This window comes from Tiliqua scincoides, chromosome 4, assembly GCF_035046505.1.
Source record: "Tiliqua scincoides isolate rTilSci1 chromosome 4, rTilSci1.hap2, whole genome shotgun sequence".
Classification (NCBI taxonomy): domain Eukaryota; kingdom Metazoa; phylum Chordata; class Lepidosauria; order Squamata; family Scincidae; genus Tiliqua; species Tiliqua scincoides.
The window spans coordinates 204,803,632-204,947,810 of record NC_089824.1 but is presented as its reverse complement, the minus strand read 5'-3'; the positions used below and the strand labels follow the sequence as shown (position 1 = coordinate 204,947,810).

Genomic DNA, 144,179 nt, shown 5'->3' with positions numbered 1-144,179 from the left:
CCCCCCCCATGAAGGAGGCTATTGTTAAAGGATTGTTCTGTTTTTTAAACTGATTTTAAAGGGGTGCATTTTCCCCTTCTCCAGAGATCAGTACATTCCTTCTCATTTGCAGGGGCCATTCGTGTAGAGTCAAATCCGTGTATAAAAAATCCGTTTATTACTAGGCTGGACCTGTACGTATCCTATGCATATGTTCACAACTACATTTGCTGGATGCACACCTCAACCTTCTTAGGTGCATTCTCTAAAGCAGCCATTTTCTACCATTGTCCTGAGGCACACTGGTGTGCCATGAATGGTCTGCAGGTGTGCCACAGGAGTTTGAGGGAGGGCCATTTATTAGTAGGTGTGAGCCCCCCCCCCAGCAACAGCATGGTGTGTCTTGTCAATTGTTAAAAAACTGATGATGTGCCTTGACAATTTTAGTACCTTGTCAGTATGCCATGAGATGAAAGAGACTGAAAAACACTGCTTTGAAGTATAATGCATGAAATGATCTATTATTCCAAGCCACCCCACTGCAGATGTTTTTCTCTGTCTGGGCCATGTATGGTGCATGGTGGCTGTGTGAGAAGCAAGACACAGAAGTACTGAAGATGCACACTCCACACCAACACCACCCCCGCCAGTCCAAACGCATTTGGGGTAAAGAATATCCATTGTGCATGGACTATCTGATTCATTCATATTATAGTATGTGAAACCCAACTGATCCCATATGGGAGTACTATTTATCATCAGCTTCTTCATCATCATCATATACTTTCCAACAACACTTTTAAACAACAGAAACGTTCACAAAGTGGTTGACACAGCAAAATAAAAATAAAAAATGGTTCTTGTCCCTAAAGGAATCACAGCCTTACAAAGGGTATATAATAGAGACCAGCAAAAGTCATTGGACAAGATGCTGCCATGCTGGATGATGACCAGAGTCCGCTTTCTTCCCCTGCTAAATACTGTATAAGATAATTATCTCTCAATCAGTGCCCAGTTAGCAGGGCAGGATGATGATGACGATATAAATGTACATGGTGCTTTGCATAAAATTAAAAGAGGTTCCTACTCCTATGCTTACAGTCTAGAATAGTAACCCAAAGGAGACAAAAGGGGGGTAGAGGCAGTGGTAAATATGAGAAACACTCGTACATGATTTTTTCAGTTACATGTTAGTTACAATGATAGGAACTAAGGTGTGGTAGGGCAGAGTCATAAGTTGGGGGTTCCCTGATCTGTGATTTTCTTAGCATGTCCCAACGACATGTGTATATTAGGAAATGCAGTCTTAATGTGAACTAAACATCCCCATTTCCTTGTGACCTGCCAAACTAAACAGGGTGCATTCAGTCTAAAGGTGCAATCCATCTGTTCCCTCATGTAACCAAGTAATAATCCCCTTTTCTGTTTGTGGATGACGAATCACAGGAACTTAAGTCTGGAGAATGACTTCTTATGCCCAGTGGCATAGCTAGAGGGTGTGCAAAGCACCAAGTTTTGCAGGTGCCTGAACACACCATGCAAGCAGACCTGCTCCCTCCCCTTCAGAGCCATTCGGGCAGTGGGAGCAAAACAGAGGCAAATTCCTGCAAAACCTAGTGCTTTGCACCCCCCTAGCTGCCCCTCTTAGTGCAGGGTGTCTTCCCCAAAGCACACTATTTTACGTTTTAGTCCTTTTGGTGTAAGCACCCCATATATTTCTGTTTTCTTGATGTCTTATGGAGGGATTATTCTTTAGATTACTTTATCTCCGGTTCTGTAATTTACTGGGAAAGTTGTCAACTGACCAGAAAAAAAATGGCCTGGCTTACTCTTGTGCCTACAACAGCAGCTTGGTGCGCAGAAATCTGCAGCTAAAGTTGCCACTGTCCTTTGCTAAATGGAACTTGACTTTGGAACAAATATTCTAGAACAATGGTTTCCAAACCTTTCAGCACCATGGCCCACTTTTTAAAACAACAGTCTATTGGAACCCACCTAGCTTTATGAGACTGCAAAATAAGGTTTCACTTTATTAGCCTCTGAAGCCTCTGTTTTTATTCTTTTTACTATGGTGGAGGGACCACCTTCTGGAGTGTTTGTTGAGCTCCACATTCATTGGATCAAGACCACTCCTGTTGCCTTGCATTCCGCTTTGCCTGGCCTTCAATAAGAGCTGACAAACAGGCTCATTTGTCTACTCGCGAGTCTTGCTTTCCATAGGGCTCAATACATTTTCCTTATTTGCTATGAGTTTGTCAGTTTTGCGACCCACCAAAAATCAGATCGCGACCCACTAATGGCCATAAAGAAGGATATTGCTAGATGATATAGATCTTTATCAACACATTGTAGAGATCTATATTTTTTCCTTTTAATTCAGCTAATCATTGAAAACAAATGCTTGGTAGTGCTACTTGGCCCTAAAACTGGAAGCCACTTCTGTGTTGGGCACTTGGTCCTCTACGGCTGTTCGCACGGATGTGAAGTTTTTCCAAGCAATTTATATCATTGAACACTGCAGTGGGAGTTTATAGTTTACCACTTGTCCAACCACTTGGCATGGAAAAACAGCCTCTAGACTGCTTTCAGCCACATCCTGATTTGTAAGAATAAGCAGGTTCATTTCCCTTCCCCACTCCCTCCCAGTATAGCACCAACTGGGATCACATTCTAACTCCTACAGATCAAAATGTTCTTAAAGGAACAGCTACAGGCTGTGGTGTCTTTAAGAAAGAAAGTGCTTTATACTGCTGGGTCTTCTAGTTATGCCTCTGCAATGAAGGTCAACTTCAGCTACCAGACCTTCTCACCATAGAAGAGGATCTTCTCACCTTTCTCCTGAATTTCCACTAAAAGCTCTATTGGAGAGAGTCTTTATTATATTGGTTGACCCCTCTTTTTCACAAATGACACTTTAACAGATTTAAAGCATTCCAAGTCTACGGTTCAACTGGAAGAGACCAGTTTGAAAAACCCTTTTTATCTCAAGTCGCAGTGTAGGTTTAACCTTCCTCAAAGTCGCTTTCCTGAATATCCTTTAGCTCTGGTGACATTGAAAATGCCTGAGAATCCCTGGGGAAGGCTGGATGCCAAGGTCTGTCCTCTCCAGCTGATTTCTGCCACTCCATCTATATCACTGAAACCACACCACAGCCAAATGTGAGGCCCTATTAAGTTCCACCACCATTCCTGCATTTATGCAATTTTAAAGAGCTGTTGCCTTAAATAAATGGTTGAGAAGGTCAACCTGATGTTCTGCTGATGAGCCAAGACTTTGTGGAACACCATGCTTAGCAGGACTGTGTCTGACAAGGGAATGTTGGAGTAAATTAAAATAGTTTCCTCTTTGGTGATGGGGGGAAGCAAAGTAGCTTAAGCAGGCCCCCCCCTTAGGTATCACCCCAGAGAACCTCCCTCACCTGGCTTACTGCTAATCAATAAAAAGACAAAGAGGCAATGACTTGTTAAAGTTGCAAAAAGAAGTTGTTTACTGACAGTTCCATGGAATGTATATTTACAGTATCTGATTAGGATCAGAGGTTCAGCTAACACTTAGAGACAGCAAGGCCCTGGAACTGCCTCGCCCTGCATGCCTTGTGCTCAAGATGGCCTGGGCATCAGAGCCCTTGGTGTGCACATCTTAACAAGTCGGTGGTCAGAGGACAAGAGGAAGTGCTCAGAGGGGAAGGGAAGGATAAAGGGTTAGGGCCACACCCCACAAGGATGACAGAGAGAACAGGTAGAAAGGTCAGGTCACTGGGCCATAGTTTGACCCCTTCTGGACAGCATCCTGCCCCCCCTAGACAGCAGATGGAGTTGCACCAACTCCAACAGGGAATGCCTCAATTTTTATATGGGAAAAAGGATGCAATCCAGCCAAAGAGAAGCACCTTCCATTCTTACTGATGTCAAGTGGAGAGAGTTAAGCATAAGAACATATGAAAAGTCCTGATGGATCAGGCCAAGAATCCATGGGCAGCCCAATCCTATCCTGCACTGGAACAGGCAGGCCAACTGCCTTGTGCTGTATCCACAGGATAGGAGGTGGCTGGCTGCCAGACAACTCAGAGTAAGGGGGTTTATTTCCCCTTAGTCACCCCATGGGGCTACTTGGATCTGCACCTGCAAAATCGCTGGCATAGATCTGAGCAGCATCAGGTTGGGAAAGGGAGAAAAAATTATTTCTATTCACTCCCTCTACATAATTCAAAGTCAGAAGCTTGTATTACTTGGAACTATCACCCCACCATTCCTGGCTCATGGCAGCTCCCTAGATATGTGTTGGTGCTTTGTGCCTGATGCCCGATGGCCCCAAGATTTTTTCTTGTACCACTATACAGTCACTAGGTAGGAACAACATAAGGAACGCAACTGTCCTTTGCAAATGGCTGCTGAGTATGTGCTCTTAACCAGTGCACCTTTCCCTCTAGCTGAACCCACAGGTACCAGGCCTCCAGATTCAGGCCTCCAGATTTCATCAGCCTGGCACAGCAATGCTCAATGTATGCACACTTCCCTACCACAAAACAAAGCAAAACAAAAAAACAAACAGAAAACTGTCTCCCATCAAGCATGCTTTTCAAATTCTCCTGGTGGAGAATCACAACTATTTTTCTCTCTCTTCTGCTTTACTGGTGAGTGAATGATTAGCAGCCTCTTTGCTAATGAGGGGCACTTAATTTTAATTGCTTTCTTATCAGCCATTTTCACTGTTTATCTCCCAAGCATCTTCCTTAGAAGCTTATCTTCAGCTGTACAGTGAGCCTTTTATTAATTTGGGCCGTGCCACATCTAGGAACAAACACTGTTTGTTCTGTTTATCCCATGGCTTGGTGCATTCAAGGTTTTAAAGGAATTTATTCCAGGCAGAATTGTTGGGACCTGCTTTCCTAAATTAGTTTTATTGCAAATAAGTTAGCTAATTGCTAATTAGTTTTATTACTCTCTTGCGCGCATGCATGCAAACACACACACAGGGCCAGCCTGTGCATGTGGGCTGAGGAGGCAGCCCCCTAGGTGGCAGACAGGAGAGAGGGCATCTCTCTCCCTCCAGTCACCTACCTCCACCACTCCTCTTTCCCTGCCTGAATACAAAATATGGAGATATAGGGGAGAGGAGGAAGTGGGGAGGGGAGAGGAGTTGTGATGTGATGCACTAGCCTCTGTGAGAGAAAGTTAAAAACTTTCTTCCGGGCTCTTTTTCAGCTAAGTGAAGACTCAGGGCCCAATCCTATCCAATTTTCCAGCACTGATGCAGCCACAATGTAGCCCCAAGGTAAGGGAACAAATGTTCCCTTGCCTTGAGGAGGCCTCTGGGACTGCTGTCCCACCACAAGATGCAGTGCATGCCCCATTGGCACAGCTGCACTGGCACTGGAAAATTGGATAGGATTGGGCCCTTATCAGGTTAGGCTGCATTTTTTTCAGAAACTTCTTATTTTATGCTGGATCTCATCTGATCTTGGAAGCTAAGCAGGGTCAGGCCTGGTTAGTACTCGGATGGGAGACCGCCTGGAAATACCGGGTGCTGTAGGCTTATACCATAGTCTTTCGAGGCTGAAGGTTGCCAACCACCATGTATTTTATTAAAACAGCTGTTTTGTTGCCAGTTACTCAACCTCTCTGACCCACTTACACAGGAGCAAGCCCCATTGACCATGATAGGACTTGCTTCTGAGCAGACACAGACAGAACTATGCTTTGAGCCAGGGATGGAGAGAACAGGTGCCCAGAATATAGAGAATTCAAACTTTTTATACTTCATTCACACTCAGTTCCTTTTGCATATGCATCATTACAAAATATGTGGCTTCATGCCAAATAAGGTGAGGTTCTACATTTGGACCAATCAGAACCTAAAACAATGCACTGCTTCTTTGAGTAGATATACCTATTCAACCAATAACCTATGCATATTCAAGAACACAGCATCTTCTTACAGATCATAGCATCCTTTTTCCTGGTAATTCACTGCTGCATTCCTGAGGAAGGGGCACCTATTCCTGAGCTGGCACAGATTTCTTATCTCTTTTGCTCAGGATATCTTTTGGAATGTGGGAAGACAAGATTTTCAGTTTCTCGTGGGAATGCTTTTTTCCCAGTCTACCAGACTAAATCAATAGCTTATGAAAGTACAGTTGATTACACAATGCAACTCTATAATCAACTAAATAAAATGATTACAAAAGAGTTATGACAGAATCACCAACAAATTGTGACTGCATTTCATCAGCACCTCCCACTCTCCTGCAGTTCCTCTCCTCTTCATTTCCTGCTTTTCAGATCCAAGGAGTGCAAAGAGGAGATGCAACAGCAGCTGGTCAGTGGTGTAGCGACTGTGTCTGCTGCCTGGGACAAAGACTCTTGGCATCACCCTCCCCCCCCCCCCGCCAAGCACACAGATGCAGATGTAATTGGTGGTGACAGATGACATCACCACATCACTCCCAATTACTTTTAGGTTGTGAGCCGCTGATTTGGCTGCTTTCTCATTGCACTTTGAGAGAGCGGCTGGGTCAGTGGCTCAGTTGAGTGGCTGATTCATAGTCTTGTGTTTGAAGAAACACTTAGAGGCAGTGGTGGTACTTGTAGTCACACAGTGCTGTACTCCCCCCCATTCCTTCCAAAAGAACAGGGCAGTAGAGCGAGACTGCACCCACCGCCTCCTCCAAGTGTCTGAAGAAACATTATAGGTAGCAGCAAGTCGAAGATGTGCTTTCTTCAAATATTGAGAGACAGTGGCAGGTGCAATGCACCACCTTGACTGGCCACATGTTGGCACCCGCTCACATGATGCTCCAGGGTAGAACCCAGAGCGGCCCCCTGACCCCCGCTATCTATGCCACTGGCTGGGGTTCTACCAAGTAAGGGGAAGATTTTTGGTACGTAACCGTAAGTACCAATTGGTCTTAGGCTACATCTTCTCTCTCTCCCTTCTTCACATGCGCATGTACATGCGCACCTGTGCGCATAAACACACAGAGCAAGCAGCTTGATTAGTGTAAGCAGAAAGTCACATTCTGCCTTCCCTATTTGCCCCACCCTCTAGCGGCCAACTCCGTGGTTCTAATACAATGCATGCTGAAGAGACATCTATTGAAATGTTACTCCCTGCTGTGTGGGATGCATGCGCACGTAAGACCTTTTGGGCAGCAACGATGCCAGTAACGCTTAAACTGACCCTTTGCAACAGTGCATTCTACCAAAGCTGTCTCTTTCTCCATCCACTCTTTAATGCGCTTCTTCCACCTTGCAGGTGGAACAAGCATCCAATGTTTACATTAACTTCCCATCTCATTTCTGTTATTTCAAGTTCCCATTTCCACACTGCTGCAGCCTTTAGGGGTTTGCCTTCCTTGCTCTCAGCTGCCTGCTTCACTTTGACTGGCACACCCGATAGACCCAGCAAGGTGTCAAAGCCTTACAGAAAGCTGTCGCGTGGACAGAAAGTGTTTGTGAAGAGCAATTCAAGGAAATGGGCCTCAGTGGGCCGTGCTGCTTTCTGTTGCCTCGGAAGTGGATTGGGGAATGAGAACAGCAGATCACCAGATTTTGACAGAATGAGCACTGACTCCAGAATTGTTTGGCCGTGGTGTTTGCTGCTGTTGTGGGCATGTGGCTGAAACTCTTACATTGATGGCGCATATTTATGCCCTTCTTTCCCACATCTCTGCAGAATTGAAAATGGGCAGATCTGCACATGGGGGAATGAAATGAATCTTAATCCAGACAAAATGGAAGCACTGTCAGTTGATGAATCAGTCCAGCGGGAGTTAGAGGAACAAGCACTTTCCCCTGCTTACTTCCTTCTGGTGCCACATGCTGCATATGACCCCACCAGGTGTCCCGCCTTACTTAAGATAAATAGACAGCTGTTGAACCAGTCTGCACCTCCTCCAAAACTCACAGGGCTCGGTCCAGAGTGCTATCTCTTGGGTAGGCCAACTGGAGCAGCCGCCTTTGGCCCCAGGCTTTCATGACCAATATTTAATAGGGGCCTGGACCCACACCCTTCTGGGAAAGGTTCTGGCTCTGCCCTTTCAGCAGTTAAAACCTGCTAGAGTTTCAACCCTATTTCCAACCCTGGATCCAGTGTGGGTTCCACCACCCCAACCCTGAGGTACCACCAAAGTAGGAGGTTTGAGTTCCAGAGTTGCTAATACCAGGTTGGATCATTAGGGGAGGCAGCTGACTTCTCCATAAGGGAATGAGGCCCAAGAACAAAGTATCTCCTACTGCAGATATTGAGTAAATGTGGCTGGTTCTTATTGTCTTGGGCCTGTTGTAATATTTATTGGACTTCAGTGAAGAGCAGGGCCTCTGAGAGGAATTTTATCAGGGGGTACAAAGTTTCTTTTGGGCCCCTTTGCAAAGGAGGAGGGATGAAACAGGGAGGGTGGTGATGGGTGAGCAGAATGGCGGCAGGGATAGGCAAAACAGGGTGGGGGGAGGGCAGAGACAGCTGGAAAAGTCTTTGGAGCCCAGGTCTACCAACCCATGTGGCATCAGTAGGGTCCCCAGCATCCCGTGAAGGCAACAAGTCTGAGTTGATAGGAAAAGATCCCAGGAAATTTCTGGGCCCCCTCCTTTGACTCCTGGGCCCCCCTTTTGACCCTGGGCCCAGGTACAAATTACTCCCTTCTCCTAGGCCCTGGTGAGGAGCACAGTTGTGCAGAAAACCCCTTCACTGCCAGTTTAGTGGATTACTAGGGCACTTGGATAATCTGCTATTTACAACCTAACAATACTCTCCCAGCAAATGCCACCTGTTTTGCTTAAAAGGAGGAGGCATGCAAAAAATATAGGAAAAGGTTGCCCTCTAGTGGCGACTAAAGGAGCACCTCATAGTACTCAAGTTTCTGCTCAAGGGGCTTGAGGTGAGCCTTACCATAAACTGCATTTCAGTCTTTAAGGCATTGGTGGGTATCTGGACTGCATGGGAGGGGACACAGACATTTGCAAGGGAGATGACTCTGCAGCGGGGAGAGGGTGACTGTATTTTGTGGCCCTTTCCTTTTGAAACAAATTCAGATGGAGCCAGGGGGTGGATCCAGTGTTTGTGTTGGGGGGCATGATCACTACCAACTCCAGAGCCCAGGTCAACCAGGCAAGTAGACCTGGGTTTCTGGTTTAACTTGTGGCCTTCATGGCCAAGGTTCGCTGGGCGGGTAGACCTGGGCTCCTGCCTGGACTTGGAGCCCAAATCTACCAGCTGGGTAGACCTGGGTTCCTACCTAGACTTGGAGCCATTGGCTGGAATGGGAGCCCAGGTCTACCAGCTGGATAGATCTGGGCTCCAAGTCCAGGCAGGAGCCCAGGTCTACTCGCCCAGCAGACCTTGGCCATAGAGGTTATAAGTTAAATTGGAAGCCCCGGTCTAACTGGCAGGTAAATCTGGGCTCCAAATACAGGCAGAAAAGCAGGTCTACCCACCCAGCAAATCTTGGCCACAGAGGCCACAAGTTAAATCAGGAGCTGAGGTCTACCCAGCACGTAGCTCTGGGCTCCAAGTTCAGCCAACCTTGCTGGCATCCCACCCAGTGAGCATTCCCCTGGCACCTGATTTTGCTCTCCAGCCCAGCAGGCGCCCTTTGCTGCTGGCAGACAGTTTGGGAGGGCCACACACCAATGCCCCCCTTGAATTTGCCCCTGGATGGAGCACATCTGTCTATGGAGACAGAGAGCTGAACCAGCTGGACCTTGGTTTTTGTTGGCAAGAGAAATTCTACGATTCTATGACCATCCACATTCCATTCTACCTGCACCTAGCAAACATGCTTGTAAGTGCAGGGGAAATGTGATTTCTCCATAGTGGAGGGACTGATGGGGCCAAAATCACTTAGCGTGCATTCCTATCCACACTTACCTGGGAGTAAGCCCCATTGGCTATAATGGGACTTATTTGTGGGTAGACATGTATAGCATTGGGCTCTTAGTCCCCCAATGCACATGGAAGCTGGGAGACAGATGTATGAATCCCCTGCAGAAACTTCGCAGCAGTCACATGTCCCCCCCCCCCCCCCCGTGCAGTCCACAATAATCCGGAAATACCTAACTGAAGAGATTTGAATAGCTGGTATTTGAGTAAATGTCCTCATCAGAGACAGCACTAAAGTTGAGTGTTGGGAGAGTTAGGACAAACAAAAGAAAATATTTCTTTACCCAGCATGTAATTAGTCTGTGGAACTCCTTGCCACAGCATCTTGCCTAGATGCCTTTAAGAGGGGATGGGACAAATTTCTGGAGGAAAGGTTCACCATGGGTTACAAGTCATGGTAGGTATGTGCAAGGTACAGGTAGGCTGCCTCTGACTGCTAGATGCAAGGGAGGGCACCAGGACACAGGTGGCGTCTGTTGTCTAGTGTGTTCCCTGAAGCATTTGGTGGGCCACTGTGAGATACAGGAAGCTGAACTAGATGAGCCTTTGGCCTGATCCAGCAGAGCTCTTCCTATGTTAGAGTTGAAGGTGAAAGCAGCCACAGCTTCTGACGGAGACCTGATGCAACTGTGCAGCTCTGTTCGAAAGAACAGACATAGTGACACTAGGTGCTTATACTGGCTTGTGAGGCCAAATTCCAGATGGTCCTTGTGGGGGGGGCATTTGTTTTGTGGGGGCCCCACTGCACAGCCCCCCCCCCACTCACCATGATGAGTCAAGCAATGGTCGCCTGGACCAGGCATGGCACCAGGGGGCAGCAGGGGCAGGTGGGCCCAGAGAGCTCTGCTAGCTGCGCTGGCCTACCTCCATGCAGAGTGCCAGCTGAGGATGTGGATAACCCACCCTCCATTGCCGTGCATGGGCCCCCAAGCAAGAGGCCCCATTTCACCAACTTGGTGAAAACAGCCTATCGCTGGCCCTGCTGGCTTACTAAGCATTCTCTCTCAGCAGGGAATTTTGGCCTGGGGCTGTCACTCAGCGGCAGAGGCAGAGCACAGGCTTTTCATGAAGAAGATTCCAGGTTCAACCCTTTGTATCTGCTGGTAGGTCCAGTCAAACCTCCTGCCTGAACCCCTGAAGAGCTTCTCCTAGCCACTGTAGAGGAACAAATGCAGAAGAGTGCGCTCTGAGTGGTGGCCATTGGGCATCTCTGTCCTCTTCCCTTCCATTTTTCTCTTTCCTTTGGTGGAAGGAGCTGCTGGTGTACTGCAAGATAAGGTGGGAGGGTCTTTGGTGTACCACTTCAGGCACCAGGAGGCCTTGGGGTGGCCCTGCAAACACAAGTCTTTGGCACAGCACTAATTGGCCTAGATTAGTGACCGCTGCACTAAAAGAAAATCAGCTGCTCTGCACAGTAGTGTAGCCTGAGGAAGGTGGCAAGGGTGCAGTTTAGTCCAGCTGGTGCCACAATATGCTGTGTAAGCACCCCCTCCCACTTGGTGGGTGCCTGTGTATTATTGTCGCTGCCCTGAATGGCTCCAACGTCTGGGGGGGGTCACTCACACGGCGCATTGCAGCACCTGTTGAAGTTACAGTGGCGCCCCCTCTTGCTGCGCTATTGGCTCTGCATTATTGTAAGCATATCATGTATTGTGGGTAGGGGGGAAACGCAAATTTAAAAGGAACACAAATGTGAGTTAAGAAGAACGTGACAACCAAAATAATGTCCCAGATGCATGACTGTTAGCAGAAGCACACTGGAAATTGCAGTCCCCGTTACAATCAGATGGCGCTGGTGAAAGCGATGCCTTGGCCCTCGTTTGCAGAAGTCCGGGCTCATTTGCAAGTCAACATTCCTTGATTATGTATGCAAATGGGGCCATTTAAAACCACGAGGTGCAAACAAATCTATACCGCATCCAACAGCGGTCCCAGCTTGGCCTGCCATGCGGCTGCACTTTTGCCTCTATTAACTTGAGGTTAAATTGAAATGCTGTTTTTTTTCTCTCCCCCTCCCCCCACCGTATGTATCATTTGGATTAAAAGCCTGAATAATTTGCTGGGAACACAACGGGCAAGGCTGGAATGCTAAACTTGGCTTCAGACAGAAAACAGGTCGACGCTCGCCCAGTTCATAATTTAAACTGAAGTTTTGGAGAAAACAATCAGCGATATTCAATCCCACCTGCTGCTGGGTGAAGGCAATGCCTATCTGGATGAGGGCATAGGCAGGAGAAATATGTTTGCATTAGGGCAGCCAGATGCCAAGGAGGACTGAGCCTCTGCACCTTGAGCAGTTGAGAGCATTGTGGCCGGGGTAATTTGTCAGGCAGGGTCATCAAGAGCTTCCCTTCCTGGAATTCTCTTCTACACAATTAGCAATCACACAGTCCTCTGTATCTAGTCACCCTGGTTGCTTCTTCACTAGCTGTTTAGCCTGGCATGAGCACACTTTGTCAGGGTTGCCTGGGACCTCCCAGTGCCTCAAGCAGCATGCCAAAAATCCTCCTTCTTCCCTGGGGGAATGCTAGTTGCTGCTGCTGCCGCTGCTCCCTGGATTGGGGAGGATGAGGATGAGGGGAGTGGGCAGCAGGTGAAGTATGAAGGAGAAGATAGTGGAGGGCTAAAGCTGGTGCCAGACGTGCTTTGTGCAGCAGGCTGAGTAGCATTCATGGTGCCTGCTGAGGGCCAGAAGTGATGTCATTAGTAAGAAGGAACTGATGTCTTTAAGCGGGTGATAAGCTGTTTTTTTCTCACTTGGGAACTCATTAGCTGCCAATGATAGAATAGAAAATATGCAAAGCTAGATGATATTTTCAAGGTATGGGAGAGCCCAATTATCATGTGGGCTGCTCTTTCAGCAGCACCACTTCTGCCAAGGCATCACGGCGCAAATTGACACCTTGGCAGAAGAGGCACTGCTGAAAAGGCAAAGCTAGCGGATCCCAGATTTCTCCTGCAGACCACCCTTTCAGCAATGACACCTCAGCAGAGGTGGCACTGCTGAAAGGGTGACCCACATGATCAATTGGGCTCTCCCAGCACTGCTCCCAGCAGTGTTCTGCCAGCACTGCTCTTTCAGCAGTGCTGCTCATTCATTCATTCATTCATTCATTCATTCATTCATTCACAGATTTTTACCCCGTTTTCTCTCCCCGCCAGGCATTCAAAGCAGCTTCTGCACATGAGTCACTTGGTACTGCAGCAGTTGGCAGTGCCAAGACAGCCCACTTATCATTGAGGGCAAGGCAAATAAAGAGCTTCGTGGCCATATCCAGCCTATGGGTCTTTGACATCCTTTTAGAACAGGGGTGTCAAACATATTTCCCATAGTGGGCTAAATAGCATTCATGGTGCCTGCTGAGGGCTGGAAGTGACATCACTAAGCAGGAAGTGATGTCATAAACAGATGATGGCCAGAAATCAGCACTTTCTTCTCACACAGGAACTCGTTGGCTGCAAATGACAGAAGACAAAATGTGCAAATCTTGTACATATTTTAAAGCAGGGGTGTCCAAAGTTTTTGGCAGGAGGGCCACATCAGCTCTCTGACACTGTGTCGGGGGCCGGGGAAAAAAAAGAATTAATTTACATTTAAAATTTGAATAAATTTACATAAGTTTACATAAATGAATATATTAAAGATGAACTCATATGAATGAATTAAGGTCTTGCAATAGCTCAATGCCTATAAAAGGCCTTGTACAAAGCAAAGCTGGCCTTTCCTTTGCTGCCGCTGCTGTGTCACAAATATGAAAGAGCAAGCAGTGGAGGGAGCTCTCATCCCACAGCTCACACAAGAGGTCAAACAGTCGCCCTCACACTGAGAGAAGTTGTGTTGGGCCAGTGCGGGCTTCAACAAATCTCTGGAGGGCCAGAGGCTCATTGGAGACTGGGGGCTCCCTGAGGGCCGCATTGAGAGACCTCGAGGGCCGCAAGTGGCCCCCGGGCTGGGGTTTGGGCACCCCTGTTTTAAAGGTATGAGAGAAACCAATTATCATGCTGTGAGAGCCCAATGATCAAGCAGGCCATCCTTTCAGCAGCGCCACTTCTGCTGCAGCATATTTTCACTTTTCAGCTCAGTAGCTGAAGGGTAGTCTGCAAAGTGACACCTTGGCAGAAGCAGACGATACAGCAGCCTTCATGATAAATTGGGCTCTCCCAGCTCCTCAGCAGTTTTTCCCTTTCTCACCTCTCTTGACCTGCCCCTTCCTCTGTAGCGTTCCTTGCCTTCTCCTTCCATCTCTCCCTCCCAGAGCCTCAGCAGAAGTGGTACTGCTGAAAGGGAGAGCCCATTTATAATGGGGGGGGCAGATAAAAAGCTTCTGGGGGGCTGCATCTGGCTCACGGACCTTATGTTTGACAGCCTTGGGCTAGAGGGTGTCTTATGTGGGCCACAGCATCTCCTCGGTCACCCATCTAGCTTTTGAATTACAGGCCTATTGAAGCATGAATGAATGCAGCACATAGAGAATAGTAGCATTTTATACTGCATGGGAGAATGAACAGTGATTCCTCCTATGAACATTTGGGTGTTGTTACCAACATATCCTGACTTTCATTTAAGAAATGTTGCAGGGTATGAGAATCACTTGCATTACCTGGGAGTTCTCTTGAGTTCCATGGAGCTTGGCCCTGTGCTCTTACCTGCACTTTACCACCTGCTTCCCACTGCCCCAGGACTCTTTTCTGTGCACACTAGACTCCTTTAAGCCTTACCCAGCCTGAGGGGTCCACAGGTCCTAGCTGAAGGAACAACACAGTAGCAAGTCACCTCTGTCAATGCCAAGTCTACTCTGTTATAGCTTCAGACGGAGACATTGCTCTGTTTAACCACGGATGCTTCACTCTTATCCATTTGTAATTTCAGTTTCAGTAATTTTGTTTGAAAGACTCTTAATGGCTCTATTAAGAGTATCAAATGACACATAAGGGTAATCTGAGGTTTGTTGCTGGGAGAACAGAATATGGGGGAGGGGCTCATTCACAGAAATCTCTTAGTGGGAATAATGTCCATGTTTTTCCACCATTATCCATTGAACATAGATTAAGGGCCCAATCCTATCCAATTTTCCAGTGCCGGTGCAGCTGTTTCAATGGGGCATGCACTGTATCCTGCGGTGGGGAGGCAGTCACAGAGGCCTCCTCAAGGTATGGGAACATTTGTTCCCTTGCCTCAGGGTTGCATTGCAGCTGCACCTGTGCTGGAAAGTTGGCTAGGATTGGTCCTAAGTCAGTGGTTCCAAAACCAATGTGAGTTAATTACCAGTATATTTCAAATTGACCCCACAGCAATTACTTTTCTAGAATCCCCGGTAACTACAGTTACAAGGGACATGGGGTGCAGGGGCAGCAGGAGAGGAAGAACCAGCCCTTTGTAGTCCATGGAAAAGCACCAAAGCCACTCCACCCACTTGTACTTGAGGAGGCTCTCCTTATACCCAAGAAAGTGGGTGTGATGCAAGCCTTCTCAGGTGTTAAGGGGAGACTCCTTGAGAAAAGCAGCTGAAGTGCTTTCCTATGAGGCACCTGCACCACACGTCCCTGCCAGCTACTAGTTACTAGCAGGATGTGATGGCAAATAGCCATTTCCCACTCTTGTCTTCCCAGCAACTGGTATTCAGAGGCATACCTAGAGGTAGCATATGGGTGTCATGATGGTAGTAGCCATCGATAGGCTTGTCCTCCTTGAATGTTTATCAACTTTTAAAGTCATCTAAGACATAGCTAGAAACTAGACTGTGTAAGTAACTTTGCCATTTTTTTTCTTTCAGTAGTAAATGGGGGGAGGGTATAAAATTGGCTGAAACTTTGGGGCTTCCATTGGCTTTCAGTAAACTTTTTTCACTACAAATAGCATGTGGGTGCGGGGAGGGAAGCTGCAATTGGGACTGGAACTGCAAGGAGGGCAGAGCACTAAAACCTCCTTATCCCCACCTTGGTTTTGGCCTGTTTCATCCGCCCACCATTCCATTGGACCCTTAGCTAGTGGCCATCACTGCCTCATGTGGCAATAAGTCCCATCCACGAATGAAGAAGCTGTATTAAGAAGTCCTCCTTGTGTCTGTCCTGAAACTCTTGCCAAGGAGTTCCCCCTGATGAACTTGGGTGCTCATGTTATCGGAGAGGCAGAAAATCTTTTCTCCATCCATGTCTACACATGGATCAGCATTATACAGAGCCAGACAGTTGGCTCATCTAGCTCAGTAATCACTGCCTGGTAGAGGCTTTCCTAAGCCTGCCAGGTACTGAATTGGGACCCTTCTGCACCAAGGCAGATGCTTTCTCATTGAGCCACAGTATCATCAAATAACCCCAAACAGTCTTCTAAAAAAAAACCTCTGTTTATCTTCACCTTAGTGCAGCCAGAATTTATCTTATTGGACCAAATATTTTTTGTCATCCGCTCAAGTGATACAGAAACTGTGAATGGTGGGTGTGAAAACCAGCATAGGCAATATATTGCCCCTAGATGGCAGCACAGGAGTGCTGCCGGCATGGACCAACGTGGACCAAGGACTGTCTTGCTCAGAAGTGGCATCAGTGGTTGGCCAGATGGGCCACTCATAAGGCCCACCTAGCCATGCTGATCCCTGAACCCTCATTAATGGTGGTAGAGATAGCAGCTAATGCACCATCAGGAGGTGGGTGAGGAGTGTCGGGGAGGGGGCTGTAGCAGTGCAATGCTACTTGGGAAGCAGCCGAAGACCCTGGGAGTCAAGGCTGCTTGGTGTGGCGTAGAAGCCGGAGCAAAGAATGAAAACGACAGACAGGTGTGGAAAATAGATCCAGGAGGAAGGCTGCTGAGATCAGTCTTCCCTGGCTTTTATTCACTCTCAAGATGATCAAAACAGGCCGAGGTTACTGTCGGTGAAAGATCACGCTAGCTACAGCTTCAGCGGACAACACATACCTTAGATAAGAAAACGCGTCTTTAGAACACTATCCTCCCATCCTGTTTACAGTACTAGGCAATGAATCAAGGCTGCAGCTTCTACTTAACAAGAACAGGGCAGGGGCTTTTGTGTCAGAATGCCAACGCAGGTATGCCTGCACTGTTGCCATGTTCTCTAAAAGCCTAATATTCTATGCATTTTCCTACAGGGGCTGAATGCAGGGCTTTGCCCCATGGCCCCCAACAACCTAGTTGCAGCAGTGGTCTTACTCCTGAGAATACCACATTTAAATGGGACCAAAATTAGACATCATGGTTGCAGAGGAAAGCTTAAAATGTCATTTGGACACTTTCTGGAAGCTGAGAAGCCAAAGGGCAAGTGCCAGCTGGTCATTCTCTTGCGCAAAGACTGAAGTGAATGCAATTTGGGCACTCAGACTGATGATGTAACAAGGCAGGTCACGTCACATGTTAGAGCACTCCAGTTCAGGCTAGATTTCCGCTCAGATCAGAACAGATGAAATGAAATAAATCTTGTTTCTGTATTTGTAATAAACATGTTTGGACTGAGTTCAAGCTCAAAGGCTCGTCTCCAGGGGAACAATTTCTTCAAGACAAAACCCAGACCACAATGCTCTGCTGGCAAACTGTCCTTCTAGAAGAAATTGCAGAACCACCTTGGAGCGCAAAAATCAGAACCCACTTCCAAGAAATGCTGAACTAACTTTGGTGCATTGTTCACCTGGTCGACCTGTGTGTATCATCTTATAAGAGCCCTCCAGAATTGTGGGTCATGAATTTATCTATTGATTTTGCTTTCTGAACTTTTTTTTTTGTGTGTAAAGTAGTATATAAATATTCTCAGTGGCATAGCTAGAGGGGGTGCGAAGCATTAAGTTTTGTAGGAAACTGCACTGCAGTGTCCAAGTGGCCCCTCCCCCTCCCCTTTGGAGCCATTCTGGGAAGTGGGAGCAAAACAGAGGTGTACAGAGGGGCTGCTTGCACGCTGCGGAGAGGCTCCCTGCAGAACTTAGGGCACAAGCCTAACCAGGTCCACTCAGAAGTAAGTCCTATTTTGCTCAATGGGGCTTACTCTCAGGAACATGTGGTTAGGATTGCAGGCTTAGTGCTTTGCACCCCCTCTAGCTACGCCACTGAATATCCTTGATGATAATAATAATTGTTTCAGTATGGAACAATTATTGGGAATGGTGATTCCGCCCACATCCTTTGCCTGGATTCTCCACTTCCCTTTCTGACCATGTCCAATGACATATTGCAGTGACATCAGGTTCCGCATGAACCTCTTCTTTTAATTATTTTGAAATTCAGCCTGGCAAACTGCCCAGCCAGCCTCTGCTGCTGCATTTGGAAGGCCTGCGGTTGTCCCATGGAACAGAGCCCTTGTCAGCTTTTCGTTTGCTCTTAACAAAAACAAAATGTGTATTTTTAGACTTGTTCTTCTGAAAGCAGACAAGGAGCATAATTTCTCATAGGACCACAACTACAAAGAGAATTGCCAAGGACATCTTCACCTCCAAGGAAGATGAATGGCAGCACATGCTGCTCGCTTTCCGAGGGGCCTTAAGGCTAAAATGACCAATGGGAGCTGCTCTGAATTTTTTAACTAATCGACTGGAACCTCTGAGCAATGGCAGTCATTAGGAACAGGAAGGCAGCAAGCGGCACAGCCCACATGGCCAGTCTGTTGCTTTCAGGTGGCTCAAAGGATGCAGTGATGCAAATGTCCCTCTGCTTTCCCCACAATCTTTTCAATTGTCTTTTACCTATTTATTCAATGGGTTTTAGGTCACCTTTCAAGCAGCACCCAACAAATAGTAAACACTGTTTAAAGTGATTTAGATGAAACATAGGAAAATAACAATTTAGATGATAGACAGCAATCAAACAATAAATGGCAGCAATCAAACAAAAATAAAACACAGGAAAGCAGCAATAAGCAATGTAAAGATGAAACCTGAAGCAGCAAATGCTTGGAAGGTGTGTGTGTGTGTGTGTGTGTGTGTGTGTGTGTGTGTGTGTGTGTGATGCATTCTAGAGAACAGAGATGTCCTCACTCAACACAAGAAGAATAGCATTGTTGGTGCCAACTGACACCAACGAGGGTGTCACCACTGAGAAGTCCCTGTCTTCGGTTGCTGTCCACCTCACTTCTGCTGGAGCACCACCAGGGGCTACAAACCAGATATACAACTGGCTACAAACCAGGCCCTTAGAAGGCCTTTTGAATGCTGGGAAAGCCTCTGGGTGGGGCAAGGAAGGCAGGGGGCAAGGAAGGCACTGCTGCCTCCATAGGCAAGATGCCCTAGGCAGGGTGTCCTCCTTGACACCCCCTAGGTATGCCAATGCATTCCAGACTGGCAGTTTTGGGGAGAAGCTCTCCCCCCCTGAACAACACACGGTGCTGCAGATAAACAGGAATCTCAAGGAGGGCAATGCGAGGGGCACAAGATTCAGGCATCGTGAAGAAGCCCTCACATGTCCATCTCCCTGAAGAGGTAAACAACTGAATACATTCTAGTATGAGGTTACCGGTATGCTAAGCATACTAATAGGCTGGCCAGGAAGGTGGAAGTTGGGATACAGGTTGTTGATGTCATAGAAGCACGAATGGGTCCTTAAACCAGGGAAAGGCAGTGTGCTCCCCAATACTATTCATAGGGAAAGGAGCACTAGGGGAGCTCTCCTCCAGGTGCAAGGTTGCAGGTGGCCCACAATTTGGTAAGTTACCTTTAAGCAAGCACCCTGTTTGTGAAGCAAAGGGATTTGTGACCTACTTGTCACAGGGGATAGACAGACTGCTTATATTGATAGGTAGTCTGTGAGTGTGCTAAACCAGTGAGCTAGCCAAGGAGGTGATTGCATTCTGAGACATAATTACAAATGGTTGGAAAGCCAAGTGGACAAACTACCTTCCAGGGGTATATAAATCAGTGGTGTAGCTAAAGGGGGTCAAAGCACTAAGTTTTGCAGGCGCCTGAAAGTGCTGTGCACAGGGCCCCTCCCCTTTGGAGTCATTCCGGGTGGTGAGAGCAAAAAAAGGCAAATGCCTGGAATGGCTTCAAAAGGGAGGGACTGCTTGCACAGTGTGTTCAGGTGCCTGCGTTCAGGTGCTTTGCACCCCCTCTAGCTATGCCACTGATCAGTGCTTTTTTTGTAAAAAAAAAAAAAAAAAAGGTGCAGGAACTCACAACTTGTTAATTTTATTTATTTATTTATTTTTAAACCATTTTTTATTGGAGAACTAAAATATTTTTTATGTGCTTCTCCCCTAAAGATGAACTTACTTCTGAGTAGACATGCATAGGATTGGGCTGTCAATCTCCACATCCCCTTCCCCCTAGCTACTTTTTCTCCACACGGGGAAAAATACTGTACAGGTGCACTTGTAGCCTGTAGTATGTAGTGTGGCACTACTTCAAGGAGAGGAAGCAGTGAATGCATTCCAAAAAATGGCTTACATGAGTTCCATGTAGTAAAATTACTCTAAGCAACTGTGGGAGTAAGAACAAAAAAGGAATTCTTACATGAGAGGGATCCTTAGGTGCACACAGAAACAGCTACGTTTGCAAACAAGCGATTAAATATGGTTTAATTCAGGTATCAGAATACTCTGTGTCTTTGGGAAGGCACTTGGCATGCAATTGTATGTTCTCTGTTGCCCTGAGCAGCTGCTGTGCATTGCTGGAGAGGAGCTGCAAATGCTGGCTGGTGGAGGGTATGCTTGTGGGGGAAGGACGAGGAGGATCTCTGGCAAGGCTGGACAGCGTGTTGTACTCACTTAGAATCCCTTTTCACCTGCCCTTAGTATGTGAAAACGGGTGCAGATATATATCTCTGCCAGGATTAAGAGCCCAATCCTAGGTATGTCTACTCTGAAGTAAGTCTCTTTCTAGTCAATGGAGCTTACTACCAGGAAAGTGCCAAGGATTGCAGTCTAAGAGCCCAATCCTATGCATGACTATTCAGAAGTCCACTTTAGTGAATGGGGCTTACTGTGGATAGGATGGTAGCCTTAGAGTCCAATCCTGTGTCTGTCTACTCAGAAGTAAGTTTCATTATAGTGAATGGGGCTTACTGTGGATAGGATGGCAGCCTCAGGGCCCAGTCCTGTGCCTGTCTCCTCAGAAGTCAGTCCCATTAGAGTCAATGGGGCTTCCTCCCAGGAAAGTGTGGGGAGGACTGCAGCCTCAGAGCCAAAGCCTATGGCTGTCTCCTCAGAAGTCAGTCCCAGTAGAGGCAGTGGGGCTTCCTCCCAGGAAAGTGTGGAGAGGACTGCAGCCTCAGAGTCCTTCCTCTGCCTGTCTACTCTGGCTGCAAGGCTATGACACTTTCCTGGGAGTAAGCCCCACTGAACACAATGGAACTTACTTCTGAGTAGACATGCATAGGCTTGGGCTCTCAGGCTGCAAGGCTATGCACCCTTTCCCAGAAGCAAGCCCCATTGAGCACAATGAGACTTACTTCTGAGTAGACATGCCTAGGCTCGTGCTGCAGATTGGCACGGGGGCTGCACCAGCCAGCTTCCTTCCCCTCCTCCTCTGCCAAGCCAGTACCTGGGCATTCCGTGGGTGCCGCAGTCCATCTCCCTGGCTGGCTGGCCATCCTCCTCCTCGGCGTTGGCACGTGTGCGCAGGGGGAGGGGAGGCAGGCTGGGCTCAGGCGAGAGCTTGGAGATGGGGGCAGGAGGGGGTCGTTGTGCAGTCAGGCAGGGGCCAGGTGCCCGCCCACCCTGTACCCCCCAGCACCCACCCAGCAAATGGCTCTGTTTTGCTCCCCCCTCCTGGAATGCCTCTGAAGGGGAGGGGCCCCTGCAAAAAGGTGCCAGAACTCTGTCCCCCCGCATTCCATTAGAAAAAAGCTCTGCCACTGGTATAAATGCCTCCTTTGATGTTCCACATATGTGAAACTCCGTCACTTGAAAATACATCCCAGTCCAGCTTTCAGAAGCATAATTTCCTTGGAGATTAGGATGAAGCCAGTGGGTGGGTGAAAGTAGGGCGTGGCATATATTATAGTAGCCCTATGTATATTTTACGGGGAAGGGAGGAGAACCGTTATGCATGAGCTACTTGTAGCTTCCAAGCATGCACACGGTCAATACACATCTGTAAAGGGCAGTACTGAACACAGAGAGGGTTCCAAATCCTTCATGGGAAGGAACTGTCCTTTGCAGACAAGTAGTGAATGACCCAAAGGTTCAGAGGCCTTAGATAAACTTACCCTCATCCATCCTTCTATTTCAGTAGGTCCCAACAGAGTCACACCTCCTCTACCTCCATCACACAAAGGCTATGGGCACAGAGATGGTCTCAGGGATCAGTACTGGGTCTATTGATGCTCCTGGGACCTTGGCAGCCACCCAATGATGTCAACCCTTGACACCATTCATGACTGAGCATACAGGTTTCTGGGGAGTGGCCCAGCATCAATCCAGGCAACATGGTTAGCCAGTGTGCTCCCATAAACCCCTCCCCGCATTCAATGGTGGAGAGAGTGCGATGTGTATAGGGTAGCAGATGCCCCAAATTTGGTAGCTGTTGACATTAGCACACAATTACCACCATCTATACTCCTTTGTTCAAAGATACACAACTGACAGCCATTTCATGCTTCACTCCGCATTCACCAATGGATCTGAGTTTTCAGTCATTCCCAACACGTCTTGAATTTTCAGGAGGTATATAAACCCCCCTCCCACTAGTAGATTATATACATTTTCCCTGTGGAGATCCAGTGAGCCTTCCTCTTATCAGCTAAGCCAGGGGTCTCTAAACTTTCTGGCCGAAGGGCCGCATCAAATATCTGGCACGGTGTCGAGGGCCGGGAAAAAAAATTAAATATAAAATTTAAATACATACATTCGAGATGGAACTTAAATAAATGAATGGACTCAAATGTCCAGGACTTCTTCAAGCATGAACATAGCCCAAGAAATAAAGCACACACTTAAATAGACCCCCATTCCCCCACCCCACAAGCACAACTCTGGTTGTGTTTGGTCAACTGGGCCAGAGGCTCTCAGGGGATCAGAGGCTGGCCGCGGGCCGGATAGAGGCACTTCAAGGGCCACATCTGGCCCCCGGGCTGGAGTTTGGAGACCCCTGAGCTAAGCAATTATTGTACACATTTAACAGTCTACCTGAAAATGATTACCCACGTTCTTTTCCACAAACTACCACCAGAGGGCAGAAAATGACCAGCATGGCTGGCAATCTTTCTCTTCTCTAATTAGTAAATTTTCTTTTTCTCACACAAAGGCTTAAGAAAGCAATAATGCATGTCAACTGGACAAAGAATAATCTGTCAATCAGCGTGATATATCACTGTTTAAATGTCCCATAGAAAATTTCACTAGCATTATAGGGCAATTCAAATGATTTAGCAGATAAGTGTGTGTACATAATACCCTTTTTAAAAAAAAACAAACGGAAATACAATTTTTTTAAATGTTTGAATATATTCTCTTAACAAATAAAAGGGTTCTAACCAGGTAGAATGTTTTAATAAGGAGAAAAGTTTAAAAGGAGACAATGTTGTGGTTCTTGAAAGATAGAACCTTCTTTCAATTGTAAAAATCCCTATGGGGATTTAAATAGCCTGCCTATGTAAACCGCCAGGTGGGAAACCCTGGCCTCTGAGCGGCCCGCTTGGAGGCAGGCTGTGCAGCATGGCCTTTCCCAGTTTGAAGAGACACTTGGCCAACAAAGAGGCAAAGAAGGAAGGCCCATAGCCAGGGAGACAGACCAGGGACAGACTGCACTTGCTCCCGGTGTGGAAGGAATTGTCACTCCCGAATTGGCCTTTTCAGCCACACTAGACACTGTTCCAGAACCACCATTCAGAGCGCGATACCATAGTCTTTCGAGACTGAAGGTTGCCAAATGTAAACCACCTTGAATAAAGTGTGAGGAGAAATCTGATGAACAAGAAAGGCAGTATATAAATACCTGTATTATTATTATTATTATTATTATTATTATTATTATTATTATTATTATTATTATTATTATTATTGTATTATTAAAATAAAGTGAAAGCTGATACAGCATTTTTGCACGATATTCATGTTAGAGGTGTAAATCTGAATATTGTATGTAAATTAAGACAATTAATGTTCATTCCTGCCTGTTAGGGAAAAAGGAATTCAGGAATGATAGGGAATGTTAACAGCTGGATTTCTCTGTCACCCAGACTGATCTGGAAGAGAGTTATCTCTTAGTTAAAGTCAGAATTGTGAAGAAATGGGAAGAAATGGTTGTCAAATAATAATATGAGAGAGATACAGAGAAGAGCAGAACACACTGGGCTATACTATTTATTCACCATTCTGTCAGTCAATCTCAGGTATTGATTATACTTTTACTTCCAAATCATATTTTTCAAGATAGATGCCCAGGCAGTTAGTGGGTTCTAACAAGACCCACTGTTTATGGAAAAGCCTCTAAGGGAGAAGCCAGACCACTGCCATGATGGCCAAGTACTATATGATCCTGCAGCAAAGACTGATCAACACTCAATCACAGGAATTTCTCTCCCTTCTTCCCCATTCCAATAACCTGGAAGGCACATAAGGATTCTTAGAAAAGATCATATCTTGTCATACATTATTCAAAGAGAAAAGGTTTGAGCCCCAGCATCTGAACCTTATCCAATGGCTAGAATAGAAATTTGCCCCATCTTGAAGAGGATATAATCAACCTGGTAGAGATGCTGTAGACTTGCTATGGACATGTGGAATAATAGAGCAAAACAAAACAAAAACAAACAAACAAAATGTTCAATAGAGATTCTCTCATTGTTGTCCTGAGTCAGACAAACCTTTAGCATGGAAACTAGCAGGCCCGGCTCTGCACCTCACAAGACAAAATGCCTTGAATGTCCAGCTATAGAGGGTGCATCCTGTTCCCCTCTTAAAACAGTAAATAGGACAGGCCACAATTTGTGGGCAGTGGTCTATCTTTTGGCTGGCTGGATGGTTAACAAGTTATGCAAGCTGTCATAAATGCTCTTCATATACCCTTCTCATTCACTTCTAAAATGACATTCAGAGAGAGAGAGTCAGTTGGTCTTTGGCAATGGGCTGGATCTGAGATCCTTGCCAGCTTCAAAACAGGATACAAACCTGTATCCTGTATCCTGTATCAAGGCATAAACTCACCCCTAATGTACCAGTGAAAGATTCTGGATGGGGACCTGGTCCAAATAATGCACTGTACTTTTATAAGACATTCAACTTGGATTCCTCCAAGTGACATCTCCCATCCTTCCAGGAACTAGCCTGGGGGAAAGGGCAGGTAGCCCACAAGGACAGCCATGATTTTGTCTTACTTTTTGAAAGCGGGAAGAGGCAGCCTTCTAGACCAGGGCAGAAAGAAAGCAAACAAATGGCAGGCTGCCCAGCCCGCAGTGGTTCTGCAATTACTCATATTAGTAGTGTAGACCTGGGAGGGGGCAGGTGTTAGTGGAAGTATCAAACCCATGACCCCCAATCTTTCAAAGAGGTTCAAGGAGGAGTTTTCTCTGGATCTGCTTAGAAGTCGCACAAATTCTCTACCTTTCAGACTTACATAAGAACATAAGAACAGCCCCACTGGATCAGGCCATAGGCCCATCTAGTCCAGCTTCCTGTATCTCACAGCGGCCCACCAAATGCCCCAGGGAGCACACCAGATAACAAGAGACCTCATCCTGGTGCTCTCCCCTACATCTGGCATTCTGACTTAACCCATTCCTAAAATCAGGAGGTTGCGCATACACATCATGGTTTGTACCCCATAATGGATTTTTCCTCCAGAAACTCGTCCAATCCCCTTTTAAAGGCGTCTAGGCTAGACGCCATCACCACATCCTGTGGCAAGGAGTTCCACAGACCGACCACTCGCTGAGTAAAGAAATATTTTCTTTTGTCTGTCCTAACCCGCCCAACACTCAAGGCTACGGCGTTTGGGCCTCTTCAGCCTAGAAAAGAGACGCTTGAGGGGGGACATGATTGAGACATACAAAATTATGCAGGGGATGGACAGAGTGGATAGGGAGATGCTCTTTACACTCTCACATAATACCAGAACCAGGGGACATCCACTAAAATTGAGTGTTGGGCGGGTTAGGACAGACAAAAGAAAATATTTCTTTACTCAGCGCGTGGTCGGTCTGTGGAACTCCTTGCCACAGGATGTGGTGCTGGCGTCTAGCCTAGATGCCTTTAAAAGGGGATTGGACGAGTTTCTGGAGGAAAAATCCATTATGGGGTACAAGCCATGATGTGTATGCGCAACCTCCTGATTTTAGAAATGGGTTAAGTCAGAATGCCAGATGTAGGGGAGGGCACCAGGATGAGGTCTCTTGTTATCTGGTGTGCTCCCTGGGGCATTTGGTGGGCCGCTGTGAGATACAGGAAGCTGGACTAGATGGGCCTATGGCCTGATCCAGTGGGGCTGTTCTTATGTTCTTATGTTCTTATCCCCTGCATAATTTTGTATGTCTCAATCATGTCCCCCCTCAAGCGTCTCTTTTCTAGGCTGAAGAGGCCCAAACGCCGTAGCCTTTCCTCATAAGGAAGGTGCCCCAGCCCCGTAATCATCTTAGTCGCTCTCTTTTGCACCTTTTCCATTTACACTATGTCTTTTTTGAGATGCGGCGACCAGAACTGGACACAATACTCCAGGTGTGGCCTTACCATCGATTTGTACAACGGCATTATAATACTAACCGTTTTGTTCTCAATACCCTTCCTAATGATCCCAAGCATAGAATTGGCCTTCTTCACTGCCGCCGCACATTGGGTCGACACTTTCATCGACCTGTCCACCACCACCCCAAGATCTCTCTCCTGATCTGTCACAGACAGCTCAGAACCCATCAGCCTATATCTAAAGTTTTGATTTTTTGCCCCAATGTGCATGACTTTACACTTACTGACATTGAAGCGCATCTGCCATTTTGCTGCCCATTCTGCCAGTCTGGAGAGATCCTTCTGGAGCTCCTCACAATCACAATCACTTCTGGTCTTTACCACTCGGAAAAGTTTGGTGTCGTCTGCAAACAAGCCACTTTACTTGCATCAATGCACTGTATATATTGTGAAGCAGAGATGATATGTTCTGGGCACAGAGTTTGTTTCATTGTTAGAGGGGCTAAAAGCCTTCCAGTTCTTTTATTATTAAAAAAAAAATGCTTGTCTTCCTCAGAAACATACTGTTGCAGCTTTCCTGTTCTGCTATGCAAAACAGCCACTTGACATTTTTTAGCAGCTTGGCCCTGCAAGGCAGACAATAGAGTCTGAATCAGTGAGTTTGATGGGTTCTACTAAGCTCAACTGCAGGAGAAATGCAGGGAACAACGACAGTCACTCTTTATAGCCTTCATAGATCTCACGAAGGCTTTCGACCTGGTCAGCAGGGATGGCCTCTTCAAGATTCTCCCCAAGATTGGATGTCCACCCAGGCTCCTCAGCATCATCAGATCCTTCCACAAGGACATGAAGGGCACTGTTGTCTTTGATGGCTCCACATCAGACCCCTTTGACATCCGAAGCGGCGTGAAGCAGGGCTGTGTTCTTGCACCAACCTTGTTTGGGATCTTCTTCGCTGTCCTGCTGAAGCAGGCCTTTGGAACTACAACAGAAGGCATCTATCTCCGGACCAGATCAGATGGAAAGCTCTTCAATCTCTCCAGACTGAGAGCAAAGTCCAAAGTCCAGCTGAAATGTCTGCGTGACTTCCTCTTTGCCGACGATGCAGCTGTCTCTACCCACTCTGCCAAAGATCTCCAGCAGCTCATGGATCGTTTTAGCAAGGACTACCAAGATTTTGGACTGACAATCAGCCTGAAGAAAACACAGGTCATGGTTCAGGATGTGGACTCACCTCCCTGCATTACAATCTCTGCGCATGAACTGGAGGTTGTCCATGACTTTGTGTACCTTGGCTCAACGATCTCCGACACTCTTTCTCTCGATACCGAGCTAAACAAACACATCGGTAAAGCAGCTACCACGTTTTCCAGACTCACAAAGAGAGTCTGGTCCAACAAGAAGCTGACAGAACATACCAAGATCCAGGTCAACAGAGCTTGCGTCCTGAGTACACTTCTGTACTGCAGCGAGTCATGGACTCTTCACTCACAACAGGAGAGGAAACTGAATGCTTTCCACATGCGCTGCCTCCGACGTATTCTCGGCATCACCTGGCAGGACAAAGTTCCAAACAACACAGTCCTGGAACGTGCTGGAATCCCTAGCATGTATGCACTACTGAAACAGAGACGCCTGCGTTGGCTCGGTCATGTCGTGAGAATGCATGATGGCTGGATCCCAAAGGATCTCCTCTATGGAGAACTCGTGCAAGGAAAGCACCCTACAGGTAGACCACAGCTGCGATACAAGGACATCTGCAAGAGGGATCTGAAGGCCTTAGGAGTGGACCTCAACAAGTGGGAAACCCTGGCCTCTGAGCGGCCCACTTGGAGGCAGGCTGTGCAACATGGCCTTTCCCAGTTTGAAGAGACACTTGGCCAACAGTCTGAGGCTAAGAGGCAAAGAAGGAAGGCCCATAGCCAGGGAGACAGGCCAGGGACAGAGTGCACTTGCTCCCAGTGTGGAAGGGATTGTCACTCCCGAATCGGCCTTTTCAGCCACACTAGACGCTGTTCCAGAACCACCTTTCAGAGCGCGATACCATAGTCTTTCGAGACTGAAGGTTGCCAACTAAAACTAAGCTCCTAGAATCACATATGTCATACACCCACGTGCTTAAGTGTGAGCTGAAAAGAAGCAACTTGTCTGATTTGAGTCAGAGGAAGCATTTCTAAAGATTGTTTAGAAAAAAAAAATCTTGAACATCCTGACATTTCTGCTCTTGATTGATGCTGCTTTGGGATCAGCACAGCTCCTTTTGTGCCTCTTTTGTCCCAGCTCGCTCAATCTACATCAGCCTATCCAATTTATAAAACTCTGCCCTCCAAAACACAGGGGAAAGAGCTGGCCATGGACCAGTGCTCAGATGCCCCTTCAGTGATTAAGCTGTCTGAGTGACCTTGGGTCAGTTGGGGCCCTCTAAACTAGCTCACAGGGCTAGGATAAAATAAGATAACCCCATTTCATGCTGCCTTGGGAGAAAGGGCAGGATACAGATGTGATAGATAAATAAGGCAGGGCAGTCCTTAAGTTCTTGTTTCAAAATCAGCAACCATCTTGGGTCAATATCCTGTTTCGTACAATTACAAGCCAGATGGGTCCAGGAAGTTCGCTGCACTTGCCTGCTGTTGCTCCCCAGCAACTGGTATTTGATGGCATTTCAAATGGAAAATAAAGTGCCTAATCAAAAAGTATGGTCCAATGCCAAACATTTCCATGAGCATCTCTTTCCAAGGCATGCATGATGTCATTGCAAGCCAATCTAGGCTGGAAAGTGGGGTATGTATAAATAAATGGCAGATATAAGAACATAAGGAGAGCCCTGCTGGATCAGACCATGGGCCCATCTAATCCAGCTTTCTGTATCTCAGTGGCCCACCAGAGAGAGCACTCGAGACAACATAGTTTCTCTATCTTACTGCACTCCCTTGCATCATAGGCATTTGTCTATAGGCCATCTCTAAAAACCAGAGGTTGCAAATAGTCATCATGACTTGTAACCTGTGATGGATGTTTCTACCATAAATCTGTCCCATCCTGTTAATCTAGGCCAGGTGCCATCACAACACCCTGAGATAGGTTCCATAGATTTATTAACTGCTGGGAAAAGAAATTTCCTTTTGTCTGTTCTAACTCTTCCACCAGTCAATTTCAGTGTATGACTTCTGGTTTTGGTGTTGTGCAAGAAAAAAAAGATCACTATCTACCCCATGCATAATTTTATGTATCAATCATGTCTTCACTCAGGCACCTTCTTTCTAGACTAGACTGAAGGGCTCCAAGTATTGCAGCCTTTCCTTGTGAGGGAGGTGTCCCAGTTGCTGATGCAGTTGCTCCAGTGTCCTGTTGCAGGTGCAAGAGCAGACATTCCTCCTTAACAGCCTAGGTTCGATGTAGCAGGTTCGATGTAGCAGGTCTTACAGGTGGGATCCATTTGCTCCCAAAACAGTACCACAAAAGATAAGCATCAATTCAATCAAGACAGATGTCTAGACATACATATATTTTTGCAGAGTATTTTATTTGTCAATAAAATTAACTTTAATGCGCACAAGAGAAGGGCTAAAATGCATCTGACAGGCATGTATTTTCAACCACACATGCATTAGATGAATTAAATTTGACTATAGAAGTATTCAATTCTTGTGCTCGTCTTTTAAGGAGCTACAGTAATTGCTTGATGAGGGGGAAAAACAATGTCTAATGGACAGAGTGGCTTTGCAGCAATTACAATCCATTATAAGTCAGCAACAAAAATACATCTGTCTGCGTGGAGGAATACTACTGAACACAAGGGTCATGGCACATCTCAACACAAAGGACAATGAAATATACACAACATTTCCACAAAGTTATCCGACTACATACAAATCAAATTAGCAGGACAAAGCTAATGGAAGGTTAAATATGTGGCATCTTCCATAGAAGCTACGCTTAAGAATTGGCAACTGGAGTTTCTTGAGACCAATCAACCCACCCACCCCCCAGGAGTACGAGCTATCTACCTATTGTGAACCCAGAGGCAAGAGGGTGAGGTGAGGTGGCAATGGGACTTATGACACTCCACTTTGCAGTCAACAGTGGGGGTCGTAACCCAAAACTCTCTTCCACTCTGTGTGGCCTTTCTGTAAAGTGAGCTGCCGATCACGGTTATACAGTAACGTGTGCAAGTAAACATGTTTAATTTAGGATATGTTATAGTTCCTTTCTGCAGGCTCCTGCACACCACAAGATGACTGTGGGCCTCATTCTATCCAACTTTCCAGCGCGGAAGCAGCTGTGCCAAAAAGCTGTACATTGTATCCTACAGTGGGGAGAGCAGACACAGAGGCCTTTCCAGGGTAAGGGAATGTTTATTCCCTTACACTGGCACTCCATTATGGCTGCATCAGCACTGAAAAGTTGAAGAGGATTGGGCTCTTAAGTGTTAAGCATAAATAACTTCTTAAGAACTCTTAGAGATAAACATGAGGAGCATTTCAGGTCTTCCAAGGACACTTTGAGTTGGTACCAGTCCATCACAGGGAAATGTATGTTATCTGTAAATAATCTCCTGGAAAGAAGATGGAGAAGCTACATGACATCAAATCTGTGCCAATTTTTTTTAAAGAGGAAATGAAACCAAGCAAGCTTTCTCAACATAAAAACGGCTCTCCTGCATAAAGTCAATATCACTCCTGAAACCATGACCAGAGATGGATAGGAAGCTAGTATCAGTGTAGCACAAGGTAATAAAGAATATTCCAGCATCCATTCCCAACCTGTGCATCTTTACTCAAAAGTAAATCTTTTGGAGGTCTGCGGGACTTACCCTCAAGTAAGTGCGTATATGATTGCAGCCAATATGTTACCCAAGCTCATCTGCTGAGACGGTTTTCCATGTTGAAGTATAATGGAAGGAGGTCATAAGGGGCACCTGTGCTGGTGCTGAACTGTGGAAAGCCATGCTGGAGGAGGCCTGCCTGCCTGCCCCCATTGCTGCATACCTGTAGATAAGTAGTAAAGACAACCTTTTCCAAAACGTTTTTTTAGTTGTTGCTATTTTCAATTGTGACTCTGCTGAGGTTTTTAGTCTGTTCTTGATGTTTGCTGTAGTCTTGGTTTAATTTTATGGATTGGTACAATGTTGTAATACTTTTTTTTTTACAACTGGCATTGGAGGTCACCTTAGATACATTTTGTAGAAAGGCAGAATTTAAAATGTCACACATCCTAAACATGTTGGCTCGGTCATGTTGTGAGAATGGATGATGGCCAGATCCCAAAGGATCTCCTCTATGGAGAACTCGTGCAAAGAAAGCGCCCTACAGGTAGACCACAGCTGCGATACAAGGACATCTGCAAGAGGGATCTGAAGGCCTTAGGAGTGGACCTCAACAGGTGGGAAACCCTGGCCTCTGAGCGGCCCACTTGGAGGCAAGCTGTGCAGCATGGGCTTTCCCAGTTTGAAGAGACACTTGGCCAACAGTCTGAGGCAAAGAAGGAAGGCCCATAGCCAGAGAGACAGACCAGGGACAGAGTGCACTTGCTCCCGGTGTGGAAGGGATTGTCACTCCTGAATCAGCCTTTTCAGCCACACTAGAAGCTGTTCCAGAACCACCATTCAGAGCGCAATACCATAGTCTTTCGAGACTGAAGGTTGCCAACAGATAACATCCTAAACAAGCAAAAAGTGGCAGACAGTTACACTTCAACACAACAACACATTAAGTAGCCTGATATGGAAATCAGACCATTGGTCCTCCTACATCAGTATTGTTGGGCAGCAGCTCTCCAGGGTTTCAGATGGGGGCCCTATTTTGAGACGTCATGGATCAATTTCAAGGTCTAACAATGCAATATGCAGCATGGCCGGGACCACAAGCATGGGCCTTTCCATCAGTCAATCATCCTCTGGGACCTGGCAAATGATCTGGGACCTGATGCTGTAGTTACTGAAGCTAAGCTGATGCAGGTTTGATCCTGTGGGATATAGTGAAATCCTGCTCCCTGACGAGCTACTTGTTCATGTGCTGGAAGATTTTTCACATGGGAAGCATTCAAGCAAGCAATCCCCCATTGGCTATCTGACATGGTGCAGTCCCAAGGAACCCCACCATGTGATTTCTGAGAATGTGCAGACAAGCCTCTAAAAGCAGCTTAAGTAGATCAGGAGACTGAATGAGAAAATGTAGCTCAAAATTGTTCAGATTTGCTAGTATAGGTGGTTACAAAAGTCACCTTGCTTGCTTGCCTCTGTCCCTCTTTCAGCAAGCCACTTCCACGTGAACCCAGCAACCAGGGACATTTCTGTAACCTTCAGACAACAGCAGCAGCAGCTTGCTGTGGTTCTAAGTGAACATCATGGATTAGGAGCTAATCTTTTATTGGTACGACATACGACAAGAATGAACAAATATTTGCAAGTTGCTGAAGTGAGTGGGGAGAAATAAATAATTGCAAATTAAAACTCTGCCCTGCAGTTGAGAAAGTATTGATTCAAGTTCTAGGGATGGACTTTGGATCAGGCCATTCTGACATTGAAAATAAGAACACAGGTCGGCATATTTTGAAGTATCTGAAACCACGAGGCTTTAATTAAGGACTATTTGCTCATGGCAGTGTTCTTTCCCTGCATCTCGAGTCCATAATATAGTAATAGTGCAAATCAAAGTTGAACATGAAAGAATAATAATTTACCAATTTACCATGGATACAAGTTCACAGTATTACTCATTCTTGGCTTCCGTGCTGGTCCAGTGTATTGAAAAAAGCGTAGAATAAAGTGCACTATAAAGTTTCCTGAAACAGTCCTGTATCATCTTTCTAGCATACACCTACAGTACAAATTACAACAGATGCAACCCACTTTCTAATGATCCCAAAGTACTTGGTATTCTCAGTTCAAGGATTCAGTGTAACTTCGAGATCCAGAAGTTCACTACAATCTTTCACCTCAATACATGTTGCAACTAAGTGGTTGAGAATCAGTTCAACGTGGCAATCTTATCAAGACGTACTGGATCTCTCCTTTGATACTAGAGTATACCATGAGGAGCTGGTCTTTTTTATGAAGACATTCCATTACATTTTAATTTTTGGTGCATTCAGTTTAAGTTACTCCTCGCCATCCTGTTACAGTAGCTCCTGTTCATCATCTTCTGATCCAGATGGTCCTTGTCGTACTTCTTCATACCATTTGTTGGTAAGGCTTTTCATCTGTATGCGTCCATGGTGAAAGTCCTAAAGCAAAGCAAAATTGCCATATCTTAGACAGACAGCACTATCTGTGCCTGCCTATGAAACAGAACAGTTTGTGTATAAATTAGGAAAGAATGACACTTGAGCTCCAAACAATGCATAAGCCAAACAAAATCAACTGTGAAAGGTCTTCCTTTCAAGCCAACTGAACATAACGTAAGAAGAGCCCCGCTGGATCAAGCCAAAGGCCCATCAAGTCCAGCTTCCTGTATCTCACAGTGGTCCACCAAATGCCCCAGGGAGCACACAAGACAACAAGAGACCTGGATCCTGGTACCCTCCCTCGTATCTGGCATTCTGAAGCTTTTTTGTACTTTAAGAGGCACACATATGTGCAAGAGACTGGCATCAGAATCACAGTAAGGGCAAAGTGCAGAAGCCCCATCACCATGGCAAAGTTTTGTAGGGTAGTTTGCCCCCACCCTGGCTACAGTTAAAGATAAAGGAAAACATGGGTTGAACACACACACTGAAAGTAAAGTGCGATTTGGCACCAAGTTTTTCAGAGTGTGTACCTACATGCAGGTATGTGACAAACAAGCATCTGAAAACACATGTGACATATGGTTACATCACAGGTGAGCCAAAATTGTATTTTTTGGTGTGTGCGCTTTTATACTTTCACTGTTCTATCACTGCTTAAGACGACTGCTGTTGTGGTTTGGACTTTTGATATTGCTTCACTGCTTTAGAAATCTATAAGTCATGATTATAGAAAAGCAGAGTATCAATCTGATAATTAATCAATCAATACAATAATATGTATGAAATGGCCTCTGTGTGGATGAGCAAAGCCTTAACAGAGATGCCTGGTCAACAACTGTAGAAGCCACTAGAATTCAAAACAAGGGCTTGATGTTTTTGTACTATTCTTGTTCTTTGCTCAGCACTGTTCCTGCCTGATGAGCCCCAGCTCTACACTTTGGCTTCTCTTCCTTCCTTATCATTCCTTATCCCAGTTCCTAACAAAAACATGACATAAAAGTTGGCAAACACAAAATATCCATACATGCATAAATTATGTACAGTGCAAAAACATGCATTTTGTGATTTCTTTCTGCAGCATCCTATACAAGTCTTGGAAATGGTTCAGCAAAAGCTACTAGCCCTGAGAAAGTGTTTCATTTACTTTGTCTGCTTACTCATTTTGAGAGCAGGCAGGCCTGCAGACTGTTCATCTGCAGCATGTTATTCACCACAGACACTCGCCCACAAGATGACCCCACAGATAAGCTGAGGGCAGGTTTTGAGCCAACAATCATGGAATTTTCTATGACTCTTGGATAAGTCTGGGGTTAAACTTAGGGGGGGTGTCTGACTATAGTTTTGTCTGATTTTACCCGAGGTCAGATCCTGAAAAATAACCTACCACTAATTTTTACCTAAGAACTGTAGTCTCTAATTTATTTAAAACATAGTAAAAGATCATAAGATACATTTTTATTCTTTTTGAATTCTGGTCTTCACCACCTTTTTGTTAACACTATCAGAGTAAGTGCACTGTAAACAACATACCAGTAAAACAGTGGTTCCCAACCTGGTATTCATATACTCCCAGGGACACTCAACAGGACCTTTAGGGGTACTTGAAAAAGAATGGAATAATGGCAGAAAAAGGCAGGCCGTGCTCCAGAATGCTTTGCAGGGCCAGCAGGGCAGGAAGGAAGGTAGCTAGTTGGCTGTGAAAGCCCCACCAATAGCTAGTTTTTGGTCATCAATTCATGTATGAACCAGTGATTGAAAACTAGCACAGTAAAAAAGTTGAAACATAATATGGAAAGTGATCAATCACCAAGAATTTCTCAGCACACTTCTGGTGCAAAACAGTGCAAATGCGGTCTTCTGTTCTTCAAACAGATAAACAGAGAAAACACTGTGAAAAATACATGAAGTCTGGGCTTTCATATAAAGGAGATGAGGGCTTGTATTATTAATTACAAATTTCGCTAATATGAAGGGTACAATTTATGGAAATGGGTTGCCAAGGGATATGCAAGTGAAAAAGGTTGGGAACCACTGCGGGAGAACCATGAATCAAATCCACCTTTAAGGTGTCTGGTGTGTTAAGCCAGAAGCTCTTCGTACAGCATAGAACCCATAACACATAACGGAGAGTGTGCAATTCAATTCACAACAAAGAGATGAGATATTTGCAACTCGTTTTACTCAGAAGCAGACCCACTGCTTTCCATGGGTGTTATTCTTAAATAATGGTGCATTGAATTATAGCCTGGGACTATGTTTCAAATGGAAAGGAGGATCCCATCCTGGTATTGAAAAAAAACAGACCTGCTTTGCAAGCATTTGCAAAGCAGAACCAGGCTGCTGCAGCATTTGCAAAAGGGAACTAAGGAAGGAGAATAAAAGGTTAACTGGCTGGAATTTCCCAGTTGCTGTAGAAACAATTTGCTTCTAAGGAGCATGCCTGCCCGCTGCTTGAGAAGGTGCCTGCCTGCTGCTTGAGAAAACGAAACTGTTCAGAGTTGAAAGGCTCTGCCCTCTGATTGACTTTGAGATAAGGTGAAGTGATTGGAGCTTGATTACTTGGCAAAAATTCAGTAAATTGTATTGACAGATCTACCTTTGGTTACATGAACTCAGTGCCAGCACAATACGGCCTGCATGGAGGTAGCAGGCATGCAGTAGGTTCCCATGGATGGAAACAGGCTGCAAATCAATAAGAACGCATGAAGTTGCCTTATACTGAGACAGACCACTGAGCTGTCACACAGTCCAATCCTATTCATGTCTACTCAGAAGTAAATCCCTTTATGGTCAATGAGTCTTACTCCCAGGAAAGTGTGGATAGGATTAGGCTCTAACGCAGGCCCAAATCCTAACCAACTTTCCACCATTGACATAGCTGTACCAATGGGACACGGCTGCACCCTGCAGTTGGGTCGCAGTCACAGAGGCCTCCTCAAGATAAGGGAATGTTTGTTCCATTACCTCAAAGCTGCATTGCCCTTATCTTGGTGCTTGAAAGTTGGTTAGGATTGCACCGTCAGTCTCAGGTCTATCCCAACTGCAAGCAGTTTTCCAGCGTTTCAGGTGAGGGTCTTACCCAGCCATACCTGAAGATGCCAGAGACTGAAACCGGGACCTTCAGAGTACAAAGCATCTGCCCCACTGAGCAATGGCTCTTTCCTCAAACCAGTCCTGGCTTTAGTGTAAACAGGACCCACCTCTTGTGTGAGCCGTCTGGTAAAGAAAGGGTTCAAGTATTTGGCATCGAGCCACATAAAGCCTTTGAGATCTTGGCGCTTTATGTAGTGAGTTTCATATTCTTCTTCTGTGAGTTCAGATAAGTGTTCAGATTCAATGGTATTACCCTGGAAAGATCAGACAAGGAAAACAATCATTAGTACCTGAAATAACTCCCTCGTTGGTCACTCTTTAGTCTCTACCATTTATGAACCTTCTTTTTTAAAACTGATGAAGCCGATTTGACAAAAACACAAAACAGTAACAGAAATGCAACAAGCAAGTTAATCAGTGGAAAGCTGCAAGTTCTAATATGAGAAATGAGCCAGTCATGCTGAGGACTCTGCTTACAGCACCCCATTTCAGTACAGAGCCATGATAGGCAAGGGTTGCTGTGATTGACACAGGCTTTAATTAGAGCTGCTTGATGACTTATGGCAGTTACTGCAGTACCAGTTGCCAAAGGAAGAGAACAGTGAGTGCATCTCCTTAGCGCCTGCCTTTCACAAAACAGCTGTTTGCATATCCCCGGGGGCTGGGGATAAGAATAGGCCCTCAGTTTGGCTGTACTTGTCGTAAGAGGCGACTAAACAGCCACCGGGTAGGTGGGACTCGTTAGCCTGGGAAGGCAGCTCATCTGAGAGAAGGAAAACTCTGATCCCAAACCTCCACTGCCTCGTGGCTACATCCAGTTATGGAAAAGGCTTCAGGAGTCAACCTCGAGGCAAAATCTGGAGCTGGAGTCCCTGAGGCAGTTCATGGTTGAACACAGTCACGTTCTGGCAACTCCTGCGACGCTGCTGGAACCAACTGTATTGGCCTCTGCTTTTCCATTGGACCATTTCAGCGACGTGGAGAGGGAGAATTTGCTGCATGGGTCACAGCCTATCCTCCATACCTACTTTACCCAGGCTTTGTGCACTGGAGAGGACACTCTGTTCCAGAACCACCATTCAGAGCGTGACACCATAGTCTTCCGAGACTGAAGGATGCCAACGATCATGTTTGCATAGACACTGCTTTTTCACAGCACCAACTTGCCAGTTGTTTTTGAACCCAACTGGAGTTCAACCAAACTGGCTTTGAGGTACAAGGAAGGCACATGGCAAAGACACACATATTCCACAACAAGCCTTGCCCTGTGTGGATTTGACAACTGCACCACCAGTGGCACAGTGATGCCCCCCCCCAAGCAGGCAGATGCAGAAGTAATTGGCGGTGACATGATTGCAAGCCACTCAGCAGCAGCGATTACGCTTCTCTCTGAGAATGGAGAGAGCGAAGATGTCACCCTCCAAAGGAGGAGGAAGGGTGTTCACAACAAGGGAGTTCATTTTAAAAAACAAAAAGTAGAAGATTGCTAGATGCAATTCAAGCCTTGGGCACATCTGGAAGAGTTCTTTGAATCCCAGCCAAAACATAGGATCAGGGAAATGAGATGTTATGTGGCAAATGTATTTTGGGCCCACAAAGTGTTGGGGGGCATTTTGGGGAAGGGACCAAGCCACTACTACTTCTTCCAGCTATCAGCCATCATTTTTTTTTTTTTTTTGCCAAGAATGCCCAATAATTACATCATGATATAGCATAGCATTCTGGGGGGAAAAGGAAGTCCACCAACCAGGAAAAGCCCTGATGAGTTTCAGGCCCGGCCCCCCCCCCAAAAAAAAAACTGTACTTCCATCCCCAAAATGTGAAAGAAGTGAGAAAGTTTTGCCCTCTCTCTTGTTCACAGTTCTCTTCAAATTTGTTCCAGTCTTTGATAGAGCTGGGATTTTCCCCTCCACGCCCAGTTGTTACCACAAATGCATTAGGTTCTCTTGAGAAATTCCACCCCACTCAGAGCACACAGCACTCCAAATCAGAGTAGAAGTTATTTATTAATAAACTGAGGTTAGTACATAAGATGCTGCCACCCATACCCCATTCATACAGTTCTACCTTTCTGCATGCTTAGTAGTTTGACGCAAATATGTAAAGCAGGGGTGGGCAAACTTTCAACTTTAGGATCCTGGACCTTTAACAATTATGTTAGGAGAGAGAATTTCAGCAGATACAGTGTGTCATCTGTGAGATGACAAGCTGCACCTGCTGAAACTCCCTCATCTATACTATTGTTAAAAGTCCAGGCCTCCTAAAATTGAAAGTTTGCCTACCCCTGATGTAAAGTTTTGAAGGCATACGTATACATACATAGCTCTTTAACATAAATTTTGACTGCGGCCTGTAGATCAGATAATATAATTACAGTATTTCATTTTCTTCTTGACTACGAATTTGTTTCCAGGTTCAATTCAAAGTTGTTGTTTTTGATGTTTGAACCCCCTAAATAGTCAGGGGCCAGCACATCTGAATAACTATTTTCTCTCACACAAACATGCCCAAGTTTTAACATTAGCTTCAGAGACCCTGTTGTATGCCCCATTGCTGCTAGCTGCATAGCAGATGGGGAACAAGAAACAGGTTTTTCCTACAGTGATGCCTTGATTATGGAATGCTCCTTCCAGGGATTGCTCTCAGTTCCACTTTTGCTATTTGTTTTGAAGGGAATTTAAGACTCATTTATTCTTAGCTGTAAATACTGTAAATATAAATTCTGATCTGCTGATGCTGCTATCTCATTATTACTTTGAAACTGTTTGTCTTTGTATGTTTGAATGATGTAATGCACCATGTTTTATACTTTATGAAGTTTGCTATTTGCTCTGAATTCTTTATATCAATAAGTGAAATGTATTTCTAAATATATTGAGAGATATAAAACTACATACATCTGAAAATCCACCCCAACCACATAAGAAACATGCGCGCATGCTCAAGTACACCTTTCAAGCTTTATGTGACTGCAGTGAGAAATACCAATGTAAAATCAGCATATATGTGGCAAAGATTTTTGCCCCATAAAGCATAGAGCTGAACTGAGACTGAATGATGAACCAGTATCACTCATGTTCCCGGTGTGCTGGCCTGATCTAAACACCTGACTGCTCTATAAGTGGTAGAATAGAGGTTAGTTACTGTCAGCTGTTCTGCAATGCTTCTGCTCTGGCAAGATAGTGGGCTTAAAGAAGCACCTGCCCTTTCCTGAATATGGCTGTGCATTTGCTTGATTTTGAACCGCTTGCCAATAATTTACATCAGCTGCTTATCGGTGAAGTACACCCTGCCCCCTCAGAGTGATGTGTGACTCACAGTCTGTGCATTATCATCATCCACTTATATGTGACTCAGTCCATCTAGTAGCATCAAGTCTGAATTTCAATTTGAAAGTTATTTCATTTAAAGGTGGCAGACTTGTAATCAGAGTGCACTACACTTGCCACTTGAATGCTGAAATAGGGCTCCCTGGGAATTGGATTAAAAGGACAGAGAAGATCTAGCAGAATTGGTTCACAAGTTGCTGCCCCTGCACCCCATCTCTGCCTTAATTAATACGTACGCACAGAAGCATGAACAGATGTTTCATCTGTTTTCTATGAAAACTAAGAACCAGTTAGCCTGAAGCTTGAAATAAAAAGGAGTTTACCATTTTTTCTGTTTTGCTGAGGTTAATGTCCTTCTTGTTCTTCCGCCGGGCTTTAGAATCTTCAATATCGATCAGTCTGATTAAGGGCATGGTTCCTCCACCCAGCAACAAGATTGTGAACAACACAATGATGATTGTTGTGGTCCCAATAAGCTGCCGCTTCTCAATTGGTTCCAATCCCAAATGGAGACTCAAAGCGTATGGAATTGCCCCACGTAGGCCTAATGGAACAGAGAGATATCCAGGACAGAGTATAAGTTGCTGATCATCCCTAAATCTTTGTCAACCAACAAGGTTTTTAAGTCACAGAAAATACTCTCACCTTGCTTGTGGCTTTCAGGAATATCCTATTATCATCACCCACAATAGGCCCCTGTGGCCTATTCCTGAATAAGGTGAAGGCCAGAGAATGGTGAAGACCTGAGAAAAGCTGAAGGTCATGCAAACCTTGAGGCACTTCATCTGTGTGACTCATGCCCCAGTTGTGCATTTTCATCCCTTAACATGCATTCTATTATCTCTGCTGCCTCCTCCACTGCAGAAATGACTTGGGGCCTGGTATCTGAAGGACCTCCTGCTCCAATATCAACTTGCCCAAAAGTCAAAGTCATCTTCAGATGCACTTCTTCAAGTAGGACAGGGGCTATAGCTCAGTGGTAGAATACAACCTTTGGATGCAGGAAGTCCCGAGTTCAATTCCTCACATCTCCAGGTAGGACTGGAAAAGTACTTGTCTGGAAACCCTAGAGGGCTGCAGCTGGCCAATGTAGAAAATACAGGTGTGTGTCCCTTAACGACAGGGATATGTTCTAACTCCCTGTCTTCTAACCTTAATCTTACCTTTAAAGCAACCTTAAATCAAAATTCTAACTCCCTGTCTTCTAACCTTAATCTTACCTTTAAAGCAACCTTAAATCAAAATTGAAAGTTAGCACCTAAGGGAGGTACATAGGGCTACTCTGCAGACGCGTGTGGCCTCTGGGAACCAAGTGCCTCTGGGAACTAAGTGCCAGGTAAGGCACAAGAGTTTAGCATCTGGGCGAGGAGAAGGCAAGGAGACCTCTGAGTTTTGGAGAAGGAGAGGAGGAGGAGCAGGAGGAGGAGGAGGTAAGTGTACTCATTCTAACGCTTTGTCTTTCTAACTCCCTGTCTTCTAACCTTAATCTTACCTTTAAAGCAACCTTAAATCAAAATTGAAAGTTAGCACCTAAGGGAGGTACATAGGGCTACTCTGCAGACGCGTGTGGCCTCTGGGAACCAAGTGCCTCTGGGAACTAAGTGCCAGGTAAGGCACAAGAGTTTAGCATCTGGGCGAGTTCAGCAGCAGGGCGAGGAGGCCAGGGCCCCATACACTGCCCTTCCTCTTCCCTTGAGAAGAGGGCTGCTATCCAGTGTACGGTTTTTAAAAGGACCCATAAATAAAACAACAACAACAACAACAAAAAAGCTATGCAGTCAGACAGCCAGCAGCAGGGTGGGGGCTATCCAGTGTTCTGCATCGAGTGCCACATGTATGATTATATGCCTCTGGGGCATAAGTCATGGGTGTGTCCTCGGTGCAAGGAGCTCCAGGCTCTCAGGGAACGCGTCCGCTCCCTTGAAGCCTTGGTGGCCGACCTGGAGAAGCGCAGGCAGCCAGAGGAGGACCGTGGGGAGACTTCCGGGGACGATCAGGCTTCGTCCCAACCTCAGGCGTGCAGCTCCTCGGCTGCCCGGGTGGGAAGTCTCGGGACTGGAGGACGTCATCCTGGAGAGGAGGGAAACAATCCCCTAGGGGGGACCCCTTCTCCAGGGGATGGGCCCGTATCCGAGCGCACTCGGGATACTCCTCGGCGGGAGGGGGGTCGGGGGCTTCTTGTAGTGGGGGATTCGATTATTAGAAACATAGAGAGGGGGGTTTGCGACGGATGTGAGGACCGCATGGTGACTTGCCTGCCTGGTGCGAAGGTTGCGGACATCACTTCTCGTCTAGACAGGCTAGTAGACAGTGCTGGGGGAGAGGTAGCGGCTGTGGTGCATGTCGGCACCAACGACGTGGGCAAGTGTAGCTGGGAGGTCCTGGAGGCCAAATTTAGGCTTTTAGGCAGGAAGCTGAAAGCCAGGACCTCAAAGGTAGCGTTCTCTGAAGTGCTACCTGTTCCACGCGCAGGGCCAGCTAGGCAGGCGGAGATCAGGGGTCTCAATGCGTGGATGAGACGGTGGTGTAGGGAGGAGGGGTTTAGATTCATTAGGCACTGGGGAACTTTTTGGGACAAGCGGGGCCTGTACAAGAGGGACGGGCTCCATTTGAACCAGAATGGAACCAGACTGCTGGCGCATAACATTAAAAAGGTGGCAGAGCAGCTTTTAAACTGATCCCTGGGGGAAGGCCGACAGGAGCCAAGGGGCATCCGGTTCGGGACTCCTCATCCCTATGGGATGAGGATGGGGAGGTTAGAGAACAACAAGACAAAGGCAGGGTAGGAGAAGAAATTGGGAAAGGTAGGGTGATGGGATGTGATAGACGGTTTGGCACAATGAGAGGATGCGGGGACAAAGGAGCGAATAAGCAGCCCATCCTGGGGCATTCCGTGTATAAATGCTTTTATGCGAATGCCCGAAGTCTACGAGCAAAGGTGGGAGAACTGGAATGTCTGGTGACAAGGGAAAATATTGACATAGTGGGCATAACGGAAACCTGGTGGAATGCGGAGAATCAGTGGGATACCGCAATCCCGGGCTATAAACTCTACAGGAGGGACAGGCAGGGGCGTGTTGGAGGTGGGGTGGCCCTTTATGTTAAGGAAGGGATAGAATCCAGCAAAGTAGAGATTGAAGGTGGGTCCGACTCCACCGTAGAATCTCTGTGGGTTAAATTACCAGGCTTGTGCAGCGATGTAATACTGGGGGCGTGCTATCGTCCTCCAGACCAGAAATCTGATGGGGACCTTGAAATGAGGAAACAGATCAGGGAGGTGACAAGGAAGGACAGGGTTGTAATCATGGGGGACTTCAATTATCCTCATATTGACTGGGTCAATTTGTGTTCTGGTCACGATAAGGAAACCGGATTTCTTGACGTGCTAAATGACTGTGGCTTAGATCAGCTAGTCACGGAGCCCACCAGAGGACAGGTGACTCTGGATTTAATTTTGTGCGGTACGCAGGACCTGGTTAGAGATGTAAACGTTACTGAGCCATTGGGGAACAGTGATCATGCTGCGATCCGTTTTGACGTGCACGTTGGGGGAAGAATACCAGGCAAATCTCTAACAAAAACCCTTGACTTCCGACGGGCGGACTTCCCTCAAATGAGGAGGCTGGTTAGGAGGAGGTTGAAAGGGAGGGTAAAAAGAGTCCAGTCTCTCCAGAGTGCATGGAGGCTGCTTAAAACAACAGTAATAGAGGCCCAGCAGAGGTGTATACCGCAAAGAAAGAAGGGTTCCACTAAATCCAGGAGAGTGCCCGCATGGCTAACCAGCCAAGTTAGAGAGGCTGTGAAGGGCAAGGAAGCTTCCTTCCGTAAATGGAAGTCTTGCCCTAATGAAGAGAATAAAAAGGAACATAAACTGTGGCAAAAGAAATGTAAGAAGGTGATAGGGGAGGCCAAGCGAGACTATGAGGAACGCATGGCCAGCAACATTAAGGGGAATAATAAAAGCTTCTTCAAATATGTTAGAAGCAGGAAACCCGCCAGAGAAGCGGTTGGCCCTCTGGATGGTGAGGGAGGGAAAGGGGAGATAAAAGGAGACTTAGAGATGGCAGAGAAATTAAATGAGTTCTTTGCATCTGTCTTCACGGCAGAAGACCTCGGGCAGATACCGCTGCCCGAACGGCCCCTCCTAACCGAGGAGTTAAGTCAGATAGAGGTTAAAAGAGAAGATGTTTCAGACCTCATTGATAAATTAAAGATCAATAAGTCACCGGGCCCTGATGGCATACACCCAAGGGTTATTAAGGAATTGAAGAATGAAGTTGCAGATCTCTTGACTAAGGTATGCAACTTGTCCCTCAAAACGGCCACGGTACCAGAAGATTGGAGGATAGCAAATGTCACGCCTATTTTTAAAAAGGGAAAGAGGGGGGACCCGGGAAACTATAGGCCGGTCAGCCTAACATCCATACCGGGTAAGATGGTGGAATGCCTCATCAAAGATAGGATCTCAAAACACATAGACGAACAGGCCTTGCTGAGGGAGAGTCAGCATGGCTTCTGTAAGGGTAAGTCTTGCCTCACCAACCTTATAGAATTCTTTGAAAAGGTCAACAGGCATGTGGATGCGGGAGAACCCGTGGACATTATATATCTGGACTTTCAGAAGGCGTTTGACACGGTCCCTCACCAAAGGCTACTGAAAAAACTCCACAGTCAGGGAATTAGAGGACAGGTCCTCTCGAGGATTGAGAACTGGTTGGAGGCCAGGAAGCAGAGAGTGGGTGTCAATGGGCAATTTTCACAATGGAGAGAGGTGAAAAGCGGTGTGCCCCAAGGATCTGTCCTGGGACCGGTGCTTTTCAACCTCTTCATAAATGACCTGGAGACAGGGTTGAGCAGTGAAGTGGCTAAGTTTGCAGACGACACCAAACTTTTCCGAGTGGTAAAGACCAGAAGTGATTGTGAGGAGCTCCAGAAGGATCTCTCCAGACTGGCAGAATGGGCAGCAAAATGGCAGATGCGCTTCAATGTCAGTAAATGTAAAGTCATGCACATTGGGGCAAAAAATCAAAACTTTAGATATAGGCTGATGGGTTCTGAGCTGTCTGTGACAGATCAGGAGAGAGATCTTGGGGTGGTGGTGGACAGGTCGATGAAAGTGTCGACCCAATGTGCGGCGGCAGTGAAGAAGGCCAATTCTATTAGGAAGGGTATTGAGAACAAAACGGCTAGTATTATAATGCCGTTGTACAAATCGATGGTAAGGCCACACCTGGAGTATTGTGTCCAGTTCTGGTCGCCGCATCTCAAAAAAGACATAGTGGAAATGGAAAAGGTGCAAAAGAGAGCGACTAAGATGATTACGGGGCTGGGGCACCTTCCTTATGAGGAAAGGCTACAGCGTTTGGGCCTCTTCAGCCTAGAAAAGAGACGCTTGAGGGGGGACATGATTGAGACATACAAAATTATGCAGGGGATGGACAGAGTGGATAGGGAGATGCTCTTTACACTCTCACATAATACCAGAACCAGGGGACATCCACTAAAATTGAGTGTTGGGCGGGTTAGGACAGACAAAAGAAAATATTTCTTTACTCAGCGCGTGGTCGGTCTGTGGAACTCCTTGCCACAGGATGTGGTGCTGGCGTCTAGCCTAGACGCCTTTAAAAGGGGATTGGACGAGTTTCTGGAGGAAAAATCCATTATGGGGTACAAGCCATGATGTGTATGCGCAACCTCCTGATTTTAGGAATGGGTTAAGTCAGAATGCCAGATGTAGGGGAGAGCACCAGGATGAGGTCTCTTGTTATCTGGTGTGCTCCCTGGGGCATTTGGTGGGCCGCTGTGAGATACAGGAAGCTGGACTAGATGGGCCTATGGCCTGATCCAGTGGGGCTGTTCTTATGTTCTTATGTTCTTAGGGAGATGCTCTTTACACTCTCACATAATACCAGAACCAGGGGACATCCACTAAAATTGAGTGTTGGGCGGGTTAGGACAGACAAAAGAAAATATTTCTTTACTCAGCGCGTGGTCAGTCTGTGGAACTCCTTGCCACAGGATGTGGTGCTGGCGTCTAGCCTAGACGCCTTTAAAAGGGGATTGGACGAGTTTCTGGAGGAAAAATCCATTATGGGGTACAAGCCATGATGTGTATGCGCAACCTCCTGATTTTAGGAATGGGTTAAGTCAGAATGCCAGATGTAGGGGAGAGCACCAGGACGAGGTCTCTTGTTATCTGGTGTGCTCCCTGGGGCATTTGGTGGGCCGCTGTGAGATACAGGAAGCTGGACTAGATAGGCCTATGGCCTGATCCAGTGGGGCTGTTCTTATGTTCTTATGTTCTTATGTTCTCCAATGCCCGTTGTTAATGTGATTAAATTGTTAAGCAAACATTCAGCCCAATCAAGTGCATTTGTTGTATAAACAGACACCCAGCCAGAAACCAGCCGGCTGCATAGGCTACTGGAGATAGATGGCCTCTTCTCTGCATTAAGAGCCTCTTTGCTGTGTAAACAGACACTCTGCTACAGGCTGTGGGAGTCCTGACTGTCTCATTAAGAGGATCTCTGTTGCGCTTTGACCACTGTCATATAGAAGTCCATCGTTAAGTGGAAGGTTGTTAAGCGCACACCTGTACTTAGATGGGCCAATAACCTGAACAATTTGTGCAGGTAAATGAATACTTACCGCTAAACCACATGATGAACATCATTTTGGGGGTGATCTTGTGATCACGGAAGAAATTGAGCAGGTAGGAGAGGGGAAAAATATTGACAGCTCTGCCAAAAAGCACAAGCACCTGTCAAAAGTAAGCATATTCTTTACAGAGCAGAAGAAAACAGTACAGGCAACAAACATCAAGGCAGTCCAAATTTTATATGGTTTACAAATACAGAACTTTGGATACTCTTCACTCCAATTCACAATGACAGTCACTGATAAGAACATAAAAAGAGCCCCACTGGATCAGGCCATAGGCCCATCTAGTCTAGCTTCCTGTGTCTCACTGTGGCCCACCAAATGCCCCAGGGAGCACACAAGACAATAAGAGACCTACATCTTGGTGCCCTCCCTTGCATCAAGTTTACACAAGCAGCTTAAAATCCCAGGGGGGATGAATTCCTCTGGCACTGAACTAGAATATGCCAGATACTTCTAAAACCCAAAGTTAACATGCAGCCATCATGACTTGTAACTTGTGAGGGACTTTTTTCATAAATCTGCCCAATCCCCTTTAAAAGGCATTTAGGCCAGGTGCCATCACAACAGCTTGTGGCAAGGAATACCAAATATTAATTGCATATGGGTAAAGAAATATTTCCTTTTGTCTGTTCTAATTCTCCTTTCAGTCAATTTTAGAGGATGTACCCTGGTTCTGAGATGTATGATACGAAAAAGAACTTTCCTCTATCCATCCCATGCATAATTATATATGTCTCAATCATATTCCCAATCCCCAAATACCGTTTTTATACAGCCCCAAATGCTGTATTTCTTTGTAAGGGAGGTGCCCCAGCCCACTAAACATTTTGGTCACTCTCGTAAGAAGAGCACTGCTAGACAAGCCACAGATTCATCTAATCCAACTTCCTGTATCTCACAGTGGCCCACCAGTTGCCTCAGGGAGTACACAAGACAACATTTGTACCCTGTTGCCACTCCCTTGCATCTGGCATTCAGAAATAGACTACCTCCAAAACCTGAAGGTTGCATGTAGTCAGTTTCTGCACCTTTTCCATTCTATTCTTTTGAGATGTAGCATCAAAACTGCACACAATACTCCAGGTGTGGCTTTACATCAATTTGTACAATGGCATAATAATACTGGCCATTTTATTCTATTTTTTAATGCACTCAAGCATGAAGCTGGCATCCTTCACAGTTGCCACACACTGGGTCGACACTTGCTCTCTCTTGATCTGTCACAGATCTTACCATCGTGCAGGTGTGCCGCCGTATCCACAGGGGTCTCATTTCAGACCCCCCCCCCGCATCTATGGGAAACCGCAGATAATAGCAAACCCCCCAAAAAGTGGTTTGCATATCTCCCCATCGTGCAAATTACTGTGTCTGGCTACAGACAAGGATTGGAAGGCTGAAACCAGCTTCGAACTTGCCTTGCTGTCTGCCAGCCTCAAACTGCCAGTCTGATTCCTTGCTGGGAGATCAGCATGGATCTCCTCAGATCTAAGCAAAAGGGTGGTTGAGGGGGGCGAATGAGCTCAAGATGGAGGGTAGGTTCAGGAGAGGTGTGCTGGCAGAGGGGGGGTGCTATGTTGGGAGAACCATGAATGATCCCCAAGATGACAGAAGCAGGTGGTTGTTGTTGTTGTTGTTGTTGTTGTTGTTATTAACAACAGTATTTATATACCGCTTTTCAACTAAAAGTTCACAAAGCGGTTTACAGAGAAAAATCAAATAACTAAATGGCTCCCTGTCCCAAAAGGGCTCACAATCCAAAAAGATGCAAAAGAATACCAGCAGACAGCCACTAGAACAGACACTGCTGGGGTGAGATGGGCCAATTACTCTCCCCCTGCTAAAAAAATGGCGCACCCACTTGAAAAAGTGCCTCTTACGGGTTAGAGGGAGAGGGGTTAGAGGGAGAGGGGTTAGAGGGAGAGAGGAATTAGCAGGTTGGTAGAGGGAGAGGCAAGTTGGAAGTTGCTCTGCAGAGAGGCTGAGACAGCCACTTGAAGGCTGCAGCTAGACACAGTAATTTGTGTGTGTGGGGGATTTGTGAATCATGAAAAACTGAAACAGTAGATACTGAATTCGTGGTTAAGGGGGCACACCTGTATATGTCAAGTTGCAATTTTTCCCCCCAATGTGCATAACTTCACTCTTACTTACACTGAAGTGCATCTGCCATTTTGCTGTTGAAGATACTGAAATAACTGAAGCACAGTTACTAGGAATGCTTTACCACTACAGTATTTCTATTTCAAACCTGGTGGGTTTGAGGCTGAGAGGAGAAAAGAACTTGGGTCTCCCAGGACCATATATTTATGGGCCACATTGTTAAAATCTGAAGGCCCCATAAAACACAAACCAGCAGAGCGTAACACAAAACATATCTGAAAGATCTCTGAAGAACAGAAATACCTACTATGCACCAGATGACAAAGGACATTTCAAATTTGTGAGGAAAACTAAAAATTGACATTCCCAGAAATGCAAAAACGCATGTTTCTGAAAGAGAGAGTACAAAGATAAGGAGTCAAAACAATATAAAGCCAGAACTTCAAATCAAAGATAGAACCACTTCTTCTATAAACAATGGTCAAATTTGTCTAATCTAATGGCAAAGGGGGGATTAAGAAGTTTGATATCTGTGTAGCTGCATAAATGAACCAGGAGGCAGAATAGCACAGGAAAGGGGAAAGAAAGGGAGAGAAGTTTTCAATTTGCTTTGCTTTCAATTTGCTTTTCTTATGGTCCTTTAATTTGCTTGGTAAAGACAAAGGAGAAGGAAAGGGTGAAGGAGGGAGCAGAAGACTTCCCTTCTGCCTCCTCTGCAGACAATACTATGTTTCCAACAAAGCTAACAGAAACAAGGCTGTATCCCATATTATATTTTATATCAGGGAAACATGCCTACAAGTCAGTTCCCTCTTTATAAAAGTCATCAACTGTCAAAAATACCTTATTTTAGCCAACAATTTACATCTCATAGATTCTACTTGGGCGCAGGGCTGCAGAACAATAAGTGCTGCTCATGGGCGGGGGGGGGGGCTTTTTCCAAACCCCGGATCCAAACCGTGGGCCAGGGTTTGGAGAACTCCGGTTTAGGTAACTAGCTCACTGGGAGTATTAGAACTTCTAACTTACAGGCAACTGCTGCAACATACCTTCCACTTTTTAAAAGAAGAGCGGGTGCTTTACGGAACAGAGCTATGAAGATAAATTGTGCCACTTAGGTTGCTCTGAGAGTAATTTCACTCATTCCGGGCACAGTGCATTTAGCAGAATGGATGCGCTTTGTAGGCTCTTGGCTTAAATGCCGGAGAGAGTCGTGCGCCCAGAAGCTCTGCAAGCTCGGCAGCTGGCTGACAAATAAAACAGGGCTGCAACTCAACTGTTCCAAACTTGCTGCACTAACTTTATTGGGACTACACTGGAGCAAATAGGTTGTGGCTTCCAACTTAATGCAAGTGTAGTACAGCTGAGTTGCTTGAAAGATCAGAGCATAATAGAGTTTTGCTCTAGTGTTTGGCGCCAAGGCTTGCAACATGAACACCTTAGATATGTTTGCTTTTAGCATACATTTAACAAGATGATCCAACTTAATATAAGCCAAGTAGAAAAACCTCACTAAAATGTTACTATAACAGGAGTCGCACCTATAACACGAGTCTCCAGAATTCCAGTCAACCTAAAACAGGAGCACTATAGTACTGCTTTGGGCTCACAGAAGCAGGGGAGAAGGTTGAAGAAGAGAGAAACAGAAATAGGAGACTTTTTTCCCTTTTCCACCCTCACTGTGCTATATAGCTGAGAAGGGCTGAGATGTGGATCTGGTTGCTACTGATATTATTATTATTATTATTAGAGTGCGGTGAGGTGTCCTTTTTCCCTTCTCCACCAAAACCTCCCTGTATACTCTGGGGAGGAGTGGGTTTTTAAAAAGTTACATGATGTTCATCCCCAATGCTAATCTCCCCTTTCCCATCCAGGACACAACAAGCTCTTGGAACCTCAAACAGGCCAATTTCTCCTCCGACTCACACACACTATTTTTCAACTAATTGCCTCAATATTCTGGGGCTCCTCTGTCCTCAACATTCTATCAATTTTGGAAGTCACTGAAAAAAGAACTCCATTGCTGGGTCTTTTTTTATAACATAATCTTTTTCTTTAAATCTTCACATTAATATACTTATGAAAATCAGTGTGATCTCCTGCACATGCAGAAACCAGCATCTTATTTTGGGGGTCCAATTTTGCTTCCAAATGGGTAAGCAGTGGACCACCCAAGTTCAGTATTAGAAGGAATGATTATATTAAGACATCTGCTTTGATTTTCTCATCTTGACTTTAATTATGGATAAAGCAGTTACGACACTCTCGTATTTTCAAACTCTAGCAAATTTTTAAAACATCTGCATCCTGCATTTTCACTTCCAGGAGGAGATGTTCAAGGACAAAACCCTTTGTATTTCCACATTCATTTCACTCATGTGGACATCTATGCTTGTATAAGGGGTCTGTAAAACATTTCCAACATTTTAAACATTAGCCACTCCGATAAAGGAAATGCCTTCCTTGTTCTTTCTTTGTAACAATTAAAAAAAACAATGAAATTGACTGTTGGGATGTTTAGAAGAATAAAAAGAAAGGTTCTTCATACAACATCTGATTAATGTAAGGAATTCATTGGCAATACATTCAGTGTTGGCCACTAACCTTGATGGGTTTTTTAATTAAAAGTTTAAATATGTGGGGGAATGGGACTATTAATGGCCATTAGTTTTGCGAGCTATGTGGAACCTCCATGATCAGTAAGCAGTACACAGGTACTGGGGACAAGTGAAGGGGAAGGACTATTCCCTTCACAATTCTGAGCTTTCTTGGGGACATCAGGCTGGTCACTGTTGGAAAGAGAATGAATGCTGGATTAGAGGGACCCCAGGCTGATTCCATGAGACTACTCTTACATTTTTACATTCTGCAATTTTTTTCCAGTAACAGCAATGCTGACTTTCACTTAGGTAGGACCAGAAGGCACACCCTTCTCCATTCCTATCTGTCATTCTTATTTTGCATAATATCTCTAACTACAATAACTAAGCGAACCTTCGTAGAGTTTGCAAAATGCTAAGGACACATAAGAAACGACAGATAATGGAAAGGATGCTCTATATTTAGCCATATTCTAAGAATTGGTTGCCAGTTACACTGTCCGTCCTTCCGTTCCCCCCCCCCCCCCCGCAAATAGTTTCTTGATATCCTGGTGTTTTTAAAGGAAATGCAAGCTTATTACATTTCAAAACAGCCTGGGGGTGGGGAAAGAGTCAGAGATGTATTTTGTTATCAATCTTGCATCAAGACTTAGCCAGAGCCTGGAGGATGAGGGAGAGAGAAGATTTACAGCACATTTTATTCTGTTTGTCAGTAAAGGTGACTTTAGACTGCTTGGCAGACTCCGTATTACAAAGTCTGTTCTTCAAGATGTGCAGGAGAGAAACACTCATGGCTACAGAAGCAATTCTGTTTCGCTCTACCCCCAAATCATTTATCTGAATGGCTTTAAATGGCAGATAGCATGCTGCATTTGTTTATCAATGGCTTTCTGGGATAACAGAACCTCCATATTCAGAGGCAGTATGCCACTTACTACCTGTTGCCTAGAGCCAGTGGCAAAAGAGGGCTATGGCTTTCATGCCCTTTTGGTGGGATTCCCAGAAGCACCTGGCTGGCCATTGTTGGATCAGAATGCTGGACTAGATGGTACTTTGAACTGATCAAGCAGGCTCTTACATTCACTGAGCACGGCTATGTCTGTTTGCCTGACCATTCAAAATACACGTGTGCCCCCATATCTGCAGGGGTTCCGTTCTGGAACCCCCATGGTTAAGTGAAACCACGTACACCCCCCACTCTTCAGAAGCAAGGCAAGTTGGAGTTCCTCTCACCTCTGGTGGGTCTTCTGAGGCCAGCAGAGGTCATGCTGTCTGCCCATGGCCTCTACTGAGCTCACAATGACTGTTAAGAGGCCAAAAAACACTACTATCAGTAGCTTCTCCACTCCTCCTAATGCCTTTTAAAGGTATAAAAACATCGCTTCCAGTTTTCTGCCAAAAACCAGAAGTTGTGTTTTTTGGCCTGTAATTGTCATTCTGAACGCGGCAGAGGCCACAGGCAGCAATGTGCAGCTTCTGCTGGGCTCAGAAGACCCTTGCCTCTGGACAGGGTATGTGGGGGGGTCCCGTGGATTCAATCTGTGGATAAATGAAACCATGAATATGAGATCCGCAGATACCGGGCCCCCTGTAATGGGAGAAATGGAAGTATTGCTTACAAAGTCCTGGTTCACATATGCTGCATGTTCATCACTTGATGGTTTGATGCTGAAAATATCAGCCATACTGAAAGCATTGACTTTGGGGCAATGGGTGATATCAAAAGATGACACATACCACACATGAATGCAACGGTTCTCAGGGTCTGCTGCATTAGGATCTGTGTAACTGGAGAGAGGTTATGATGGGTATAGTGAGACATTACAATGCCGGAGAACAAGATAGCCATGATACCTGGAGAAATAATGCCACAATCAGACATCTAATACATCATATATCTTTGTATACATTCTACAATATTTTCCTTTGTCATCACCAACAAATGAGTAAGTTATCATTGTTTTGCAAAAGAGAAAACTAAAAAGAAAGCCAAAACATGACCAATACTTACAGGTTAGGTCTAGTATTGCATCATTATGATGAGATGCCTTCAACCTCCTGGTTTAACCTGCACAGGTATAGCATCTTCCAGATGTGCTTTAAAAGTCAACTTCTATGCCTCACAAGTATAGGGGCGACCGAACATGCAAAGGCTTTCCTATTCACTATAAAATTGGGAACAATTCTGCATGCCCAATGGAACTGCATATTTAGAACTGCCTCTGACATGGCATGAATGGGGAAGGAGCCCTTTATTTACATAGCAGTTCTGCATTTGAACTGGAGGCCCCACATAGCTTTAGTGCATACTGCTGGTTGCACCATTATATAGGTAGCCATATCCAATTGACATTTTCCTGTCTTAAACAGAAAATGGTGATATTTTTAGAAATTATATATTTCTATAGTCAAAAAATATTACTCAATAAACCAAAACAGCCCCAGACTGGAAAAAAAATGGACCATCTGTCCTTCCAAGTCAGTTATACACTGCCCAGATTGCTGAAATACAAGAGCAAATTTGGAGGAAAAAAGAAGAGAGGGACCAGAATTTGGAATTCATAGAGGGAATATATTTTTCCTCTAAGCCAGGGGTAAGCAATTTGTTCAGCACCAAAAACTAAATTCCAGTTGCATTATGGGACCACAGCCAACGCTACTGAACAACAGTTTGTGAATGTATTGCATTCATCATCTACAATATCCATACAAACAAACAATTACTCCAAAATGTGGAAACTGGGTCAGCTCCTGAAAAAAAAAAATGTCAAGAGCTGAAGTGGAACCTTAAAGACTAACTTATTTATTTGTAGCATTAGTTTTTGAACGTGCAAACCTGCTCCATAAGGTGCATGGAAACAAACCACAGGCTAAGGTTCCAATCCTATGCACACTTTCTTGGGAGTCAATATGTGCAAGTCAGTTACACTGTGCCCTTCAGATTCAGCCAACAGCCATATCATGGAAAAGCAGCTCTCAAGCATTTGGGAGCTCCACATGAATACTGCAACCATGTTGACAGGGATGGTGATGCAGCTCTTTCCCATGGAATCAGCAGCCTGCCAATTCTATGGGAAAGACCCATGTAACTAGTTGTGGCAATGTGGCATTCACTGCATCTCAGCTGCATGGGAGCACATCATGAAAATAACCGCTTCCAATTGGTTAGGAGGCTGTGTCTGAAAGGCGCTAAAACAGTTACTCTTCTGGGACATTCAAAGACCGGATGTATCATATTGGTTAGGTGCGTGAGTTACAAACAGGAAGTCACCATTTCAATATCAGATCTCCCATCAACTCACCATGCTTTAGCTAGCCACTATGTGTCCATCACTATCCACCCATCTGAAAGACAGGGTTAACCATACTGGCTTCCTCTAGAGCATCCATTTTCAATCACTGTGCCATGGCACACTGGTGTGTCACGAATGGTCTGCAGGTGTGCCATTGGAATTTGGGGGAGGGGCATTTATTAGTAGGACCATTGGGGGATGTGAGCCTCCCACCAACAGCATGGTGTGCCTTGTCAATTGTCAAAAAAATGATGGTGTGCCTTGACAATTTTAGTACCTTGTCAGTGTGCCGTGAGACAAAAAAGATTGAAAATCACTGCTCTACAGACTTGTTTTAAGGATAACTGAGACTATGTGAAGTGCTTTGAGCATTTTGTGCTTGGCACACACATGGGTGGTGCTGACTAATTGCAGGGTTGCTACAAGAAGATCTTCTTCAACCCTTCTGCTTGGGGAGGGGCAGGATCATAACTAAAAAATTATGATACCTAGGGCAGGGGTCGGCAACCTGCCTTTCTAGAGCCTCATGCGGCTCTTTCAGCTGTCTGCTGCAGCTCCTCCAGGTGAAAGTGGCAAAGAGTGTGACAGGAAGCACCTGTGTTGGGAGGGCAGGCTGCTTCCCTCCTCTCCCTTCACCCCCACCTGCCCCACATTGGTTTCCCTTTTCAATTTTGCCTCTGCAGGCTTAAGGTCCCTGTTTTTCCCTTCCCCAACTCTCCAGCAGGCTCAGCCAATCAGCATCCAGCAGGCTCCTGGCTTTTTCTGTTGGAATGGCTCAGGGCCCTTCAATGGCTGACCACCAGCCAATCCTGAGCTGCCTTCCTCCTCAGCCATTGCAAGCCCTTGCAGCCCGACTTTCCCTGAGCAGGTCCCCACTCAGTGCAAGGAGAGGCTTTTCCTCCACAGCAGAGGAGACATCCTGTGTGCCTACTCAGTAGTAAGCCCCATTACAGTGGATGAAACTTGCTCCCAGGAAAGGGTGCCTGGGATTGCAGCCGTGGAGCCTGCTCCTATGCATGTCTACTCAGTTGTAAGCCCCATTACAGTGTATGAAGCTTACTCCCAGGAAAGGGTGCCTGGGATGGCAGCCTTGGCACCTGCTCCTACGCGTGTCTACTCAGTTGTAAGCCCCATTAAGCGCAAGGATGGGTGAGTGGGAGCCTGCGCAGGTCTGTTCCAGAGTAAGCCCTGATGTAGTCCCTGGGCTACTCCCAGGAAGGTGTGGAGGGCTGTATCCACACCTCCTCCTGTGCAGGTCTACTCACAAGTAAGCCCCGCTGTAGTCAGTGGGGCTTCCTCCCAGGAAGGTGTGGAGGGCTGCAGCCTCAGCCCCCTCCTATGCAGGTCTGCTCACAAGTAGTCAGTGAGGCTTCCCCCCAGGAAAGCGTGGAGAGGACTGCAGCCTGAGAGCTCCAACCAACTTGTCTGCTCAGAAGTCCCATTGTAATCAATGGGGCTTACTCCCAGGATAGTGTGGAGAAGGTTGCAGCCTGAGTGAGGGCAGGCAGGCAGGCAGGGCAGAAGCTGGCCTGTGGCTGCCCCCCCTTCTTCTCTTCCCCACCTTTGGAGTCTATGTCCTTTTTTCCTTCCAGCAGGGTGCCTCTGGAAGGTGGGGGGGGGGGAGTTCTTTAGTATCCATGTAAGATAAGCAGATGTCATAACCGCCATATGTATTGGAATCCTGGAAGATCTGGTGAGGAGCTAGATGTGGTGTCAGCAGTGGCCCCTTTAAGGGTAAGGCCTGGGCATCCAGCAGAGTGTGCTGCACAGCTGCAGCCACTTGAAGGCAATAGGGCCCTCAGGGATATAAGGAGCACCTGAGGAAGAGGGAGTGGGTTGTAGAAGGAGTGCAGGTAGGAGAGGAGAGGAGAGGAGAGGAGAGGAGACTGACTGACTGACTGACTGACTGACTGACTGACTGGGCTTATTGACTTGGATACTCTGACTGATTTGACTGACTTACTTTGGAATCTGATCTTGGACTATGACTTGGCTTATTGACTTTGGACTGTGCCTTGGATGCTCTGACTGACTTTGTGACTAATGGACTGCTGGAGACACTGGAGTTTGGTGTGTTGCTGCTGTGCCCAAGACCTGCTGAGGACCCAGGGTCTGCTGTAGTGGTGGGAGGCTGCTGGCAAGAGAGAGGGCCTCTGCAGGTTGAACAGGTGAGCTACCCTGGAGGTGGGGTCCATCAGGACTGCAGGGCAGAACCAGGGTCATTTGTTGGGGGAAAGAAGGGGAGCTAATTTGCTTAAAGTGGGCATAATTCTCCAGGCAGAGAATGGCCTTGGAATCGGGCAAAACACCATAGAGGACCAGGCATCTGAAAACACAGGACAAGAATGTATGACAAAACTAACTAAAAGCTACAAGAGGGGGCTACATTATAAAAATGGGACCTATAAGAGCATAAAGGTGAAAAAAACTATATATGCAGTATTATCTTCATTTTAGACGTCAAAAGGGTTTTGTGGCTCCTGAGGTTTTTTTTCCTCTGGAAAATGGGTCCAAATGGCTCTTTGAGTGTTTAAGGTTGCCGACCCCTGACCTAGGGTTTTTAACACAACTCCATGAAACTTAGCAGAAGCAGGTAGGGAGGGAAGCATGTGCAATTTCATTGCCGAACCCTGTTTGGAGGTGACTCATGATGAGGGTGGATTCAAAATCTAAGTAAATAATACTCATAAAGATAAAATACACTTGCAGAAGCCATATATCATTGGAGTTCCAGTATATTGCTCAGTGCCTTGTTTAGCCCCAAACAAAACATTAAAGGACTGAGAAGATTTGCTTGTAGTTAAAATGCCAACAACTTCCTTAAACTGGAATGGAAAATACAGCTGAAACATGTTCATGCAATTGCTTTACTCTGAGGAAAGGTTGCATTCTACAGCAGTTACAAAATCTTACCAAAAGGGAATAAGAAATGTTGTTTGAGATCTCCATATTTGCCATATAACTTGTAATGTGTTTCTTTTAATTGTTTCTGTGTATGTGTATGTGTGTGTTTTGTGTTTTTAATAAAATTAAGAAGTTTTTGTAAAAAAAATCTTACCAAAAGGATTTTAAATTTATCCTTCTTACAGCACAATTGTAAACATGTCTACTTGAAAGTCAGTCGCATTGTGTTTAATGGGGAAACATTAACCAGGAAAGTGTGCATAGGACTGCAATCCTACTGAAGTGGTGTTTTTATTCCCCACCCCTCAAAAAAGGTGATTTTTAATTGTATAACTTGGGATCTGTCAAACTAATACAGCCCTTCAGCTGTGTCTTGTGTGGCATGGCAGGTGGGTTCTTTGCCAGGACAGCAGCTTGCCCTGCTTTGAGACAAGCTGAGAAGTGGACTGACTCTTCACAATGGATATGGGCACATGTACACATGCAAACCCTAATCTGCTGTTACAAGGACAAAGAACCAAACAGAGCTTGTTCTCCTGGCCCCTCTAGTGAGGTGATCAAAAGTTTCTGAACTTCCTTTTGAACAAATCAGTTTACCCTTTTATATACAAACTCAGAAAACTGAGGTTTGTTCTAGCTGCGCTGAGTAGCAACTAGGATCTGAACCCACAGTTTGAACCTGGTTTGTTAACTAAGGAGCTGGAACAAACCACAATTCCCTGAAAGCTCAAACATAAGGCAGAACTGTGGTTTCTCCAAAAATAAAAATGGAACTGTCAACTGCCTCCCCATTCATGAATTTTTGTGAACTTTTTGTTGAAAAGTGTTATACAAATACTGTTAATAATAATACATGATGCAGGCTGGGGAAGGGGTGTGCATGACCCTATCAACTCTGTTCATTCCTGTAATAACAAAACATTGCTTGTTACATATGAATGTGGCTTGAGGTGGAAACTTCAGAAAAAACCACCGACTCTTTGGAAACGTATTTCTCATTATTTTCATCATCACCTTAGAGCCCTCTGAAAGTGCAACACAGATCACTGGTAGTTTCTGGGCCACAGTGCAAAAACCATTGCTCTAAATCCTTTGGTTCAAGGTCTGTATGCCCATCCACGCATAACAGTAAGAATGAGATTCAGCTATGCTGATATGATTACATATAATACCCATGAAAGTAAGAATACTTAAGGACATTTGCCAACCCCTAGTCTTCAGGCAAGAACATGCTCTTGCATGGAAGAAAAAATGTTCATGCTGCACCAGGACTGAGCTAAAGACACAGAAAGAGAAAATGCCCCCCCCCCCATCTTCAGAATCAGAAAACAGATAGAGATCTAACTGTAGCTGACAGGCTCAGTCCTTTTTAAACCTCAAAGTTAATATAACTGTTTGGCTCAATTTTTTTAATACTCAGTTATGTAATAACTAAATTTGTCCAGAATAATTTCTAACACTTCATTGTGTGTTTATTAAATTAGTGCTTGGGATCCAAAGTTATAATTATTAATAGTTCTACAGTTTCCTGGATTTTAGCTGGGCTCCAACAGTTATAGAAATAAAGGGAAAAATCAAAGACTTCCTAGGGGCTTATCCATGGCAGCAGGAGAGCTTCCAATCTAATTTGCATGTGCTGCAAACACACAAGGATGGAAGCTGGCCATCAAAAGAACTGCTTTTCACAAAAGACTGCGGGATACAAATGCTATTAGATTCAGTACACAGCTGTTGTCACTTGCCCATCACATCTCTTAAGATTATCAAAATGGAACAACCAGAGAGGAAGGAAATAGTTTGACACCATCTTTTGATTTGATTATAATCCATCACCATCCCAAAGCGATTAGAATCCAAGTCATAATGCCCTAGCAGTTTCACTGAAATGGTCAGAACAGCTAGCCAATAAATTTAGTCTTCCTGATGATAAAGCATGCATTCGTGAGATATCCTCTTTACATATAATTATTGGTAAGCACAGAACACTGGGTCTCCATTTTCCATCACTTTCCTTTCCTAAAGCAGAGATGGGACTCTGAAGCTGATGTAACCGCACTGGTTCCTATTAGTCTTTTGGAGCAAAGAATGCTCATTTTTACTACAAAGTAGTTTTCGATTCTTCTTAATTAGATGGTATCCTCTCCTTTTCCTCCCCCACCCCAACAAGTATAACCAAGAACAGCCACTTTGTTATTCCATCTGTGTATCAAGTTAATACAAGGACACATAGGTCCTGGTCAAATATTTAGACTGAATGACAGAGTACCAGACAGGGATACAACCCTTCTCCACTTTGCTATCCCTGGAGTTTTAAGTCAGTGCAATATCAAGTAACTCACCCAGGATCTCTACAGAATCACTACCCACCCAGACTTTCCATCTGGGCCTGAATAGTGGCTTCAGGGAGAAACTGGGCATGGGTAAACCTCCTATTGCTCTGGGGTCAGACACTGCCCTATGGGGCAAGGTAAGGACATGCATTAGATTTAAAACAGTGGCTGTCCTCACAGTGGAATTCTCTGCCCCATGAAACTTGTTGAAGTTCAAGCAACCTCTGGAATACTTCCAGATCTTCTTATTTGGGTGTCACAAAGCTGAGGGCATATTGATCTTAGACAGCAGTTGGTTCCCTCACTTCTCTCTCCCTTTAGAACTATAAGATTCTGTGATACAAACATTAGTAAACGTGATAGCCCCAACCTTCACAGAAAATTGCAGGAAGGAAATATGCCAAGAGGCTGAAAATTCCCAGCAGACTGAACATCATTTCAACTTTATCAGCAGTTTTACACTTATTCTTTTGCAGCTTACCTGACAGAGAAATGCCTTCTGCAAGTCCATAGGGAAGATAAGCAAAGATAATCATCATTCCAAACTCCAGGGAAGGAGTTTTCCTTAAATCAATATGCTTCAACACGTTGATATCAAGCAGTTAAGCAAAATGCGAGAATCAGAAGGGAAAAGAACATTTAGATCATTAGAAACCATGATCTGGTGATTACTGCTTGGGGCAACTGAGGACTAATTCATCACTCCTTCGATGAACACAGACTTCTTCCGTTAAGTAAAAAATTAATATTCTTACGAACCAATCCTATCCAAATTTCCAGCACTGATGCAACCCCAAGATAAGGGAATATACGAACACTTATCTTGAGGAGGCAGTCCTCAATTGATGGCTGCTTCCCCTATTTCTTATTTGAAACTAAGTATGTGCAACTCTTCCTCCCCCCCCCCCGATAATTTTTTTCTAGTCTTAGCCATACTCTTTGGACTTCCCTCAGTGTTTTTCAGAAGATTCAGCTGAGGAGGAACCTCTCAAATCAGTTTTGATTTGCATTTCTTTATGTGACATCTTGGCTGTAAAGCTATTCAAGACATAAAGTGACTCGTTGAGAGTTTTCCCAATTTCTAAAAGCCTGTGATAACATAAAAATCTGCTTTCATATCTCTTTAGACAGACATCAGAAGCACAGGTTCATAAAGCCGGGAGATGACCCCGATGGATCATCTTGTTCCCTGCTGCCAAGAATAATCCCCACTGGATGCTTGTCCAAACTTCCTTTTGAAATGATAAAAAATGTGATGCTATCAGCTTCCTAGGCAGTTCATTTGATTGTCCTATTCACTCTAAGTAATTATCTAGCGGAAAACCTTTGCTTCCTATCCTGCCTCCAACAAACAGGATGAAAAATTCCCATCCCTCTTTTTTGAAAGTGTTTTTACTATCTGAGGCAAGGGTTTGCCTCCTGGGAACACCCATGTGTTTCTCAAAGTAAAGGGGAGGGGACTCGTGATAACGCTCACCAGTAGAAGTCATTTAAGCGTTCTTAATTACTGAACTGATTTTACCTCAGAGACAAAACAAAGCAATGTAAACAAGGAAATCCAGCAATACTATTCTTTTAAAAGCAGCACATCTGGATATTACTGAATTCAATAGAAATAAGGCATCTTGTCGATTAATATGGGTAGAAAATTTGGGTTAACTTTGTACTGCAACCACATTCGCTCTAGATTTTCTTCATTAGGTGAGACTAAAATTATTTATATCCTAAAACTCTTTAAAAAAATTGAAGAGCTAACTCATTTATGTTCTTGCAATCCCTTATAGCAGTGGTTCCCAAACTGTGAGCTCCCTGGGGAGCCACAGAAACCAGCCAGAGGAGCCGCAGAATCCTCATAAAAAACCTGCCATCCTATACAGTGTACAGGATTGTAGCTAATCCTGTAGCTAATCCTAATGGGGAGCTATGGCCAATTGCCCAATAGGTCAATGGAACCACCAACTGAAAAAATTTGGGAACCACTGACTTATAATATAGATAGTATATGTTGAACGCTATCAACATCTAACAGTGCTGCTGCTGTGAAATTCTGTAATGCATGAGTTCTTACTGAAGGCTCTCTCTACTTGGAAATTGGGAAGACTCAAAATTGATAAACATGTAGTCCAATAAGAAAATCTGTTCCAGTGCTTTAATTCCTGCATGAGAGAGGCCAAGTCGCAAATCTGCTCGGGAACCATCCACAGTAAGCTGAAAACTTTTAGTATCTGCAACAGAAAGACCCTTTTTCCATAACTAAAGTACAGACTGTTAGGAAACACTGGAAGAAGAATTCTCTCTTTAAAGGGGCAGCAACTGTTAGGCTGCATTTTCATGACAGAACACCCAACACCCCCTAGTATTACTTTTTGTATCCAGGTTGCTTATGGAACCTTTGAATTACGCAACTTGGTAGAGGGAGAGCAACTGAGGGTCTTTCAATCAGATTGCCTGGCCCACATGGGCTCTCCCTTCTCAGATTCCATCAGTGGCTATCAGCTCTACAACTCGAAATAGAGCACAAGGCCCTTCCATTGGTCTCTGTTACTTACTGTCTCCTTTCTTCTGGGACTCCAGTAGCAATAAGCCATTCTGCATGGAACAGATAGAAACAAGGATGCCCTTTTAACTCTCCTTCCCTTTCCACCCCACTGGATCATGTCTTGACCCACTGTCAGCACTTACAACAAAATTACAGTCAAACAGCATGCTTGTTCTCTCATCCCCTCTGTATGTGTGTGTATGTGTGTCTCTGCCCCCTATTTCATCACAGTAGAGGCTCTTCATTCACAGGTGCATGCATCAGTGCATATAGGATACCAAATTCTGTCCTTTCCATCTTATGCAACTGAACTATATCATGGATGCACAGAAAAATTGAGTCTGCCCTTCAGTAGTATTTAGCAAATAGGATTCCAAATCCTGTCTGTTCTGTCTTATGCAACTGAACTATATCATGGTTGCAGAGGAAGATACAATCTGCCCTTCAGTAGTAAAGATGCTCTCCAAGCCATCTGCTTCACATTCAGTTAGTTTTGAATGGATGTTAACGGAGTGGAAATAAACATTTGAGAAATCCAGAAAATTAAGACGTTAGAGTCAAAAATATTCTACAAACCACCTTGCTAAAAATTCAGATGGCTAGCTAGAACAGATCTATGAAGATGAACAGATCTCTATCTGTGAGATCTATGAAGGCTATAAAGAGTGGCTGTTGTTGTTCCCTGCATTTCTCCTGCAGTTGTCTAAGGGAGAGTACCATATCAGTGGTGGACCTGTTGGCTCAGAATCCACACTGCGATTCTGGACAGACGCTCTCTGCAAGTACCTGGAGCATCTTTAGTGCAACTCGGGCAAACAACTTTCCTACAACACTAAGGAGAGAGATGCCGCGGTAGCTGTTGCAGTCACCCCTGTCGCTTTTGTTCTTGTACAGTGTGATGATGTTTGCATCCCTCATGTCTTGAGGTACTCCACCTTCTCTCCAGCAGAGGCAGAGGATTTCATGTAGCTCAGTGACAATGATCTCTTTGAAGCACTTTAGGACTTCAGCAGGGATGCTGTCTTTTCCAGGTGCCTTGCCAAAGGCAAGGGAGTCCAGGGCCACGTGAAGTTCTTCTAGGGTTGGTTCACTGTAAAGCTCCTCCAGCACAGGCAGGCACTCCATGTTGTTCAGCGCTTCTTCGGTGACTACATTTTCTCTGGAATATAGCTGAAGAGTAGTGCTGCATCCAGCGTTCCATCTGCTGCGCCCGATCCTGGATGACCTCGCCTGCGGCAGACTTCAGAGGGGCAATTTTCTTCTGTGTTGGACGTAGGGCCTGCTTGATACCATCATACATCCCCTTGATGTTGCCCGTGTCAGCTGCTATCTGTATCTGGGAGCAGAGCTGGAGCCAGTAGTCGTTAGCACATCTCACGAAGATCTCACATAGATCTCACGAAGGCGTTTGACCTTCAGCAGGGACGGCCTCTTCAAGATTCTCCCCAAGATCGGAGAATGCCCAGGCTCCTCAGCATCATCAGGTCTTTCCACAAGGACATGAAGGGCACTGTTGTCTTTGATGGCTCCACATCAGACCTCTTTGACATCCGAAGCAGAGTGAAGCAGGGCTGTGTTCTTGCACCAACCTTGCTTGGTATTTTCTTCGCTGTCCTGCTGAAGCAGGCCTTTGGAACTGCAACAGAAGGCATCTATCTCCGGACCAGATCAGACAGAAAGCTCTTCAACTGCTCCAGACTGAGAGTAAAGTCCAAAGTCCAGCTGAAATGTCTGCGTGACTTCCTCTTTGCTGACGATGCAGCTGTCACTACCCACTCTGCCAAAGATCTCCAGCAGCTCATGGATCATTTTAGCAAGGCCTGCCAAGATTTTGGACTGACGATCAGCCTGAAGAAAACACAGGTCATGGTTCAGGATGTGGACTCACCTCCCTGCATACAATCTCTGTGCATGAACTGGAGGTTGTCCACGACTTTGTATACCTTGGCTCAACTCTTTCGCTCGATACCGAGCTAAACAAACGCAGCGGTAAAGCAGCTACCACGTCTTCTAGACTCACAAAGAGAGTCTGGTTCAACAAGAAGCTGACGGAACATACCAAGATCCAGGTCTACAGAGCTTGCGTCCTGAGTACACTTCTGTACTGCAGCAAGTCATGGACTCTTCGCTCACAATAGGAGAGGAAACTGAACGCTTTCCACATACGCTGCCTCCGACACATCCTCGGCATCACCTGGCAGGACAAAGTTCCAAACAACACAGTTCTGGAACGTGCTGGAATCCCTAGCATGTATGCACTGCTGAAACAGAGATGCGTGCATTGGCTCGGTCATGTTGTGAGAATGGATGATGGCCGGATTCCAAAGGATCTCCTCTATGGAGAACTCGTGCAAGGAAAGCACCCTACAGGTAGACCACAGCTGTGATACAAGGACATCTGCAAGAGGGATCTGAAGGCCTTAGGAGTGGACCTCAACAACAACAGGGAAACCCTGGCCTCTGAGCAGCCTGCTTGGAGGCAGGCTGTGCAGCATGGCCTTTCCCAGTTTGAAGAGACACTTGGCCAACAGACTGAGGCAAAGAAGGAAGGCTCATAGCCAGGGTGACATACCAGGGACAGACTGCACTTGCTCCCAGTGTGGAAGGGATGGTCACTCCCGAATCGGCCTTTTCAGCCACACTAGACGCTGTTCCAGAACCACCATTCAGAGCGCGATACCATCGTCTTTCGAGACTGAAGGTTGCCAGCTACTAGCTAGCCCGTGACTTAGAAATGTGCATTCCTCATGTAAACTTGCAAATTCAAACTATAAATCAGTCAGTATATAATGTAAGTCATCTTTGCCTTCACAATGAATTATTATACTCCAAAGTAAAGGGAATCTCTGAACCTGAACAGTTTAACAGAGGGGACACCGGACTATTTTGTCTGCTCCTTCATGATTCTATGTGGAAACAATCATTTATTGTAGTGTTTCTCAAACTGTGGGTTGGGACCCACTAGGCGGGTCACGAGTCAATTTCAGGTGGGTTCCCATTCATTTCAATATTTTATTTTTAATATATTAGACTTGATGCTACCATGGTATGTGACCGCATTTGGCGAAATGTTACAGACCTGTACTTTTAACAAGTACTATGTATATTCTTTTAACAGTGATAGTAAATGGGACTTACTCCTGGATAAGTGTGGGTAGGATTGCAGCCTAGGATTGTTAAAAATTTTCCTGCTTGATGATGTCACTTCCAGTCATGACCTCATGTTTGGTGGGTCCTGACAGATTCTCATTCTAAAAAGTGGGTCCCAGTGCTAAAAGTGTGAGAATCACTATCTGTTTACAAAGAGTTTGTTTAGAAAGGAAGGCAGTAGAAACAAGGTAACGATGTCCATGTGAACTTAAAAGAATTAAGAAAGGAGCTCAGCAACAAGTCCCTTTCAGGGGCTGTGAATTTCACTAATAGGGTAGCAAATAAATAAAAGTCTGCTTGGGTATATAAATGAAACCAATGAAGCTGTCCAAAGCAATGATTGCATCCTTAAAACAGACACAAACCCTTCACTCTAGGTGTAAATTAGAAGTTACAGAAAGAAAGATCTGCTGCCAAAAGCAGAAGTTCCATTTCTTTTCCTCTTTCCTCCCTTGGTAAAATCTAGAAACTAAAAGCCATGATACGACATCATCACACTAGGGTTTTCCTGCTCCAACCCTACTTTACTGGCTGCTTTTTTTGTTCACCAGATGTTACTGGAGCAGGGGAAGAGATGCAACTTTTGTGATGCCAAATTTTACCTTATGTACATCTATAACCTCATGAGACTGCCTTACATGAAACCATGATCCATTTAACTGAGTATACAGACCAATAGCAGATTACCAACATTTCAAACAAGGGTCATTCCTAATGCTACCTAGAGAACATTCTGCCTGCAAACCATATTCTCTATCACTGAACTATGGCCTTTTATTTATGGAAGGGTAACCCCTGCTAATTGGGTAAGAGGCACTTTTTCCAGTGGGTGCTCCTTTTTTTAGCAGGGGGAGAGTAACTGGCCCACCTCACCCCAGCACTGTCTGTTCTAGTGGCTGTCTGCTGGTATTCCTTTGCATCTTTTTAGATTGTGAGCCCTTTTGGGACAGGGAGCCATTTAGTTATTTGATTTTTTTCTGTAAACCGCTTTGTGAACTTTTAGTTGAAAAGCGGTATATAAATATTGTTAATAATAATAATAAGGGGCTCTTCAGTTCATTTTTGTAAGAAAAATCAGGAATCCAGTATGATATGAATCCATACAGGACAACAATCAGACCGAGTACACTTTTTTATGGTATGCTGATTTCAGCATTCCACTCTCCTTTTTACTTAGGGCACAAACCAGCCACTCAGTTGGGCCAGCGCAAGTCTCTTGTGCCGGCCCAGGAGGGTTGCAAATGTGCCTTACAGCACATTTGAACCTCCTCGGGAGTCGGCTAGGCCAATGCACAGAGAAGCGCCAGCCTGTAGAGGCTGGAACAAGCCTCTGGGCTGATGCAGGAACTGAGGCTTGAGTTGGTCCGACTGGGCTGATGCAAGGCTCTGAAGTGGGGTGGCAGGGAAGAAGCAGGAGGGAGGTGTTCCTGGGTGGGGGGAGGGCAGGTGGGGGGCGGCCCTGGGGGGGGGCGGACAGGGAGCAGGAGGCTTCCATAGGGGAAAGGGCGCCTTTCCCAGAGGTAAGGGGAAAAGTTTCCCCTTGCCTCTGGCTGAGCTGCTTTTGGCCCCTATCCTGTGCTGGATACACCACAAGCCTCCTGGCTTGCCTATTCTAGCACATGATAGAATTGCGCCCTTAATGTTTTATAGATATGAAAAATGGGGCATATGCTAGGAGCCAGAACTGAAAATTGAATTAATGCATTGTGACTACAGCAAAGAATCTGCATATTTCATAATCCTCTATTAGCACGTGAAAAGGGCTATTATACAGTTATTTGGGCCTTAATGAGAGTCATGTACAAATGCAAGGTTTTTATGCAAACTTGAAAATTATTGCCCATTAGCAAGCTGCTATTACAAACTAGAAAAGAGGAAAACAGCTTGCCAGCAAAAAGGCCTTTTGTTTTTTTTAAGGAAAATATCCATGAGAAACACAACTGAGGGTGATTATTAAAACGGAAAAGCCTACTTGTTTAGCCCATTTGCATTATTTTCCCTACAAGCAAAAGGATATTAATGCAGAAATCAGGCCAGTTAGAGTCCCCAGTGCTGCGGAACCAAAGAACATTTTCAGGAAGTAACCCAGCGCCTGCAGAAATGTTTGCCATCCACTTATGTCCGATGTATGCTCTCTTGTTAAGCCTTCTGCTGTGCTAAGAACAATTTTAAAAAAATAAATAAAAAGGCAGGCATCTTTTTTCAGTCTTAGACTTGCAAATGTCATAATGCACACAAAACTCCCTCCACAATCTACATTTCTTTGTTGAAACTTGTCTTAAAATGCTTTTACTGTGATATAACAAGTGGAATGTCAAGAGACATTAAATCAAGTGCGGGTGAAATTCCCCTGTGGGAAACACAGCTCTGCCAAAAGTCTGCTTTTGTGCTGCTCTTTTGGAATGGTACAAAGTTAGTTAGCAAGATGCCTGCTGCAGCAAAACAGGTGAAATCTTCTCACAGCATAAAGATGATTCACTCTTTAATAAGAAACACTCAGCAGGGAGAAGGAACTAAGTCTCAAGATTCTGCTTCCTCAATGTATAGAGATTAATAAGCATCTGCATAAGGTTCTCTTTCCTATGATGATCATACGAAATTGTGGGAAAGGAACATTGTTTTCCATGGGTGAGCAAAAGGAACAGAGGCTTTGCCTCACACATTCAAGCATATCTTCACAAGAGCTAGAAACTTTGTGTTTTTTTAAACACCACAAACTGAAATTTTTCATCTTGTGCAGGGACATAGTTACAGTACTTTGTGCTTTTGAGGATCTCTTCTATTGACAAGGTATTTGCATGCTATTAAGAGGAACCAGAAACACAATAGTTCACAAATTATGCAAAGGTTATGCCAAATAGACAGTGTACAAGGAGTTTAGCACTCATAGTTCCTTGGGGAGTATAGCAGTATAAACATCTGTTACATTCATGATATGTACATTCAAATACATAGCAAGGAAAGATCTCTGTCTGAACAAATACAGCAGCTGACATGTAATAACCATTTTTGCCTGTTTGAATGCACTTACTTTGTCAGGACAATTGAGACTGCATCATTGAGAATACTTTCCCCAAAGACCAGCATATTAAGTACCGGATCCACGTTAAGGGCATTAAAGATAGCAATAGTAGCTACTGGGTCAACAGCAGATATCAGGGAACCAAAAGCAAAGCTGTAAGAAAATAAAATAGTAAATGTTGGCATCATCTTGGAAATACGAAATGTTTCTCACGTGCGTGAGTGTAGGTGGGCATTGGGATACCCAAGACCATGGTGAGGGTGTGCCAGAGTCCTCCTTTTCACCCCCTTCCTTTCAGCATTCCTTTTTGGAACTTTGCCAAGGCTATGTTGGGAATGGTCCCACCATTCCTTTCTCCTGAAAGGAGGGACTTCAAAATAGCTGGGAGAGGTGGTTTCACTGACACCTGCTTCCTCCTTTGCAGAGCTCGTTGTGCCTCCCAGCACCAGTTCCCCTGTTGAGGCTATGATCGGTTTTTATTTCCAGCTGCTGCGTGGACCCACCCCTCCATGTGGCTGAGCCCCCTCCTCTCAGGTTATCTTTTGCCACTGCATCTGGACTGCCAAGGCAACCACAAGGTCAGCCAAGCTTCCAGTGGGCCACATACCAGGCCAAGGTGCAGCTTCTTCCAGCTCCACCAGCGAGGTAACAGTCAATGTGGCCTCCCAGTGTGACCTGCTGGCAGGATCAGATGGCTCTTCCATGCTGTGTTCCCGGACAGCGTGCATGCTCAAATGGATGCCACCGAGCATGCAGACAGAGAACAATTATCACCCTGACACACTTAAACAGTAATATACTTTCTTAAATTCTTTTCAAATTATTGGTTAACCAAGACAAACTACAGTTGAGATGTTTTGTGGACTACAGGCCTTATGACCCTGTCAGCTAGCTCAGTCTAAAGAGCATATTACATGCATACAATAGATTTAAATTGTCAAAAATGTTTAACCCCAAAGAAGATGCCACTAAGGAAGAAACTGAAAACCTTTGCAGGAACTTGCTAGATTTGTTTGGCATATGCGACATCATATCTCTATGTTAAAACCTGGTTTTAACTTTTAGCTTGCATATTTGTTTCATATTTCTCTAAAACAGTTTCATTGCAGTGTTTCAGTTTTCAAGTGGATGCCCTTCTTATTGAGAAAGACACCACAAACAACATTCCAGGAGTGCAATTTGTCATTTCTCTGTAGAAAGCATTGCTAAGTAAGCTGCAATTGATACATAATAAAGCACATTATGAGTCATGCTACCAATGCAACTGACTAACAGATTGGAAGCAAGTTGCAGGGATGTGTTTTCTCATCTCCACTCTCCTTGGTACAAATTCTTATTTGCCCAGTTTAACCACAGTGACACATTAACCACAGTTAAGGTTATTAACATAATCATTAATAAGAATATTTATATACTGCTTTTCAACCATTAAAAATTCACAAAAACTGTAATCCAAACACTTTCCTGGGAATACGTTCTATTTAATTTGGTGGCACTTACTTCTGAGTAGACATGTATAGGCTTGCACTGAAAGCAATTTAAAGAGCAAAAATATACAAATATATGGTTCACTGTTCCAAAAGGGCTCGCAGTCTAAAAAGATGCAACACACACACACGCCAGCAACAGCCACTAGAAACAGACATTGTGCTGGGGTGAATAGCCAAGTCCCCATTTAATCAAAATTCAAAACTTGGAAAACTTGATCAAGAGACATCTGCAAAAAATACAGCCATTACACCCATCACAGAATTTTGACAAATTCCTTGCACCAATATAAGACAATTACACACGTTTCACCAAAAGCTTACCTGTCAGTCATGTTGAGTTTGTAAATGACATCAGCCTAGAACAATTGACATAAAACAAAAAGTTTCATAGTATTAGCTATTGGGATTGCTATTTTAAATGAATATGGTAGCTACGACACTGTTGTGAGGAATGATAGCTTAAGGAGTGTTTACAGCCAAAACTCATATATCCAGATCAGTCTGCAATACTATCACCACAGAGTACCAAAACAGGTTCTTATAAAAGATGGTTTTAAATTGGTGACCTCTCACCTGAGCTGTAGGATGAGGGCTCTCTCCACTACTTGCTGTTTCACATCTGTGATGCAGCAATGGCAGTGAAGGAAAGGCTGGCCTTGCTTTCTGCAAGGCCTTTTACAGGCCTTGAGCTACTGCAAGACCTTCATTCATTCACATAAGTTCCATCTCTAATATATTCATTTATGTAAATTAATTCAAATTTAAATGTAAATTAATTCTTTTTTCCTGGCCCCTGACACCGTGTCGGAGAGATGATGTGGCGCTCCTGCCAAAATGATTGGATACCCCTGATCTAGTGGGATAGGGAAGAAGGCAGGGTAACCCTTATCCCTGCGCTATTCCTGATCCTGATCTCGGTAGGCAACCTTCAGTCTCGAAAGACTATGGTATCGCGCTCTGAATGGTGATTCTGGAACAGCGTCTAGTGTGGCTGAAAAGGCCAATTCGGGAAAGACAATCCCTTCCACACTGGGAGCAAGTGCAGTCTGTCTCTGGTCTGTCTCCCTGGCTATGGGCCTTCCTTCTTTGCCTCTTTGCCTCAGACTGTTGGCCAAGTGTCTCTTCAAACTGGGAAAGGCCATGCTGCACAGCCTGCCTCCAAGCGGGCCGCTCAGAGGCCAGGGTTTCCCTGTTGTTGTTGAGGTCCACTCCTAAGGCCTTCAGATCCCTCTTGCAGATGTCCTTGTATCACAGCTGTGGTCTACCTGTAGGGTGCTTTCCTTGCACGAGTTCTCCATAGAGGAGATCCTTTGGGATCCGGCCATCATCCATTCTCACAACATGACCGAGCCAACGCACGTGTCTCTGTTTCAGTAGTGCATACATGCTAGGGATTCCAGCACGTTCCAGAACTGTGTTGTTTGGAACTTTGTCCTGCCAGGTGATGCCAAGAATGCGCCGGAGGCGGCGCATGTGGAAAGCGTTCAGTTTCCTCTCCTGTTGTGAGCGAAGAGTCCATGACTCGCTGCAGTACAGAAGTGTACTCAGGACGCAAGCTCTGTAGACCTGGATCTTGGTATGTTCCGTCAGCTTCTTGTTGAACCAGACTCTATTGTAAACCCTCTAGCTACCTCCCACTCAAGGAACACAAATATGAGTAACTATAAAATTTTAATGAGGTAATTTACACAAAGTCACAATGACTTTATGTGTTAAGAAGAAATGAAAGAGATTAACCACCCACTTACGTTTTGCAACAGTCATAATAAAAAAAGATAATCTCCAGAATTAACTAAAATATATCTGCAAGGTAAGAATATAGAGCACATCTGACAGCCTACAAAAGCATGGATTAGAAAAGCATCAAATAACTACCCATACAGGTTTCCGTCTAACAACCATGTATGGAAGTAAGTTCACACAATCAAACTTCCCATCTACCATCCCCCCACCCCAAAAGCTGCTGTTTAGGATTAGGAAAATTTTGGATGAAATGAGGAAAGAGAATGCTGCAACAGGAAAGCAGAGTGGGCACAAACACTCTTTGTGAGCATCTGAAAAGCACAGCAACAGTGTCACATGATTTGACTGGGGACGGAGAGTTTTGGTGATGTCCCTTCTTTTCTTTTGCCCTCAGAGCATCTCTTTAGTCAAGCAAAATCTTTCATGGATTCATCGAACCCAGCAGTTCCCAAACTGTGAATCTGTGTCCGACCAGTGGGTCAAGATTCAATTTTTTGTTGGGCAAAACTGACAGGGCAGATTAGACTATGTGCATCAAGGGTTAAACAACCTGCTATTGGGGGGGGGGCGTAGTACTGTCGCCCAAGCACCCTAGCCACAGAGGCTTGAGCAGCTGATAAAGGGAAACTTTTTATTAGGGGGGTCTCGATGCTCAAAAGTGTGGAAACCACTAATCTAACCAATTATTCAAATTCAGTAGCCCCATGCAAAATCCACAGTTTCCCCATATTATTTGGAACCTTCACCATTAACACTGAAACTTTCAATTTGATCCACCCGTTTCCACAGATGTTTAATGCTGTTGTACCATTTTACAGACCTACAGTTTTATTGCAGTGGCTGGTTTTAATATATGACTGCATTATCTCTTCTCAGAGCCCACTTCTGTGCATATCTACTCAGAAGTTCCATTTTAGTCAATGGAGCTTATTCCCAGGTAAGTGTGGATAGAAATGCAGCCTCTATTGTAACTTTATTTTGTACATGCCAATGGGGGAAAGGCGATTATGATCTTAAAAAAAAGAGAGCCAACAGGCAGTCAAAGAACACAACACGGTCTATGATAGCTTTCTCATACAGGAGAGTTGGACACATGTTTATAAGAGGAGTGGGCTCTTTTTGGCCTGGGTACAATTGTCCTTTGAGGCACCAAAGTCTAGGTAGGGCTGAATTAACCACTGTGCTACAGTAGGAGTCTCTGCTATGATATGATTATCTGGGGAACTCCCCAATGAGAAAACTCTGCCTTTCTCCTCTTTGCACACTGGGATTTGTTAAAAATCCTCTGTAGCTTAGAACAGCTTTTGCATCACAAGACAGGAAACAATGACTGTATCTCACCATACAGGAAGGTGTAAAATACTGACAACCTGGCCAGCATAAAAAGCCGAATGGTATCCGTAATGTGGAAGATGTGGGAGGGAAGGGGCAAGATCCTGAGGAACAAAAGCAGGTTGAGGGTGAGACTTCTTTCGGTCAGAGTGCCCATAAAGGAAAAAGCATAGTATGGGTCATAAACACAAAGGATTCTAGAATCTGGGTCAGCAAATAATTATAGTGTCCTTTGGAAAAAAACGAAGGAAAAAAAATCCAAACACACTGTAAAAAAATAGACGAGATTTTTATCCAGAGACTCAATTTTAAAATTTCTAAAAATGTTTCCCACACCACCTTTGGATGCTTTCAACTTCCCTTCTTTCTGGCAAGGTGGGGGCTCTCTTATTTCCTGTCCTTCATTCCAGTATTGCTTTTAGGCCGACTGATCACCAAGGGCACCTCCATACTATGAGATGCAGTTCTCCTCCAGGAAATAATTATTTCAGAGTTGGTTCTGACATTATTTGGCTCGCCTTTCATCTTTACGTTTTTCAAGATGCAGAAATATTTCTCTGAGAGGGAAAATTAATCCTTGCCCAAATTTCAAGGAACCTGACACTTGGCAGGTCTTTTGTACCACATCAAACATTGTACATGCAGGAGTTCTCACCTGGCCCAGAAAGTAAATTCCTCCACCAACAATGAAAGCTGAAATTGCTGTTCCAATCACAGAAAACAAGGTGATGGAGCCTATGTTCTGGAAGAAATTCCCCTACAAACAAGAGGGAGAAACCTAGTGAGTTTAGACAGGGCTTAATGTGAAGCTAAGAACCATTTGGGCTAAAGTCCAGAACTGTAGACTCAGTTGCCTGGCACCTCTGGGCAGGGCACAGAAAAATTCCAGCTTGAAACCCTCAGAAGTCACTATTAGTTTGTGTTTGCATAATACTGTCCCAAATGGGCCAACAGTCTGAGAGCCCAATCCTGTGGTCCACAGCACAGCTCCGTGCCATGGACCACAGTTGCAAACGTGCCATAAGACACATTTGCGGGGCTCAACGCCAGGCTCCCGCCGGTGCTAGCCCAGCGCCAGCCGATGCTAGGCTGGCACCGGGTAGTGACCCAGGTTCTGCGGCTCGGCAGTCTCCTAGACTGCCGGGCTGTGGAACAGGAGGCAGGGGCGTAGACGGGGATGTGGGAGAGGCGTCCCGCGGATGTGGGGGATGTGCGCACCCTACGCGAGCGCCTTTACTTTAGCGCCAACATTTTGGTCGGCGCTAAAGAGAGTAGCCCCATTGCAGGGCTGCTTACCTTATTCATGGGAAGGGGATGAATGTCCCCTTGTTCCAAGGAGCCTCCCACGGTAGCGCGGGACGCACAGGATTCAGCGGCAGCCCTCCTCGGAGCCAGCTTCCTATAAGACAGCTTCCTATGACATCTCCAATTCACTGCACTTCATTTGAAGACCTGACACCAAGGACTGATTTTGTGGCTGACTTCTGAAACCCCAAACTCTCCTTTTATCAAAATTAGCTATAGTGCAAACATTTTTCATGTTAGCAAAGCAAAAGTACAGTTTCTACCTGCTCATTCTAATGCTAGCAGGGCATTCAATAGCCTCACTGCAGTGAGAGCATGCAAAACCAGCATGCAAAACCAGCATGCAAAAACATGCTTTTGCACAAGGATCAGCCAATGACAGCATAGCAACTGCAGAACTCTGTTTTCCCTGTTCTCCTGCTTCCTGAGAGTTCATCTTGGAAGCTTCTGCTTCCAAGAAATTTGCAAGACTGGTGAATAAAGCAGGGGAGGGATAGCTTTTTCTGGTGCTCAGTTTCCTCAGTTGGGATCACTGAACTAAAAAAATGTTTGTAATTTTTCTTTTATCAAGTAAAATGTGTATCAAACACATTTTAAAAGGGCAAAAATGATGTGGAAAGGGTAAAAATGAGGGCAAAAAGGGCAAAAATGAGGAAGGCTTAATTATATGTACTTAATTATATGTACTTATTCCCCTCTCAGAAGAAATTTTCACCCTCAGCTCAGAACCCCTTGTTCTTAACATTTTGATCTGAGCTCTAAAATTATGTTATGTGTCTTACATTTTGAGATTCTACATTCAGTTGTTTTTTTTTAAGACACACATTGTAACATTTGCCTCTGGAATGAATGTCAATTTGCTTCATTCCATACCATACCATTAATTTTATTTCTCTTAATTGAAAATAATCAATTTCCTAGTTTGTTTCTGAAGGGTCTAGTTCTCATTTGGTCATGAGGATTTGCCATACCATGATACTACAAGCTTGGGTCAATATTATTAATTAAAAGTTCACATCAATTTATGCTAAAAGCAGACAAAAACATCCTCCCCCTAGATTCTCTACAGAAAATTCTTTCTTTTCTAACTGGCATTAAGATAACTGCTCTTATAATACTTCTTCTAGTATAAGTTAATCCATTTGATTTGTAACTGGGGAAAAAAGAAAATGTGTCTTATTGGCATTAAGAAATTTTAAATATCAAAATTTCTTCCTGCACTTAAGTGGAGTTGTGAAAGTTGTTCAGTAGCTGATTAAAATTATGAAGATTTTCATGAACCTACTTGCATTTCAGGGCTGGTTGTTAGGTCCCACATCACACCAGTGTTCCAAGGCCCACACCTCACTACTTACAACCCGATCCTAACCAACTTTCCAGCGCTGATGCAGCTGAAACGCAAGCCTCAAAGTAAGGGAACAATCATTCCCTGACCTTGAGGAGGCCTCCATGACTGCCCCTCCACCACAGAATGCTGCACATGTCCCATTGGCACAGCTGCATTGGCACTGGAAAGTTAGTTAGAATTGGACTGTTAAACTCTGCAAACAAACACCTCTCCTACGCCCCACAAAGTCATCTTTAAAACTGAGGGAGAGCTCTTCCATTATTGTTCTCTTGGATCCAATTCAACCTTTCATTGTTACCAGGTCAAGCCACTGGTAACCAGGTCAAGCCATTGTTACTTGGGTCAAGCCACGACCCAAGATTCCTGCTGTAGCATGTCACTGAGCAATCTTACTGACAAACAGTATGCAATATTATGAAATATCCCAAAATATACCATAAACACCCTGACAGGCACATAGGACTTAAGTGCTATATTATTTGGAGGCTTACCAAAACCCAAACATGAGCATCTTCCAAGAGCATCTTTTGTTTTGACTGTCCTTTAAGGAGTCAGAGTTAAGCTGGTATTTAGGGGTCAGAGGGGATGGTTAGTTAAGATTTTAATGCTATCAGGATTTCACGGTGCTTATCTTGATGTTTTTCCAGTCATATTTTTAGCAATTTATCTTTCCTTTTTGATTTTAATTAAAGCAAAAGTGTGGGAAATCACAGACTTCAGCATACACATTGCAAAAATATGAGATTAGGTTGTTATAGCAGAGTTTCAGAAAAGCAAAGTTATATATCCACAGACTGTTGCCACCTATCTATGGTGAACCTGGAGAAACACTAGGGAGATCTGGATTGTTCTGGTGGCATTTGGCAGGTGGATACTCAGACCTTGAAGGAAGAGACTAAAGAAGAGAGCCCTATGATCAGACATAGGATCACCTGGATCTGCGTCACCTGAATATGCATGAAAAGGCCATTACAGTAATCACTCCACGGACAGAACTTTCATTTATTTCACATCATGTCTAGCTCAGTGCTTATCTCAAGCTCAATGCTTTTCTCAAGAGCAAATAGTAAAACAATATATGTAAGAACATAAGAACAGCCCCACTGGATCATGCCATAGGCCCATCTAGTCCAGATTCCTGTATCTCACAGCGGCCCACCAAATGCCCCAGGGAGCACACCAGATAACAAGAGACCTCATCCTGGCGCCCTCCCTTGCATCTGGCATTCTGACATAACCCATTTCTAAAATCAGGAGGTTGCGCATACACATCATGGCTTGTACCCCGTAATGGATTTTTCCTCCAAAAACTTGTCCAATCCCCTTTTAAAGGCGTCTAGGCTAGACGCCATCACCACATCCTGTGGCAAGGAGTTCCACAGACCGACCACACGCTGAGTAAAGAAATATTTTCTTTTGTCTGTCCTAACCCGCCCAACACTCAACTTTAGTGGATGTCCCCTGGTTCTGGTATTATGTGAGAGTGTAAAGAGCATCTCCCTATCCACTCCGTCCATCCCCTGCATAATTTTGTATGTCTCAATCATGTCCCCCCTCAGACGTAAGAACATAAGAACAGCCCCACTGGATCAGGCCATAGGCCCATCTAGTCCAGCTTCCTGTATCTCACAGCGGCCCACCAAATGCCCCAGGGAGCACACCAGATAACAAGAGACCTCATCCTGGTGCTCTCCCCTACATCTGGCATTCTGACTTAACCCATTCCTAAAATCAGGAGGTTGCGCATACACATCATGGCTTGTACCCCATAATGGATTTTTCCTCCAGAAACTCGTCCAATCCCCTTTTAAAGGCGTCTAGGCTAGACGCCAGCACCACATCCTGTGGCAAGGAGTTCCACAGACCGACCACGCGCTGAGTAAAGAAATATTTTCTTTTGTCTGTCCTAACCCGCCCAACACTCAATTTTAGTGGATGTCCCCTGGTTCTGGTATTATGTGAGAGTGTAAAGAGCATCTCCCTATCCACTCTGTCCATCCCCTGCATAATTTTGTATGTCTCAATCATGTCCCCCCTCAAGTGTCTCTTTTCTAGGCTGAAGAGGCCCAAACGCCGTAGCCTTTCCTCATAAGGAAGGTGCCCCAGCCCCGTAATCATCTTAGTCGCTCTCTTTTCCACCTTTTCCATTTCCACTATGTCTTTTTTGAGATGCGGCGACCAGAACTGGACACAATACTCCAGGTGTGGCCTCACCATCGATTTGTACAACTGCATTATAATACTAACCGTTTTGTTCTCAATACCCTTCCTAATGATCCCAAGCATAGAATTGGCCTTCTTCACTGCTGCCGCACATTGGGTCGACACTTTCATCGACCTGTCCACCACCACCCCAAGATCTCTCTCCTGATCTGTCACAGACAGCTCAGAACCCATCAGCCTATATCTAAAGTTTTGATTTTTTGCCCCAATGTGCATGACTTTACACTTACTGACATTGAAGCGCATCTGCCATTTTGCTGCCCATTCTGCCAGTCTGGAGAGATCCTTCTGGAGCTCCTCACAATCACTTCTGGTCTTTACCACTCGGAAAAGTTTGGTGTCATCTGCAAACTTAGCCACTTCACTGCTCAACCCTGTCTCCAGGTCATTTATGAAGAGGTTGAAAAGCACCGGTCCCAGGACAGATCCTTGGGGCACACCGCTTTTCACCTCTCTCCATTGTGAAAATTGCCCATTGACACCCACTCTCTGATTCCTGGCCTCCAACCAGTTCTCAATCCAGGAGAGGACCTGTCCTCTAATTCCCTGACTGTGGAGTTTTTTCAGTAGCCTTTGGTGAGGGACCGTGTCAAACGCCTTCTGAAAGTCCAGATATATAATGTCCACGGGTTCTCCCGCATCCACATGCCTGTTGACCTTTTCAAAGAATTCTATAAGGTTGGTGAGGCAAGACTTACCCTTACAGAAGCCATGCTGACTCTCCCTCAGCAAGGCCTGTTCGTCTATGTGTTTTGAGATCGTCTTTTTTCTAGGCTGAAGAGGCCCAAACACCATAGCCTTTCCTCATAAGGAAGGTGCCCCAGCCCCGTAATCATCTTAGTCGCTCTCTTTTCCACCTTTTCAATTTCCACTATGTCTTTTTTGAGATGTGGCAACCAGAACTGGACACAATACTCCAGGTGTGGCCTTACCATAGATTTGTACAATGGCATTATAATATTAGCCGTTTTGTTCTCAATACCCTTCCTAATGATCCCAAGCATAGAATTGGCCTTCTTCACTGCTGCCGCACATTGGGTCGACACTTTCATCGACCTGTCCACCACCACCCCAAGATCTCTCTCCTGATCTGTCACAGACAGCTCAGAACCCATCAGCCTATATCTAAAGTTTTGATTTTTTGCCCCAATGTGCATGACTTTACACTTACTGACATTGAAGCGCATCTGCCATTTTGCTGCCCATTCTGCCAGTCTGGAGAGATCTTTCTGGAGCTCCTCACAATCACTTCTGGTCTTCACCACTCTGAAAAGTTTGGTGTCATCTGCAAACTTAGCCACCTCACTGCTCAACCCTGTCTCCAGGTCATTTATGAAGAGGTTGAAAAGCACCGTCCCAGGACAGATCCTTGGGGCACACCGCTTTTCACCTCTCTCCATTGTGAAAATTGCCCATTGACACCCACTCTCTGCTTCCTGGCCTCCAACCAGTTCTCAATCCACGAGAGGACCTGTCCTCTAATTCCCTGACTGTGGAGTTTTTTCAGTAGTCTTTGGTGAGGGACCGTGTCAAACGCCTTCTGAAAGTCCAGATATATAATGTCCACGGGTTCTCCCGCATCCACATGCCTGTTGACCGTTTCAAAGAATTCTATAAGGTTCGTGAGGCAAGACTTACCCTTACAGAAGCCATGCTGACTCTCCCTCAGCAAGGCCTGTTCGTCTATGTGTTTTGAGATCCTATCTTTGATGAGGCATTCCACCATCTTACCCGGTATGGATGTTAGGCTGACCGGCCTATAGTTTCCCGGGTCCCCCCTCTTTCCCTTTTTAAAAATAGGCGTGACATTTGCTATCCTCCAATCTTCTGGCACCATGGCTGTTTTGAGGGACAAGTTGCATACCTTAGTCAAGAGGTCTGCAACTTCATTCTTCAATTCCTTAATAACTCTTGGGTGGATGCCATCAGGGCCCGGTGACTTATTGATCTTTAATTTATCAATGAGGTCTGAAACATCTTCTCTTTAACCTCTATCTGACTTAACTCCTCGGTCAGGAGGGGCCGTTCGGGAAGCGGTATCTGCCCGAGGTCTTCTGCCGTGAAGACAGATGCAAAGAACTCATTTAATTTCTCTGCCATCTCTAAGTCTCCTTTTATCTCCCCTTTCCCTCCCTCACCATCCAGAGGGCCAACCGCTTCTCTGGCAGTTGACAAGATAACCAGTCTTGGTTCTCTGGCCAACCTTGACAAGATAACCAGCCTTGTATAATCATCTGAAGCTTCTGGCATTGCAGAGATAGACCAGAAGTAAAAGAAGAGTACCAAGTAACAGCAAAAACAGGAAGAAAACATCTGCTGGAGCTACATTCTTGGAACTGAGATGATAAGGTTTCAAACTCCTTCAAGCTCTTACACAAGGATACCTTCTTTCTAGGATCCCCCCAAATCAGTATGCGTCATCTTTTTTCTTTTTCAGTTTCATAAGGAAGAAGCCATCCTTTATATAGCACCTATGGGTATTTTCCTCCTATTTTCATTACATATCCTTAACCATTTTCTGTTCTTTTAAAATGAGGGAAAAGAAAATGTAATGTAAGTGACCACATTCAACCTCAGGGCCCGGTGACTTATTGATCTTTAATTTATCAATGAGGTCTGAAACATCTTCTCTTTTAACCTCTATCTGACTTAACTCCTCGGTCAGGAGGGGCCGTTCGGGAAGCAGTATCTGCCCGAGGTCTTCTGCCGTGAAGACAGATGCAAAGAACTCATTTAATTTCTCTGCCATCTCTAAGTCTCCTTTTATCTCCCCTTTCCCTCCCTCACCATCCAGAGGGCCAACCGCTTCTGTGGGATGTGAAAATCCTTCAATTACAGTAGCATAAAACTGGGTGGAATTATACTGAAGATTATTTATATCAAACTAGGATCAGAACACGGCCCAAGAAATTAGTATAGCTATAAAACATATCAGCTAACATCTCACCTTATGTAATGAATACCCAGATTCAAATATAATTGGTGGGAGTAAAAGAAGAAAAAACATATTGGGACGAAACATTTCTTCTTCCTGCACAATAACAAACAAAAACATGAAGAAAGGATTACAAAATGTTCCAAAAAAAGGGAATAATAACACATCTGAAAGAGAAACACAGATAAAATCCAGCTTTTTCTTTTCTTTTTTTAAGTGTCAGGCTAAATGGGAGTATTTTAAGGTGCAAAAATGCTGGGAAATGAATTTTATACAAAACTTCCTCATTTCCCATCAAAATAAAGAGGGTTTTTGGGACAGTAACCGTTCACAGGATTAAAATGCTTTTCATCCAAGGACAAAAAAAGGAGCAATTATCTGAACTACTGCATCCAAATAATCAGCATGGGAAAAGACGATCGTACTAACAAAGTGTTTCACTATAGAAATACTTGACACTGGCCTTAAAAACCAAAAAAATAAAATCATTAGAAAGAAGAACTACAACATGGAAACACAACTGCAAAGGGCTCTATATAAAGTCTTCACAACCAGTTTGGAGACCACAAGAAATGCAGAATATGGCAATCTCTCTGCCCAACATGGATGAGTCATAGGAGATACAGTACTCTAGTGCCTAAGGGTCTGCACTCACTCCCTGAATTTTTTAAAAAGGCACATTTCAAGTGTTTGCTTTGACAAATACATCCTGAATGCTTGGATTTCAGAAGTATTAGATACTGTCATTTTTGAAAATTCAGTAATTACAGGTTGAGTCTCATTATTCGCAAGGGTTCCGTTCCCAGAACTCACGTGGATGGCAAAAATCGCATTAAAGCAAATCCATTTAAAAACAATGTCCCTTTGCTAGATGATTTTAAAAACAGCCTTGCTGACCTTTGTGATGTAAGACAGAATCATTAGGCAGACAATAAGTCTCTTGCTAGGCACTTAGAAAGGCTTAACTCGGAGCCATCAACCCCTTCCTTCACCAATGCAAAGTGATTCTTTCACATGCTCAGAGGGAAGGGAGGGGTTGTTTGCCTAGGAGTGAAGCTGTTCTAAGTGCCTGGAGAGAGAATGATTGATGGATTGTCAGTCAGCTGTCTTCTCTTGATTAACCAGGCTATTGTTAAATGACTTTTTTTCCTTTAATTTAAAGGGCCCTTCTAATCCCGCTGAGATAAAACCGCAGGTAAAAAATCTGTGGATAATTTGGTTATACCTGTACACCTACTATTTTGTTGGGAAGTACCATTTTGGCTATTCCATCTGTGCATCCATTCCATTTAACATCCACATGCGCAAATGAGAATGGATTATAAAAGCACCCTTCTGAGTCACTGATAAATTTACAGAGATGTTCCTTTCCTTGAAGAATTTCTGAAGATGGACTAACTCCTTGAGTTTGTATTTGTGCATGGCTAGGCAGCAGAAGTCCACATGTCCATGTTTGAGATTGTTAACATGTTGAGATTGTTGTGGTTTCATGGAAAGTGAAACTAAGCCATATCACATGTTTACTTGCAAGTAGGTGAACGTGCCTTCATCCATATGAAAGGGCAGGCTGAGAGGAATCCAACAACACCAGAATGGTCCTGATCCAATGAACGTAGCCCAAAAAAAACACCCGAGAAGAAGGTCCTTCCCTCCAAGCTGGCGAATGTATTGAGCCCTATGGAAAGTGAAACTAAGCCACATGGTCGCATTTACTCGTGAGTAAGCAAACGTGCCTTGGCTCCTGGGCAGGTCAGGCAAAGGGAAATGTGAAGCCACCAGAATGGCTGCAACTGGCTGCAATGGCTGCAACCAGATTTGATGCAACTGGAGCTCAACAAATGCTCCAGAAGGCAGCCCCCCTCCCCATAAAAAGAATGAAACAGAGGCTTGACAGGTTAAGGTGAAATGTTCTTCTGTTTTAGGCAGCAATCCTATCCACACTTTCCTGGGAGTAAGCCCCACTGACTATAATGGGACTTACTTCTGAGTAGACAAGCATAGGATTGAGCTCAGACTTATAAAGCCAGGTGGGTTCTGATAGTGATATGCTTGAAATATAAGAACTTAAATTGAACTAGGTACTGGGTAGGGGTGAAAATCTTACTGATGCTTTTTTTTGGGGGGGGGAGTGTTATTGAAGTCAGGCTACAGAGAAAATTCACTTGGTGGAACAGGGCTGGCTTTCCCTTATTTATTTTACTTTATTTATAATTATTTATTTTAATTTGCTTTATGATGGGTCCTGAACAGATTGTCATTCTAAAAAGTGGGTTCCACTGCTAAAAGTTCGAGAACTGCTCCAATAGGGTGTTAGTAAGTTGACACCCGGGGAGGGGGGAGGTGACACCACTAGTGACGAAAATCACTAAAATCACAGTTTGCAAAAATAATACCATCATGTTATATATCAATCAACGTATAATTTCATGCAGAATGCGATGAAACAAATTGCATTGACATATCTTTATTCTATCAAAAGGTACAGCCAAAAAACCAGTGGGGACGGGGCGATGGTAGATCACCATGCCCACCACCTGGAATGTTGCCCACTGCAGGGGGGGTGACACACTGGCCTCTTGCACCAGGTGACACGAACCCTAGTGATGCCACTGCCCCCAGGTACATGTAAAAGCCCCTTGGTCCCAGCGCCACCGCAAGCACTGTGGCGCTGTTGGGGCACCTATTTCTGGGCCACTCTCCTTAAGGAAGAATGACTCTTTTCCTGTTCCCCTGGTGGGCTGCAACCCATCAGTTTGGGAACCACTGTTCTAGACTGTATGAATCAGAATAACCGGAAGACCACACAATGTCTCCAAGCTATCATTATGCTGTCAAGGCAACTCAAGCATCTTCAGAATCAGTTCTGTATCCTTGTTCATGGGTGGAAGTCCTTTTGGATAGGCAGTCAATGGCACATGAACTGGTCAATGCAGTCAGAAAGCAGGCCCCAAAGGTCAGAATCCGGGAAAAAGCCAATATTTACAACAGAAAGTTAACAATCCTAAGACATGCCGGAAAGGCATAACAGGTATTAGAGAATCATAAAGGGAGTAGCATTCTTAGAACTTCTATCTGAGCAAAGTCACCTACTAATTGTTCAAATGTAGCATCTTTCTGTGGATAGTACCCCTAAATAATGTCAACATCCCAGAGAGTAAACTTGGGTCTTCAAGTATTAAAAAAAAATATTCAGTCACACCAGCTACTTTTTCTACAGTTTCTACAGAAACTCAGATTTTAATATAATTGCTGGGCCTGAAAAAATCATTTACTGCAAAAGCTGGCAATAATGTACCTACAGAAGTGCAAGATTCAGACAAATTGGTTTTAAAGATACATTTACTATACTTTCAAAGCATAAAATCTATATTTTAAAAAAATTATTCATGCTTGTTTCAGCAAAACCACTTTGCCGATTTTGCATGCTTTTCTCCTCTGTGTTTTACATTCATAAGCACAAAATTTTTGCTGGAAATAACAGAGGACTGCAGATTTTTAAGTATTGATTTCTAAAAAAAACTTGATATAGTCAATCATCCACCAAGAATGTTTGCATTTCCTAACTTGGATAGAAGATGAAGCTTGTGAAAGGTTGATAACCCTCTCAAAGGGCAAGACATGCTTGACAATTTTAAAGAACACTCTTCCCAAAAAGGAAGTTAGGGCTGAGAACCAACTAGTGAGCCACAGGCTCTTTGTGTCTAAAATAATACAAATGCCATTTGATGAAGTAAATCACATAGGTCTATTTTAATTATACACTGGGTATCATATCAAATTGAACTGAGACACATACTTTTCAGTTTAATACCTTTCCCAATTTATAGTTCTATTGCTTTTATAATTTGTGCTAACAATCAGAACAGCAGAAGATGCAACCACAATATTGGGGGAGGGGTTACAATATAGCTGCCCCAGGCCTTTGAGTGCCAAGATTCTGAGATAGTGTTGAGGAGGCAGACAACTGTGTTCCCCTTTCAGATTTTCCTAGATTACCCCAGCTTCCCTTGAATTCTGATCCCGTGGAAGGCTGCCCTTACTACTCCTTAGGTTGGGCAGGACTTCAGAGTTGCCAGCTGACACTTCTTTGGTTTGTATAAATTAAGTACAGCATAAAGGATATAGAAAAGAAAATTTCCTGGCATACCTTCCAGTTGGCCAGTTTTTGAGATTCTATAATTTTTATAACTGCTCCCATAAGGATACCTAAAAAAAGAGAAAAAGCGTAATGTGAAATATGAAAAGTCTTAAATGAATTAAAATCTTAGGTTTGCTTTTAGCGAATCGTACTAAACATAATATTTACAGGAGTGAAATACCGTATTTATCGGCGTATAACACGCACAGGCGTATAACACGCATCTTCATTTTAAGAGGGAAATTTCAGGAAAAAAATAAGGGTAGCTCAGAACTTTTTTTTATTAATATTATTACCACATATAAGGTAAATAATGTAAAAGGACAGTAAAAGCAACTGTTTTAACAAAAGAAACTTGGATATTTTGTTTTTACAAAAGTTTACTCAGAAATCACTATCTGGGAAACCAAGAAACTCTTCATCTTCACTGCTATCTTCAAAATCGCAATGAACACTGCTGCTTTCACTGCTACTATCTTCATAAATCAGCTCATCTTCTTCACCATCCAAAGCATTACTTATGCCACCTCACCTCAATCCCTCCCCCTCCCCTCCCCAAAGAAAGGGTCTCCACTTACCATATTCATCAGCTGCCAGCGGCTGTGATAATATGCGGCGGGCGCAGCGCTGACATCACGTCACGACGCTGTGCCGCCGCTAGGCACTATTGGGAACGGGATCCCTTAAAGAGACATCGCCGTATAACACGCATACATCATTTGCCCCCTATTTTCAGGGGGAAAAAGTGCGTGTTATACGCCGATAAATACGGTAATTATGGAAATCATCTAATAGGCAGCCCAATCCTAACTTGCACTGATACAAACTGGCTCACACTGTATCCAGAGCAAGGTAGGTGCCAACTGATGCATAAATTGGGGTAAGGGAATATTTTCCCTCTTACTCCATGTCATGGGCCAGCCACTCCTATGGGGCTACTCAGAACTGTGCCACCAAACTTGCTGATGCAAATCCAAGCAGCCTGTGTAAGGCCAACTGGGCTGGGAGTGGGGGGTTAGGATTCTATCTGCGCTGCCACAGCCGATTCCACCCTCCTCACAGGCTTGATCCACTTCCTAGTCTGCGCTCCCCCTACCCAAATAGCCCCATTCCCAGAATGACATCCTGCCACCCTCTCCCAACCTGGATCCAGTGTGGGGAGGCTGTCGCATGACCTTGTGCCAGCCCAGACAGTTTGTATGCAACATCCTGGGCCAGCACAAGGGACTTGTGCTGACCAAAGTCCAGGTAAGGATCGCACTCTCTCTTACCGTACGGCTATGCTCCTGTCCCTGCCTCGCTTCCGGACTGGTAGCTAGCTTCACTGGTTAAGAAAAGACACCAGCTGAGACCTTGCAGACATACTGCTTATACCTGGCTTTTAAAGGATCTTCGCCCATTACCGATGTAGCAGTCAGGGGTGATGTTAGAGATTGGCCAGATCAGCTTATATCCATCAGACACTACTGGCCAAGTGAATCCGAGAGTTTTCTGTACCAGTGTACCAGTGGCAGTGCTAGGGCCCAGTATGATATCGGGGGTAGATCGGGGCACCATGAGGGGTAGGGGCCCAATGCAAACTATTTGGCAATGTTTGCACTTCATGAGCTTAGAAAATTAGAACTGCAACTCCAAACATAACACTACCACATGGACTATGGTGATTTGTTCACCATCACATACACTGCTGGGAAATATTTTCTCAGTTTATACTAAACAGGCAGCTCTAGAAGGCAGGCAACTACTGGCAAGTTTCTTAAGAGTTTACAACATCATGACATGACATGCCATGCTGTATCAAATACGTGTATATCTCGCTGGAAGGCTACAATCAGTGTGAAAGAGAACATATTCTCTTTCTTCAGCACATGTGGAATTTCCCAGCCAAGAGGAAATGGTAGAAAACATTTCCCTTGAAGGATCCAAGAATGCTGATGAATCGATAAAGCATTCACATGAAGTAAGGTTGATTAATGTACTTCCTGAGTGAGAAAGATCGTGAAAATATTTCCCATATTTTATTTATTTACATTATTTTTATCCTGCTTTTCTCCCACACCAAAGGGGACTCAGGTGACTAACAATGTAAAAACATTAAAATACAATTCAATATTTTTTAAAAAACAAAACATTAACACAGACTCCCAGGATCACAGTTATTAAAATACAGAACATTAAAAAGTACCAGCCAGCAATATCAGTTAATAAGAAGGTCTTGAGGCCCCGCCACTTTGCACTGTGTGAATTGTAAAAAATGATACTGGGCTTATTTGCTTAAAATCTCTCAGTGATACATTTCCAGTAACAGTTTACAATCGATGCCCTCATTCTCCTAACGTATTTTTCTTCAATCTCTTATGCAATATGCATTCATCAAAGAACTGAATCTGCTACATTATGTCCCAAACCACTTTTCAAAGTTGCAACTCCCCCTCCCCATACATCTGCACAGCTCTCCTGATAACAACGTCTTCTATAGGCCATGCAAAACATTCTTAAGCTAGGCAGGTTTGGGACAGGATAATACTTGAATGGGCAAAACCCACACATGCCACTTCACATTTCATCAAGAAAGGATGAGACAAACTTATTACAATAAGTAATTACAACAGAGCCCCCCTCCCTGTATCCTCAAACTTGGTTTCTGTGGTTTCACTTATCCACAGATCGAAAATATTTTTTTTAAAAAAATTCCCACCTCTACTTCCTCCTTCCTTTCTTCTCTCCAGCCCACCAGCGCAGCCTTTTGAAGTACATCATGTTACTTAAACATATTGTGAACAACTTGTTGGAGCAAGGCTTGTACGCTCTTAGAGCAGTGCTTTCCAAAGCGGTGGCTTTAATGTACATAGCTTTCAACATACCACCCTGCATAAGCCTTTTCCTGTCATGCATTCCTCTGTAGCCTGACAGAATGTTCTCAAAGTGTAATGATAATGGTGATAGTTAATCTAATCTAATAACAATTTTAAAATTATTCAGTGATCAGGTTTCCCATCATTTATTTCCCATGCACCCTGGGGGTAAGGATACCCCTATTTAAGAATCCCTGCTCTATGCTATCTAATCCCAGTAGCTCCCTGCACACTTTGGGATAGATCATCTATCTGACTATAGTCATCATCTTTCCATCATGTAATGTATGGAGGCCACAGAGGAGACTCTCTGGGTCTCCACAGCATACTCCATGAAGCAGTTGTGCCCAGGGGAAAGGGCTCCTGGTTCAAGCCCCAGCAATTTCTGATACTCTGAACAATTCTTCTGTTGGGTATCAGAAGATACCCAATGAACAGTTAAGACCTGTTAAGTCCTCTTCTTTCTCAATTTGAGGAAGCAGAGATCTGGCTGGATGATCTCACAGGAGTGTCCTTAAACAGTTACATAAAGACCTATCAGAAAAGAACATATTAAGCTTCCCATTAGCAAATTCTGCATTTGTTTTACATGCACTGAATGCACTTCACGTTAACTTGAGAGTCAGTTACGAAACTCATCTCTGAAACTGATATAAAACAAAAATTATCAAACATAAATCTTCAATTACCAGCCTTGACTTCCCTGATTGAATTATGAAATTTCAGCTACATCTGGGAAACTTCTAATGAGGGTCAAAAGACAGTAACAAGATTAGTTTGGATAATGATTTAAGCTTGGATAATGATTCATCTTCTTGTCAAAATAAGTTAGGAAGTTTTTTGCCTAGATTAGGCTTCTTTGTTTAAAGTGGTAAATTTGACAAAAAGCGCCCAAGGAGAATAGCAGCAATAATGAGACACTCACATATATCAGTTAAGCTATTGGTTCCCAAACTGTTTAGCACCGGGACCCACTTTTTAAAATGTCATTCTATCAGTTTCACTTTCCATAGGGTTCTGTTCATTTTCCTTGTTAGCTGTCAGCTTGTCAGTTTTAGTTTCATGACCCACCAACAATCAGGTCACAACCCAGTTTGGGAAACGCTGGGTTAAGCCTTTAGTAAAGCCCATACTGAGTTATAATCACTAGCTGAGTTCACATATTAATGGCAAACCTTAGTTTGACAGTTCAGGCTGAAGTTTCTCTGTACATCAGTGCTTCCCCAACTTACCCAGCCTGTGACACCCTTCCCCCATTGCTCAGAGCCCAGAAGTAAATGTCAATGATGCATTTTGCATCACACAATGACATCACCATCACTTACTTCTGGAAGCCTGCAGTGACCCTACATGGAGCTCAAAATGGTTTACATAGGCAGGTTATTCATAAACCCCATTTTTTTCAAATGGGATTTTTATAAGTATTTGTTCTGCAAGTGGAATTCACAGAACCTTCAGTTTCACTAGACGTTACAGTCCAAGTGCAGTCACTGTTCTGGCTGCCCTCTGCACTATCCAAGCTTTTGTAGCAGCCACAGTTCATCCTCAGTCAGCTCTCAAGATGTTATCCATCTCTAGCTGACTCCTCCATATTCCACACTCCCTCACAGGGCCTTCACAAGGTATGTCAGCAGCTTTCCGGTCTCCCAAAGTGAGAACCCAGCCTGAACCTGCTTAGCTTATTCAGGCAAGCACTGGCTCAACCACACCACCACATTCACGCACCAATGGGAAGGTCCCTTCTGGGGCTAGCAGCAGCTTTGGTGCACAACATTCATCAGAACCATGGAAGGATAAGAAAAGATTGAATACCTCCTTCTCATAGGTCATGGTCTCACTCCTGATCCCCTTGCACAGCTGCTATTTAAGCTAAACACATACGCACACTCAAACTATACATTTAACAGAATCTGTAGTTTGATTATTAGTTTGCTTGATATAGCATCTAAATTGTACACACTTCCCTCCTTAAATGAGAAGTATGAGAACAAAATAACATGATAGCAGAGGAATGAGCTGCATTCAGGAAAAAGAAATCAACATGGAGCGTCTTTCTATACTTAACCTCCTTACAATTATATGCGCCAAACCCCCAAGAAATATCCGTAAACTGTATTTGTGAACTTAATTGAGGCATTGACAAGCTAAATTGTAATACAAATCTGGTTGAACTTTTGGTTCACAGCACTGATAGACAAATACTCATTAAAAATCTTTATTCAAACACCCAGAAGGTTATAGTAGAACTGAAGGCCAGATCTCTGGATTTATTTCGACTACAAGAAGCATGAAGCAGGCTTGTTTTCTATCCTTCTCCTCCTATTTATTTACATGTTAATGAACTAATCCCATAGTGCAGAGGTTTTCAGACTGGGGCATCATGACACCCCAGCCTGAAGGCCCTGGCCTCTGTCCCCTTAAGGGACGGAGGCAGGGAGGAGGCAATCCACAGGATCGCGCTGCTTAGGGGGGCTGCAGGGACTGGGATGCACTCACCAGTCCCTGCAGCATCATCCCGGGGGTGTGGGGAGCCCTGAACAAGTGCTTGCAGGGCTCCCCAGCTGGCTCGAAGTGAAAGTAGAGCGACCGCGCTCCACTTTTGCAAAACCAAAAGTGGAGCGCGATAGCTCTACAAACCAGCTGGGGAGCCCTGCAGGCACACGCACAGGGCTCCCCGCACCCCCAGGACGATGCTGCAGGGACTGCTGAGTGTATCGCAGTCCCTGCAGCTCTCCTGAGCGGCGTGATCCTGGGGAATGCGTCGCTGCCTTCCCCCGCCACTGCTGCCTCCCACCCGCCCCCACAAGGACTTACTGCACTTTTCAGACTGCTGGAGTTTGAAAACAGCAGCCATAGTGTCAACAGCATATTTTACTTCTTGGTGTCAATATTCTCTACTTGAAATGCATGAATACGTTTCTATATGGTGGTGATATGGATCTGCTTCATACAAAGTGCCTTGAGACACCTCCTAAACAATTGCTGGATCGTTTGCTGCATATTACAATTTTAATATGTAAATTATTGCAAAACAACAGTGGTAGTATTTCCGAGTACCAAACTTTTCTGAGTGGTGAAGACCAGAAGTGATTGTGAGGAGCTCCAGAAGGATCTCTCCAGACTGGCAGAATGGGCAGCAAAATGGCAGATGCGCTTCAATGTCAGTAAGTGTAAAGTCATTCACATTGGGGCAAAAAATCAAAACTTTAGATATAGGCTGATGGGTTCTGAGCTGTCTGTGACAGATCAGGAGAGAGATCTTGGGGTGGTGGTGGACAGGTCGATGAAAGTATCGACCCAATGTGCGGCAGCAGTAAAGAAGGCCAATTCTATGCTTGGGATCATTAGGAAGGGTATTGAGAACAAAACGGCTAGTATTATAATGCCGTTGTACAAATCTATGGTAAGGCCACACCTGGAGTATTGTGTCCAGTTCTGGTCGCCGCATCTCAAAAAAGACATAGTGGAAATGGAAAAGGTGGAAAAGAGAGCGACTAAGATGATTACAGGGCTGGGGCACCTTCCTTATGAGGAAAGGCTACGGCGTTTGGGCCTCTTCAGCCTAGAAAAGAGACGCCTGAGGGGGGACATGATTGAGACATACAAAATTATGCAGGGGATGGACAGAGTGGATAGGGAGATGCTCTTTACACTCTCACATAATACCAGAACCAGGGGACATCCACTAAAGTTGAGTGTTGGGCGGGTTAGGACAGACAAAAGAAAATATTTCTTTACTCAGCGTGTGGTCGGGCTGTGGAACTCCTTGCCACAGGATGTGGTGCTGGCATCTAGCCTAGACACCTTTAAAAGGGGATTGAACAAATTTCTGGAGGAAAAATCCATTATGGGTTACAAGCCATGATGTGTATGCGCAACCTCCTGATTTTAGAAATGGGCTATGTCAGAATGCCAGATGCAAGGGAGGGTACCAGGATGAGGTCTCTTGTTATCTGGTGTGCTCCCTGGGGCATTTGGTGGGGCGCTGTGAGATACAGGAAGCTGGACCAGATGGGCCTATGGCCTGATCCAGTGGGGCTGTTCTTATGTTCTTATGTTAGTATTTGGAGCTGTTGCAAAATAGTATATTTGGACGTTCTAGTAGCAATGTCTAAAAGTAAGCCTATGCTGTCTGTTACTTTGCAAAAGGGACATGAAATTATCATCTCTCTACAATTAAGTTAAAAACCTTTAAGATTCTACAAGGCAGTGTAAAAGTTAGAAGTCAGCCCCATAGGCTGCTCCTACATGAAGTTTACAGGTAAAGACTTAGGACTCTTCTTTTAGAGTAGGGCTGCTCAAACTCGGCCTGCAGGCCATTTGCGGCCCACAGGGACCTCCAATCTGGCCCCCCAGGGAGCCCCCTGTCTTCAATGGGCACTTGATCCGTTGGAGACCTGCCGGAGCCCTCACTAGCCCAACGCGACTGCTCTTTGCAGCAGCAGCTTTTGCAGCGGACTTTTGAATGGAAAGATCTTGCTGGGTTGTGTGACTGGTGCTGGAGAAAGAGGGGTGGGAATGGGGCTTTTGAATGAAAAGATCTTGCTGGGTTGCGTGGCTGGTGCTGGAGAAAGTGGGGGGGGGTGCAGGGCTTTTGAATGGGAAGGAACGTGTGCCAACTTAGGAGTCATGGGGGTGGCGGGGGCGCTGAGCGATGGAGAAATGGGGTTATTTCCATGTGCTGCTTGAATTTACTAGTGGGGGGGGGGGTTGCTGAGAGAGAAATGGCTCTGAGATTTTTTTCCCTCCTCTTCCTGGACTTTATTGATGTTTTGGTGGCTCAAGACAACAGCTCCACCACCTACATTAATAGTTCATAGTTCTCATGTGTTTTCTTTGCATGCTGGTATTCTAGTTCTCATGGTTATTATTAAGCCCAGCAAATTTCATTCACTCATATAAGCTCTGTCTCTAAGATATTCATTTATGTACATTTATGTAAATTTATTCAAATTTGAAATGCAAATTTTCCCTGGCCCCAGACATAGTGTCAGAGGGATGATGTGGCCCTCCTGCCAAAATGTTTGAGCACCCCTGTTTTAGAGGTCCTCAAGTTTGGCCCAAATTTATAAAAACATTAACAATGAAAGTACTAACTAAAGAAAAAGGTGCATCTCAAGATTTGGCCGTCATTACAACTTCAAAGTCTAATTTTTTTACCTTAGTTAAGGAAGCCAAATGACCAGTAGAAAGCCAGTATGATAGAGCACTGGTACTCAAACTTGTCAGAAGTAAATCTTCCAAGATAACTCTTTGCAGGAGAGTGGAAAGGGTGGCGACATGATCCCCTGGATTGTGCCACTGCAGGGGAAGGGAGTGCTGTTTTTAAACTTCTCTTTCCTGCTGCTGGGGTTCAGGGGGATGCGGGGAGCTCCATGGAGTCCTTTGAAAAAAGTGGAACTTGCAATCCTGACCCACTTCTAGTTTTGATCGCAACTTTCATTTTTTACAAGACATGCAGATCCCTGCAGAGCACTCCGCAGGACTCCCCGCAACCTCTAGACCCCAGTAGCAGGTAAGGGATGTTTAAAAATAGCCCCCCCTTCCCCGCAGTGGTGTAATCCTGGGGATCACTTTGCTGCTTTCCTCCTGTCCCCGCCCCTTAAAGGGAAAAGGGCAGGGGTTCTCAGGCTGATGGGTCGCGATTGACCAATTCGAGGACCACTGTGACAGAGGATGTCCTTCATCTGAATAAGCAGTGCAGAAGAATACAATTCATTTGCCAATGGGAAATTATTAATCTGATAGCTGGTACTTACCTAAAGAAACCACAGCAACACTCTCTGGCAAGAAATGCAGCCTGTATCTTATCAATAAATGCACCAATATGATGCAGATACCTGGAAGGACAATAAAACAACATTTAGGCACAGAGCAGCTGCAAATAACATGGTTCAAATAAATTGTGCAATTACCCTTGTAATTTACAATTACAGATCCAGCCTTGTTATACAAGGATTTTTTACATATGGATATGACTCAACAGGAATGGCCCCTGCAAATGAGAAGGAATGTGCTGATCCCTGGAGAAGGGGAAAAATGCATCCCTTTAAAATCACAGTTTAAAAAACTGAACAGTCTTTTAACAATAGCCTCGTTAATTAGAGAGGGGGGGGCAGATGGCTGACAATCCATCAATCCTTCTCTCTCCAGGCGACCCCTCTCTTCCCCCTGAGCACGTGAAAGAAAGGTGATCACTTTGCATTGGTGAAGGGAGGGGCTGAGTGAAGTGCTTGGAGAATGACTGATTGATGGATTATATTCTTAATGATTCTTATCTTACATCACAAAGGTCAGCAAGTCTGTTTTTGACTCACCGGAGCAAAGAAACTTTGGGCGCAATCCTAACCAGCAGTTATGCTGGTATAGGTGGCCCTGGAGGGTCGCAAAAGTGCCATAAAGCACATTTGTGCCTCCTTAGGTGGGAGCTGTGTCGGCACATTCAGATGCGCCGACGTGCAGACAGAGGCAGAAGCCTCCACCGCGACTCCCGCGCAGCCGCTTGTGTCGGCGCAAGCACGCCGACATAAGCGGCAAAGGTAGGCATTGGGGGCGTGCGGAGGGGCATCACTGGGCAGGGAGGGCAGGCGCGCGGGGAGCCGGGGGCGGGGCTGGGACCCGGCGGTTATGCCGGATCCCAACCCCCATCCCTGGGACAAGTGAAGCGGCTTCAAGCTGCTCCACTCTCCTTGGACTTGCGCCACCTCTGGAGGTGGTGCAGGTCCGAGGAGACCCATAGGGGCACGCAGTCCTTACCCACAGGTAAGGGGAAGAGCTTCCTCTTGCCCGTGGCTGAGCTACTACTTGCTGCAATCCCGCGTTGGATGCAGTGCAAGCCTCTTGGCTTGCCTGCTCCAGCGTGGGATAGGATTGCGCCATTTGTTTTTTAAATTGATTTGCTATAGTGCGATTTTTGCCATCCAAGTGAATGCTTGTAATGGAACCCACGCAAATAATGAGGCTCAACCTGTAATAGGAAGCTAGGGAATAAAGTTGGAGTTCTGTTTTAGACATTTCAAATATTCCAACAAAATAGGATCAGTGCTAAAAGATAAATGGAAGTTCTTATTATTTTGACATAATTTCCTTCCGCATTATCTCAGAGGCCAGAAGGATCATCAACGGCTTCTGCAATGTTACTCATACCAGAACTTTCCAACTGCTGTCATGTATGACCCCTGCCCTGTGTAGCGGCTGTGAATCCAGCCCTGATTAGGTAGGGCCTGTACTTGTTCAAAGATCACAACATTTGTGTGCAATATGATGCAAGAACTATGGGGGGATGGGGACTGACCACTCCCCCATGTATCTGAGGGGCTGGCAACTTCCCTCTCCTATGCATGAATAGAAGAGCTTCCCACCTACACAATGAAAACTCTGGTTCCAAATCTGTGTTGCAGGAACTGAAAGTTACATAAACATTAAAAAAAGCTCTAACAATTCTAGTTTTTCTGTCAACTTTATTGTCAGGCTACCATAGTTCCTAGTTAAGGATTCAGTCCTGCATAGACCTGTATCCAAATAACTATTTACATAACCTCTAAAACAGGAGTGTCCAAAGTTTTTGGTAGGAGGGCCACATCATCTCTCTGACACTGTGTTGGGGGCCGGGGAAAAAAGAATTAAGTTACATTTAAAATTTGAATAAATTTACATAAATTTACATAAATGAATATATTAAAGCTGAACTTATATGAATGAATGAAGGGCTTACCTTAGCTCAAGGCCTATAAAAGGCCTTGTAAAAAGCAAGGCTGGCCTTTCCTTTGCTGCCTCTGCTGCATCACAGACATGAAACAGAAAGCAGTGGAGGGAGCCCTCATCCCACAGCTCATTCGAGAGGTCAAACAGTTGCCCTCATGCTAAGACCGGTTGCGTTGGGCTGGTGCAGGCTCCAACAAATCTCCAGAGGGCCCGAGGCTCATTGGAGACTGGAAACTCCCTGAGGGCCGCATTGAGAGTCCTCGAGGGCCGCAAGTGGCCCCAGGGCAGGGTTTGGGCACTCCTGCTCTAAAAGCTTGGCACAGCCTCATATTTCCACTACAGTTATTTTTTCTCTAGAGAGACATAATGCACAATCAAAGCAAAGTTAAGCACTTTTAAACCCCACTGATTTCAAGTGAAGATAGTTAAGCATGTGCTTAGTTCTTTCATCAAAATCAATAAGATTTTAGAAACAGGATTTTTTTAAATTAAGCCAGTATGATCTGTTTAAAATAATACACCAAGGACAGACAATGGTTTTCTGATTAAATGGTAGCATAATCAGATGAGAAGACCTTTCCCTACATCGCATAAATATTATTATTTTGTGAGAAGGCCTTCAGGTACTTCCAATGGAAATGTAACATTCTACAAGCGTGTGTAGGGAAGGGCCAGAAGTGTCAAAATGCACTCATCTTTGTAACGACAAAGAAAGATCACAGTATGAGGGCCAAGCTATATATTTGGGGGCAAACATGTGTTAGAGCTTCCCCCAGCCACTTTTCCAGCAAAGCCCTCTTCAGTATGCAGATTGCTAATCTCAGGTTATCCTTCCTTCCTCCTCCGCAGAGTTCCCTTCAGTCTGCTAGCAAGTATACAAGACCTCTCTCTCCCCGTCCAAGTATGAAGCTCTCATAAAGTATTTCTATATGACCACATGCACTGAGGTGCTATTCTTAACAGAAGTCTCCCAAACCCTAGTGGTGTAATATGATAACAGTTCCCCTAAATACCAACAGGAACACAGAAGTTGGCTGTTTCAAGCAATTACTCCCTGCCTAGCTTACTTCCAGTATCACAGCCAGGCTGAGGAAAAACTTACAAGGAGTAGGACATAGCACAATGAGAAGGAGGAAGATTTTAGTCCTGCACATGCCTTTTGGTACAAAAAGATGTCCCCCACCGCACTTTATAACTGCCTTCTAATGTCTTGTTTGGCCTTGAGATGTGCAGACTCTAAGAAGATTATTAACAGTATTTATATACCGCTTTTCAACTAAAGTTCACAAAGCGGTTTACAGAGAAAAATCAAATAACTAAATGGCTCCCTGTCCCAAAAGGGCTCACAATCTAAAAATATGCAAAAAAGAACACCAGCAGACAGCCACTTGAACAGACAGTGCTGGGGTGAGGTGGGCCAGTTACTCTCCCCCTGCTAAAAAAAGATTCCAGAACCTTGACAAGATAACCAGCCTTGTATAATCATCTGAAGCTTCTGGCATTGCAGAGATAGGCCAGAAGTAAAAGAAGAGTACCAAGTAACAGCAAAAACGGGAAGAAAACATCTGCTGGAGCTACATTCTTGGAACTGAGATGATAAGGTTTCAAACTCCTTCAAGCTCTTACACAAGGGTACCTTCTTTCTCAGATCCCCCCAAATCAGTATGCGTCATCTTTTTTCTTTCTCAGTTTCGTAAGGAAGAAGCCATCTTTTATATAGCACCTATGGGTATTTTCCTCCTATTTTCATTACATATCCTTAACCATTTTCTGTTCTTTTAAAATGAGGGAAAAGAAAATGTAATGTAAGTGGCCACATTCAACCTCTCAATAAGGAGAGGTAAACCTCCCTAACACAATTCAAAAGCAATACAGTACACTGAAAGCATCACAAATTTGCAACATATCCACTCTTATTACAGTGAGGAAAACAACTTCCAATGGATGCCACGTTTGTGCAACTGGATTACTGAGTGAGTTTTGCAACCCTCCAAAGTGGAGGGAAGACCTCATCAATTCAGAATCGTCCTGCAGCCCAACACATTCAGTACTCAACCATGAACATTAGCCTGAAAACCACCCTGTTTTCCACATCCTGGGCAAGCAGCAAAAACAAATGCTGGGCCACTGGTGGACCATCACACATTGCCATTCAGCTTAATGGCCCACATCTTTCTCAGGTTTGTTTCAGAATCAGGGTTGCACCTGAGTACTATTCTACTTCCAGAATTCATCTGTTTTCAGCACAGATGTGAATGAGGCCTCCTTTTGCACCTCCTGACACTGCCAATTTGAAGCTGACAAAGATCTTGGTTCCTTTCCAGTCAGTGAGGAAAGCAGTCCCAGTATGACAATATGCCTCTGGGGCATATTCCAAGCCATGATTTATATGTGCATCCTCCTGATTTAGAAATGGGTTATGTCAGAATGCCAGATGCAAGGGAGGGCACCAGGATGCAGGTCTCTTTGTTTTCTTGAGTGCTCCCTAGGGGATCTGATGGGTCACTGTGAGATACAGGAAGCTGGACTACATGGGCCTACTAGATGGATCCAGCAGGGCTGTTCTTATGTTCAGTCTTGCCAGACCCTTTTTCATTGAGGCTGACAAGGAAAGCAAGGAGACAGCACATTGCACACATGTGTCCTTAACTATACTACTTTGACCATTATGAGCATGGTTTGGGTTATCCAATCTGTGTGCTACAATATAAACAACAAGCTGGTTTATAACTATTGTAGCATTTTGGTGCTACTTGAGGAGCAGCCTGAGATGCTGCATTGGTGTGGCAGAAAAGCCATGGCAAGAATTAGACAACAGACACAGGTTTCAGAGAGGTTGAAAGTGCTGGAAGCAGGAGCAAGAATGAAATCAAGGGAGAAGTGAAGTCTCCCGGCTCCTGACCCAGCCTTTTATTAAGTCTCAAAACACATGATATAAGGTTACGTAGTTGGGGAATTTCCACAAGGATGCTACTTTTCATACCGGCTAGTTCTAGCTTAACCACAAACACATTCCTAGATAAGATTCTCCTTAACATCCTGTGTTTACAGGCTCTGGGCAAAGACCCTCAGCGTATCATCAAGCCCAAGAGTGTGCTCTTGTTCAGACGCCGGTGTGCCTGCGTCATTATTGCCAAATACTGCTAAGACATCTTAAAGCCCAGCGCCTGTATATTCTATATCTACTACAACTATTCCAAAGGAAACGAGATTGACATAAACTATGACCTGCCGATATAAAGGAATAAAATGGCAGAATTGCTCCATGCAAGAACCTTTATATGAGATATGTCCAAAAAGTAATGAGAATGATATTTTAAAAATTCTTTCATTGAAAAATTTTACAACTGAACATTGTCTCCTTCAAAGTATGCACCTTGTGAGCATACAACACTCCCAGCGATTTTTCCATTCTTTATAGCTTCTGGAAGACTTCTTGTTCAGAGGTGTTCAGAGCCTGCGTAGTGGCTCTTTGGACATTACTCACACTACCAAAATGGTGTCCTTTCAAACCACTCTACACCTTCGGGAATATGAAAAAGTCGCAAGGAGCCAAATCGGGGCTGTAGGGTAGATGGGGAAGCACAATAAAGCAAAGGACTCAAACCAACAATCTCTCCTATCAAATCCTTGATTAAATTTGCCCTGTCCTTGTCATTGGATAAGAACACTGCTCAAATTCTTTGATTAAGCAAGGAAACAACCAAAGACTAATTATAACCTAATTATACCTAATTATAATTAGGTATATAATTACATTCTAACCTAAGAACAGCCCCTCTGGATAATCCAGTCCAGCTTCCTGTATCTCTCAGTGGCCCACCAGATGCCTCAGAGAGCACATAAGACAACAAGAGACCTGTACCCTGCTGCCGCTCCCTTGCATCTAGAATTCTGAGGTAGCCTACGTCTAAAATAATCTGTTGGAAAATTAGCGAGTCCAACCTTCAGAAACTGGCATTAAACAGGAGACACAACCTGAGATAGAACTTAAAAAGACAACAGAAGGCTGTACGCTGGAACAGCATCGTCGGTGAATTGTGAGCTAAGCTGCCTCCTTGACCCTCAAGTTTGGGGGAAACAACTTTTGTAAAACTAAGGAAAGGTTTCACACCACCAGTGTCCTCACCAACCCCATTATTGGGCTCCAATCTAGGAACAAGCCTATGGACTAGTTATCACACCCACAACTGAATGAAAAATAAGGGCAGAATCCAGAAGGGATTGTCATCTTACAGTAGAGCATCCCCTGATTAACTCAGCTCCACTGCATGCTTAATGACTGACTCTGTACATGAGAATATAAGAACAGCCCCGCTGGATCAGGCCACAGGCCCATCTAGTCCAGCTTCCTGTATCTCACAGTGGCCCACCAGATGCCTCAGGGGGCACACAAGACGAGACCTGCATCCTGGTGCCCTCCCTTGCACCTGGCATTCTGACGCAGCCCATTTCTAAAATCAGGAGGTTGCACATACACATCATGGCTTGTAACCCATAATTGATTTTCCCTCCAGAAACTTGTCCAGTTCTCTTTTAAAGGCATCTAGGCCAGACGCAGTCACCACATGCTGTGGCAAGAAGTTCCACAGACCAACTACACGCTGAGTAATTTTAGTGGCTATCCCCTGGTTCTGGTGTTGTGTGAGAGGGTAAAGAGCATCTCTCTATCCACTCTATCCTTCCCGTGCATAATTCTCAATCAATTCTCTATCTCAATCCCGTGTATATCTCAATGATGGCGCCTCTTTTCTAGGCTGAAGAGGCCCAAATGCTGTAGCTTTTCCTCATATGGTGCCCCAGCCCAGTAATCATTTTAGTTGCTCTCTTTTGCACCTTTTCCATTTCCACTATGTCTTTTTTGAAATGTGGTGACCAGAACTGGACACAATACTCCAGGTGTGGCCTTACTATTGATTCGTACAACAGCATTATAATATTAGCTGTTCTGTTCTCCATATCATTTCTAATGATCCCAAGCATAGAATTGGCCTTCTTCACTGCCGCTGCACGTTGGGTTGACACTTTCATCAAGCTGTTCACCACCACCCCAAGATCTCTCTCCTGATCTGAGTGTTGTGCGGAAGTTTCTTCTGATTTTTGTACAGTTACAGTAGAGGCCTATGATCCAACTCAGGACTCCTTTCCCAACAAACTCCCTTGAATGACCTAGTAAGTACTCAGAACAAGGAGAATCTCTCTTGCCAGTGGAGATCTCCATTTGGAGGCTTCAAGAGCATCTCTTCAGAGGAAGAGACTGGCTCTCCCCCACCCCACCATAAGTGGGTGAGGTGCATTCACAGCATGTTTTTAGGCTCACCCCTTGCCTCTAGCCACTGGTTCAGGCTACAAGGAACTGTTCCCAGTCACTGACTTTTCATCATTGTATGAACTACCTAAACTCTTCTCCTTTCCCACTTTTTTCAATTTTCGTTCCCTCTTCTTTCTCTCTTAAATTCCTCAAACCTTCCTTTCCTTCTTCCAAATTCCTCTGGGAAGCCCAAGTAATTCCCCTACATCTCCTCCCCCCCACACATGGCTCTCCTTCACTCTGCCCCCTTCTTTCTAAGTCTCCCTCTGCCACTCTTCTCATATCTCCTTCTAACTGCCTTCTCCAAAGCTCCATTGCTAGTACAATTGCTAACTGTAGAATTTCCCCCCGTTTAGGTTAAGAGAGCAAGTTAACTCAGTTAGCCTCCATTTGAACTCCCTTTTTGGTTTTTTAGCAGTATAGTAAATGTTTGCGCACCGTCATCCTCGTCTCCATTCTTTTTCACCACCCAATTATGCATTTGGGTCATATGCTGGCTCCCTGCACACGACTGCCCCCCCCTTCCATGTGCACAAGTTACATGTGTTTTAAAAAGTACTGCCTGTTAACAGAAGTAACCTGAACAGAGGTAGCCTGAATAAAATTCACAAGTCCAGTCTCCAAAATTCTCCCCCAAGTTTAGCCAAATGACCTACCCTCAGCCTTTTAAAAACCATTTTAGCTAAATGGGACAGCCTAGCTGCAAATTAAGTTGTTCTTTTACACCAGTTAAAACTTCTGAATCATGTATATACATAAACAGTAAGAACTCTCCCATTTTTGTCCCTGTCCAGATCTTTGACTTTGACCTACCCTTTTATTAGGTATACTCAAACATTAAGTTGGCCCTGGATACAAAACAAAAGTCTATTTTCTTTGAAGACAGAGGGCTGTTTAAAACAGAGAAGGAAAAGTGGTGTCTTACATTAAACACACACATAGATTTTATTTTCTTCTTTTGCTTCGCTTAATAAAGTCTACCTTATTAGGCTCATACAAAAACTTCTGTGTCACTAAAACAAGCCTGGATTCTCTAACATAAATGCATACTGTTATTGTAGCAGTCCAATAGTTCAAAATTAACTTGAATGCGGAGAATCAGTGGGATACCGCAATCCCGGGCTATAAACTCTACAGGAGGGACAGGCAGGGGCGTGTTGGAGGTGGGGTGGCCCTTTATGTTAAGGAAGGGATAGAATCCAGCAAAGTAGAGATTGAAGGTGGGTCCGACTCCACCGTAGAATCTCTGTGGGTTAAATTACCAGGCTTGAGCAGCGATGTAATACTGGGGGTGTGCTATCGTCCTCCAGACCAGAAATCTGATGGGGACCTTGAAATGAGGAAACAGATCAGGGAGGTGACAAGGAAGGACAGGGTTGTAATCATGGGGGACTTCAATTATCCTCATATTGACTGGGTCAATTTGTGTTCTGGTCACGATAAGGAAACCGGATTTCTTGACGTGCTAAATGACTGTGGCTTAGATCAGCTAGTCACGGAGCCCACCAGAGGACAGGTGACTCTGGATTTAATTTTGTGCGGTACGCAGGACCTGGTTAGAGATGTAAACGTTACTGAGCCATTGGGGAACAGTGATCATGCTGCGATCCGTTTTGACGTGCATGTTGGGGGAAGAATACCAGGCAAATCTCTAACAAAAACCCTTGACTTCCGACGGGCAGACTTCCCTCAAATGAGGAGGCTGGTTAGAAGGAGGTTGAAAGGGAGGGTAAAAAGAGTCCAATCTCTCCAGAGTGCATGGAGGCTGCTTAAAACAACAGTAATAGAGGCCCAGCAGAGGTGTATACCGCAAAGAAAGAAGGGTTCCACTAAATCCAGGAGAGTGCCCGCATGGCTAACCAGCCAAGTTAGAGAGGCTGTGAAGGGCAAGGAAGCTTCTTTCCATAAATGGAAGTCTTGCCCTAATGAAGAGAATAAAAAGGAACATAAACTGTGGCAAAAGAAATGTAAGAAGGTGATAGGGGAGGCCAAGCGAGACTATGAGGAACGCATGGCCAGCAACATTAAGGGGAATAATAAAAGCTTCTTCAAATATGTTAGAAGCAGGAAACCTGCCAGAGAAGCGGTTGGCCCTCTGGATGGTGAGGGAGGGAAAGGGGAGATAAAAGGAGACTTAGAGATGGCAGAGAAATTAAATGAGTTCTTTGCATCTGTCTTCACGGCAGAAGACCTCCGGCAGATACCGCTGCCCGAACGGCCCCTCCTAACCGAGGAGTTAAGTCAGATAGAGGTTAAAAGAGAAGATGTTTCAGACCTCATTGATAAATTAAAGATCAATAAGTCACCGGGCCCTGATGGCATACACCCAAGGGTTATTAAGGAATTGAAGAATGAAGTTGCAGATCTCTTGACTAAGGTATGCAACTTGTCCCTCAAAACAGCCATGGTGCCAGAAGATTGGAGGATAGCAAATGTCACGCCTATTTTTAAAAAGGGAAAGAGGGGGGACCCGGGAAACTATAGGCCGGTCAGCCTAACATCTATACCGGGTAAGATGGTGGAATGCCTCATCAAAGATAGGATCTCAAAACACATAGACGAACAGGCCTTGCTGAGGGAGAGTCAGCATGGCTTCTGTAAGGGTAAGTCTTGCCTCACGAACCTTATAGAATTCTTTGAAAAGGTCAACAGGCATGTGGATGCGGGAGAACCCGTGGACATTATATATCTGGACTTTCAGAAGGCGTTTGACACGGTCCCTCACCAAAGGCTACTGAAAAAACTCCACAGTCAGGGAATTAGAGGACAGGTCCTCTCGTGGATTGAGAACTGGTTGGAGGCCAGGAAGCAGAGAGTGGGTGTCAATGGGCAATTTTCACAATGGAGAGAGGTGAAAAGCGGTGTGCCCCAAGGATCTGTCCTGGGACCGGTGCTTTTCAACCTCTTCATAAATGACCTGGAGACAGGGTTGAGCAGTGAAGTGGCTAAGTTTGCAGACGACACCAAACTTTTCCGAGTGGTAAAGACCAGAAGTGATTGTGAGGAGCTCCAGAAGGATCTCTCCAGACTGGCAGAATGGGCAGCAAAATGGCAGATGCACTTCAATGTCAGTAAGTGTAAAGTCATGCACATTGGGGCAAAAAATCAAAACTTTAGATATAGGCTGATGGGTTCTGAGCTGTCTGTGACAGATCAGGAGAGAGATCTTGGGGTGGTGGTGGACAGGTCGATGAAAGTGTCGACCCAATGTGCGGTGGCAGTGAAGAAGGCCAATTCTATGCTTGGGATCATTAGGAAGGGTATTGAGAACAAAACGGTTAGTATTATAATGCCGTTGTACAAATCTATGGTAAGGCCACACCTGGAGTATTGTGTCCAGTTCTGGTCGCCGCATCTCAAAAAAGACATAGTGGAAATGGAAAAGGTGCAAAAGAGAGCGACTAAGATGATTACGGGGCTGGGGCACCTTCCTTATGAGGAAAGGCTACGGCGTTTGGGCCTCTTCAGCCTAGAAAAGAGACGCTTGAGGGGGGACATGATTGAGACATACAAAATTATGCAGGGGATGGACAGAGTGGATAGGGAGATGCTCTTTACACTCTCACATAATACCAGAACCAGGGGACATCCACTAAAATTGAGTGTTGGGCGGGTTAGGACAGACAAAAGAAAATATTTCTTTACTCAGCGCGTGGTCGGTCTGTGGAACTCCTTGCCACAGGATGTGGTGCTGGCGTCTAGCCTAGACGCCTTTAAAAGGGGATTGGACGAGTTTCTGGAGGAAAAATCCATTATGGGGTACAAGCCATGATGTGTATGCGCAACCTCCTGATTATAGGAATGGGTTAAGTCAGAATGCCAGATGTAGGGGAGGGCACCAGGATGAGGTCTCTTGTTATCTGGTGTGCTCCCTGGGGCATTTGGTGGGCCGCTGTGAGATACAGGAAGCTGGACTAGATGGGCCTATGGCCTGATCCAGTGGGGCTGTTCTTATGTTCTTATGTTCTTAACTTCCTTCTGTATATCTCTCGGAAAGACAGGGCAAATTGCTATGCATCGAGAACATTATCCACACAATGCTTGTTTCATTGCTTTCAAATTCTGTAGCACAAACACAAGGAGAGTTCCAGTCTTTTAGGACTTTTTCCCTGTGTTAGAAGGCATAAGTCTCAAACTCCATCTAGTCTGCAACAAACCACTGCACCAATCAGAGGCTCTGAATTATTGCTGTGAGAAACAGAAACAGAGCATTCTTCTCATCTATGCATCGGCAGCACTTCCCAAACTTACTGCGTCTGTGACACCCTGCTCCAGCTGCCGCTGGGTGCAGAACCAAGTGCCGATGATGCAGCAACACAATGACATCATCAGCACTTACTTCTGGGTCACACCATAAAACTGGCATAAAACCACTCAGGGAGGGTTTGGGGCCCACACCATATCACACATGGCCCTCACCAAGCAGAGCAGAGCCTCTGTTCCACGATCTCTGCTGCTTGTGCTGACAAGCAGCTTGGTTGGTGCATGGCCTGCAACGTCCCTACAGACTTGTTGCAACACCTTGGAGCATCACAACACTCAATTTGGGAACCTCTGGCATAGGGGCTTATCAAAGGACCCTGTGGCCAGTGTTTTATTCCTGATGCTCCTAGCTCTAATAGGTGTTGACTTGCATTGATGACAAGAGACTGTTTTGAAGACATGCCTTTTTTATGGTAAGAAATACGCTTTTCTGCTGCTATCTCTTTGTTCCCAAGTGCTATAAGTGTTCCTGTGTTTGAATTCTAAAATCTTGGTCAGGTGCATTATGTTCTCACCACAGTGCTGATTTAAGAAACCCAGAATCATTTTCTATCTTCAGCTTTGTATTAAGAACATAAGAACAGCCCCACTGGATCAGGCCATAGGCCCATCTAGTCCAGCTTCCTGTATCTCACAGCGGACCAACAAATGCCCCAGGGAGCACACCAGATAACAAGAGACCTCATCCTGGTGCCCTCCCTTGCATCTGGCATTCTGACATAGCCTATTTCTAAAATCAGGGGGTTGCACATACACATCATGGCGTGTAACCCATAATGGATTTTTCCTCCAGAAACTTGTCCAATCCCCTTTTAAAGGCATCCAGGCCAGATGCCGTCACCACATCCTGTGGCAAGGAGTTCCACAGACCGACCACACGCTGAGTAAAGAAATATTTTCTATTGTCTGTCCTAACCCTCCCAGCACTCAATTTTAGTAGATGTCCCCTGGTTCCGGTGTTATGTGAGAGTAAAGAGCATCTCTCTATCCACTTTATCCTGATTTTATGCCCCAATGTGCATGACTTTACACTTACTTACATTGAAACGCATCTGCCATTTTGCTGACCATTCTGCCAGTTTGGAGAAATCCTTCTGGAGCTCCTCACAATCACTTCTGGTCTTCACCACTCTGAAAGGTTTGGTGTCATCTGCAAACTTAGCCACCTCACTGCTCAACCCTGTCTCCAGGTCATTTATGAAGAGGTTGAAAAGCACCCGTCCCAGGACAGATCCTTGGGGCACACCGCTTTTCACCTCTCTCCATTGTGAAAATTGCCCATTGCCCATTGACACCCACTCTCTGCTTCCTGGTCTTCAACAAGGTCTCAAGCCAGGAGAGGACCTGCCCTCTAATTCCCTGACTGTGGAGTTTTTTCAGTAGCCTTCAGTGAGGGACTGTGTCGAATGCCTAATTAATTATTATTAATTATTAATTATTAATTAATTATTATTGCCTAATTAATTACTCCAACAGATGTCCCATATGAAAATTAGCCTTGCCTTTTCCCAGAATGATTTACATACGATGCAGTACAATGTAGTGTTCACCTGAAAGCACACACCTACAGACTTGCTATGCCCTGCCCTTAGGATTTTCAAAGGCAAATACCTTGGACCCTGACCAAGGTTTATGCTGTTCCTCCTCTGTACAGTAGCCATATACTAAACAGCCCAGTGAGGAAAAAGAGGAGAAAAAGGCAGCAAGTAAAGTCAATCATTGCCACCTACTGCTGAGCTGACTTTTTAAAACTGAGCTTTCTGTCCCTTGGGGACAGAACTATTAATATGTAGAAAATGGTAAATACTGTAAGCCACCTTTGTGCACCTCCCAATGAGGACAGGAAAGGCGGGATATAAATATTTTAAATAAACAAACTCTTGCCCTGTAGCTTGGCACCAGTGCGCAGCTACCACCATGTGGCACCAACAGAGGAGAGCAGATACCATTCTTTTAGAGAACAGTAAACATACCAGTATCTGCATCAGAAAGTGCCACAGTATGAACAGCCTCTCAAAGTGATGACCAGGTTTTTTGTTTGTTTTAAGAGGCTTGCACTTGTGAAACAGTGCCAGTAACTACAATGAGAAATCCAGGCTAACTAATTTCTCAGCCGCCTTTATAAATATGGCAATATGCATAGATGACTATCTGATTCATATATAGCCACAACAAAAGTATAGGCAAACAAATGCCACATGAAAAATCAGAGAAAGGAGAAAAAAAATTTATCTTTTCCCAACGTACCAGATTTGACTGTATGGAAAAACTAATGACAAAGTGGTATAAAATATTTTCTCTAAGAATGATCAAAGAAAAATTCCACATAATATTTATATAAGAATTCAACATTATTACATCTTCAAGCCCTCTAAAATCCAGAAGTAAAATATAGATTTCTTAAATTTGTAAAGTAATGTTTAGGGCCAACTCATATTAGAACCAACCGACTTGCGCAATGCAATACGTAAGTTTTGGAACAACACAGAATTCTCTCTCGGGCTGAATATTCAAGAAAAAACAGAATTAAAAAAGAAAAGTTGATACTTCTGAACAGAGGACGGTGTCAGTGGCGTCACTAGAGTTCGCGCCACCCCCATGTGGTGTGGGAGGCCAGCGCGTCACCCCCATGCAGTGGGCTCTAGGTGGTGGGTGTGGTGATTTACCATCGCCCCGCGCCCACTGGTTTTTTGGCTCTACCTTTAGATAGAATATATTTCAACGCAGTTTGTTTCATTGCATTCTGCATGAAATTACATGTTGATTGATAAATAACATGATGGTATTATTTTTACAAACTGTGATTTTAGTGATTTTGGTCATTAGTGGTGTCACCTCCCCCCAGGGTGTCAACTTACTAACATCTTATTGGAGCAGTTCTCAAACTTTTAGCACTGGGACCCACTTTTTAGAATGACAGTCTTTTTAGAATGACAAAACCCATCCCAAAGCAAATTAAAATAAATAGTTATAAATAATTAAAGTAAAACAAATAATTAAATAAGGGGAAGCCAGCCCTGTTTCACCAAGTGAATTTTCTATGTAGCCTGCCTGTAATAACACCCCCCCCCCCAAAAAAAAAAGAATCAGTAAGATTTTCATCCCTACCCAGTTCAATATAAGTTTTTATATTTCAAGCATATCACTATCAGGACCCACCTGGTTTTACAAGTCTGAGAGCCCAAGCCTATGCCGGTCTACTCAGAAGTAAGTCCCATTATAGTCAGTGGGGATTACTCCCAGGAAACTGGATAGCAGCCTAAAACAGAAAAAGATTCACCTTACCCTGTCAAGGTGCATAACTGAGTTCCAGTTTCTCAAGCCTCTGTTTCATTCTTTTTACAGGGGGGGGGGGGGCCTGCCTTCTGGAGCATTTGTTGAGTTCCAGTTGCATCAAATCAGGACCATTCTGGTGGCCTCACATTTCCGGCAGTTAAACCAGATCCCAACCCTCATTCCTGGGGAGAACTCAGCGACTTCAAGCCGCTCCACTCTCCTCAGACTTGCACCACCTCCAGAGGTGGCGCAAGTCCAAAGAGACCCATTGGGGCCAGCAGCCCTTACCCAGGAGTAAGGCGAAAAGTTTCCCCTTGCCTCTAGCTAAGCCGCTTATGGCCCCTATCCTGCGCTAGATATAGCACAAGCCTCCTGGCTTGCCAGTTCCAGTGCAGAATAGGATTGCGCCCTGAGACTCATAAGCTGCATAACATGGACAGAGAGACTTATTGAAATTCTCTTCTCTATGCAGTTTCTTTTTGTTTCCATGCCTTTGAAATTCCCCTCAAATTTTCATCCCTCTAATGATACCCAGTACAGTACTTTTTCTTAAAACTAAAATTGCACTGTATCTATGAGATTCTTAAAGAAACACATCACTATAACTGAAACGCTTCACAGTCCCCATCTTTACATTTTGTCCATAATATATGGATGAAGGCTATATATTAACAAAACTAAAACTGATGAAGAGATGATGGAATGCATATTCACCTAATACAAGTAGACTAAAGAATATAGTCATGCCACTTGACTGCTCCTCCTGTTGAGCTTGGACCCCAGTTTGCACTGGAAGGATAGGCTTCGTTGGGGTAGGAAGCACCAACTTAGTGGTGACAGCCAGCGTAGTACGAAGGGTGACATTGAATATTTCATGGGTAGCATTTGAGAATCTAAAAAAGAATACAAAATAGGATGAGACTACAAAAATACTGGACCAAACGTTAAAAACAAGTACTCAACTAAGGGGAAAGCAAGGAGCAGATAAAAGAAAGATTAAAGCAGAAGATTAAAGGAAAAAGTTACTTGAGGAATAACCTTAATAATCCAACAATTTTATATTTATTCAGGTGAGAAGACCATGGTTGTGTCAAAGAATTAGAATCCAGGTTGTTAAAAAAGTCCAACATTTCATTCTGTTTCTGGCTTGCTCTCTAGCAAAGTGTCCTGCCTCGGAGTGTTTTTCCTGATGAAGTTCTGAAAAAACAGAACAAACGGACTTTTTTCACAACATGGATTCTAATTCTTTGACCATAGTCTTCTAACTATGGTCTTCTCACCCAAATAAATATATGTTGAATTGTTGGATTATTGCTGGCCATGAAAACCAACAAACATATACGTATAACAATAATATTCAACCTGTTTTGAAGCAGAGATCCATAATTATAGTGAAATGTACCACAATGTGACTCCACAGATCCACCAAAAATATACCTGTCTGAACTCTGTCAGAATAGAAAGGAAAAAATGTGTAAGGCACAGAGGCTGGCTTTCTTAGGAGTACAGAATCTCAGTTGAAGCCTCTTGGGAACATACAGAAAGGCAGACGGTGGTGCGTGCTAGTGGCCCACATGAACCTCAGACATTATATGAGAATGGTCAACTTCAGGAGGCAGAACTAAGCGGTGCACTCTATGAACTGCAATGCCAACCCAGGGTTTCAAGGAACTGCCTTGCCTAGAAGTTCCAGTCATGCAGAACTGGACATGCAATTCATTCTTAAGCAATGTTTGCATCTTCATCATGACATAATGTTAACTAAACATTTCCTCTTTGCAACACCAGAACTCAGCTGTTTGTCCTTTGAAACTTTGGTTGAAACACAGGTGGCCAGTTTTAGGGAAGCTTCAGCTTTGACTCACGTTTTCCTTTTTCACTGCAGTTGTCTTTGGTATAATTAAGAAGGCAAAATAATATTAATTCTGGTTCATAAACTACAGCATCAACGCTCAACAATCTGCTATGAATACAAGGTGCAGTATAAGGCAAGTGCTTGCTAGACAAAATGTTTTCAGTCAATCAATCCCACAATATGTCACAGAGCCTTTGTTCTTCTGCATTTAAATTTTGAGAGAATAGTTATGTATGCATCAGTCACTTTGATAAGGGTTTTGTTCTTAAGAACCTATATTAAAACCTAGGGATTTAATTAAATTAAAATCTAGGGTGCTAATCTAAATTAAAATCTAGGGTGCTAACCCTAGATGTGCATGCCATCACTGATGTATACTACAGCAAGTCTTCACAAAGTTATTTTATTCAAAGTTGTTTCGCTATAAAGTTAATGAGAAGAAAATATTGATTTCTGGCTGGGTCACTGTGTGGCGTTTGCCCCATGTCTGCATGTGTTTTCTCCAGCCTGGAAAGCTTACATTTATTTCAATGTTTAATATTAGAAGTTTTGGGTCTTTATTTAGAAGTTGGGTGATCTTTTTGTGACCAGAAATACACTGCAGGAACACAACTCTGGTTGACATACAGACCAGCATCTGGTTCTGGTTTGCCCAGACCAGCATTCACTCAGTCTTGGCCCCACCTGATGTCAATTCTAAGTCACAAACCAGGAAGAAACAAAAGAGAAGCAAGTAATGATGCTTGCTTCATAAGGAAATAAGGAAATAAGGAACCAAGGAAGGGCTTGCTGGAACAGAAAGCAAAGCAAAAACAGGTGAAAACAAGAAGCAGAGTCTGCAGTAAATGTTTCGTTACACAGAAAAGCCGGCAAAACGTAAGAACAGCCCCGCTGGATCGGGCCACAGGCTCATCTAGTCCAGCTTCCTGTATCTCACAGTGGCCCACCAAATAACCAGGGAGCACACAAGACAACAAGAGACCTGCATTCTGGTGCCCAAAAGGAAGGAAAGGACCAAACGGCATTCACAAATCATCGTGGGGAGTGGTATAAAGTGGTGCATGTAAAGCTACTTGGACTCTAGGAGACCAATGATTTTCCATGTAGATTTAGCAGTTTTAAGGAGCAATGTATTTTGAGACAATGAGCTGGTTCTGACAATGCTTTTATTAGCCAACCAGAAGCATACCATTACAGAGTGCAGGCTCATACTGTGGTCACATACATGCCTCTCCTCTCACATTCTTGTCAATTTCTATAATGGCAAAGACAAGGAAATACATTTCTCCAGATATGATTACAGTAAATAACAAGAAAGGGAGACAGTGACTTAGGATGTGCGCATAGCATGAGAATCCACTTCCGTAATTGCACAAGGCTGGGCAGGCAGCGAATGTACTATCCAATTCATTACAATAGTACAGCACAGTATGTGGTCCAAGGAGGGAAGTCCAAGTTCTTGTCACATCTGAAGAAAGACCAGTAGAAACTTGGTGCTGTTAAACAGACAGAAGACTCTGGGTATGAGAATACAGTATGTACCTTTATGCCATATATTAGACAAAAGAAAGGAGAAAAAATCTGTCGGGGATATTCTGGTCCTTCTGTTGACACATTGTGATGCAACTGTCTATTCAAGGTATGCACTGAAGTAGGTTATTTCGATCTTGTGATATGGAAAAAATAAATGAACACATGCAGCTTTGGTAAGACACACAATAGTGGTGCTTGATGACAAGAGGTCCTGACCATATAATACTGAATTAGAAGAGGACATGGGGAATGTATATCAAAAGTTATTACTCATAATAAATCAGAGTGAAATTTTCATGTTCAGAGTAGACACAGTCTCTGTACAAACACATCATCATCTCCCATGATGTCCTGCTTCAGCACTTCCCAAATCACAGGGAAGTTAGTGCTGCTGGTTAGCTGCTGGAAGTTAGTGCTGACTGAGACAGAGTCAGGATGTCTGGTCTAGAGGGCAGAGCCTCCATTAGCCCGAAGATAACATCAGAAGGTCGCCAGTTCAAGGACACCGGCAGCTCCCTGAACGGCTGAGAATGGCGAGACCTTAAAGCAGCTGACAAGCCCAGCTGAGTGATTCCACCTGCTCTTGGTGTGAGCCAGAAGCATCTTGGCTGCCCTCCATGTGAGAGATAGAGCTGCTTGTCAGCCTGCGTGGGAGAACTGGAGGCCAGAAGTGAGACCAAACCAGGAAGATCCATTCTGAAATGTTGTTGGTTCTTGAAAGAGAGAACCTCTATGATTGTAAAAATCCCCTTGAGGGACTTAGAAACGCCTGCCTATGGAAACCACCTTGAATAAAGTCAGAGGAGTAATCCGATGACCAGAAAGGTGGTGTATAAATACCTAGTTGCTGTTGTTATTATTATTATTATTACTACTACCACTGGGCTGGACAAAACATTGGTTCAAACAGCATGGCAGGTTTTATGACAGACAAAGCATCTAGGCACCTCTGTATCAGAATCACATGGCAAAGAAGCAAGTCTTTTTTGGGTGGATGTTTTGTCACACTAACACACGATCAAGTGGTGGAGTCTGAGATACATTACTGTTATCAATACATCCATGAGCTGAACACATTTCCACAATGTAACAGCAATTAGGAGGAACTGTAGGGTTCACTGCACCACCACAATGTGATGTACAGACCCATTAAGCAGCTGCCATATTGGATCCTAACCAAGCTCTTACTTAGCCGCTAGTCCAGGGCTTTTCAAACTGGGGCGTCACGACACACCAGCCTGAGGGCCCTGGCCTCTGCCCCCTTAAGGGGCAGGGGCAGCGAGGAGGCAGCAGCGCGATCCCCAGGATCACATTGCTCAGGGACTTGCAGGGGCTTGGCCGTACTTACCAGAGCCTCCTGCAGCCTCCCGGGGGTGCAGGGAGCCCTGCGTGACCTTCTGCAGGGCTCCCCAAAGCTTAAGAAGTGAAAGTGGAGCGATCACGCTCCACTTCCAGTTCTGCGGAGGCGGGGTGCAATTGCTCTGCTTTCACTTTCTAAGCTTTGTGGTGCCCTGTAGATGCTGCCTTCCCCATGCGCCCGCAAGAACTTAGAGCAGCTTAAACTCTCCCTGAGAGTTTGAAAACCACTGCCCTAGTCTGTGGTGCTTGGACAAGTACAGATAAGGATGGCAATTTCCTATAACTTCCTCAAAGAGGAAAAAACCCTCAAGGTTTGCCCCAATACAAGTTTTCAAGACAGTACGGAGAAGGTTAAGGTTTAAAACCTTGTCAGTCATGAAGCTCATATGGTGGCATTCAACAGAACACATAGGTTTGAAATTCCCACACAGATCTCCTTGCACCTGAGACCTATAAGCTACTAGATTTTGTTTAGTCAGCACACAAGTAAATATTTTATCTTGCTTGCAAAGCAATAAAGAGTAGTTTATTTACATGTAAAGTCTGAACCAGAAAAAAAAATTCCCACAGTTAAAGAATAGCTTTTGTATGTTTGGCATCTGCTAGGCATGGCCAGGCTGGTTAAAGGTGAGAAAATATAGGTAACAGAATATAGGTAATAGACAAATGTTTTCGAACAAAGAAGATGGTACTTTCACATAACCAATACAAACTATCATGCACTGTTTTCTTTTTTCTATTCTTTGATTACCCCCAAATTGGACTACCACATTACTAGTTTATGTTATAAAGGGTGCAATCCTAACCCCTTATATCAGTGCTTTCCAGCACTGACATAAGGGCAATGGAGCTCTGAGGTAAGGGAATAAACATTCCCTTACTTAGAGGAGGCCTCGGTGAGTGACACCCAACTGCAGGATGCAGCATATGTCCCATTGGAAAGCACTGGAAAGCACTGACATAAGGTGTTAGGATTGCACCCAAAATCAACAACTGCTGTTCCCCTTTCTGGGCCTGTTTGCAAACCTCCTTGAGAAGACAGGACAATACAGCATGTTTTTGCTGCTTCTTATCTGACTCTAGTTACAATACACATGTCCAGAATACATCTATTATAATATTTTCAAATACTAAAAAGTGAATTTAAAATCATTTTCTGAATTGAAATTACAAAATTAATTTCAGGAATCAAGGCTGCAAAAAAAAATCTTAGAATGCTTTGTTTGCAGAGCAGGAGTGAAGGAGGATGCGCAAGTATTGACTGGGGCTCTGCTGTTTTTCAGTCACAACTTCAAAAGTTTCAGTAGAGATGGAGGAGATGTCAGCATTAAGATATACAAACGGGAACCTGCAAAAATCTGCAGGGAGTGGGATTAACAAAGGGAAGAAAGAAAAAAGAAAACTTGCAGTGTTTCTTTGCTTTCTACAGAGAATTGCTTACAATTTACAAATATTCCTTTGTTCTACAGGTGAAATAAGGGCACCCAAAAATGGGGTAGTAATTTCCCCAGATTCAGAAGGGACCCAAGGCAGGCAGAAGTTAATTAACTTGGTAAACTAAAAGGAAAAAAAAAGAAAAAAAATTAAGAAGGCTTTGTGAATGCCAAGATTGTAGAAAGGTTGAAGGCATAGCTGAAAAAATATGACAATATCTTATCTTGAGGGAGAAACTCCTACAGGTGCTGCTGCTGCTGCTTTTGCAGGATGGGGTGGGACATGTCACTCAGTCACAGCTACCCTTAAATCTTGGCTTTCTCTATTGTTGTCTACAGGCAGCTCTCACTTCCCCCAAAAGGAAGGGGAAAGGTCCAAAAAGGAACGATAAGTTAGGAAGGCTCTGTGAGTCTATGGCTAAGATGCAGAATGTTAGGGTGACTGCTTTTAAAAATAGGAAAACCCTCAGGAAAATGGAAAGTAAGCAGGAACCAACAGGCTCAAGCCTCCAAAATTTTACAGTAAATTCCATGGAGGAGATTAATAAAGGCAGGAGCTACAGCCTACTCCCTTCTATTCTGATGCACTATTTACTATTAGCATTTGCAACCACTATCAAGAAGACTTGCTGAGCACTGATTATGGTGGTGGGGGGGGGAGTCCATGGATGACTGTACTCAGTAAAGTCTTTAGCCAATAAAGAGATTGCAAATGGTTTTATTGGCTGAGAGGGCAGGTGACAGGTACTCACTGCATCCTACTTATCAGACCTGCTTCCCTCTGTAAGCCATTCCATAGTTTTCACATATGCACTACTAGATCAATAGTATTTAAACTGGAGTGTCGCAACGCCCCAGCCTGTGGGTCCTGGCCTCTGCCCCCTTAAGGGGGGGCAGCCAGGAGACAGGGGGAAGGCAGTGGATCACTTGCCCAAGCCTCCTGCAGTCTCCCGGGGAGGGGGGGGTGCAGGGAGCCCTGTGCAACCTTTGGCAGGGCTCCCCAGGTCAGGAAAAGTGAAAGTGGAGTGATCGCGCCCCACTATGCAAAACCGGAAGCAGAGCACGATCATTCCGCCTTCCCTTCTGACAGGGCTGCAGGGACTGGGGTGCACCCTCCAGTCCCTGTAGCAGCTGTCCCTGTGTGCGGGGAGCCCTGCGCGAATGCCTGCAGGGCTCCCCGGGAGAGTGGGGCGATCGCACTCCGCTTTCGCTTTTGCGCAGGGCTCCCTACACACAGGGATGGCTGCTGCAGGGACTGGTGATTGCATTCCAGTCCCTGCAGCCCCATCAGAAGGGAAGGCGGGATCCTGGGGAACGCGTAGCTGCCCCCCCCCCCGATTTACTGCAGGTTTCAAACTCCCAGAGAGTTTGAAAACCGAAGCACTAGCTTTAGCTGCCAGGAAAATCCTAACAGCTGAGGCTAATACATACACTAACTATAGTTGAAGGGGAGGGGGGAGAGAGATGGCCAGTGGTTACTCACTTTTGACCCATTCAAATATCTCCTCAGTCAACTGCAGAGATTGCTATTTACATGATTAGTATATGCCCTATGATGAGAAAGAATGGTAGATGAATACACTCACAAGAAGACAAGATATGAGGAAACCATGGCTTGAACTCAGGAAAGAAGCAAACATTATTCAGTATTAGAGGTTTACCTTCTAAAATGATATCTAAGATACCTAGAACACACTTCCTGATCTAGCATCTCTAGCCCCTGAATGCTGTGGGGCAGTCTGTGGCAACTGAAATGCGTTTTCACATTTAACACTGAAAGCACCTCTGAACCTCTCTTGCTCTATTTGCACAGATTCATTAATGTTGTTGACATCAGGAAAGAAAGCAGAAGACAGTTCTTTTCAAATGGTGTAAAGGTTCATGCATTGGTCTAAGACTGGGGACACCTGTGTTCAAATTCTTGCTTATGTAACCTAGGGCCCAATCCTATCCAACCTTCCAGCACAGATGTAGCTGTGCCAACAGGATGCAAGTACATCCAGAAGTGGGGAGGTGGTCACAGAGTCTACCTAAAGGTAATGTTGAGTTTTTCAAACTGGAGTGTCTTGATGCCCCAGCCAGAGAACCCTGGCCACTTTTCCCTTAAGTCTGTGGCAGTAAGTCAGTCCCAGGATCACATCACTAAGGGGGCTGCAGGGACTGGGATGCACTCACCAGTCCCTGTAGCAGCCTGTTGGGAGTACAGGCTCCCAAGTGAAAAAAGTGAAAAAGTGAAAAAAGTGAAAGCACAGTAATCATGTTCTGATTTTTTGGAGGTGACTTTTTAAGCTGCAGGGAGCCCTGCAGAAGGTAGCACAGTGCTCCCCGCACCCCCAACAGGCTGCTGCAGGGACTGGTGAGTGCATCCCAATCCCTGCAGCCCCCTTAGTGATGTGATCCTGGGGGTCTTGTGGCTGCCTCCCGCCCACCCCGCAAGAACTTACTGTGGTTCAAACTCTCCCTGAGTTTGAAAACCAATGAGGTAAGGGAATGTCTGCTCTCTTTGAGGCTCCATTGCAGGTGCATCAGTGCTGGAAAATTGGATAGGACTGGCCTCTACAGGGTCACCCTAGACCAGTCACTCTCTTCCAGGGTTGTTGTGAAAGATAAAAGGAGGATGCTATCCTGAGATTTTAGAAGGTTTAGGGTTTAAATGTAACAAATAAATAGTGCTACAGCTAAATATAAAGTTTGCTATACACTTCATGGGTTGAGAATGAAGCTTCCAAAATGTGGGTAGGGCACTCTGCATATGCTCAGAATCACTCTATTATGTAACATGTCACAGGGCAGAGCCTCCCGCATTGACATTCAGAATAGTTCAAGCTCAGGCTCCTGACATCATGGTAATAATGAGCCAAATGCATATGAATGGAAAGGTATTAAACAGGAAGATGGCAAAGGAGGCACTTGGCCAACATGAACTCAGTGACCATGCCTGGTATCTGCTCAGCAAGTTATGACAATGTCTTTCTTTTTCCTAACTGCTACAAGAAAAGGCTACAGTGTTTAGGGCTCTTCAGTCTATAAAAGGCACCTGAAGTGTTACGTGAAAAGCCCCCTTTTTCCTAAGTTGCGATTTTATATCTGGTTATGTTATTATGGAGGCCAAACTTCCCATACAGGCCACAAAAGGAGTCAAGTCAAGCTCATGGTGACAACATCCCCCTTTGGTGGGTGATGGCATCCGACCTACATGACTTGGGATGGAGGAATGTTCGTTTCCCTGTCGCACAACGCCAGGACCAAGGGACAGTTACTAAAATTGAGTGTTGGGAGACTCTGGACATACAAAAGAAAGTATTTCTTTACTAAGTATGTGGTAAGCCTGTGGAATTCCTTGCCACAAGATGTGCCACAGGATAAAGTGGATAGATGGATGTTCTTTTCCCCTCCACACACAACCCCAGAACCAGAGGACAGCCACTCAAATTGAATGTTGGGAGACTTAGGATAGATAAAAGGAAATATTAATTGGTGGAACTCCTTGCCACATGATATAGAAGAAGGCTTTATGCAGAAGGTGGATAGAGGGTTGTTCTTTTCCCTCTCACACAACCCCAGAACCAGGGGCAGCCTCTGGGACAGTTGGGAGACTTGGGATAGATAAAAGGAAATATAGATCTGTGGAACTCCCTGCCACATGTCCTTCCAGGACAGACAAAAGAAAATATTTCTTTACTCAGCGTGTGGTCTGTCTGCGGAACTCCCTGCCACAGGATGTGCCACATGGGACGTGCCCCCTCCTGGTTTCAAGGGCGGGCCACCCGAGCGGGCCAGAGGCGTGGGACGGCACCAGGACACAGCCCCTGAGGCGCCTGGTGGGCCACTGGGAGATGCAGGAGGCTGGACGAGGTGGGCGCTGGGCCCACGGCAGGGCTCCCAGGGAGGCAGGCGCCTGCCCCACCCGCTCGCGCCGGCGCCCCTTGGGGCGGCAGGAGGGAGCGTCCCCTCACACACCCCTCGCCCTCCCCAGCAGCCCTGTCAGGACGAGGCCCGCCCACCAGTCCCCCCCGGAGAGGCCACTCACTCCACTTCCGCCATCTTTTCGCGTCTTCGGCCTCCCGAACTCAACCCTCCTCCCCTCCCCCACACCACAGAGCGCTGGGGCCAAACCGTCCACAGCGCACTTCCGGGTTCTCGTTTATGATGCTCCGCAGCCCCCGCTCCTTGCGTCGCTATGGCAGCGAGGGAAGGCGCGTGAGTCCGCGCATGCGCACACCGAAGACCTAGTAACGGCTGTGTACGGTGCGTGACGTCATGGTTCGGGGGGGAGGGAGCGCGCGCACTGACGACTGTTCGTCCGGTGGTGACAGGCTGTCCCCAGGTGCTTTCAGCGCTTCGCGCCACGACGCCTCGTTATGCAACAGCAGACCCCTCCTGGCTGAAGACGGAAGTGTCTCCCCCGCTGCCAGCCTTGCCTCACTTACCTGGGAGTAAGCCCCGTTGTCTATGATGGGCTTACTTCTGAGTAGACACCCCAGGGCTGGGTTCAGGCTGCAGTCCTGGCCACACTTACCTGGGAGTAAGCCCCATTGACTATAATAGGACTTACTTCTGAGTAGACAAGCATAGGATTGGGCTGACAGGCTGCAATCCTATCCACACTTTCCTGGGAGTAAAATCCATTGATTAAAATGGGACTTCTGAGTAGACAGGTGTAGGATTGGGCTCTTTGAGACCAGCACCAGAATGATACTCACTCAAAGCAATGGATTTGAGGATAGGCTTAGGCTGATTGAGCAGCTGGACTTGGGCCAGAACCTATTTGCAAAATATTATTTTGATGTCTCTGAGGATATTCAGAGTGTCTTCTGCAAGCCTAAGTCCAAGATTTTGGACTGACGATCAGCCTTAAGAAAACACAGGTCATTGTTCAGGATGTGGACTCACCTCCCTGCATTACAATCTCTGCACATGAACTGGAGGTTGTCCATGACTTTGTGTACCTTGGCTCAACGATCTCCAACACTCTCTCTCGATACCGAGCTAAACAAGCGCATCAGTAAAGCAGCTAGCACGTTTTCCAGACTCACAAAGAGAGTCCAGTCCAACAAGAAGCTGACAGAACATACCAAGATCCAGGTCTACAGAGCTTGCGTCCTGAGTACACTTCTGTACTGCAGCGAGTCATGGACTCTCCGCTCACAACAGGAGAGGAAACTGAACGCTTTCCACATGCGCTGCCTCCGACACATTCTTGGCAGGACAAAGTTTCAAACTACACAGTCCTGGAACGTGCTGGAATCCCTAGCGTGTACGCACTGCTGAAACAGAGACGCCTGCGTTGGCTTGGTCATGTTGTGAGAATGGATGATGGCCGGATCCCAAAGGATCTCCTCTAGGGAAAACTCGTGCAAGGAAAGCGCCCTACAGGTAGACCACAGCTGCGATACAAGGACATCTGCAAGAGGGATCTGAAGGCCTTAGGAGTGGACCTTAACAAGTGGGAAACCCTGGCCTCTGAGCGGCCTGCTTGGAAGCAGGCTGTGCAGCATGGCCTTTCCCAGTTTGAAGAGACACTTGGCCAACAGTCTGAGGCAAAGAGGCAAAGAAGGAAGGCCCATAGCCAGGGAGACAGAGCAGGGATAGAGTGCACTTGCTCCCAGTGTGGAAGGGATTGTCACTCCTGAATCGGCCTTTTCAGCCACACTAGACACTGTTCCAGAACCATCTTTCAGAGCGTAATACCAGTCTTTCAAGACTGAAGGTTGCCAACACACTTCTGCAAGCCTAAACCCAGAAGTGCCACTAGGGTTTGTTTAACCCGGTACAAGAGCTCTTTGCGTCACCCCCATGACGGACCTCATCCTGTACCAGACCATACAAAATAAATTACAATGCCATATGCACAGTCTAAATGCAGTGGCATCACTAGAGTTGGTGTCACACACACACACACCCATTAACTCTATTTTAATACATCACAGTACAGGTCACCCAACAAATCAGTAATGATCAAAAAATGGGTGGCCAACTTGATGGAACTCACATAACTGAATAGCCCAATCTTGAAGGGCTTGAATAGCCCAATCTTGAGCCCAATCTTGAAGGGATAACACTGGAGCGCAGTGGCGCAAACATGTTGTAAGGCACGCCTGCAAGAGTCAGCACCAGAGCTGGCTCAGAGCAAGCCCGTGCTGGGCCACGCCAGTCAGAGGCTGATCGGACACCGCCCAGCACTCCATGCAATTGTCGGGCAGCGGAACAGTAAGTCAGGACAGGTAGGGAGGTGTTCCGAGTGGGGGAGGGCAGGGAAAGGCATGGCAGGAGGATGGAGTGGGAGGGGGCAAAGATGGCAGCAGGCCCTGCCGCCATATCCTGATCTTTCTCCGGGCCCAGGAAACCTGACATGAATCTCCTTGAATCTGCATCCGCTCAACAGCAGGGAGACCTATTGGGGCTATCTGGCCATTACACAGGGTAAGGAAGCATAAACTCTCTTACCCCGTGTAGCTCTGGTGCTGCTTCCCAGCTGGATGCAGCAATAGCCATTTCAGTGATGCTGCAGCCCTGGGCACTGGGAAGCTCAGGATTGGACTGTAAGAGTTCTAGTAATCGCTCTGATGCAAGGAAATGAGAGCTGACTTATTGGTTTCCTTATTGGTTCCCAGCTGTGTCATCATAACGCCTGATTGCCACTCAGAACAATCAGTCTTATTGGTTAGTTTTGAGTTAAGAAAATCCACTTTTTGTGACATATAAGGTAGTTGTGTTTTTCTTTTCTGGTTATTTGGCCATGCCTTTGAATAGAGCAGAGATATTTCAGCGTGGTTTGTTTCATTGCATTCTGCATTAAATTACTCATCAAATTATATATAGCATGATTGTAGTATTCAAAAATATCAAGATTTCATAATTTTTACCACTAGTAGCGTCACACACATCCCCGGGTCCGTCTCCTGATGCAGTCCACACACCCCACACACCCCCTAGCAAGGGTACTGCCTGAGCTACATTCTGCACAGGAGAAAATAAGGACACTGGCATAGCAATATCACATAGGACAAGCCTACACACATGCAGCAGCATACTGGTGCATTGGTGCAACATCTGAGCAGCATCCAAGAAATCCTAAAACTCGAAGAGCCCAAACTCCATAGAGGCACAACCTGGTCAACCACTCCCCCCCCCCCAGCATCCATGGAAACGTCAACAACACACACCAATCATGCAGCAGCATTCTGACAATGATCCCACATGGGCCAGATGTGGAAAGAGCCAGTCAACACGTATTATGCTTCCTGGATGTCAATACACACCATGCCCAGTCACACAAGGAGGCCATAGCACCTTCCACTGTAGCAGTCACTGTGATACAAGTAGTAAGGAGACTGAAACCAAGTTACTGTAGTCAGGAAACCTAGTCCACAGGGTTGAAATTCCCTTATGTGTATTGATAAGTAGTACATTTTTGACTGGAAACAGCAAGGAGAAGAAAGTCAAAGCACAAGAAGCAGTACAAACAGTACAGTACTGGAATTCTGTCTTCAGTTACATCTTGCTGCACAGACTGATTGAGATCTGTCCACATCCTCTTCCCTAACTGGTGACTTCCCCAAACTGAACACCACATGACTTACTCCTGGCTAAAGTATGTGAGATGGAAAAGTACCCAGCACTCCCTCCCAGTTACTCATTTACTGGTTTGTCTGTTCCAGCTATCCTTTGCTCATAACTTTATGGTCTTGAACAACCTTTGCAGACCCAATTATGTTCCACTGTGCTATATAATGCAGTCTACAACACCAGCAGCCATGCATGGGAAACCAAGAGTTTACTAGTTTTGTTCTTCCTGGGCTCCTGTGCCTTTCCATCAAAACGCTGGCAACCCCATTTCTATTTATTTGTTACTTGCAGAACTCACTGATTGTGTTTGGTTAAGAAACAGCTTACCTTCCCCAGCTGGCTTCCCAGTGGAGCATATGTGCTGGAAAGGGGACAGTGAGCATCCCTTCTACAGTGGCCCATCAAGGCTCCAGGTCTGTTTCTTGGACCATAGTCTTTCATTTTTTATTAGACATGTCTCAAAATTATAAGCAGTGGATACGTTCTGTTCATCCTATGTGGTTTAGTTCACCCAGGGGGAGATAACTCTACCTTACTGCTAAATGAAAAGTACATCAGGTAAGATGAAGGGGGAGAAAAGGAAAGATCTACTATCTACTTAATGTACTTTACGGATTCTCATAGACTGCATTTCTTTTCCAAGATTGTTTTCTTATGTACAGATTTATTTACTTGAAACAATTTATATCCTGCCTTTCACTTGCCTAGGTAAATGCCCAAGAGGGCTTTCTATGCAATTGTCCTGTGTGTATGTATGTAGTGGCACCATCCTCTTCACCACCACCACAATGTTACACACAGAAAGTAAGCATAAGAACATTAGAACAGCCCCATTGGATTAGGCCATAGGTCTATCTAATCCAGCTTGCTATAGCTCACAGTGGTCCACCAAATGTGTGTTAACTCTTGACCCAACTTTCTTAAACCAGTAGCCCTAAAATCTAATAGGGAAGAACTGACTGGAATAACAACCAATCAGAATGTAAGTAGCTATGTGCCCACCCTTCCTGTGGGCATATGGCAGCCCTGGGGAGACAGGGTAGTCTAGGAGAGTCAATTGGGCTCATAACAGTGCCAGACACAAAAGGAACCATATACAAATGCAACAGAGATCGTAGGCCCAGTGGGAGCTTGTAAACAAAGATGTGTTGGAAACCTTGACATTTTTAACTTAAAGTGCTCAGCATCATTAGACAACATTTAATATTAAAATACATTTATCAGATTATCTGTTTGTATATTAATACAGGTTAAAAGGATCTCTTTGTGTGGTTTAAAACTTAAAACTGTCCTTTTGAACGCATTTCCCACGCATCCACGTGAACGTTCTTAAAAAGTAAAATAAAGCACTGTGAAGGAGACAGAAGGGGGTATTTCATCAACTGGGATCCGGAGAGAGCACAAAATTCAAATTGTGAGTCTATTTAGCATGTGCTCCTCTGTGGCTGTGTGGTTAGGGAGTGACTCTATAGAGAAGGATGTTGATTCTCTTCCTGCAGCTCCACTTTTTGTCACTCAAATTACTGTTACTCGACAAGCACTCAGATATGTCTTTTTTTCAGGCTACATACTTCTTCGGAACAGATTTCCATAAAGCAAACAAAAAACCAAGAAGAAAAAATATCCCCAAGCCCACATATATACACAACCAATGAAAAAGTGTATAAAACCAGGCTCTTCCATTTGTTTGCATGTACGATTTTGGCTGCTGAACATGCATTGCAGAGCAAAATCTCATGAGAGCACAATAGACTTTCTGTTTCAAAGATGTACAAAAAGAACCTGTTTATTATTATTATTATTATTATTATTAACAGTATTTATATACCACTTTTCAACTAAAAGTTCACAAGCGGTTTACAGAGAAAAATCAAATAACTAAATGGCTCCCTGTCCCAAAAGGGCTCACAATCTAAAAAGATGCAAAAGAATACCAGCAGACAGCCACCAGAACAGATACTGCTGGGGTGAAATGGGCCAGTTACTCTCCCCCTGCTAAAAAAGGAGCACCCACGTGAAAAAGTGCCTCTTACCCAATTAGCAGGGGTTAAGGAGTTTAGGAGTTGATATTCCCTTTCTGTGATGTTCTTTCTGACTGGCAGGGGGATGTTACCTAATGGCAAGCTTTGCCTTGCGGAGGTCACTTCAGCATGTTTGCATGGCACAGCTTGAATCCACATCTCCTTTCCCCAGTGCAGGATTCTTTTTTGCCAAGCTACAAGACTCCTGATAGGCGCTACTGAGCTTTACATTGTGGTTTTCACTTTTCTTTCTGAATGCAGCCATCTTTCTTGCAAAATGGTGGTCCCCACGCACTGTTGCATGGTGGGCTATACTCTCATGAGTTTCTGCATGGGAGACTTACTGCAATAATGGACCTTCAACTTTTCTCCCACAGGCACAAGATATCACTCAGGGCGCAATCCTAACCCAGTTTCCAGCACCGACATAAGGGCAGTGCAGCTCCGAGATAAGGGAACAAACATTCCTTTACTTGAGGAGGCCTCCATGAGTGCCCCCCAACTGCATGATGCACCACACGTCCCATTGGCACAGCTATGCCAGTGCTGGAAAGTGGGTTAGGATCTGGGCCTCAATCTCATAAGTGCACCTGTTTTCATCTGACCAGTTTAAGGGGTAAGGAAATATTCCTGTATAAATGACAGATTTTATGCTTGTTTCTCAGTCTCTCTTGCATTGAGGAAAAAAAATGTCATGTTTTCATGTTTCCATTCTATAAGAATACAGTAATTAATTGTGGTATTTGCAGGCTTCCTCAGATTGCCTCCTGAGTAAATACAGCGTATGTATGCCATTAAAATCATCATCATCACTATTATCAGCATCATTGCCATTATCCTGTTTTAATGCATCTTGAATTGCAGTACTTAAACAAAAATACAGCATTTGCTAACTTTTTGGTAGGCATGTCCATGTGTTTTCCATACCTTCTTGTAAATATTACGACAATATTTGAAAATTAAGCAAGTATGAGTTGGGTATGCGTGTTCTTTATTTTGTGTTGGGGAAAGCTATTTGCTGTGTATCTTTTGTATGTGGTTTGTTGTGCTTCCTGTTTCATTCCAGTAAGATGTACAAGCTCCTCTACGTGGTTATATGGACATGAAAATGAGCCTACTGAAGAGTTATCTGTGCAAAAGAGATGGCGTGTATAGGGCCAATTTCAGGTTTCTGGCAGATCAATACCAGGAAGAGGGATAGGATATCTGCCAATGCCGCTCCCTTCCTGGCCTCAACACCCCTCCTGGAACTCACTTTGATCTTCACCCCAGGGGTCTGGTGCAGAATAGCATGGAATTATTACATCTTGTATATCTGGACTCTATGCCTCTGTTAATGCTGCCCAGCATTTCATTAGCTTGTTTTTCAGCCTCATTACACTACTAGTTCATGTTTCACTTCTGGTCCACTAGCAACCCTATCCCCTGCCACGTTATAGCATGCAACCACACAAACAAATCTTATGCTAAATGCTAAAGTGGGGGTGTGACCAGAACCGGTCATGAGTTGACATAGAGCAGCTCGAGTCAGCTAGGTGGTGGTGGGAGGCTAGAATGGGTTGTGGCCATTCCTGGGTGGCTGGCATCCTACAGTTCCAGGCCCACACTCACCTTCAGTGGCTTAGAGCCCAATCCTATCCCATTTTCTAGCACTGGTGCAGCCACAATGCAGCACCAGGATAAGGAAACAAATGTTCCCATATCTTAAGGAGGCCTTTGTGATTGCCTCCCCATCACAGGATGCAGTGTATGACCCATTGGCACAGCTGCACCAGCACTGGAAAATGGGATAGGATTGCACCCTTATTCAGCAGACTCCCACACCCTCAGTGGCTGAAGTACTGTGCTTCCAGATTGCATGCTCCTGGAATTGAAGAACAGGTGAATGGACCCTCCCGGGCCTGCTTCAGGCGGCTGCCAGGGCAGATGTACATATTTCAAACATATTCCCCATTGCACTAGAATAGGAGCTAAATAGATCAAAAGCCAATCTGACAGTCTTTTCTTAGTCTGAGCGCATGGACAAGGCACCAAGTTATCAAAGTATTCTTTGAGTGGGGTCACTGTGAAAGCACGAATCTTAGACCTTTCATTTGTGGTTGTCTGATGCATGGCTAAGAAGCATCTTCTGGTAAATGTTTGCTTGTCTGTTTCCTGTTTGTGATTTGACAATAAATATATGGCTATGTTTAGTCTTTGTTTTGGGGTGTTAGAGGATAGTCTAAACAGTTTTATTTGGTATGATAAAAGTAGTTCTGAATGAATATCTGAGTCTGTGCAGTGCAAGGAAAGTGTGGAAACTTGCCAGTCTATATATCTATTATTATTATTATTATTATTATTATTATTATTATACCGCTTTTCAACAAAAAGTTCACAAAGTGGTTTACAGAGAAAAAACAAATAACTAATGGCTACAGAGCTATGTTCTTGGGTGGACTTGAAAATGCTACATTGCCTTGAGCAAAAGGTTCAGATTCTTCCACAACAACAGTATAGTGGCTCAGTAACAGACTCCACCAACCCTGCGCTCAAGGCAAAGGTCGTGATGGCACTCCCGCATGATATCGCCCCCCACACTCACCAAGCACAACAGAGCCTTGCACCTCGAACAATGCTAAGACCGACCAGGGAAGCGTTCTGAGGCTTCCCTGTGGTCTTAAACTGTACTTCCTCAGTAAGGCTTCCCATGCAGTCCTAGCGTTGCTGTCATGGCTGCTACATTCTTTGGGCTAAAACCAGTTGTTTTTTCCCAAAAAAATAAGGGTCATATTTGTTTAAATAGCCTGGAAGTGGGAAGTTACCCCTGCTAACTGAGTAAGAGGCACTTTTTCAAGTGGGTGCTCATTTTTTTAGCAGGGGGAGAGTAACTGGCCCACCTCACCCCAGCACTGTCTGTTCTAGTGGCTGTCTGCTGGTATTCATTTGCATCTTTTTAGAGTGTGAGCCCTTTTGGGACAGGGAGCCATTTAGTTATTTGATTTTTCTCTGTAACCGCTTTGTGAACTTTGAGTTGAAAAGCGGTATATAAATACTGTTAATAATAATAATAATAATAATAATAATAATAAGTGAAACAATGAAAGGAATATAAAAATAACTGCTGTGGCTGGTACATCCCTTTAGCACAGTGGTTCCCAAACTGGTGGGTCATGACCTGATTTTTGGTGGGTTGCCAAAGGGTGATGAAAAGATCAGTTAACTGATTGCCTCAAGCCCTGAGACTATTCAGAAATCAGATACAGTAGCTGCTAATTACTCTGCAAATAGTTCAGCTCTTGCAGTTTGCAAGCATGTGCAATATAGGAAGATAAATCTTTCAGGGTCTTTTTTCTGATTGTTACTTATAAATAAATAAAATATTATTTCTTTCTAGGTCTCCCTTTTTTAAAAGTCTGTTAAACCTAGGTTGGTCCCGACAGAGGTTCATTTAAAAAAGTGGGTCCTGGTGTTTAAAAGTTTGGGAACCACTGCTTTAAGTAAATGCTCTGATTTTATGCCAACTTAGCAGATATTCCCAATGCATTTCAATGAAATAGTTTTCAAGGGAATATTTTACTTTTATTCAGATCCATGCCCTGTGAGGCCTCTAGGTTTCAGTTTGCCAGAGGCTTCACAGTCAGTGGGTTAAAATAAAAGTTAAGTATTCCTTTGAGAGAAAAAAATTCATCAAAATGCTTTGAGGATGTCTGCTAAAAAGATATACCAGCCCCAGCTCCTGTTCTTCTCCGTTGGTTTGCTGCATTCTTGATCCTCCTCCTTTTTTCCTTTGATTGGAAATGGGGGGGGGGGGACAAACTATTTTTTCCCCAGTTGTCAGAAGTAGGTACTTCCTTTGGGCAATGGAAATGGGAGACAAACTCACTCTTTTTAAATGAGTTCCCACTTGAGTAACTGAGGACGACATAGTTACAGAGTACATTGGCATGGAGGGGAGCTAACCACACTCTCATTTCCCCCTCTTAATTAAATACACTGTACCCAGCCTTAGAGTGTCTGCTGAGAACTTGGATACTTAACTTCAGCAGATTGTGGAGGGTAGGAGTGGTAGATGGCCCTGTCACTGAAACCACCTAATACCTTGCAAACGAACAAACACTTGGAAGGAGATAACACCACAAACAATCATGGTGCCTTAGTGACATAAAAATAAACAGTCTACAGTCTTTTGCTTTCAGAAGCAAACCACTGCACCATACTGACTCTGGATTGTCCTCTTTACATCAGGTATTAAGACAAAATTGAATGACTTATCAAAGATACCAAAAGAAGGGGTAGGGAGTGGGGAAAGGCAGCCTGCTTGCTGATTCTTCTTTTACTCATCTTTTTCAAAGCGCCTTAGTAACTTTCTACTGGCCCCATACACAACAATGACTTATCTCTGAAGCTCTGGTTGGTACAATGTCCTGTTTCCTAGGTTTTCTCTCCAATTCAATATAAGTCTAATGTTGCCTTTGCTGACAAAGCCAGTTATCAATCCAGGATTACAATATAAGCCACTTCCTGTGCACTCTGTACAGGGCCTATACAAGTGTGTGCCACTTAACAATGGGGATATGTTCTCTTATCCCTGTTGTTATGTGATTAGGTCATGAAGTGAACATTCAGTCCAATCTATTTGCTTTGTTGTGTAAACAGACACTCCCTGCCAGACACTAGTTGGCTGCATAGGCTACTGGAGATGGACTGCTTCTTCTTTGCATTAAGAGCCTCTCTGTTGTGTAAACAGACACTCTGCTGCAGGCTATGGGTGGTGCAATTGCCTCATTAAGATCATCTTTATTGTGCTTTGACCACCATCATATATGCAGTCCATGGATAAGCAAATGGTTGTTAAGTGGCACACGCCTGTATTTAAATATTTGGAGACATGTTATCCACAAACATTATGGATTTCTTCACATTAAAAAAAATTGGTGTCATTTTTAGAGCCAGGAGAAAGGAAGGATCTTGTAGGTTTATTGCCATAGGGGAAAGACTCTAGCTCAGCTGTCGAGCATGCCTGAGCATCTGCTTTAGATGCAGAAGGTCTGGAGTTCGGTCTCTAGCGCAGGGGTGCTCAATATGTTGATCGCGAGCTACCAGTTGATCGCGAGGCAAAATGAGTCGATCGCAGGCTTCTCTCCCGTCCACGCATCCCTAGGAATGAGCCCCTGGCAGGTTTGTGAGCCCAGGGAGCGAGCCTAGGGAGTGAGTCCAGGGAGCCTAGGGAGGGAGCCCAGGAGGGAGCCCAGGGAGTGAGCACCTGGCAGGCTCCTCCCTGGGAGAGGAGCTGCTGGCAGGCTTCTCTCCCATCCATGCATCCCTGGGAGTGAGCCCCATTGACTCTACAGGGGCTGACTTACTTTTCCCCTGTTTTTGCACTGGTATATATGGAGATCTGCCCCCCCCCAACTTCCATCTGTTGGTTCTGTGTGCAAGGGGTTTTGCACTGGTCTTGCTGTGATGTCTATACAGAGATCTTCCCTCCCCCACACCTTTCCCCTGTTTTTGCACTACTATGTATGGAGATCTGCCCCCCCCAACTTCCATCTGTTGGTTCTGTGTGCAAGGGGTTTTGCACTGGTCTTGCTGTGATGTCTATACAGAGATCTTCCCTCCCCCACACCTTTCCCCTGTTTTTGCACTGGTATGTATGGAGATTTGCCCCCCCCCAACTTCCATCTGTTGGTTTTGTGTGCAAGGGGTTTTGCACTGGTCTTGCTGTGATGTCTATATAGAGATCTTCCCTCCCCCACACCTTTGCCCTGTTTTTGCACTGGTCTGTATAGAGATCTGCCCCCCCCCCACTTGTATTGGAATTGAGGAAGATCTGGTGAGGAGGTAGATGTGGTGTCAGCAGTGGCCCCTTTAAGGGTAAGGCCTGGGCATCCAGCAGAGTATGCTGCACAGCTGCAGCCACTTGAAGGTAATAGGGCCCTCAGGGATATAAGAGCACCTGAGGCAGGAAGGGCTCCACTTATTTATGTGTGTCAGCCTTTTCCTACATGAAGATCATTAAGTCCAAGTACCCTTCCACCTTGACAGATGAACATTTGGAAGTGTGCTTGAGGCTGGCTGTCAACAGCTACTGTCCGACTATGCATCCTTGGCTGATTCACTTCAGTGCAAGTCATCAAAGTAAACTCTAGTAATTACAAAAAATGTTTATAGTTAATTATGTTGTGTTGTGCAATATTGGCTCATGCGGTTATGCAAGGTACACCAACATACATTGTACACATAAATGTTATATGTTATGATGGCGCGAACATTGTAAAAAAACTCTGGTAGATCTCCGGGCCTTGCTGGGTTTCAAAGTAGCTCTTGAGCCAAAAAAAGTGTGAGCACCCCTGCTCTAGCGTCTCCAGGTTGGTCAGAGAAGAAAAATTACTGTCTCAAGCTTTGGAGAGTCAGTGCTGACAGTAGTGGGCTAGATGGACCAATATAAAGCAGCTTGCAGTGAGTGATAAAACTCTATGGAGTAGCTTCCAAGGATGAAGAAAGATTTTATGGGATAAATTTGTCTGCTTTGTCACAAACTTAGTGTGGCCAAATATGTAAGCCAAGATCTTTAAAACCATTGTTTGATGAACTTTAACGTGCAAGTCAAGGCCCTTTGCATATTTGTTTGCAAATACTAAATCCACCTTTTATTGCATGACATTTCACCAAACTCAGAGAATTTTTTATTGGGTAGCTTTTATTTCTTCTTTCCTGTCAGAGGCAACTTAGTAATTTTCCAGCTGGCAGCTGCCCAGTGACTTGCAGTATTGGTCTGAGATTCAAAGGGAAAGAACAGTAACATGTAGAAATGAATGCCTTTTTTAGTTAAGTAAAATAATAATAAATTACACATAACAAACAAACAATAAAATGTGGCCTTCCAATATCAATAGATTCCTGGTTTAGAATAATCCTGAGCTGATCCAATCAGAGTGAAATCTTATTCCATCATGCACAGAGAGCTTGGTGGGGCCTGATCTTTCCTTCTATCCCAGTGCTTCCGAAACTGGGTTGGGACACACTGGTGAGTCGGGTCGCAGCCTGATTTTTGATGGGTTGTGTAAGGATGATGGAAAGTTTCCTCAAGCCCTAAAGCTATTCAGAAATCAGATAAATGCTTCCTGCAAGGAGCTGAGCTTCGGTTTGTACGCATGTGTAAATATAGGGAGACAACAGTTGGGCAGCCCAATCCTGAGCGCCTCGTGAGCAGGGTTGCAGCAGCGCCGAAAATGGCTGCCGCTGCATCCAGTGTGCTCCAGGCAGCCACCACCTCCTTGGGAGAAGGGGACTTTCACTCCCTTCCCCCAGGTAAAGCAAGTAACCCCACAACCCGAAGGTCGGCTAGCCCAACATGGAGGCTTTGGATCCGGTAGAGCAAAGCTCCTGCCTCTGTCCCGCCCTGCTCCCTCCCCCTGCACAACTCCTCCCCGCCTCCCCCCACATCCCCACCTACTTCTCCACTGCTTGGCAATCCGTGGAGCACTGGCGCTAGGACCTGCAAAGGTGCCTTATGGTGCGTTTGCGACAGTGTGTGCTGGCAGCAAGCTGGCGCGTGAAGCTAAGGATTGGGCCCTGAAGCTTTTTCTGGTTATTATTACTTGTAAATAAATAAATAAAACAATTCTTTCTAGATATCCATTAAAAAAAAAAGTCTGGTAAACGTAGGTGGGTCCCAATACAATGCCATTTTTAAAAGTGTGTCCTGGTGCTAAAAAGTTTGGGAACCACTGCACTGTCCCCATTCTCGGATTCTCCATTCACGTATCAGTATCCAACCTCCTCCCTACCCACAGTTTTAGCTTGCAGCTGATACTATGAAGGCAGGCCTCTCATTCCCCCCTCTCCTCCGCCCCCAGTACCTGAGAAATTTCAAAAGTGCTGAGGACATTTGGCAAGGTTCCTGATACATAGTTTGCTTCTGTAGTGGTGTGTGTGTGGGGAGGGGGAGTTCCCTCCCTTCTTTGCATTGCAGCAAGAACAACAGCAACAAGATAAGCAGGCAGATTTGCAGCAGGGAAACTGTGTTTTCAGGTGCTTTTAATACTGTCCTTGGTTGGAAGCCAGCATTACCAGTAGCCTAGATTCATATTCCAAGCCATGGAATGAGAAAGCTTGGCAGCATCTCTAATTAGTAGTCTCCTTGTAGTCTAAATACACAAGGGGTATGGTTACTATAATTCCCATTTTGATTTTGAAAATGCAAAAATGGGCTACATGTGAACAAATAAAGGACGTCTTGTCTTTCCAAAAAAGCCACAAGCCCATTAACACATGACAAGGTTTGAAGGATTAATTCAGCAGCATTGCACCTGTTCAAGAAGCTTGTTATGGCAGAAGCTTTTGCAGGTTGCATCCTGTTCCTGTAGGTACAGCTGTTGACAGCAAGCACTGTAAGGCAATTAAAGACTGTTTACCTTCTGGAAATAGCTTACCCAAAAAACATAGGAGAACAAAAGGTACATAATGATGAATGGTTCACTCAGGCTCTATAATAGAAGAGCTGAAATTAATTCCTTGTTTACACATCCAATTTTTTGTATGAATTATGATCTTTAACCTGAAGGCAGGACTTGAACTAACGACTTGAAATGCCAGTTAGATTTAGACTAGACCAGCTGTTCTCAAACTGTGGGTCACAACTAACAAGTGGGTCATGACCCAATTTTGGGTGGGTCATGGGGCTGGTGCTATCGGGCAGCAGCTTCTGGGTAATGCTGGGATATGACCCACTTCATAGGCCACAATAGGCACTCCAGAATGCCTCACAGCCTTGCATTTTGGAACACAACACGGAAGCCATCAGGCATTTGGGGGTACATGCAAACGCAACAACCAACTAAGGGCCTGATCCAGAGCCCTATGCACCAGCTTACCACCAAGGCACAAGCCCTTACCGCGGGCCCAGCACCAGAGCTAGCCCAGTGCAAGCCTGCTCGGGGCCAGTTCTGGTGCTGGGCCTGCATTACGCTGCCCAGCAGGCACCTGAACCACCGGGCAGTGGAGAGGTGAGTGGGGGGTGGGGGAGGTACTCTAAGTAGTGGGAGGTGGTGGGAGAGCAGACAGAGGATGGGGAGGTGGCATAGTGAGGGAAGGGAATGGGGCGGGAGGGAAGTGGGACTGGTGGACCCCAACTACACCAAATCCTGAGCCGTGTGGCCCAACATGGGACTCTTCAATTCTACGGCGGCTCCAGAGCCACCACAGAATCGAGTGGCCCCATTATGGAGCTACTTCCCTAACGCGGGGGAAGTGGACGAAAGTCCCCTTTTCCTGAAGAGGTGGCGGCGGCGGCGGCTGTCTGGGGCACGCAGGATACCGTGACAGCCGTTTTCAGCACTGCCGCAACCCTGTGCTCCAGACAGCTCAGGATTGGACTGCCCATAGGTCACGGTGGTAAAAAGTAAGAATACCGCTAGGCTAGACATGAGTAAGGATTTCCTGATTGTAAGAGCTGTTTGGCAGTGGAACAGTCTGTTTTGGGCAGTCGTGGATTCTCTCTCTGGAGATTTTCAAGCAGAAACAGAACACACATCTGTCAGGGATGTTGTAGCCATTGCCTCACTGAACAAGAAGTTGGAATAGGTGAGGCAAGATGAGGCAGGCAAGAAGAAGGAGAGAGTGGGAGGGCCCCCTCCCCCACATGCTACACCCCCCCTTGCTGAAATGGCTCCATTTCTGAGCCAAACGGACCCTTGGGTAGGTACAACTCTGGACAACAGGCTTGCCTCCCCTGTGGAGAGACCAGGAAACACCAGGAGTGCCACAAACTGGGGGCTGCGCTGCCATGACTGCTAGCTGCTGCCACAGAATGTGATGCCCTTAAGTGATGCCCAGGGCAAATGCCCTGTCTTGCCACACACTAAATATGCCCTGGGTGCAGTATGTAATTTGTGGTGCTTTTGCACAGGCACAACAGTACTGGCCCAGCAGAGCTGGCTTTTCTGAAGAACGCTTGTTCCAACTTCCATACAGACCTCCTGAAAGAAACCAGTACATAATTTAGGGCGCAATCCTGCCCTTCACTTGGGTCGGCAAAGACTTGTGCCTGCGCAGGAGGGTCGCAAATGTGCCATAAAGCACATTTGCGCCTCCTCAGGAGTAAACCATGCTGGCACTGAGAGGCTGAATCCAGCCTCCATGGTGGCTTCCTCAGTGAGCCTTGTGTTGGCCCAGCTGGGCCAATGCAGTGTTCTGGGGTGGGCAGGGAGGGGGCGAGAGGAAGGCATTCCTGGACTGGGGGAGGGTGGGCGGTGGGCAGCCCCAGAGGCAGGCGGTTGGGGAGTGGGAGGCAGGGCTGGGATCCAGCGCTTATGCTGGACCCCAACCACCATTCCCGGGGCGTTCGGAGCAGCTTCAAGCCACTCAACTCTCCTCTGACTTGTGCCACCTCAGGAGGTGGTGCAAGTCCAAGGAGATCCATAGGGGCAAGGGCACCTTACCTGGACGTAAGGGGAAAAGTTTCCCCTTGCCTCTGGCTGAGCTGCTTTGGGCTCCTGCACTCTCTTGTCTTGCCTGTTGCAGCATAGGGTAGGATTGCGTCCTTAGGGACTTAGGCCCAAATCCTAACCAACCTACCAGCCCTGACGTAACTCTGCCAATGGGGCATGTGCTGAATCTTGCAGTTGGGGGGCAGTCACGGAGGCCTCCTCAAGGCAAGGGAACGTTTGTTCCCTTACCTCGGAGCTGCAGTGCCCTTAGGTCAGTGCTGGAAAGTTGGTTAGGACTGCTTAGTTATTTTGGCAGAGGCCTGCTGTGCTGAAATCAGAAGAGGAAATTTTTTATGGCCTGGAGCTAAACAAGATTACCTGCTAATTGCTGCAGAATCAACTACAGTTAATGAGACACTAGTTGGCATTCCCAGTGGGCTCTTGACTGGCTGTCTCATTATGAGTCCAAAAGCAAGGACAGAATTCAATCAGTATCTTTTCGCTGTTCCAAGAGTGCCTTCACTCTTCACCTTTTTCTACAAATGCATGTCTTTCCTTTCTTGGGACAGCTTTCAGTGTTAAAAGTAATATACAATGACAGCGCTGGCTGACTACTCCTTAATGGGCAGCCCAATCCTAATGGGCTGCCCTGCTTGTGGAACACTGCTGCAAAGCATGCTTCAGCGTTGTGTGCTGCCGGAGTGCCGGTGGGAAGGCCGGAGCCTTTCCATACATGCTTGTGGATACCTGTTGGAGCTGGGAAGCCTGCACAGATGGTAGAACGGGGCAGGGATGGGTGCAGAGTGGGAGGACATGGACAAAACAGGGCAGTGACAGGGCAGAGAGGAGGTTGGATCAGGTCTGGCAGCAAGGAGGATGGCAACAGTGCATGCTGAATCCTGAGACCTTCCCTGGGCCTGATCTACCTTCCCAGGGTTAACGCAGACTTGCATCAGCAATTGAGAAATCAGAAAAGGCTCGCCCCCCTGCCATCATCCCCTTCGGATAAAGGATGCACTTGAAGAAGAGCCCCCTCAGATTAACTTAAGAGATCAGGCTAGAGCGTATGGGAGAAGGTGGTCCCTCAGATAATCTGGACCCAAACTGTGAAGGGCTTTAAAGGTGAATACCAATTCAATACTCTTGAACTGGGCCTGGAAATGAATGGGCAACCAGTGCAGTCAATGAAGCAGCGGTTCAACAGATTCAAACTTTCTAGCTCCAGTAACCACGCAGGCTGCCACATTCTGCACTAACTGTAGCTTCTGAACTGTCTTCAAGGGCAGCCCCACATAGAGTGTGTTACAGTAATCCAGTCTTGAAGTCACTAAGGCAGAGGTTCTCAGACTGGGTTGTCATGACACCCCAGCCTGAGAACCCCTGCCTCTGGCCCCTTAAGTGGCAGGGGACCAGGGGGAAGGCAGTGATGCGATCTCCAAGATTGTGCTGCTGCCAGGGACTGGAGGGTGTTGGTTTTTTTTACTTACTTGGAACCAACACCGGAGTCCTGGGGAGACCTGGGGGTTTGGGGAACCCTCTGCAGAGCTCCCTGCGCCTCCAAACAGCTAAAAAAAACAAAAACCAGGCACTTCTGGTTTTCGTTGTGTACCTCCCGTCCCTGGCAGCAGTGCAATCCTGGGGATCACATCACTGCCATAGCCCCTCCCCTGCATGCACTTACCTCGGGTCTCAAATTCCCAAGGTGTTTGAGAACCTAGGCACTAAGGCATGTACTCACTCATCCGAAGGAAGCTAAGCCCATTAGCACTGCACCTGAGATGTCGCACAAATGTGGCAGGGGGGGAAGGAAATACAACATTACCTTGTGCCAGATCTTAGTGCCAGACATCTTAGTCTTATGTGCTCCCAGAGGTATTTGTTAGGCCTGTGAGATACAGGAAGCTGGCCTAGATGGGCCCTTGGCCTAATCCAGTGGGGTTCTTATGTGATGTAAAAGTAACAGTTCATAATAATGATATAATAATAACAGTTCTGAAGGAGCAGGTTCGCAGCTTGGGGGTCCTCCTGGACTCACAGCTGCTCCTGGATTCCCAGGTGGTGGCTGTGGCTAGGGGGGCCTTCGCTCAGCTTCGGCTGGTGCGCCAGCTGCGGCCGTACTTGGATCGTGCAGACCTGGCCACGGTGATCCATGCCACGGTGACATCGAGGTTAGATTATTGTAACGCGCTCTATGTGGGGCTGCCCCTGAAGACGGTTCGGAAACTGCAATTAGTGCAGAATGCGGCAGCCCGTGTGGTCACTGGAGCTAGGCGGTTTGACTCTGTCAGTCCGCTTCTCCGGGGGCTACATTGGCTGCCCATTCGTTTCCGGGCCCAATTCAAGGTGCTGGTTTTGACCTTTAAAGCCCTATACTGCTCTGGGCCAGGATATCTTAGAGACCGCCTACTCCCGTACAATCCGGCTCGCCCTCTCAGGTCATCAGAGAAGGCCTTTTTACAAGTGCTGCCACCCAAGGAGGTCCAGGGGGCGGCTGCAAGAAATAGGGCCTTCTCGGTAGCGGCACCAACATTATGGAACTCCCTTCCCCTTGACTTGAGAATGGCTCCCTCTCTTGAGAGTTTCCGGCGAGGCCTGAAGACACTGCTGTTTACACAAGCCTTCTGATTCTTTGGCCTTTTTAACATATTTTACACATTTTGTAGTTTTTACAGGCCTGATTCCTCTGTAACTTGCTCTTTTGTACTCTTTTTATTCTGTCTTTTAATCTGACTACTGTTTTTTAAGGTCGCAGTTAATGTGTTTTTAATGTTTTTATCTGCTATTTGTCTTAATTTATGTTTTTAAATGTGTTTTTTTATATGTTGTTAGCCGCCCTGGGTCCCTTTAGGGAGAAGGGCGGGATATAAATAAAGTTTATTATTATTTATTATTATTAATACAATAGAACAGTGATTCTCAAACTTTTAGTACCAGGACCCACTTTTTAGAATGAGAATCTTTCAGGACCCACTGGAAGTGATGTCCTAACCATAAGTGACATCATCAAGCAGGAAAATTTTTAACAATCCTAGGCTGCAATCCTACCCACACTTACCCAGGAGTAAATCCCATGTACTATCATTGTTAAAAGCATATACAGAGTAGCATGTTAAAAGTACGGATCTGTAACATTTCCCCAATGCAGTCACATGCCATGGTAGCATCAAGTCTAATATATTACTGATAAAATATTGAAATGAATGGGGACCCACCTGAAATCAGCTCGTGACCGACCTAGTGGGTCCCGGCCCACAGTTTGAGAAACAGTACAATAGACCCATGCAGTGACATAGCTAGAGGGCTGCAAAGCACTACCTTTTGCAGGTAGCCTCACCATGGCATGTAGGAGGCCCCTCCCCCTCTTTGGAGCCATTCTGGCAGGGGAGCAAAACAGGCGAATGTCTCTGTTTTGCTCCCCCCACCATAATGGCTCCGAAGGGGAAGGGCCACTTGCATGCTGCAGTGAGGCTACTGAAGCACTGCAAAACTTAGTGCTTTGTACCCCTCCTAGCTACACCACTAGAACCATGGATCCACTCAGCAAAGCAGAACCTGTTCATTTCCCACATCCTACTCTCACATTTCCCAGCAGGTTCTCCTCCACTCTAAGCAGGTCCTGCACACCTGGGTGGAACATTCTCTTGAAAAGTCTAACAGCCGTTTCCTTCTCCTGGTTTGGAGCTGTAGTAACTGTATGTCGGTCTTCTGCCATATGACTCAGCTTATGGTACTTCCTAACTGGAACGGTTCCTATAACTTCTGGGAAGTTGGGAAGGAGTCAGCCAAGGGGTACGTGTACTGTTAGCCAACTTTCCATTTACCCAGATTGGCAAATCTCCCCACCCATCTCAGCTGGACTTTCCCACCTCACATGAAAATCATGCACACTCCCATTCCAAAGAATGCAGAAGCTGCTACATACATCTTTCAAAAAATATTTTTGAAAGTGTGAAATCCAGGTTGTCCCGGGAATTATAATGTTGTTGCTAAGCTAGAAAGAGGATAATAATTCAAGTTGGGCTTCCTTTCTTCAAGGTCATCTTTCATCAGCATGTTGATACAATTTGTTTAAAGATGACAAGTAGCACACAGGGAGCAGAGATGAGATTTTTCTAGCACAGTCACATACCCCTCCACTCCACCACCAACACAGCAGGGCTGGTTACCATTCCATTCTTAAAGAGAATCCAAAAACTATTCTAAATGGTCACTGTGTGTCCCCTAAAAAACACGGTACATGTGATCACTATGCAGGGCCTCACTGATGAGATTTCATGAGTTTAGCTCCTGGAAAAGTACTTCCCTTGATGACTTTAATGGGTGGGAGGGGGCTGTAGAGGAGAGGCACACTGAATGAGTGTGGCAGGGGTGAGAGAGCAGGGGCAACAGTACTGCTAGCAAGGAGAGGATCCACCAAGATCTAAACTGGGAGGCTAAAAAGATTGTGTGAGAGTAGAGGGTGGAGTGGGGGGGGGAGAAGAAGGGGTAATGCAAGACAAAAAGAGAGGGAGAAAGGAACAAGAGAGAAAAACATAAGGCAGAGGAACCAAGAGCTGGAAGTGAAAAGGGGCATCCCTGAAAACATGTAAGGCCCAGCAAAGGCTGTATTTCTCTGGCTTTTGGAGCCAGCCCAAGCAGACAACCTCCTTCCCAGTCATGGCTGCTTCATACCCCAAAGAGAAGAGGGGTTCTTCCTTGGGCAGCTGCAAGTGACTGAACTGGGACAACTAGGAGACAAAACAGGAGTACTGAGGCTACCTGCCCACCAGCTCTGGTCTCTGGCTACTCTGGAGTAAGGGTAGGAAAAGAGGAGGAGACAGCCAGGAGGGGGGGGGGGCAACAGCCCTTCCTGGGTTTTCCCGGTAGAGCCCTGAACCTCAGACGATTACCATGGACACTGAAGTCCAAGTCCATGACTTGTTCTCTATCCCTCGAAGCTAGGAGAGCACGTTTGCAGTTTAGGCTGGTTCACTGGCATGCTTAGTCATTCAAATCCCGGTAACATTCAGATTAGATTACTATAATTTGCTTAGGGAGAGCTTCTTCCAAAACGTGGTCAGAAACTACAGTTGGTTCAGGATACAGCTGCCAGAATATTGCCTTGGGCAGGCTGCTTGTTTTGTCTTCCTGTTTGTTTTCTGGCACAGTTCAATGCTGTGGTTATAATCTTTGAAGTATCATCTTAAAACTCTGGGTTTGGCAGCTTTGAAGACTCCATTCTCCCAGATGAATTTACCCTCACATTGACAGCCCAATCCTATCTGAACACCACCTCAACCCATGCAGCTGCACCACTGGAGTGTGCACTGTATCCTGTGTGTGTGTGTATGGGGGGGGGGTTTGCATCCTGGAGGTCTCCTCTAGGTAAGAGAGCATTTTTCACTTGCCCAGGGGTAAGGCTCCGCTGCTGTGATGGATCAGCTTGGACCTGTGCCACTGATGGTGAGAGAGCATGACAGAAACAGCAAGACGGAGGAGGAAAATCATGAGCAGCAGCTGCAAGGCTTACCAGAACGACCCGATCCTTTGCAGCCCTACTAAGAAGTAGTCCCACTTCACCCAGTCATTCAATGAGGGTTGCCCCTCCAGCCATGCTGGCTTCTCCTCCTGCCCTCCCTTAGCCAATGGAAATATGAGAATGCCCATCCTTTGTCCAATGATAATCTCTTCCTTTCTATCAGAGACAGGAAAAGAGAGCCTAGTCCTATACTAGCCTAGCCCTATACTGCTCTGGGCCAGGGTATCTCAGAGATCGCCTACTTCCGTACAATCTGGCTCATCCTTTTAGGTCATCAGAGAAGGCCTTTTTACAAGTGCCGACACCTAAGGAGGTACATGGGGCGGCGGCAAGAAATAGAGCCTTCTCAGTAGTGTTGCATGCCATCACTGATGTATAGTACAGCAAGTCTTCACAAAGTTATTTTATTCAAAGTTGTTTTGCTATAAAGTTAATGAGAAGAAAATATTGATTTCTGGCTGGGTCACTGTGTGGCGTTTGCCCCATGTCTGCATGTGTTTTCTCCAGCCTGGAAAGCTTACATTTATTTCAATGTTTAATATTAGAAGTTTTGGGTCTTTATTTAGAAGTTGGGTGATCTTTTTGTGACCAGAAATACACTGCAGGAACACAACTCTGGTTGACATACAGACCAGCATCTGGTTCTGGTTTGCCCAGACCAGCATTCAGTCAGTCTTGGCCCCACCTGATGTCAATTCTAAGTCACAAACCAGGAAGAAACAAAAGAGAAGCAAGTAATGATGCTTGCTTCATAAGGAAATAAGGAAATAAGGAACCAAGGAAGGGCTTGCTGGAACAGAAAGCAAAGCAAAAACAGGTGAAAACAAGAAGCAGAGTCTGCAGTAAATGTTTCGTTACACAGAAAAGCCGGCAAAACGTAAGAACAGCCCCGCTGGATCGGGCCATAGGCTCATCTAGTCCAGCTTCCTGTATCTCACAGTGGCCCACCAAATAACCAGGGAGCTCACAAGACAACAAGAGACCTGCATTCTGGTGCCCAAAAGGAAGGAAAGGACCAAACGGCATTCACAAATCATTGTGGGGAGTGGTATAAAGTGGTGCATGTAAAGCTACTTGGACTCTAGGAGACCAATGATTTTCCATGTAGATTTAGCAGTTTTAAGGAGCAAGGTATTTTGAGACAATGAGCTGGTTCTGACAATGCTTTTATTAGCCAACCAGAAGCATACCATTACAGAGTGCAGGCTCATACTGTGGTCACATACATGCCTCTCCTCTCACATTCTTGTCAATTTCTATAATGGCAAAGACAAGGAAATACATTTGTCCAGATATGATTACAGTAAATAACAAGAAAGGGAGACAGTGACCTAGGATGTGCGCATAGCATGAGAATCCACTTCCGTAATTGCACAAGGCTGGGCAGGCAGCGAATGTACTATCCAATTCATTACAATAGTACAGCACAGTATGTGGTCCAAGGAGGGAAGTCCAAGTTCTTGTCACATCTGAAGAAAGACCAGTAGAAACTTGGTGCTGTTAAACAGACAGAAGACTCTGGTATGAGAATACAGTATGTACCTTTATGCCATATATTAGACAAAAGACAAAAGAAAGGAGAAAAAATCTGTCGGGGATATTCTGGTCCTTATGTTGACACATTGTGATGCAACTGTCTATTCAAGGTATGCACCGAAGTAGGTTATTTCGATCTTGTGATATGGAAAAAATAAAACACATGCAGCTTTGGTAAGACACACAATAGTGGTGCTTGATGACAAGAGGTCCTGACCATATAATACTGAATTAGAAGAGGACATGGGGAATGTATATCAAAAGTTATTACTCATAATAAATCAGAGTGAAATTTTCATGTTCAGAGTAGACACAGTCTCTGTACAAACACATCATCATCTCCCATGATGTCCTGCTTCAGCACTTCCCAAATCACAGGGAAGTTAGTGCTGCTGGTTAGCTGCTGGAAGTTAGTGCTGACTGAGACAGAGTCAGGATGTCTGGTCTAGAGGGCAGAGCCTCCATTAGCCTGAAGATAACATCAGAAGGTCGCCAGTTCGAGGACACTGGCAGCTCCCTGAACGGCTGAGAATGGTGAGACCTTAAAGCAGCTGACTAGCCCAGCTGAGTGATTCCACCTGCTCTTGGTGTGAGCCAGAAGCATCTTGGCTGCCCTCCATGTGAGAGAGAGAGCTGCTTGTTAGCCTGTGGGGGAGAACTGGAGGCCAGAAGTGAGACCAAACCAGGAAGATCCATTCTGAAATGTTGTTGGTTCTTGAAAGAGAGAACCTCTATGATTGTAAAAATCCCCTTGAGGGATTTAGAAATGCCTGTCTATGTAAACCGCCTTGAATAAAGTCAGAGGAGTAATCCGATGACCAGAAAGGCAGTATATAAATACCTAGTTATTTATTATTATTATTATTATTATTATTATTATTATTATTATTATTATTATTATGGAACTCCCTCCCTCTTGATTTATGAACTGCTTCCTCCCTAGAAACTTTCAGGTGAGGACAAGCCTTCTTAGTTCTCAGACTTTTAAACATCTTCTTAATATCTGGTTTTTAACAGCCTTGGGGCTTTTATAAAGTTACTGCTGCTGCTCTTTTTATTGTATTAATGTCTGATTGCTGTTGTAAGAGGTTATTTATTGTCAACATTTCTTTTAATGTTTTAATTTGTGTTCTCAATTGTAATTTTATGCTTTTGTATTTTTAAGCTTTGTTGTAAGCTGCCTTGGGTCCCTTCAGGGAGAAAGGTGGGATATCAATCAATCAGTTATGCCATTCTGGCTCTTGGTCACACACGGTTTATAGTTTCTACAGAACCCAGGTTGCTAAACCTCTCCAGATTATTACAGGCACCCTCTTCCCACATGCTCTGCCCCCAGCCAGTTTTGCACCAGGCTTGGATGGTGGACCTCGGGTTCTAGTAAAATTAAACCCTGGGGGATTCTGTGTATATTAACACACAACAACATGTTGCAAAAATGCAACAGAGTGCATTTTTTTTGTATGCAACCAGATCTATAATTTTTTTGTTTGTTTATTGGTTGGTCGGTTTGCATTTCTGCTGGATAGGTTTGTGTGCTCTGTTAACACAGTGGGAGGGAGCAGCATACTCAACCAGTTTGCTGTAAACCATCACACACCCCAGATGTGTAGCCAGTTTAACACTAAGAGAAGTGCCACAAAAACAAAGGTCCTCTAAGCTTGTTCAAAAGATGCAAGGTAATGCTATAACTTTGCAACAGATGCAGTAAACAGCGTTGCCTCTAGGTTTCCAAACGCTGGCCCGGGGGCCAGATGTGTTCCAAGACAAGCTTCTTTGGCCTGTGGCTTGCCTCTGGTCCCCTGCAAGCCTCTGGTGCACTCAAACAAATGTGACCAGAGCTGTGCTCCAGTAGCATCTGAAGGGTGTTCTGAGGGCCAGGGAGCCCATGCGCCTTCCCTCAGAATGTCTTCTAAAGGTCTAAAAACATAACTTTCTGGTTTTCCTGAAAAACCAGAAGTGGTGTTTTTGGTCTTCTGAAGGCTCTCTAATGCAGTGGTTCTCAAACTGTGGGTCCATGGCCCACCAGTGCGTCACGACCCAATTTTTGGTGGTTTGTGAAACTGACAAAGCAGATTAGGCTATGTGCATCAAGGGTTAAACAACCTGCTACTTGGGGGGAGCACTGCTGCCCAATCACCATAATAGCCACAGAGGCTTGAATGGCTGGTAAAGTGAATTAGGTGGGTCCCAGTGCTAAAATGTTTGGGAATCACAGCTCTAATGTATTTATTTAAATTTTATATTTAAATTTTATTTATTTTCCCGGCCGTCGACAGATATTTGATGTGGCCCTCTGGCTAAAAGTTTAGAGACCCCAGCTCTAGGCCACTGATTTTCAACCTTTTTCATCTCATGGCACACTGA

At 45.0% G+C, this 144,179-nt stretch overlaps 1 protein-coding gene across 1 annotated transcript; it reads right to left on the bottom strand.

The window, feature by feature from the left end:
• Positions 1 to 29,960: 29,960 nt before the first annotated feature.
• SLC9A8 (solute carrier family 9 member A8) lies at positions 29,961 to 118,836 on the bottom strand. Its single transcript, XM_066626123.1, has 16 exons — positions 118,790 to 118,836; positions 109,294 to 109,472; positions 93,785 to 93,865; positions 85,180 to 85,238; positions 81,045 to 81,128; positions 73,877 to 73,978; positions 70,468 to 70,502; positions 68,666 to 68,809; positions 67,652 to 67,790; positions 60,427 to 60,532; positions 53,156 to 53,272; positions 49,126 to 49,208; positions 46,704 to 46,815; positions 40,379 to 40,599; positions 36,834 to 36,980; positions 29,961 to 33,630 (listed from the first exon to the last, which is right to left on the bottom strand). Exons 1-16 carry the CDS (start codon positions 118,801 to 118,803, stop codon positions 33,523 to 33,525), a joined length of 1,731 nt encoding a protein of 576 aa, XP_066482220.1. The 5' UTR covers positions 118,804 to 118,836; the 3' UTR covers positions 29,961 to 33,522.
• Positions 118,837 to 144,179: the final 25,343 nt, after the last annotated feature.

Coding starts and splice junctions, on each gene's coding strand:
- SLC9A8 (XM_066626123.1), bottom strand. Junction 85,239..93,784: donor TGTTGCTGTGGTTTCTTTAG/GTAAGTACCAGC, acceptor CTCTTTTTTTAG/GTATCCTTATGGGAGCAGTT. Junction 67,791..68,665: donor GTCTCAATTGTCCTGACAAA/GTAAGTGCATTC, acceptor AATTGTTCTTAG/CACAGCAGAAGGCTTAACAA.